This window comes from Odocoileus virginianus, chromosome 16, assembly GCF_023699985.2.
Source record: "Odocoileus virginianus isolate 20LAN1187 ecotype Illinois chromosome 16, Ovbor_1.2, whole genome shotgun sequence".
In the NCBI taxonomy this organism is placed as follows: domain Eukaryota; kingdom Metazoa; phylum Chordata; class Mammalia; order Artiodactyla; family Cervidae; genus Odocoileus; species Odocoileus virginianus.
Genome location: NC_069689.1, coordinates 8,133,789 through 8,269,359, shown reverse-complemented (window position 1 = coordinate 8,269,359; position 135,571 = coordinate 8,133,789). Strand labels below are relative to the sequence as shown.

Genomic DNA, 135,571 nt, shown 5'->3' with positions numbered 1-135,571 from the left:
AGCTCCGGCCCCTGGTCCCCACCGGCCAGCCTCTCCCCCGGCCCCCTGCCTTGGTTCCAGTGAGGTCTCACCCAGCCTGGGGGCCCCCATCCTGTACAGAGTGGGGTGCACAGACCCCACGGGCCCCCCCCGTCTCGGCCCCTCCCCTCTGGAGTTGAGTGTCCCCGAGGGGATGGATCCTGCTGACTTTTCAGCAGTGACAGGGCTGGGGGTGTGCCCTGCGGTGACGGGACCCAGGCAGGAAGGGCTTGGCTCCGGAGGGACTCCTGGGGTGACCCAGCCCAGGGCTGCACCCCAGATGGGTCTCGACGGCCCCTCGATTGACAGCTGGGGAGGCAGGTGGAGGGGCAGTGACAGGTCGCACGGGACCAGGTGATCCAACCTAAGCTGCTTGGCTGGACATGGCGGGGGGCCCTTGACCAGCTCCCCGAGAGGCAAGTATGTGGGAACCAGCGCGAGAGGCCTGGGGCCAGGTCTGAAGGCTGCTGGCGGTGCGTCAGCGTGATTCACCTTAGAGATGACCCCGTGCCCCGTGGGGGCTGCTGCTGCGGACTCCTGACTCAGAGGAAGTCCCGGGGGTCGGCCCTGCCCCCCCCCCCCCCCCCCCCCGCAGCCAGCCAGCACCGCTGGCGTGGACCCCGCCCCAGGGCTCCTGGTCCCAGGCTGGGGGACAGCCTCTGAAGGCAGGGGGAAGGGTGCGGGCCGCCCCTCAGTGCCCCCGCCTCTCCAGGGCAGGCAGGCCCAGACCCACTCCTGGCCAGCCCGCTGGTCCAGAGCCCCCAACCCCGGGCCCCCGTGTGACCCTCTTTGCACCACTGGGCTGCCTCTGACTTTCCTCCCGCCCCCGGGGGCCCCGCCCGGGAAGAGCTATATTGTGAAATATGAAACTGGCAGGCGGCGCTCAGCTGCTGGGGTGTTTGTGCACGTGCACGCGTGTGTGAGAACACCCTTGTGTGTGTGTGTGTGTGTGTGTGTGTGTGTGCGCGCGCGCGTGTGTACCCTTGACCTGAGTCACAGCCACCGCCATGGGTGACACACCAGAGTCCAGGCTGCTGGCCGGCCCTGGGGACCCTGCTCGCTGCTGGGTCAGCTGTTGGGGGCTGGCTTTGCGAGAGAGCCCGTGGGCAGATGGCCAGGCGCCCAGGAGTCCCTGACGGCACCCCCTTCTCCCCTCCCCCTTCCAGGCTGGCGTCCAGGGCGGACTGCGAGGGCCTGCGGGCATGGGGGCAGGCGGGGGCCGACCTGAGGCAGCCCGGGTACGACGGGCGCAGCGCGCTGCACATCGTGAGTGCCCTGGCGCCCTCCCCGGGACCACCTCCTCCAGGAAGCCCTCCCTGACTGCGCCACCAGTTCCCCCCTTCCCAAAGGCCCAACTCCTGCCCTCCTTGCAGAGGCACTCTTGTGTGCGGGAACCGTGGTTGGGGAGGGGGCTGTCCCTTCCCCTGTCCCAGATCCCCCCCAGGGCCCAGAGCTGTGGGGACAAGGGGATGGAGGAGACATGGGGTCCTCGATGCATGGGTGGGAGCGCATCCTGGTGGGGGTGGGTGGGGTCCAGGGCCAGGCTGCTGGTCCCAGGGCCTGAGGCAGCCCCCCCAACACTCCCTACAGGCAGAGGCAGCTGGGAACCTGGAAGTGGTGGCCCTCCTGCAGAACCTTCGGGGTGGGGCTGGTGACCAGGCCCTGGGCGCAGTAAGACCCCTACCCGCTGTGGTCTGGCGCTGGTGGGGATGGTGTCCTGGGGGCAGGGCAGTTCAAAGCCTCTCCGGCAGGCAGGGCTCACCCTGTGAGGGCAGCTGCAGTGTCTGGACGGAGGGCTTCCCAGAGGGATGGCTGAGGTCAGACCCACGCTCTGTCCGGGCCAGGCCACCCCAAAGAGCAGCCCCGGAGGCCTGGCCACGGCCAGGAAGCTCCCGAGCCTGGAGGGGCCCTGCTGGGCCCGCCCTGCCCAACCCGCACCCGTCCGGACCCCAGCACCCACTGGGCCGGGTGGACTGGGCTCCCAGCTGGCTCCCCGCCCCCAGCGCGTCAGCTGGCCTTCTGGAAGCTTCTCCCTCTGGTTGGCTTTGCTCGGGTCCTCGGGTGCCTCCCTCGTGGAAGGCTGGGCCCCACTGACAGGTGCCTGGGCTTGTCTGTCCGCCCCGCCCCCCTGCAGTACCGGGGCCTCCACTCCTTCTCCAGAGGCCTCCCTTTTCCAGGAAGTGCTGCCTGGGGTCTAACCTGAAGCTCTCCTGCTGCGGCGTGAGCTGTTCCTTCCTGTTGAGACCTGCTGGAGGGACGGTGCCGCCCGGCCCCCCGGACCCTGACCGTGCTGTGCACCCCCGCCCCCCTGCCCCCCACCCTGCTGCCGGAGCCGCTTCCCATTCTGTGTCCAGGACGCAGCCTGAAGGACGCTGCTGGGGAGAGTGGCCATAAAGTCCCTCTGAGGACCGTTCCCCCCCGGCCTGGCTCCAGTGGGTCTGTCTGGTCCCGGGACCGTGGGGATGTGTGTGGGGTGTCAGGCCTCAGGCTCTGTGTCAAAGGGCAGTGTTTTCGGCACTCTGGGGGTGGGGGAGGCACTTCCCGTCCTGCCTGAGGAGGTGGCAGGGTGAGGGAGTATGGACCCCGCCAGGGGTGGGCAGGCTGGGCCCTCTGCCCCAGGCCCTCCCCTCCCAGTCCTCGTCAGGAAGCTTGGGGTCACCCCTGCAGGCACACCCCACCCACATCCACTCCGCTGAGCGCTCCATGCAGACCATCTCCCGGGCCCTCCTGTCCGGCTTTCATGGGGCCTTCTGCTGCCCATGGGCCCCTTGGCCACGCTCACTCCAGGCCCACCCTGGGGAGGCAGAGAGGGCGGCCTGGGCCGGTCTTCGCCGTGACAGCCTGGGTGGGAGGCAGCGCCCAGCCTGTGGGCCAGGCGGGGCGGGCCACGGTGGGGTGCGGCTCTCTGAGGCCCGACCGGGGCTGAAGTCAGGTGACTGGACCTCAGGCCTCCCCTCTGGCCCTCTGTCTGGGGGGCCAAGGACGCACCCTCAATCCTGGAAGCGAGGCCTCGCTTCCCCACTCCAGCCCCCGAGCCCCTCCTGCTGAGCCTGAGGAACCGTGGAGGCCACCCTGGCCTGCTCTAACTGCCCACATGGTCCGTGCGGGCCCTGGGCTGGGGGCTGGAAGCCGCTGGGCCCAGCCCGTGGGCACGTGCTCTGTAGATCTGGAGCAAAAGTGTGACCCCAAAGAGCTCTCCCTTGGCACCCACCAGGCAGCCTTCTCCCGGTGGGGCCGGGGGCGGCTCCACCCGCACCCCCAGGCCTCTCAGCCTGGTTCCCAGGCTCAGGCTGGCACTGCGGCTGGCACCATTCCAGATCTCGCCCAGACAGGGGTGTGCCCGAGCCTTGCTCAATTAGGTAACACCACACGAGGAGCGTGGTGGGGCCCGGGGAGCCTCTGCCCCACACCCTAATACAGGCCTAAGGGGTGGGGCTTGGGGCGCCCTACGGGACCCTCGGAAGGCTGGGGGGCGGGCAGCAGGACCACTGCACAGGAGCTTGGGCCGCTGGAGGCCCCCTCCCATGTCCCAGGGCTGGTGGTGCCCAGCACTCAGCTGCTCATTTGAAGCAGCCACCACTTTGACTGCTTCCGAGGGGCCAGGAACGGCTCAGAGCCTTTGCTTCTCCCAGGCCCGGTGGAGCTGGGCTGTGAGAGCTGTGGTTGGACCCGCGTGGTGCCTCCGTCCCCGAGCAGGGGCCGCCCTGCCCCCTAGAAATGCCCAGGGAGACCAGGGCCCCAGGGGGGGGCCGCTGCGCGGGCTTCTCGCCAGGTGGGTCACTGAGGGCCGGGGTGAGGCTTCCGCCTGCGTGGAGGCTGCCCGCTGCCTTCTGCACTCCCGGTCCTGTGGAATGAGGGGGTCGCCCTGAGGGTCACCCACCTGGGGGCACCAGCCCACCTTCCCGATTTACAGCGAGAAACCAAGGCCCAGGCCTGTGCTCAGGGTCCCAGGCTGGCACGTGGCAGAGCTGGGCTACGAGCTCTCCTGGCACCTCTTGCGGGTGGTGGGAGGCGCGGGAGGGCGGGGTACCCATGGGAGGCGCCCAGAGCCCCTCGGGGTCTCGGAACTGCCTGGCTCCTGTCGGTGATTTCACTGGGTGGGGCTCCGGCTCCTGACAGCGCTTCCCCAGTCACCGCGATCTCTGCGTTATCGCTGGCCAACATTCACTGTCATTTAGGCCATTATCCACATTTACCCGGCGTCTCCCATCCCCAAACCAGGCTTGGCAGGCAGGGAAGCCCCCCCTCCCCAGCGCGGCTCACACCTCAACACCTCCTGCTGCCGCGGGGCCGTCAGGCTGCTGCTTGTCACCGGCCCCCTCTGGTGCTGCAGCAGGCGGATGGAGGGGTCCGCCGTGGGCCGGCTGGTCCCAAGCTCCTTGTCTGGGTCACACGCACGTCTGTGCCCCCTTGCCCCCACTTTCCGCTCAACCCCCACCCCCCACCCCACTGACACTCAGGCCTGTGGACTCAACAGAGACGCCAGATGTGGAGTCCCAGCTCCATTGTTTGACCTCTGAGAAGTCACGGCCTCTCTCTGAGCCTCAGTTTCCCCAACTGCAAGTGGAAACAGAGACCTCTGCCACTGCCTCCGCAGGGCAGGGCGGCAGGAAAACACACGCACGGCCTGCATGAGAAGGCCCAGAGGGCCGGGCCAGCTTGGTGTCTGTGTCCTGGCCTGGGACCAGCCTGGGCTCCCGGGACAGAGGACAGTGTCCAGCTGGTGGCGTGGCCCTGGGGGCTGCCCTGGGCTCAGCCCAACGAGGATGACCACCGCCTGCTGCCCACCCACCCTGAGGACTTCAGGGGTCGCTTCCTGATTTTCTGTTTCCTAAAGCTTGAGCTCCCCCACTAGCCCCCAATGGACAGCTCTGCTGTAAGGGAGTCTCTGGAGGCTGGCTGGTGGGCCCCCCACCCTCCCCAGGTGACTCAGGTGGTCAGGCCGGAGGGCAGGGGGGATGGGGGCGATGGGGGGAGGGGGCGGTGCTGGGGGTGGGGTGGGGGCCAGAGCGGTGTGTGCCAGGAGGGCCCGGGCTCTTGTGGGGTGTGGGGCAGAGCAGAGCGAGCACTTTGCCGCCCCCCACCCGCCCCGCACGGGGTGTGGTGTGTGGCGTCAGGATGAGGGCCCCCCGACGTGAGCTCGGAGGAGGGTGGGCGTCCAGGCTGCCCGCCTTACGCTCTGGGAGGAGACCCACGGGGTCTGAGAACCAGAAACCTGCTTGCGCGTCCTCGCCCGCCCTCTAGTTTCACTTTCCTTTTGTTCCCTCCTCCCCCTCTCACGATGCTCCCTTTGAAGTGAGACGGACACTGATGGGCGTGTCCAGCCCGGCCCTCCCACCACCCATGAGCCCGAACCGGGCCGGACTTCTGGCGGCTCCGGTCCTCACCTGGGCGCCAACTCGGCCCAGGGTCTCCCCGCCGTGAGCCGGGCGCCCCGGGTCCCTGGCAGGACGGTGCCGCTGTGGCCCACCCCCGCCCCCCGGCCCGGAGCTCCGACCCCAGGAACGCCGGGAGCGCCGGGCCGGGCGCTGGAGGCGGGGGCGCCGGGCGGGGCCGGGAGGCCGCTGAGTCAGGGCCACCCCCGCGTGGGCGCGCCGAGCAGGTACCCTCGCCGCGGACGACCAGCAGCGCGACCTGCGGGCCCAGGAGCCGCCCTGCCCGGAAAAACCGGTCGGGCCGGCGCGGCGTGAACGCATTCCGGCGGCGGGGGAGGGCGGCTGCCCCGGTTAAAAGGCGCCGCAGCGCTGGCCGCCGCCACTCGGACGCACCGCCCGGCTTCGTGGAGGGGACACGCCGCCGGGACGGCTGGGCTCGCGGGGCTCGGCGGCCGCGGGCGGGCGAGGGGCTGGGTCCGGCGGCCGCGCTCCCCAGGCCCGTCGGGGCTCCTCTCTACGGAGCGCGGCAGACGACGATCGCGCGCTGGGTCCAGTGGTTCTTAACAGTTCAACAGTTCTGTAGCGCAATTGTGAAATGTTTAGGACCACTAGACCCGGCGGGCCTGGCGCCGGCGACCACGACGGGGCGCCCCACGCGCGGCCCGGGAGCGCGGACAGGGGCAGGGCCGCGCCGGGACGGCCGAGGAGGAGCCCGCGGACCCGGCGCCGCGCACCTCGTGCTGGCCGTTCCCTGCGCGCCGCGCCCCGCAGACCCCGAGGCCAGTCCCGGGGCCGAAATCCGCAGGAGGCGGCCGGGCGCGGCGGCGCCGAGCGCAGGGGACGGCCGGGATGGGCTCGGGTGCGGGGCGCGCCAGGCCCACGCTCTTGGCGTGTTGCCAGCGCGGAGACGCCACCACCGCCCGCCTGTGCCCGGGGGGCTCCCACCCTCTCGAAACTCCGCCGGCTTCCCAGCGCGCTCCTCGCCTCCGGCCTCCCCGGAGCTGGTGATGCGGCGGCCGCACCCTCGGGTTGGGGGCAGAGGGTCGTGGGCTCGCAAGGGGAGAGCTGGAGACTGCTTCGCGGGGGACCGTGGTGGGGGCGAGCGCGGGGGCCAAGGAGAGCGTGGGGAATGAATGAAGGACCCTGCCGAGGAACTCGGACGCGCTGGGGGGGAAGCTGGGAGCCCGCGCTCCAGATAGATAGGGGTCAGGCTCGCAGGCTCGGTGGGCCGGCCTGCCCGGGCCAGAGCGTCACCCCGGCGGCCTCAGGCTCAGCTCTGCAGCGGGGCGCGGGAGCGCCGCGGGTGATCCCCGGGGGCGAGGGCGCTGGGAGGGGCTCAGGGAAGTGCCGTCCATTCCCACCTCGCGCCAAGGGCGACGCTGCCCCTCCCCAGGATGACTGACCTGCTCCGCAGCCTGACTGGCCCGGGTCTGGCCACACCCTCCGGGGAGGAAAGGCCCCTGCCGCCTGGCCTCCTTGGAGGGGAGACGCCGCAGGGCGGCCTGGCTGCTGGGTCCCGCAGGCCTGGGTTTGAGGCCAGTGGCGCACCGAGCTGCCAGGTAGCTTGCAGGCCAGTCACGGCTCATGAGTCTGGTGGTGGCTGAGGGGCAGGGGACTGGGGAGGCGGTGCGGAGGGAGAGAGTGGGCTGCGAAGGATGCAGCCCCAGCCTGGGCGGTGGACCCCTCAGCGGCCTGGGCAAGGCGGCCGTGTTCCCTGGAGGCGTGTCCACCCGCCAGACGGCACCTTCCCCTTTTTGCCCAGCAGACCTCCGTTGCAGCCGCCACAGGGCCGGGCCGGGTGTCCCAGGCTCCGAGGGGCCCAGAGGGTTTGAGCCGCGGTCCTGCCGCAGCTCTTGGGCTGCCGGCGCCGCTCTGCGGTGGTTTCCTGCCAGCGTGTGCCTGGGCCGTCCACGCTGCCCCCCAGCAGCCCAGGGACAGGGCCCCCCCTGCTGGGGCTCAGGTGAAGGGTCCCGGGGCTTCTCCAGTCTGTGACTTGGAATTACTTTGTACAAGGTGAACATGTATGTATCGCAGGTTGATGACAATAAACTTTTGTCCTAAAGCGTCCCTGTGTCCTGCTGCCGGCCGTCCTCTCTCCCCCCGGGCTCACTCATGTTGACCTCCCCGTCTTCCTGCTGACCCCAGAGGAGTAGGAAGGGGGGCAGTACCCCTGGGCCTGGCTGCCAGCCTCCACTTGGTTCAGGCACTGCAGTCTGCCATCCAGCCCCTCTCTTGGGGGATGGAGAGAAGGGACACATCCTGAAACCTTTGCCCGCTCCCCTGACCCACCTTCTGCTGCCTCAGGGAGCAGGCTGGGGAGAGGACTTGGTCTTGGGGCCCCAGTTTTGGGTGGCTCCATCTTCTTCCAGCTCACCCCATCCTGGCCCCCTGGCCGGCGGCTGCCATGCCCAGCCTGGCCGGGCTCTGGTTCCGGGGAGGGGCAAGCTTGGGGGGCTTAGGGGCTGAAGTGATGGAGGCCCCTCTTCTGCTATCCCCTGCATCCCGGCGCAGGCTGAGAGTCGGCCGTGGGTGTACCAGCCTGTACCTGGACAGCAAGTCTCAGCCCTGCCGCCCATGAGCAAGGGACCCTGGCATGCCCTCCTCCCCTCAGGGAGCCCATTTCTTCCTCTTGCAGAGGAGGGGGGTCCTAGTGCCCACCTTGCAGGGGCTCGCTGGAGCGGCCGCGCCCCGAGCGCTGATGCGGGCCAGTTAGACCTCATCCCAGGACCGGTAATACCTGGTTGGGGGGGGGGGGCGCTGGGAGAGGATGCAGGTGGCAGTGGGGTGGGTCTCATTACATATCCCCTCAGCCCTGGGCTTCCTTGAGGACAGGCAGCTCCTCCTCCGTGACAAGCCTGTCCTTCCTGACAGACTCTTCCCCACCCCACACCCGGGCCAGGCCTCTCCTCTGACTGCTGCCTCTGGTGGGCGGTGCTCAGGGTCCCCAGGACCCATTCTCTTTAGCAGTGGACACCCCTGGCTGCACATGTGGCCCCCAAGCTGCTGGTGGGGGGCTCTGGCCTGCCCCTACTTTTCCCACTTCAGGTGGGACCAGCCCTCCATGGTGCTGAGCCCACCCTGGCCTTGCAGGCAGGACCACCCTGGGCCAGAGCAGAGCATCCTGGACAAGGCTGACAACCTGTCAGGGTTTGCCAGGGACTGTCCAGTTCTAACGCTGGGAATCTTGTGTTCTGGGAACCCTCTTTGTCCTGGGCAAACTGGGACCTGATCACGCTACCCTGGACCGGCTAGGGGACCTGCCGCCCTAGGTCCTTGGACCACATTTCAGCTTGTCTTTTCCACAAGAGAAATTAACCTTCTGTCTTTTTAAAGCTGCAGTTCTTCTGGTCTCTATTAAAGTAGTTAAACAGGTCTTCTCAGTGAGAGGTTCTCCAGGTTGTTATGTGGCTGTCACCAGGAGGGCTGGCAAAGATCACCAGACCAGGCTCAGAGGGGCGGGGTGGGCACCCCCAAGCCCCTAGCCGATCCTGATTCCGGCCCGAGGCTGAGGATCACTGGCTCAAGTGGCAGATCTCAGCAAAAGAAAAGAAGTGAGCGGAGACAGACTCCCTAACCTGTGGCTTTGGGCGATGTCCGGAGCCTCTAATCCCCAGGGCAGCAAGAAGCCAGAACCGACACAGCCCATCAGCCCCTCTGTCCCCAGCGTCCCTACTGCACCAGCAACCTCCTGAATGAGCTTAACTCCAAGTGCGTCTGAGGTTGAGAACCGTCGCAGAGGGGGAGGGGCAGACTCTTCACACCCTTGGTGACTTGGTGAATGCCAACCTGGGAGGACTCGGGGGCCGCTGTGACGGGCTGTCAGAGCACCTGCTGGGGTCCGTAGAGGCTGCGGGGGGCACGGATGGGGCACATGTCCAAGTGAGCTTTCCTCGAGCCCTCCAGTTGGGGATCACCCTCTCCTTTACTTTTCCAGTTTTTAGAGCTATACTTAAGGTATAGTAAAACGTACAACAGGTGTTTAAATTGCACAATCTGATGACTTCTGCCATATGCCTACATCCTGTAAACTCTCACCCTTATCAAGATAAGGAGCAGACCCACCACCCAATGGGGTTAGCCTGGCCCTTGGCGATTCTTTCCTCCCTTCCCCAACATCTCTCAGCCTCCTCCCTCACCCCTGCCCTGCTCTGAAGTTTCTCTCTTGGAAGGTTTTCAAATGCAAATGCAGCATCTTTAATGGACATAAGACTATTCAGTTATCTGTTTCTTCTGGAGTGAGTTTTATCAGTTTGTATCTTTCAAGAAATCTGCTTATTTAATCTAAGTGGTCAGATTTTTTGATGTAAAGTTAGGTGTGACGTTCCATTATTATTCTTTTGGCATCTGTAGAATCTGTAGCAAAGTTCCATCTTCCCTTTGTTTCAATTTTTTTTTTAAATTTATTTTTTGGCTGTGCCTCGTGGCATGTGAGATCTTGTTCCCTGACCAGGGATTGAACCCAAGTCCTCTGTAGGGGAAGTTCAGAGTCTTAACCACTGGAACACCAGGGAAACACCCTCCTCACTTCTTAATATTGATGATTTGCGTTCTCTCAGTCTGTTAGAGGTTTGTTGTTTTTATTGATCATCTCAAAGAAGCCATTTTGTCCTGTCTTCTATTTGCTTTAGGTTTTGTTTGTTCTGCTTTTCTAGCTTCTTAAGGTGGGATCTATTAGACCGTTTTCAGGATGACCCAAAGCTGTCTGAAGCTCTGTTCACTGTTCAGTCTTATTTTCTCTGTTTCATTTTGGATGGTTTCTATTTCTAGCTGAATAATTGTTTCTTCCGCAGCGCCCAATTGCTTTTAACTCCACCAGTGTAATTGTCATCCTAGTTAGTTCTGTTGCTCAGTCGTGTCTGACTATTTGCGACCCCATCAACTGCAGCACACCACGTTTCCCTGTCCATCACCAGCTCCTAGAGCTTACTCAAACTCATGTCCATTGAATCAGTGTTACCATCCAACCAGCTCATCCTCTGTTGTCCCCTTCTCCTCCTGCCCTAAATCTTTCCCAGCATCAGGGTCTTTTCCAGGGAATCAGTTCTTCGCATCAGGTGGCCAAAGTGTCGGAGTTTCAGCTTCAGCATGAGTCCTTCCAATAAATATTCAGGACTGATCTCCTTTAGGATGGACTGGTTGGATCTCCTTGCAGTCCAAGGGACTCTCAAGAGTCTCCTCCAACACCACAGTTCAAAAGCATCAATTCTTCAGCGCTCAGGTTTCTTTAGAGCCCAACTCTCACATCCATACATGACTATTGGAAAAACCACAGCTTTGATAAGATGGACCTTTGTTGGCAAAGTAATGTCTCTGCTTTTTAATGTTTGTTATACTGGACGTTACATTTTCCATCTGTGAAGTTTGATGGGGTCTGTTTAATAGTGTGCATATTGCTGCTTGATGCATTCAAGCATTCCTAGACCTTCTTGAACATATTGAAATGGAGTTACAAAAATAGTTTTAATGTTCTTATCAACTGATTTTATCATCTACGTCATTTCTGGGTCTGTTTCTTTGTGTGTGTGTGAGATATTTATTGGGCTTCCCTGGTGACTCAGATGGGAAAGAATCTGCCTGCAATGCTGGAGATGTATTTATTGAAGTAAGTTGGTTTACAATATTGTGTTAGTTTCAGTTGCACAGCAAAGGGTTTCAGTTTATATATATATATATATTCTTTTTCAGATTCATTTGCATTATGTGTAGGTTATTACAAGAGATATTAAATATAGTCACCTGCATCATACAGTGAATCCTGGTGGCTTTTCTATTCTATATAGAATGTGTCTGTTAATCCCAAACTTCTAATTTATCCCCACTTTCTCTTTTGCTGACCATAAATTAGTTTTCCATGTCTGTGGGTCTGTTTCTGCTTTTTCTAAATAAGTTAATTTGTATTTTTTTAGGATTTAAAATTTTAGACGCCACATTTAAGTGATATCATGCAACGTTTATCTTTCTCTGACTGACTCCACCGAGTGTGACAATCTCTAGGCCCATCTATGTTGCTGCGAACGCCGGTCGTTCATTCTTCTTTATGGCTGAGCAGTATGCCTTTTGCCCAGGAGGGGCATATGTGATCATATGATATTGGGTTGGCCAAAAAGTTTCAAGTTTGTTTGTAAGATGTTACAGAAAAACCCAAACTTTTTGGCCAACCCGATAGCTTTTTTAGTTTTTTAAAGGAACTGCATAGCAGCTGCATCGGTTTCCGTTCCCACCGATGATGTAGGAGGGTTCTCTGGGCCTGTTTCTACTGACTGATTTTTCTCCTCATTTTGTAATTTTCTATTTCTTTCTATGCCTGGTCATTTTTGATTGGCTGCCAAACATTGCGGCCTTAATGGTTGGGTGCTGGATAGATTTGTAACTTACAAACATTGTGAGCCTTGCTCTGGGATGGAGCTGAGCTACTAGCAGAGAGTTTGATTCTTTGAGTGTTGCTTTTAGTTCTGTTAGGCTGGATCTGTTAAACGCTGATCCTCTCTCCCCAGCAGCTCCTGTGAGTCCTCTATTGCGTGTCTTGCGAATCACTGAGGCTGTTCCTTCCGCTTGGTGGGAACACACACCATTCCCAGCATATTTAAAAGAATTTTTTTTTTTATTATGGGAAAATATACAATACATAAAATTTGTTCTTTTCAGCATTTTAAAAGATACAGCTCTGTGGCATCAAGTACACGCACGTGCCTGTGGAGCCATCACTGTCATCCGTCTCCAGAACTTTCTCACCCTGTGAAGCTGAGACTCTGTCTCCATCAGACAGCAGTGTGCCGTCTCCCCTCCTCCCAGCCCTCAGCACGGCCACTCCTCCTGTCTGTAAGAACTAAGAGCGGCGCTCTTCGTGCCCCAAATGAGCGGAGCTGTGCCGTGTTTCTGTCTTCTGTGGCTGGCTTCTTTCACTGAGCAAAAGTCCTCAAGTTTCATCCATACTGTCGCGGGTGCCAGAATGTCCTTCATCTTTAAGACTGAACAATGTTCCACTGGGGCTTCCCATGTGGCGAAATGGTAAAGCATCCACCTGCCAATGCCGGACGCACAAGAGAACGTGGGTTCAATCCCCGGGTCGGGAAGATCTTCTGGAGGAAGAAATGGCAGCCCACTCCAGTATTCTTGCCTGGAAAATTCCACGGACAGAGGAGCCTGGCAGGCTACAGTCCATGGGTTGCGAAGAGTCAGACATGACTCTTCACGCACACACACACACAGACACACACACACAGACACACACACACAGGCTCCCGCTGTGTGTCTGGACCTCAGCCCGCTGACCCGTCCCCCTGCCCACTGTGACTGGTGCTGCCATGGACACAGCGTGCGCACGCCTGTTTCAGCCCCTTCTACGGTTAGGAGCGGGGGTGCCTTCCTCCCCTCCCTTCTGGCGGCTCCGCCCCCCCTACGGTTAGGAGCGGGGGTGCCTTCCTCCCGCCCCCCCCCGCTTCTGGCGGCTCCGTCCCGGGTTGGGGTGTCTTCTCCTTCCCACAGTGATGGGCTCTTGGCTAGAGGCTCAGGGTCTCCGATGCCCGGGAGCTCCTCCCACGCCTTCTTCCGATGCCGAGGCCAGTCAGGCCTCGCTGGGCAGTGGGTGGGGCCAGTGCAGGTCCAGGGATCCCTGTCCTGGCCGGCCTGAGACCACATGGCCCGTGAACTGGTGTTTCATCTGTTTTCTCCTTTTTAGGATGTTTCTTGTGTAGGTGTGAATCTGGTCCCTGCTGCTTCATCTTGGCTCAAAATGACCCCTTCCTCTGGTTACCCCAAGCACACCGGCTCAAATCCTCACCTGTAACTGCTGACACTCTGCCACGGTCCTTTCCCGGAAATGCTTCTGAGGGCCCGGCCTCAGCAGAAGTGTGTGAGACGGCCACCCCAGGAGTAGCTTCTTGGGGTGGGGTGTCTAAGTGGCAGAGCTGGCTCAGTCCTGGGAGCGGGGACTCTCCAGGCCCTTGGCCTTCGTCCTTCCAGGACTCAGCCTTTCTTTAGCTCCGGGCTAACTCTCCCCCATGCCTGAGCGGTGCCTTGGGAGGACGCCCTAGCATACAGGCCTGGGCGACTTGCCATGGGTAAGGTGACACTTGGCCATTTCATCAGAGCTTTTATTTATTTACTTGGCTGCGCAGTGCAGCACGCAGAGCCTAAGTTACTGACCAGGGACCAGACCCGTGCCGGCTGCATTGAGAACATGCGCCTTAACCGCTGGGCCACCAGGGAAGCACCTTCCCTGCTTTGGAACACATTCAGATAAGGATTTAAGTTTCTTTGATGTGCCTTTGGCCTCAGCTCATGGGTGGTGACAGAAAGCCCTCACTGCTTTCGGTGTAGTTTCCATCAGAGTTTTCCTCTAGAGTTGTTCAGAAGTGTGTTTTCACCTTCATTTACATTTCTAAATTAAAAGTGAACCTTAAGCATTTATATAATTAAAAAAGTCAAATAATGATTATCAATATAAAGCTTGTTAGGAAAAAACAAGAGCCTGCTGCCCTATATATTCTCTCCCCAAGCTAGCATGTTGTTGCTCCGTCACTCATTCGTGTCTGACTCGCTGTGGCCCCATGGCATATACTGTGCCAGGCCCCTCTGTGGGCTTTCCCAGGCAAGGATACCGGAGAGGGTTGCCATTTCCTTCTCCAGGAGATCGTCCCGACCCGGGGATCGAACCCTTGTCTTCTACTTGGCAGGTGGGTTCTTTACCACTGTACCACCTGGGAAGTCCCCAAGTTAGCATACTATGTCACAGTTCCTTTCTGCTACAGCTTTTTAATTAAAAAAATAATTGCCTCATTTTATTATTATTATTTCCTCATTTAACAAATTTGCATAGTTTTCTATGCAATTGTGACTGACTCCATCCTCTGTGATGAAAGTTTAGATCTTTCCTAAATGTGTCCAAATGCATTACATAATTTATTTCCCTCCCTTCCTCCCATTTCTTTAAGGACTTCTTGTAGATTGCTCTGAATGCCTGCTCCAATCTGGATCCTCATGACTCAACTGACACCTGTAAACCTCTGTTCACCATCCTGGAAATGCCTTTTATCTCTTTCCTGGGTTGGAGTCCCACTTCCCTGATCCCATGTCCCCTTTATCCTTAGATTAGTTCCTTATTTGTAGGGGCGTCCATCTGCTGGGAATTTGGAGAAAGGGGAAAATCAAGTTTTGTTTTTATGCCACTGATTTTTGGGTCTTTATTCTACCTTTCTGCTCAGTTGATAGTTTGGCTGGGTGTAGAAGTCTGTACAGGGTATTATTTTCCCCCGGAGATTGGAGGCCTTGCTCTGCGCTCTCCGAGTTCCCGCTGCTGCTGTTGAGAAGCTGGAGGCCAATCCCCAGCTTGTTTGCCATGTGGGTTCCTCCCACAAGCTTTTCATATCTTGTGATTTTTCCTGGCGTTGTTTTGAAATTTCACAAAGATGTTGATCTTTCTTTCTTTCTATTGTGGAAGTCATCAAATCCTCAGTCTTTAGTTCTGTTTTTCGTTTTTCATTATTTCCTTACCCATACTTTTTCTGTTCATTTTTTCCTGCAATTACTATTATTCAGACATCAAACGTCTCGCCTCAGCCCTGAAATATTTTTCTTTCCCCCCACTCTTATTTTTATATTTCTTTTCCCTCTAGTTTCTGGGCTATTTCCTTGACTTTATCTTTCAGTCTTTCTTTTGAATTTCATTTCCGTCTCATATTTTTATTTTCCAAGTGCTTCATTTTCTGCTGTTTGAATTTCATCTGTACTTTAATTCATGGAACTCAGCATCTCCTCTGCTTTCTCTGCGGAGCCCCCATGCCACACCCAGGTGGGCTGTGGGGATGGGGTTCCTGCGGCATGCACTTGACATGGTCAGTGGTGCTGCCTGGACCCCAGGGTCTGGGGGTGTGGCTACTTCAGCGTCCCTGTCATTCATCCAGCACACCAGCTTGTGATGTTTTCATTCTCAATATATGTGATACATCACACTGTACACACACACACACACACAGCCTGTACTCACAGGGCCACCACCTTTGTGTCCAGCCCCTGTTGCTTCAGATCCAGTGCCGAGCTGGACTCTGCCCAGGCGCTGTCCCAGGGCTGTTTGTGTGGGACCGTCACCCAGACGGGTTCCCCAGGAAGCAGCAAGGCCTTCTCGGGCACGCTGGCACAGCGGCGATGCACCTGCCACAGGGGCTTTGCAGAGCTTTCCAGCTTTCACCCCTGGTGCCCTGGGCCCTTGGTCGTTGCCTGTCCTCGAGCTAGAGGCTGAGCCCGGGTCTCTGAGGGTTAGGGGGAGAGGGAGCAAGAACTTGGGGAGGGCGGGGAGAGAGTGGGGTGGGCAGGCGACACCAGAAGCACACGGAGGGGAGGCTGGGGAGGTCTCAGGACTGGCGCCTCTCACTCTCTGGGATGCCGCTGCCCCTCTTGGAGCCTCGGTTTTCCCGTCTGCAAAAGAGGGAAACCAGTTTCTTAAATACAAGTCTTTTTCATCAGAGACTGTGGCCAAGGGGCGCCCTCTGCTGGCCCTAAGTGGCAGTGTCTCTGTTGCATCCGTGGCTGTGTGTTAACAGGGGATTGGTTTCCCAGAGTCCTGATTCCTCCTGTCTGACCCCATCAACCCAGGGAGTCGGGGAACCGGGGCTCTGCTCCTGCTACCTGGTGACTTTTCAGGCTGATTTCCCGTCTCCCGTAAACATTCACTGACGCCCGGGAGTCAGTGACGCCTGTGCCAGGGGCAGCAGCAGTACCAGGACCGGTTCTGCCCAGGCTGGAAGGCTTCCTGGAAGAGGTGGCACCTGATTGTGACCTGAAGCTGGAGTTGGCCAGCTGTAGAGGGGGAATCTGGGCAAAGAGGACAAAACAAGCAAAGGAGCTGAGCCCCAAAGAGGAGGAGGAGGTCCTGGCTGGGCACCTTGCGGGCTGACTGCTGAGGGGCTGCCTCTTTAAGGGGGGCACCATGGCAGGGCTCAGGATTTCTTCCAGGGCTGGGAGCCCTGGCCGGCTGGGACGGTGGGCCAGAGTGAACCTGTCACAGGGAGGCCGCTGGTTACAGGGTTTAGGGACTATTCAGTGTCACGTACACCCCCTCTCAGGAACTGGGGAGATGCAGACAGATCAGAAAGGCTTCCATCTGGGCCAAGAAGCATCCTCAGGCTGGTCAACTCAGGGCTTGCCTGGGTGCGTCTGGTCAAACCATTCCAGGGTCAGCATCTGGCCCTGTGGCCTTTTTCCGGATGGGGTGGGAGGGAGGAGCCAGTGAGGGGCCAGTGAGGAGGCCAGAGCAGGCATGCAGGTAGGGGGCTGGCAGGGGCTGCAGCTAGGTGGGGGTGGAGGGCGGGGACCCCCTGCAATAGGATATCACAAGGGACCTGGCAACAAAAAGCATGCCTGGGAATCATTCAGGCCTTTAACAACTGTCAGTGGGCATCCACTCTGGGTCAGCTATGGAGGAACAGCTGATATTCTAATGAGGATGGTTGTTCAGTTGCTCAGTTGTGTCCGACTCTTTGTGACCCCATGGACTGCAGCACGCCAGGCCTCCCTGTCCATCACCATTTCCTGGAGCTTGCTCACACTTATGTCCATCAAGTTGGTGATGCCCTCCAACCATCTCATCCTCTGTCACCCCCTTCTCCTCCTGCCCTCAATCTTTCTCAGCATCAGGGTCTTTTCCAATGATTCGGCTCTTCTCATCAGGTGGCCCAAGTATTGGAGCTTCAGTGTCAGTCTTTCCAATGAATCTAATAGGGATCATAGACCATAAACAAGACAAATAAGAAGCATTCACAGTAAGCATGGTAGGTGCTGAGCAGGAAAACTAGAGCGCTGGAGTGCTGGGGAATGTTGGGAGGGGTTGGGGTTTTAGGTAAAGTGGGTAAGGAGGGCTTTGCTGGGAAGATGACCTTCCAGAAAAGAGAGAGAATAGAGTGGATGTCTGGGGACCAGCGTCCCCTGTGGCGGAAACAGCAGAGTGAGCTCCAGAGGGAGTGTGCCCAGTGACAGCGGGCAGTCTGTGGGATGCTGGGGTCTCCAGGGCAGGGGAAGGGAGCAAATGTTCTGAGCCTGTCACTCACCTGCTTAAAGCCCTCCCTGGCTGCTGAGCTGAGACCAGACCCAAGGGGACAGCAGTGGTCACAGCGCCTCCAGAGAGAGGCCTCTGCAATAAACACGAGAGCGGCTGAGATGGGGCCTGGGCGGCGCAGGCTGGGAAAAGCAGTCCGACTCTGGACATTCTGTCAAGGGAGCAGGAAGAGGAAATGCTGATGGATGGGGCCCAAGGGTGCTGAGAGCCAGCAGGAGTCAAGGACGGCTCCAGGGTGATTGAACTGAGCGGATGAATGAGCAGGTGGTGACGGAAGCCCAACACTCAGGACCACCCCCCCGCCCCTTGTCCACTGCCCTTCCCTAAGCCCCCGATACCTGCCTTGAAGAGAGGGCGGAGGGGCGGCTCTGGCCCAGCGGGAGCCACGCTGCCGGCGCTGGCCGAGGTGCTGAAACCACCGTGCTGAAGGGGGTCCCTTCTCTCTGGGTCCGGGGCTCCTCCTGGCCTGGGGTGCTGGGCGGGGGTGCGGGGCAGAGGGTGGGCAGAGGGCAGGGGGGCGGTGCTGGCCCCCGTGAGGGTCCTTGTTCAGGGAGCCAGCCCCGCCCTGCTGTTCTTGCTCTCCTACTACCTGACTACCTACCTGATCCTGCAGTCCACGGCGGCGGGGTGGGGCGGGGGAGGTGACCGCAGGAGGGAGCCCCCAGGCTAGGGTCCTGTCCTGGCCCGCACAGCGGCACTACGGAGGCCAGGCCCCGGGAGGGAAGGGGTTCCCTGCACACATTCTCAATCCAAGCTAACTGGGATGCGTTCTGGCAACTTCACACTCTGCCTGTGGTAGGGATCGAAGCAGCCCCCGCTCCTAGGGTTGCTCTGAAAATAAGATGAGAGCCTCCCCCTCCCCGAGCCCCATCACACACTCAGCCGACCCTGGAGGAGAAGCGGCAAAAATGCTGACCTGCTCCCAACCCGAAGCCGGCCCCACCCCACCCCGGGGGCTGAGGAGGAGGAGGAGGGGCGAAGCCTGGTCAGGGGTCCCTGCCCTGAGCAGAGGCGCGCTTCTCTCATGGACACAGTGGGGCTGTCATCACGGGCTGCCCTCCGGAGGCAAACTTCCCCACGGCAGACACGAGCCCAGCCTTCTGGAGGGGCGCTGACGGGGACCCTGGGGAGCTGACCAGACACGGGGAAGCTGGGAGGGTTGCAAGCCCCCTTTTTCTCCCCCACCCTGTCTGTGGAAGGGGGGAGGGGCTGATTCATGCTGAGTGTGGTCCTAGGTCTCGGACCTCAGAGCAGTTTATGCCTGGCAGCGTAGGCACTCCAACCCCTGCTGACCTCTTGATTAAATACTGAAACTCATGGCTAAAAACCGGATGAGAGTTAAGACCACATGGCCTCTCCCTGGCCCACCCTCTCTTCTGCACTGAAGCAGCAACTCCTACCTGTCTGCAGCATCTCCCCCAGGAAAGGCCCGGGCCTTTATGGGCATAAACGCCCTCCAGAAGCACACACCTCACCGTGCAGTGCACACTGTCTGGGCATCTTTCCAGGAGCCCCGGTCTTCAACCTCTGTCTGCTCTCACCAAGGATCAACTGTTAGGGTTTGCTGCCCACTTGCCCACTGGTCCAGTTTCCCACCATCACGGAGCAACAGCTGCCAGGTGTTTATCTTCCGAAGTGCAGCGTGGATGCCTGGGAGGGTGCCTGCCTGGCTCTCAGATTGCTGGCTGGAAGGGCTTGGCCCCTCTTTGAAAGGCTGGCTGGGGGTGTGCTGGAAACCCCTGGCGGAACTTGGGTGGCATGTGGAGTTGTGGGGGGGCAGTTTCCAGTGTCCCCAGCAGATCATGGTGGCAGTGGTATGGTGAGCTTGGGTTCCCCATATCCAGTTCAGGAATCTGACCACTGCAGCCTGGTGTCCTCCCGCCTTCTTGAAATATTGCCACGTGGGGTCTGATTGGAAGCCGAGTCCTGCAATTAATCCTGTCAGAGCTCTGCTCAATTGCTGGGGTTTTTCTCTTTTGCTCCCTTGGCCTAGATTTCCCTGGGGACAGCTCTGACTGGCCGCGGCGTGCTTGGTAAATTAAATGTTAAAAAAAATCCCCATGATGGCTTTAATCAATCCACCTAGGTGGTGGGGGCCGGCTCCCAGAAAAGCAGGGCTCACTGGAGGAAGCCCCCCCAGGCGCAGGGTGTTGGAGGACAGGGGAGGCGGGACAGTCCTCAGCAGAGCCTGAGGGAGCAGGCTGGGAGGTCCCCGGGGTGGCCTTCTGGAGCAGAGAGGAGGGGGCTGGGCGGAGAGAGTGGGGCACTCTGGCCCCCTTTACGGCTTGTCCCGATCTCTGCCCCAGGCCAGGGTTGACCACGAGGACAGGGAGGTGGGCAGCTCCCCTTGGGGTGTCTTGACCAACCGAGGCCCCAGTGGGCAGAGCAGTGGTCATGCAGTCCTGTGCCCAGCAGATAAGGCGTTTATGGCGAGCCCATTGGTGTAGTCAGGTGGAGATAAAGTCTTCCGTCTGCCACTAGGAATGTCAGGGGTGGAACTCCGGGAAGCATGAGGGTCTCCCAGCAGACGAAGAGTGGGGGGGCGAGAGATTCATGGTCCTTCCCAGGGTGCAGAGGGGCTGCAGAGGCTGGCCCAGGGTCCTGTCAGGCTGACAGCGCGCCTGCGTCTCTGGAAGGTCCCGGTGCCGAGACCTCCAGGCTCTTGGTGCTTCGGTCTTCTCTCTGCGCCTGCTTACCTTCCAGGTCCTGTTCAGGTTCATCTGCCCCTGGCAGGGTCCCTAATACACTGCCCCCCCGCCCCCTGGCCCAGGCGCCTTAAATCCCAAAGACCTCCCTGTGGCCCTCAGTTATTTAGTCTATCCTGGGGCACCATCCTCCCCAGGCAGGCGTCCCACTGCCCGGCCTGCGCCCCAGGGGCTGCTCCGTCAGCCTGCGAGGCTGGGGGCTGCGCACAGTAGGAGCGCGGGATTCAGGCCCGAGTTGTATCACAGTAGAATCCACCCCCTGCTCCCCGAGCATCCTGCCACAGACTCCGACCCTTGGTCGCGCCCGGTGAAGAGCAGGGATCCTCCAGCCAGCGGGGAGTCCCAGGATCGGCCGGAGGAGCCCAGGTCAAGGGCAGAGAAGGATGTAGGTGGGTGCGGAATCGGGGTCCCTGGAGTGGAGGCACTCTGGGGTCCTGGTGGGGCGGGCCTTAGGAGTCGGTAGGCCCAGGTTGGGGTGTGGGGTGGAGGGCTTCCGAGGAGGGACCCCGGACAGAGTAGCTGTGGGTAGACGGGGGATCGCAAGGTCACTGGACTCCCTCTACGTGGCCAGGGACGGGGGGCCCCAAGATGCGGGGTCCCCTGGGCAGACTGGAGGTTGGTTTGGGGGAATCCCTTGGCGCTGCCTCCAGGTCGTTCTGCTTCGCCGTCAGAGCAGCGCGTAGGAGGTGCGCGAAGCAGAGGGGTGCAGACCCAGGCCAGCTCCTGGCCCCCATCCTCCAACCCATGGCCTGCAGGGCTTTCGCCCCCCGCCCGGCTTCTCGAGTCTGTGTGTCCGGGAGTCTGGCTCGCCGCGCGGGCGAAGGGGGCGCTGTCGGCGCGGGCGGGAGGGGCCGGAGCGCGGGGGCGCGCGGCACGGAGCGAGCGCAGGGGCGACGGGCGCGGGCCGCCGAGGACTGAGGACCCGGCGGGCGGTCCCGTGCGGTGCGCGGCGGCGGCGGCGGGAGCGCGGCCAGTGAGCGCGCGGGCGGGGAGGAGGAGGCGGCTGCGGCGGCGGGAGGAGCTCGGGGCCGCTCCCCGCGCTGCGCTCCCCGCGCTCCGCTCCTCCATGGCGCTGCCCGGGCCGCCCGAGCCGCCCCGCGGCGCGCCCCGCAAGGTGCCCAGCCTGCTGGAGATGGGGGCGCTCTGCCTGGACTCGGAGATCATCCTGGGGTTCACCAGCCACCTCCTGCGGCGCCGAACCAAGGTGAGGGCCAGGCGGCGGACCCCGGCTGGCGGCAGCGGCGCCGTCCCGCGACTTTGCGGCGCGGCTCCCGCGGCTCGCTGTGCGGGAAAGAGGCGGCAGGTCCCGAGCAGCGTCCAGCAGGCCGGGCCGCACTTTCCCCCGTCGGTGCTGCCCTGCCTCCGCTCACCGGGACCGTCGGCGTCCCACCGCGCGCCTTGCTGGGGAGGGCGAGGCAGAGGGCCGGGGTCTCGGGGCAGATTCCGAGTCCCGAGGTGGTCCAGGTTCTGCGGGGCTGAGTCTGACCACTCCTGGGAACCCGCGTGCAGGGTGCGAGCGTGTGCTTCTGGAAGCGTCGCAACCGTGCGGACAAAGTTGCGGGCGTGGCCGGTCCCGGACGCAGGGCCGGGGCTCCTGGGCAGAGGTGTTTCTGGAGGTGCAGGTGGGGAGTGTGCGCGTGGGAGTGCTACAGACAGCCGCGCTTCCCGGGCCTGCGTGTGTGCGTGTGTGTCCGTGTCCCGGAGCAGTTGCGGGGCGGGGGATGCTGACGGGGAGCTAACGCCCCTTGTCCTTTAGGAGGCTTAGAGGAGCTGGGAAAGACGGGATCTTCGGCCGCCGGGCCGGGTGGAAACGGGCTGGACGGCGTGGGGCCGTGGAGTGAGAGTGAGGAGCCTTTGCCCACTTTGTGCGGCCCCCGCCGCGATGCAGGCCATTAAAGACTCGGAGAGGCGGGAGGGGGATGATCACCGCTCTCCTCTCTATTTTGGGGAGTGAGGCCCGTTCAAGCGACAGGGAGGGTGGGGGCAAAACATAAAGGAGTCGTCGCTTTAAGAGGCTCAGGAGAGGCGGGGAGCGGGTGGAATCTGTGCTGAGGGTCTCCCTGCGTGCCGGGGAGAGCGCAGCGGCTGGGGTCTCCACCCGGACCACGGTTTTCCTGGGCGCGCCTCTCCGCTTGGGACGCGTGGTGCGCCGTCTCCCCGGAGCCTGGCGGCGGCGGGGGCGCGGCAACCAGCAGGGGGCGCCCGCGTCACGAGCAGCCGGGCGGCCGCGCCCGCCGACCCGGACCGGGGCTTCGGGCGGATCCAGAGCCCGGACGCCGCGCCGCCCGCGGTCTCGGGGAGCGGCGACCCCGAGGCCCGAGCCGGAGCGGGAGCAACTGGTCGCCGGAGCAGGAGGGGGGGCGACCTCCCAGCCGGAGACAAACAGGCAATTAATTCCGCAGCTAAGTTCCCATCTGCCAGGCCGGCTGACAACAGGTCCCGCGCGCACCCCCGGGGCCACCTCCTCCCGCTTCCCCGGCGCACGGCGCGCACACTCGCCTTCTTGCACGCGCGCGGCTGCGAAGCCTCGCGTGCTGTCTGCCGACACGCCTAGACACAGCAGATGCACCGGCGTGAGCGGCGCACGTTCCGGGGCGCAGACCGCGGCGACCCTCACCCACGCGCGACAGACCCGGACGGTGGTCTTGGCGACACGCGGAGTGCTTTGGATTTTCAGGGGAAAGCGATCGGGAGTCCGGGGGCCGGGGCTCATCCCCTTCCACTTCGATGTGTGACCTTGGGCAAGACCTTCCCCACGGCGGTCTCAGTTTCCCCGCCTGTAAAGTGGCGAGTGGGTTGGTGCGTCCCAGGAGACCCCAGTGACCCGGGAGCGGAGAGGCCAGGCGCGCGTGCGCGCGTGTACGGAGTACCTCACTGAGGGCCCCCAGCGCCCCTCCCTGGGACTGAGACTCGCCTAACAGGTTGGGGGGCCTCGGAGCGGGTGGGGCCGCGCTGCGATGCGGGACCCCTTCCCCCACGCGCTGCGGAGCGAAGGCCTGGGCGGCGGGGACAGAGTGGGGGGGAACGCGCTCCCGGAGCCCCGCCCCGCCCCGCCCCGGAGTCCCCGGCCCCGCCCCGGCCCCGCCCTCGCCTCCGTGCGCGCCTGCCGCCGCCGCCGCCGCCGCCGAGCTGTGTTCTCCACTCGCCCGCGCCGCGAACTTCGGAGCGACCGGACGGGCTATGGGGGCGTCCCTGGGCCGGATCACGTAGCCGCGGCGCCCCTGGAGAGCCCGGGTGGCCCCGAAGCGCCCGCCCAACCCTTCCTGCGTCAGGGCCATGGGCAGTCGCGACGGCCCCCTCTGCGCGGCGCAACCCGCGGTACGCGCTGAGGGCCCGAGAGGGAGGCGCGTGACTGCGGGCCGCGGGCGGTGACTGATCCAGGGACCCCGAGGATGCTGGCTGGCGGGCGGGCGGGGGGCGCACGGCGTCCCCTGGGGGCGGAGCCTGGATCACCGCGCGGGTGGCGCCGGGCCTCCTGCTGGGGTAGGGGGAGCCGGGTCAGGACCTTCTGGGATGGAAGAACGCGGTGGGCTGCAGGTCGGCGCCCAGCGCTCCTAACTTCTGTCGAGCGCGTCACCCTGGGGCTGGGGCGCTCCGAGGTCTGGAGTCGCCGGTCCTGGGTCCTGGGGTGGCCCAGCAGCTCAGGCTCACTGTCCCCTTTTCCCCTCCCGCAGGTGGCCGAGGGCGGCCCGGTCCGCGAGCCGCTGCAGCTGCTGGAAGTGTCCCCCCGCAAGAGGCTGACCGCCGGGCCCGAGCACGACCCATGCGGCAGCCGCCCTGCACCCGAGGGCGCCGGGCCGGGCGCAGAGCAAGGCCACTCGGCCGGTGGGGGCGGATGGTGCCGTCACTGCCACACGAAGCTCGCCGAGCTCAAGCGACAGGCCTGGAAGCTGGTCAGCGGGCCTGGGACACCCCTCCGGGTAAGTGACTCTTCCTCCGCCGGTCCCCAGGGCAGGGCCCATGCTGGAACTTGGGAGACTAGGGTGCTGGAGGCAGGTGCAAGTCTCCACCATGGATTTTTGGCCAATCCCCTGCTTCCTGGGTTTCTGTCTGTAACACCCCTGGGGGGCTTCATTCTCAGAGGGGGCCTGGGTGGGGCGGCAGCTGGAACCCAGTCTGTGTGTGGAAGGGGGAGGGGAGAGAGGGAGGTGGCAGGGCCTCCACCCTGGGTGGGACGGCTCCTGCCCTGCCTGCAGAAGAGGTCACCCGGCGCGTTGTGGCCCTGGGGCACCTGGGCCCCCAGCCAAGTGTCTGGAAACTGCACACCTGGGGCGGGAGGGCTGGGAGGGCCAGCACTGAGGGGACCCCGTGCTGCTCCCTTCCCGCCTCCTGGGCGAGAGTCGCGTGAGGGACGCATTCTGGGGCGCTGCCACTGGAGGCCGTGGTCATCCGGGTGCTCTCCCAGGCTCCCGTCCAGCTGCCAAGGTGTTTGCCAGGGGCCGGGGCCCTGCTGAGATCTGCAGCCAATGGGCTCGCCCTGGTCTTGGAAGGAGTGGGGACCATTGTTCCAGAAACAATGCACCCTGGAAGTCTGCACAGCCTGGGAAGATGGGGGGGCGGGGGTCTCCAGAGGAAGCCCTTCCCGCCTGACCTGCAGCCTTTCTGAAAGCTGTCCTGGGAAGTAAGGCCGAATAATCCCCATTGAATCTAAATATAGTTCTCCAAGGAGGCCCCGCGGTCTTGGGCGAGACCCTGGCCTCCTGGAGTCCAGCTGTGTTCCCTGTAGTGTGGGCGTGGGCAGGGGGCAGGAGGGGACCGTGAGTCTGGTGTGTGTCCCGGGCACCCTCTCTTGGCGGTCGGGGGAGGGGCCTGTGGCCTGGCCTGGGTTGGGGCTGGAACCTCCTACATCTGCTGCTCTGAGGGGGGGGGGGGGGGGGGGGGGGGGGGGTGGGGGGGGGTGGGGGTGGGGGGGGGGGGGGTGGGGGGGTGGTGTTGGAGTGTGCAGTTTTGCCAAGCTCTGTGCCCCGGATGGCCTGAGTTTGCTTAAAAACACACCACCAGCCCTTCAGGCCCTGGGAGAGCATGTCTGCGGATATACGCTGGGGGCGTCAGAGGCACAGGGCCATCGTGCTCCCCCATTGGGGGCAGATGAGGTCAGAGAGAGGAGGGGCTTTAGTGACGGAGTCGGGCTTTGCCTGGTGGTGCTGGACGTGCGGCTGGCGGGTCGCAGGTGGGCAGGTGATCCTGGTGGCGAGAGCTCCAGGTCACACCAGTCACTGGTGGACTCAGGGTCCCTCACCTGGGAGATCTCAGTGGTCTTTTTCTGCAGACAGCTCACCAGGAAAGGCCCTGGACACCCAGAGTGCTCACTTCCACCTCCCCTGGGCTCCCCAAGTTTGAGTTCGGCGACGGGTACCCCTCAGTGCCAGCTGGGGGCTCACCCACTTCCCCAACTGTCCCTGGCACCCAGCAGACCAAGGTCCTAAGCTTGGTTCCTCTCTGTGGTCCCCTCCCGTGCCGTTTCCTCCTTTGTCAGCTGGGGGTAGCCTCCAGGGGCCTTTCTGGGGGTGCTGTTCAATCTGGGGGTTGCTGTGCCCGAGGGAGGGAAGGCCCTGTCGTTTACTGTTTCTCCGGAGGGGGTGCAGGCAGGCCCAAGGGGACTGCGGGCTCTCGGGCCGGGCCTCCCGGGCCCCGGGACGGGTGGTTGGGTCTCGGCGGGTGCCCTTGTCCTGGGTGGGCAGGCCAGGAGAGGCCTGCCCAGATCTTCCCTCGGGGCAGCGGGGAAGGTGGTGCCCGGATGGCTGCTTCTGCTTTCAGCGTGGGAGGGATGGTAGGGCATCCCTGTGTGACGGCCGGGATGCTGGGCGCTGGGTGACCGGCTCTGGTTGAGGTCTTGTAGGTCCTCCCAGGAGTCTGGCCCCACGGTCCAGGGGCGCTGGGCTCTGCTCAAGAAGCAGAGGCTCTGGAATGCAGAGGTGGTTCCTAGAATTTTCCTGGGGGGCCCTTTCTTGCTTCTGGTCCCGAGGAGGTGAGCTCAGCAGTTCACAGAGAGCTTTGTTGGCTGTCATCTCACCCAGGCTCACGCTCGGGGCATCTGGGGAGGCCCAGGGCAGGAAGTGGCTTGCTGGGCTCCTGGGGCTGGGGGTGAGTGAGGGTGCAGCTGGGCCCCCGGCCTGGCCCGGAGGCCCTCGCCTCAGGGGTCCCTGCTGGGTCTCAGGTGTGGATGGAGGCTGATCGTTCCGCCAGCCCGCAGCCACCCCGTCCTCTGCCCTCGGAATCCCGGTCAGGGCTTGACCCCTCGCTTGCTCTTCGTACCCGCTTCTGCCAGTAGACGGACGGCTCCCTGCTGTGGGGCCCCGGGCAGGTTCGCTGAGAGCTCGTGGCCTCGATTTCCCTGTCTGTACCCGGGGCCAACACTTTGGCCACCCGTTGCGAAGACCTGACTCACTGGGAAAGACCCGGTGCTGGGGAAGGCTGAAGGCGGGAGGAGAAGGGGCCGGCAGAGAATGAGATGGCTGGATGGCATCACTGACTCAATGGACCTGAGTTTGAGCACGCTCCGGGAGATGGCGATGGACAGGGAGGCCTGGCGTGCTGCAGTCCATGGGGTCGCAGAGTCGGACACGACAGAGCGCTGAACGGCAGCACCCAGGACCCCTTTGCACCCCTTTGCCAGGTGTGTGGGGCCGTGTCTGGCCCTGGGTGCTCTTCCTGGGATGTGGGCTCGGGGTCACGCTGTGTCCGGGTCTTTGGTGCCCACGGGGGGGTGGGTGGCAGTTGAGACCTACCCAGCCATTGGGCGACCTGGGTGGAGAGCCTGCGTCTCCCTGGCTGCCTCGGTTTCTCCATCTGGGCGGTGAGGGTAACTGCGGTTCCCGTCCAGGGACCTCCTCCCCAGAGCGGATAGGATGTGCCCCCCCCCCCCCTCTGAGCCCCGGTGCCCCTGAGGACACAGGGGAGGGAACACGCTCTGCCCGCCCAGGCTCCAGCCCACCTGGAGGCTGTCCCGCCTGAACCCAGACGGGAGGCTGGCCTGGCAGGGAGGGGCCGGGCTGGGGCCCCTCTGCCCTCACAGGATCCCGCGCCTGGTTTCTGAGTGGCCCCTGGGCGTCCTGCGGGGCCCGGAGCCGCGTGGTTTGGACGGTCCCGTGGTCTCCCCGGGCCGCGCCTCCCCAGCGCCCCCACGTCCCTGGGCAGTGATCTCTTCTCCCTGCCCCTGCCTCTGAGCGGCCTCTGCTGGGGGCTCCCGGCGCCCCCCGCCCTGCAACCAGGGCCCGAAGCTGGGCCTTCCTCCTCGGCCACAGCCGAGTGCCTCCCAGCTTAGCACTGGCCACTCCGTGTCCGGGGTCAGAACCGAGGCCCCGTTCTCGCTGGCGGATTGGTCACCGGGTTCCCGCAGACCCCTTTCATCGTCCCCGCTTCCCACCCGCCCCTTTCCTCCCCGCGGCCGCTGCGTGGTCTCTGCGGCTGGTGTCCCTCTCCCAGGCCAGGCACTGTGTCAGGGCAGGCGCGGGACTGGGTCCCCCAGAGAAGTTTGCTGAATGACGGAGGGCCCGGACTATCCCTCCCACGGCGGCCGGGTTCGCGGGGAGGGCTGCTGAGCTGGACCCTGGGCCCAGCCCCGCCCCGACGAGCGCCCTGTGGAGGACAGCCGGCCCCGGCTGCCGGGGGTGCAGGGCTCCTGCTTGGGGGTCTGCTCCAACTGCCACCCAGATGCGCCACGCCGAGGGGGCAGCTCGGAACTGCGACTTCCACGTGTCATTACGGTTGCTGAATGGATTATTGCCCCGATGGGGGAAAGGGATCAATCCTCCTTTCACGCTCGTGAATCTCTCGCTCACCCGGGCAGGGGGGTTCTTGTCCTCCCCGGCCCTGCGGATTCCAGAACCACCGCCCAGTCCTGCGGTCCCAGCACTGTTTTGCGTTTTCCCCGAGCTGGACGTCGAGTCTGAAGGCCGCCAAGGAGGCTGTGGGCTCATCCCGTGCACGGCCCGGGGTGATGGGGCCAGGCTCCTAAGGTGGGAGGCCGGGAGACCCTTCCACCTCTGTCCAGGAAGACCCATCCACCCCAGACACCGTTCCACGCTGGCTCCGGGGTGGCGAGCCTCTGTGTGTCCTGCCCCCAGGGCCCCCAGCTGTGACCACGCTGGCGCGCAGTGGTGGGCTCCGGGCTGGGCCAGGGCTCGGCCGAGCTGGTGCTGAGTGTTTGCTGCCTGGGGTCAGATCCCTGGATCCGGCCCCCCGTGCTGTCTGGAGCCTGGACAGAGCCCCACCAGCTTCCGGGGGCTCCCTGGGGCGGGGCGCCTGGCATCAGCAGCGTTGTCCAGCTGAGCCGGGCGTTTGCATGCCCCAGGGCAGCGGGGCGGTGTGGGGGGGCGGTGCTCCCTGGAGCTGGCTGCTGGGCACCCTCCCAGCTGGCAGGGGCCTAGTGACTCAGCTGGGGAGGGTGCAGGCCGTGGGACCTGGAGGCTCCCAGCCACTCTGGGGCCCGCGCCTGGGCGGCCCCTTCTCCCTGGATGAATGGCGGTCTAGCTGGTGTCTCCTGCTCTCTCTAGGGGCTTCCTCGGGCCCCGTGATGGAATGACGGGCTCCGTGTGTCTGTCCTATGTCCTTGCTGGTCTGGGGTTTGGTGAGGCCAGGCTGTGGGGCGCAGGACTGAGCTTTGGATCTTGAGCACCTGCCCTCTGAAGCGGGGATGGGGCTTGCTTCGGGGGCCAGAGTCTGCTGAGGGGGCTTTGTGTCTTGCAGCAGGGAGCTTCCCGAGGGGAGTCCAGCTGCGGTCCGCGGTGGGGCCCAGCAGGGGAGCGTGTGGTGGTGCCGGCTCTCACTGCCCCTCTGCTGAGCCAGGGAGCCAGGGCTCAGCCCCCCTCTCAGCTGCTCAGAGCCTTGCTGGGGGCTTGTCTTGGTCTGAAATGAGGGTCGGGGGTGAGTGTATTCTTGCCTGCAGAATTCCAGGGACAGAGGAGCCAGGCGGGCTACAGTCCATGGGGTCACAGAGGGTGGGACATGGCTGAGGGACTGACACGTCCACTGGGGCCTCTTCAAGGCCCCGTCACGGGTCCTGAAGGAATCTTGAATCTGGAAGTCGTTAGAGCTGGTTCTTGTCTTAAATGGCGAGTAGAATCTGTTTTTTTCCCTTTGCCTGCCAGGAAGCTCACAGCAAATGCGCTCTTCAGCTCCCGCCCGTCACACAGGCCCTTTCTTACCTGTCTGTCAGAACTGGTCGCTCCTGCTTGTTCTAACATGAATGGTCGTTAGCCACGTGGTTTTGCTTCCAATTCATGCCGACTAGTTCCTGGAAGCCACCGCAGTTTGTGTGGAAGGAGAGGCAGGGTGTGAGTAAATAAACAGGATAGAAGTGGGCCCGGCGTCCCTCGGGCAGAAGTGGCTCCATCGGGCGCCCAGCAGGCACGCATGCGTCTGCCCCCTGGGGCCGGGGAGCCTGGGCTGGGCGCTGGTGGTCAGGGCCAGGTGGGCTCCTCTCAGGGTTCTGGAAGCAGCCAGGCTGGGAGGCCTGGCCTCTGGGAGCTGCCCGCCGGCGTCCACCCCTGAGCCCTGACCTCCGTGGTTCCCCTTCCCGCTGGGTGGACGCGTGGCTGATGGGACACTCTCCCGATCTGTGGTGTGGCCGCTCCCGGGCAGGCCTCCCCCAGTCTGGGGACAGCGTCCTCGGCCGAGGGGCCCTCTGGCCCCTCCGGGTGCCATGTCTTGTGGCCGAGGGAGCCGCGTGGAATGCGGTGTTCCTGGCCCTCTGGGGGGCTCGCTGGCTTTGTCTGGTCTGGTTCCCACCCCGGGCAGCTTCCCTGGCTTCAGCTGTGGGGGCTCGACTGGCCCGGGGCCGGTGGACTTAGAGCTCTCCATGGCCCAGTGCCCGCTGCCCGACCCCGCTGCGCCCGCCTCGGGGGGACGCCCCGGCCCCGCTGTGCCCGCTCCCCTCTGACCCCACGGGATGGTGCGGGCCGGCGCTCTGTTTCTGGGTGGAGCCTGCCAGGCTCTGGGCCTGCCCCAAGCCTGCTCCTTCCTAAGGGTCCCGTCCTAGGTGTCCCGGCCCCATTCGCCCCCTCCACGGCCTTGGTGCAAGGCCGCCCCCAACTTCGCCTCCTGGAACACTCCCACCAGCCCCACATGCCTGGCCTTTTCAAAACCCAAGGGGTTGTCCGGAAGCCCTCTCAGCTTGACCCGCTTGGTGGGTCTGTCTCTGTGTCTCTGAGCCTCTGTCTGTAAAGCAGCCGCAAGTGAGCTGGTTCCCAGGAGGTGGTGCCTGGGAGGCTGGTCACCCTGGAGCCCTGAGGTCTCTCTCCAGCTGGGGTGGCCAGCCCGTGGGAGGCCTGGGCTGCCAGGCGTTGAGGTGATGCCAGTCGTCCTGCCGGGTGCCTGTCCTCCCCGTGGGGTGGCTGATGGGGAGGATCGGGTGGCTGCCGTGGCCCGCCGTGGCCCTCAGACCCCCCCTCCCCGAGTGGTGTTGGGAGGCTCCGGCCGTGGCTGGGCTTGTGGGGGGAGGCACACCCCGCCCTGGGTGGGTCCAGGCGGCCTGTGGAGGCGCTCTATCGCCCAGTGGTCCAGATGAGACTGACATCCACCGCGGTGTCCAAGCCGGGGTGGACGGTTGGACTGAAGGCTGCGTCCAGCTGGGCTCCAGGCACCCTGCCCACCGGACCGTCCTGCCTGTCTGGCCTCTTGCCTGCCGGGCGCCCGCCGGGTGGAGGACAGGGAGGCTATTGAGGGGAGGCGGTCTCAATGAGCCAGTGTGTGCCCCGAGCTGCCCAGCTGGCCGGCGCCTGGCACAGGGCCTTGGGGACGGGTGCCGGGCAGCGCTGGGGGGGCCAGGCTGTGCCCCCCCCGCCCCCCGCCCCCCAGCGCCAACTCGGGGCCTTGGAACTGCAGGCCTGCAGGTCGGGATGGCAGAGGGAGGCTCAGGTCTCCCCCTGGACGCAGCGGGCGGCAGGGCCCGGGGTTGGGGCGGGCCCCTGGTGAGGCGCCCCGCGGTGGGAGGACCTGGGATGGCTGAGGCGGGTGGCTGGAAAGCTGAGCCCCCGACCCGCAGCCCCGGCCCGCCCCGCTGCACGGGACCTGGGCACGTCCTCGACTGCAGCGCCGGCAGCCCGGGGTCCCTTCCTGGACCTGTTGTCAACTCCGGAAACGCGAGCTGCACGGGTCACGGCCCGGCTGCTTTGTTTGTGGAGGGAAGGGGAGTGGGCAGGAGGGGGCTGTGGCCGGCGGGCCGTGCTGGGCCCCCATCTGAAAATCCAGCGTGATGGGGGCTCGACAGGGTGGTCTCACAGCCCTGAGCCCGGGGGCTTTTCTGACCTGACCCCCCGCTCCTCCCGTGGGGCGCTCCTGGGGGCGGGGTGCAGTTGCCGGTCCCTCCCGTCCACCTTCTGGGTGGGCCTGGCCGGCCTGGGCGGGGGCAGCCTGTCCTGGCGGTTGTGGTGGGGCAGTGGGACCCCCCTCCCCGGGGCTTGCTCACAGGAGAAAATGGAAGGATTACTTAAAGCAGCTTGGAGACCCCAGAAACAAGATGAAGAATGGAGAGGCATCATTTGCAAGTGGGGGGAACTCCCTGAAAGCCGGGCAGTGTGCAGTGGTGGGTGGTACTCTATGCTAAATTGAATCAAATGAAGAAAAACATTTTCCACATGCAAGTAAAATATCTGTTTAATTAGACCACAAGGAGGAAATTAACAGTAATATTTTGTAGCGGGGTAGTTGCTGTCTTTCTGAAGGGACGGGGCTCCCGAGGGGAGGGGTGGGTGCCTTGGCTGGGCCTTTCGGGGGGGGGGGGGCGGTTAAAATTCTGCAGCTTGGGGCTGTGACACCTCAGGGCCTGGGCCCGGGGTGCTGCCCGCAGCTGCCCCAGGGCTGGGGGAGGAGAGCAGGCCCCGGGGAGGGTGGGCCGCCCCTCCCGCCTGCCCCAGCTCCCTGCTGGGCTGGGCTCTGCTAGGACAGGGGGTGGCTGAGGACAGGGGAGGGCTTTTGTCTCCCTGGGGGCCGCCCAGGGTCAGCACCTCACCTTCCTGTGTCCAGGAGGCCCATCTTGGGAGTGGCCAGTGCCTGCCTCCAGGAGAAGCCCCCTCGCGGAGTCCCCGAGCCCCAGGCCAGGGTGCTGGGGGCGGGGGGCCTGCTCTGGGCCGGTCCTGCCCGAGGCTTGCTGGTCCCCAGGCGTGGTCTCCAGGGGTGGGCTGTGGTTCCGAGTGAGCGGAGGGCAGTGACTGTCCCGGGATGCTCGGCGGCCCAGCTTCCTCCTGAGCCGCCCTCTGGCCCCTGTGCTGGCCCAGCCCACGCTGCCCGGCCTCGGTGAAGGGCTCAGGGCTCCCTGCTTCCTGTGTGGTGACCCCAGATGGGCCTCTCCTCCTTGCTGGGGTCGCGCGTGTTACAGGGCTTGGAGAGGTGGGCCTGCCCCACGCTGGGAGCCCCCCTGAGTCCTGGGGCTTCAGTGGGCCCTCTCCAGTGAGGGTGGTGAGGGTCTCCTGGGGGGTGGGTTTGGCTGCTGGTGCTGGAGGAGGGGCTTGGCCCCTCACGGGGGCTTTGGGCACTGAATGGGGTCTGGATAAGTTGGGGCTGGCCCTCCTGGGAACTCTGGGGAGACCATCCGTGATCTGGGGGGTTCCACAAGCGTGGAAGCCCCTGCATTTGTCTTGCTGAGCCAGCCCAACATGGAGGGGGGCGCCAGGGTGGGCTCCCTGGGGGCCTGGGTTCCCCACGGCAGTCAGAGGCCCTAGAACAATGGACTGCCGGGCCTGGGGCAGGCGGGGCGGGGCTGCCTTTCAAGTCGGGTTAATGGCTGTAGCAGGCGGCCCTCCCTTCCACTCGCCAGCCCACCATTAGCCGCCTCCCGCTGAGTGGAAAAACCGGAGTCATCAGAGTCGGGTCTGGAAAAAAACCGGCAGGGGGGTGGTGGGGGGGACGGTGACAGCCGGGGCCTGTCTGAGCCCCGGGTGGCTTGGGGATGGGGCGTCTGGCTTCCATCTGCGGCCCGTGGGCATCCTGAGTGGGGTCCCCGAAGCGTTTCCGGGCCTCCCTGGGGCCCCATGGGGGAGCCGGGGGGGTGGGGGTGTCTGCTAATTGGGACCAGGCCCGCCAGGCACTTCAGAGGCTCTGGGGCCTGCCAGCCCTGGCCGGAGCAAAGCCAGGCCTTCCGGAGCAGCCCGTGGATCAGGCAGCTGGCGAGGCCGGCCTGGCCGGGTCAGCCCTCCTGCGACCTGGTCCCCGGGGGGCGTGTGAGGGGACAGCTCTGGCCCGGCCTGCAGGGAGCGTGGGTGGCACGGGCTGACCTTGTTTCATGGAGCTTTGCTTGATCATGCTTCGTGGATCCGGCGTTTTTTTACCGACTGAGGGCTTGTGGCCCCCCTGCGCTGAGGAAGTCTATCAGCGCAGTTTTCCTGACAATGTTGTTTTTCAGCTCACACTGGCTTTCAGTGTTGGATTGTTTTCTTAGACCCGACGCTGTTGTGCACCGAAGAACCTGCAGTAGAGTGTGAGCATGAAGCTTTTGAAATTGGGAAACAAAAACGTCACCCGACTCGATTTATTTCAGTCCTCACTCCATCACAGTGATGTGGACCGAGCCGGAAATATTTCCGAGTCTGCCTGTCCTGGGGACACAGAGGAGGGCGATCGCCAGCTAATGCTGGCGAGAATGTTCCCATGTGGCGAGGCCACCCGACCTCAGCCGTCACCCCTGGGAAGCCCTCCCAGGGGTCTGTGGACACTGGTCTGGCCGGCCGCAGGTCAGGCTCAGGGGGTCCCGGCTGGGGTGCCTGAGGCACCCCCGTTTGCATGCTGCCGTCGGCCTTTGCATCTGAGGGTTTGAGGAGGTCACAGTCCCTTTTGTGGCCAACCGGGCAGCTCGGACTGGAGCCAGAACCTTTGGGGGGAGCTGAGATCAGGGAGGGGGAGGCCCCCGTTCTGCAGGCTGGGGGTGACAGGGAGGGCTGGGCCCGCCAGCTGCCAGGGTGGAGACCCTGGCCTTCTCAGCTGGTGGTGGGAACGTCCTGGGTGGTCATGGAGGGAGTGTCCCGACCCCGCACGTGTCGGGGCTCGTCCCTGGGGAAGGGCACGAATGCTGAGGGGCTGGCCCTGGTGCAGGCCCTGAGCCCCGGGGGACTGCCCCCGGGGAGGCGCTGAGGCAGAGCCTGGTGGGCTCTTGGGGTGCCGGGCCTGGGCCCTGGGAGTGGGACTCTTAACAGCTTCCCTCCAGTGAGGCTCCTTCTGAGAAACGGCTCTGTCCTCTTCATCTTCTTTCTTCCAGAGATGTCACCTCCTCCAGGAAGCCCCCCTCCCTGACCCTCCAGGCTAGGTGAGGGCCTCTGCTGGGCTCCCCTGGCTCCTGTTGTTAGGCTCCTGATACCAGGCTTGCAGTTACGGGGAGACCCAGGTGTCCGCTTCAGCCCAGGGCAGGGGGCAGGCTGCAGGGGCCGAGTCCACACCTGTGATGAAGCGTAGTGGCCGTCTCGTTGGCCTCCTGCCAGCCATGCCCAGCCTCCGTCCTCCTGGGGACCTGGAATTGCCCACTTGGTCCTGCAGACCAGGGCTAGAGAAGGCGCAAAGTCAGGGAGAGGCCTCCAACCCCCAAGTCCCACGTCCACGGGCTTTGGAATAGATTTGCTTCCAGCTGGGGCCCTGGCACCGGCTCCCCCCAGCCCGCTGTGGCCGCCCTGCTTCTGCAGGCCTCCTGGCTGCTGCCTAGGCATGCAGCCTTGGCTGTTGGAGGCTGCATCGTCCGGGATCCGGTGGATGCCTCATTATCTGAGAGTGGGATGGTCATGACCAGGGAGGAGGTGGGCCGCTATCACGGGCACCGAGGGCCTCTCAAGCCCCGATGATTACTTTCTGGTGGGTTTGTACGGACAGCACTATTCGAGGCTTATCAGTTGGTTGTGGATGGTGTGGCGGCTGCTGTGGACTTGAGAACTGGGCGGTGGGTCCTGGCACCCGGACCCTGACCGCCTCCGTCTCTTGTTCCCCCAGGACCCCTGCCTCTCGGCTCTGCTTCTGGACAAGCTGCCTGCGTGTCGCCCGGAGGCCGAACGCCGCTGCGATGTCTGCGCCACCCACCTGACCCAGCTCACGCGGGAGGCCCTGCAGCTGCTGCAGGCGCCCACCAGCCGCGAGGACACCGACGCCCCCCACGGAGGCCCCAGCCTCGCGCCCCCCGGCCCCAGCACCGCCCCCAGCCTGAGGGATGGACCGGCGCTGGCGGGCCCCGCGGGGAGGCAGTCGGGCCGCGCGGGGCCCGACAGAAGGAGGGGGCCGGCCTGGCCGTCGGGGCCCAGCGTCCAGCTGTCCGTGGCGCCTGCCGGCCTGGGTGGGGCCCTAAGCACGGTCACCATCCAGGCCCAGCAGTGCCTGGAGGGCATGTGGAGTGTCTCCAGGGTCAACAGCTTCCTGCCGCCGACATGCCTGGTGAGCACCCTGCGTGCGGTGGGCTGGGGGCCCCCGGGACACCGGGCAGGATTGGACTTCACCGGGCTGAGTGCCCAGGTGCGGGTGGCGGCCCCCCGGTGCGGTTTCCGCGAGAGCAGGGGGGCTGTGCGTGTTGGGGGAGGCCTCAGACCTTCCCACGGCCCATGTCAGGTGCGTCGGGGGGCAGGGCCCTCTCCCGTCCCCTGGAGCCTCGCTCCTGTCCTGCGCAGCGCATGGTTGGGGTGGTCTGGCCACTCTGAGACCCCCTGTGGCCCCGGGGGTTGGCGGATAGGCCCGCGGGCTGCTGGGAGGAGGTCAGGCCGCTGTCCAGCGCCTCCTCTGGCCCCGCCCCGTCCAGGCCTCTGCTGCTTGGAGCGCAGGCGGCCCTGGGGACACAGCTGCCCCGTGGCCAGGGGCCAGAACCAGGAGTGTCACGGGGGCCGACCCCGGGCTGGACCCCTCTTTTTCCCCGGTGTCCTCTGACTCTGGGACGCTCCCCTGCCCCCCGCCCCCCAGGGCTCCCCTCCTGGGGCCGTCCGATTGTTACTCGCAGCCGTGGAATGGCCTCGTGGAGCCAGCTCTGGGGACCGGGAGGACCGCATGTGCTCGGCAGGGGGGTGCGGCCCACAAGGTCTGAGGAGACCCCAGCTCTGGAGGGTGGCGCTGGGTCCTCATCCCCGTGGGTCACAGGGCTGTGCTGCTGGGCGTTTCTCCAGTGTCCTGCGTGAGCCCCAGTTTCCCATCTAGGAGGAGGGGTACCAGGACGGGGGTGCAGGAGAGGATGGGTTGTAGAACTGGAGTTTCCTGGGATACTAGGGGGTTGGTTTGGGTTTGGTGGTACACGGGGCCAGCTGAGGGCGGGAGGGTCTTTCCCCAGAGGCCCCCGCTGCATGATGGGGGTGGGGAGCCTCAGCTGTACCAGCTGCTCGGCTGGGGGCTGAGACCCAGGGCCCAGCCGACCCTCGTAAAGCAGACGAGGTAAGCGGAGCCCCCCCAGTGGAGGGCAGGGTCTGTGTGGAGGCCTGGAGGCCTCGTCAGCAGACAGGGCTGAGGGGGGTCTGGCCAGGGCCCACACGGGTGTTTGTGGCTGTGTCTCTGCGCACCCCCCAACCACCGTGGAGTCCCGGGGACAGGAGATAAGATCGGAAGTGGCCGTGGAAACCTCCCAGTCACCCCAGAGCAGGCTGCACCGTCTCGCCAGTGGGTGTCTCTGAAACAGCATCAGGCAGACACCTCCTGGGGTCCCTGTGTCCCCCCGAGGGGCTGTGGGGGGTTGAGGCCCTGGAAAGGGCCCCCAGCTCTTGGGACCAAGTCCCACACAGCCCCCGCTGCAGGGCAGACCCTGGCCGGCCCCCACTCTGGGCTTGCTGACCCCTCTGAAGGTGCTGAGCTGTGCTGGCTGTATGATGCCGCCTTCACTGTGGCCTTTGACGAGATCCTTCCTGAGCTGGGAGCAGACCCCTGGGCACTCACTGCTGGGGCCAGTCTGTCTGAGGCTGCCCTGGCCTGGGGCCCTCCCTGGCCCTTGGTAGCTGGGGGGCTTCCAGGAAGAGCTTCTGTCTTCTGAACTTTCTGAAGTAGCCTTCGGCTGGTGTGACGGTGCACCCTGGGTGTGGCCTCACCATGTCTGACTCCTCCGTTGGCTGAGTCCCGGGGCGAGGCCAGGGAGAGGGAGGCAGCCTCTGCCGTGCAGTCCCGTGCTGCCTCCTGGCCGAGAGCTGGGCTGCCCAGGAGGAATGTGCCGCGAGAGCTCCAGAGAGCTGGGTGGCTTCCTGGGGGAGGTGGTATTGGGCTGTGTGGGTGTGGGGGTAAGTGTCAGAGATGGTGGGCCCAGCCAGAGGTGTGTGAGAACTACCAGGGGGCTCCTTACCTGGGGAGGGAGCTGAGTGCAGCTTTGCAGGTAGAGAGAGACCCCCAGGAGGCAGAGGTGGGGGTAAGCTGGCGGTGGGAGGGGGCGGGTTGGCACAGCCCCGTTGGTGGGCTGTCTGCCTCCCTGTTCCTTGGGGGTGGTGGGTCACTGAGCTCTTGCTGGGCAGCCCTCCCAGCAGCCTGCACATCATAAAACGTGAGCGTTTAAGGCTTGCTCTTGGTTTTATATGTGCATTGATTGCGTTCAGGGTGGGTGGGAATGGATTTATAATTAGACAACAGTCCTGGCGATCAATAGAGAGATTATTAGAACCATAAATAGAACTTTAGGACTGAGATGAGGTAATTTCCCCTGAACCCGGGCATTGATCATTAGAGATGGCCCTGGAGTGTTAAAACACCGCGTGTTAGGCTGTAGAATTAAATACTTCTGGAGGGATGTGCTGTGAATCCTGGCCATGGCCCATCAGCTGCAACCCCCCACTCCCCACCCCGGGCGTGACTGTCTCCAGGCGGATGTGGGTCTGGGCTGGCCAGGTGGGCAGTGAGGGTCTGGCGTGTTCTGGGTGCCTGCCCCGTGGACTGCCGGGGGTCCGTCTGTGCACGTGGCCATCTAGAGGGCCCCGTGTCAGCCAGCCACGCTGTGATCGAGACTGCAGCCCACGCCCCCGTCTGCAGCGCAGAGCTCAGCCCTGTCCGGGTCATCCACCTCCTGGAAAGTGTCCTTGATGATTCCCGGCAGCGGGGGCCGCCCAGGGGGACAGTCGGGCAGTCGTTTTCCAGCAGCTTTGCCACCCTGGGGGTTGGAGGTGCCCATGGGTGCCCCCCAAGCGCTCTGCCCTGGCCGGCTGCACGGGGACGCAGCTGTGAACCGGGGGGTCTCCCTGAGGAGCGCAGGGTCCCATCAGGTGTTTCACAGGACACCTGCCATCCGTTTGCAGCCAGATGCCTGGAGATTGTGGCTTTGGCCTCCTGACCCCACAAGTCGGCTAGAGGTAGCATAGCCTGGGGCCGCTGAGGTTGGGGCAGAGTAACAGGGTGAAAGGTGCAGCCACCTTGGGCCCCTGCCCGGGAGTCTTCGCGAACCCTCCGTAGTCTTGTTGACAAGGGCCAGGCCCCACCCAGGGTCCCGGGGAAGAGGACTTGGAGCAGAAGCTTCGTAGTCAGCCGTGGGGGCTGAGGCAGTGCACGCACTGCAGGGAGGATGGAGGGCTTCCTGGAGGAGGCGCGGCTCTGAGTGGGAGGCGAGCTTGTTTCGGTGGGCGAGGATTTCCTTCTGTCCGTGGAGGTAGGCTGGCACTGGCTTGGGGACCTCGCTCCTGCTGCCCCTGTGCCAGCCGGCTTGCCGCCCCCACTTCCCTGGCTGGGTCCCTGGTGGGTGCCCACCTGTCCTTGGGGATGTGGTGGGAACGGTGTGGGGTGGGGGGAGCTTTGTCCCTCTGGCCTGGCCGACTGTCACGGGGGCCCCTCTGAGCCCCAGTTTACCTACCCGAGGAGCAGAGCTTGGAGCAGCTGCCCCCGCACTTCCCCGTGAGCCTGCTCCTGTGACCTGGGGGAGGGACCGTCCGAGCCTGGGGCCCCGGGGTGACCAGGCAGGGCTCTGAGGGGGGCCCCGGTGCTCAGCGCAGGCCCCGTGCCCTGCAGGGCCAGGCGTGGCTCTGTGCCCCGTGGCCACCCCTTCCTCTGCCCTCCCCACCTCTTGGCATGAAATAGCCCCCGAGGGAGTTGGGGAGCGCTGCCTTTCCTGGGCCACAATCTTGCCGATGTGGAGTCCAGCCCCGGAGGGCTCCTGAGGAGTGGGTGTTTCCCAAGTGGTGTTCCGTGGAACCCTGCGCCCGGTGGCGGGCACCCCGCAGAGACGGGGGGCTTCCCGAGACGGCGGGCCCCCCTCACGCTCTCCTCTCTTCACGCTTTCCTTTCGTTGCTGCCCTGGCGCATCCATCACGCTTTCTGTTCGGCCGCCTGCCCGCCCACCCCGGCCCCCTGTCTCCTGTCCCCGTGTGTGTGTGGTCTTCCCCTCCGCCCTCCCTGCCGCCACCCCCCCGCCTCGGCTTCTTTTGGCGCGTCCGGGCTCTGCTTCCGGCAGGAACTGGCAGCGGCCTCCCGGTGGCCGGAGCCGGGTGTCGGCAGCTCACCGGCCGGCGGAGCCGCGGCGCGTGTGGGACCCCCAACAGGTCAGTGTGGGGCCCAGCCGGCCGCAGGCACACCGCGTGGCCTGAACCGTTGCCCGTGGGGCCGGCCGTTCGGCTGGAGGCACAGATGCAGGCGTGGGAGGTGGGCTGGCTTGGGCCCCACGGGGCTGAGTGGAGGGACCCTTGGGGGTCATGGCTGCCGTCCAGGTGGTCGTGCGGGGCAGCGTGGCTGGGCGGGCCTGGGCTGCTGGATGGGGTGCACACCTTGGGCTGCTTGGAGCCGCGGGTAGCAGGGTGCTGCGGGGAGTGAGCTTTGGGAGCCCCACTCTGTGCTGCTCGCAGGGGGCCCCCAACCAGACTCGGCCCAGGCCCTGGGGATGCCGCAGCTTTTAGCATTAGTCCGCTTCTCCACCACTCTGCTCGATCGAGTTTAGACCCGTCACGCGGAGCACGTCTGTTAGGTGACAGAAGGGGCTGACATTTGAGGCCAGGACGCGCTGCATGGAGCCCTGGGAGGCTGCAGGGGATCCAGGCTGTGCCCAGGCTGCTGGCGCCTTGGTTGCCCTGCGTCACTCATTTGCCCTGAGCCCCCAGCACCGCCTGGAGGAGGAGAAACAGTACCCAGTGGCCCAAGTCTGGGCCTGGCTGACCCCGCCTCGGGAACGTTCCCCAGGAGCGGGTACCCCTCTGTGCCTGCAGCCTCCTCCCCCTGGAGTGCGGGGCTCATCTCCTGGCTGTGGGCCCTGGGTGTCTCGTGCTAGGCTGTGCGCTCCTGGAGGGCAGGTGTATCGATCAGCTGCTGTGTGCCGGGCAGGGTCCCAGGGATGTGGAGGGGCCAGGCATGCGCAGGCTCCCTCTGGGCCTCCGGATTCCTGGCATGCCCTGGGTGCGGGCACAAGCTGGGGGTGCTGGGGAGTGCGGTGCTGAGTAGCTGAGCGTGGCCCGGTTTCTCTGTGAGTGGGCAGCCCTGGCTAGACCGGGAGAAGTGGGGGGAGGTCTGAGGGCTGCGGGAGGCCAGGGCAGGCCCAGGGAGTGGCCTCGAGGAGAGGGCTGGCTGTGTTGGGTTCTGAGGGATGTGTAGGAGCTCCTGCCCTATAGGCGGACACAGGCAGGGGGCAGGGCGTGGTTCGCCAGCACAGGGCCTGGTGGGGGCCTGGGCCATTCCGGTTGGGACTTGTCCTCGCAGCCTTGGGGGGCTGCTGGTGCTGCGGGGGTGAGTGGGGGTGCTGGGCTTCCTTCCAGCCCAAACTCTGGGGCTCACTGTGAACTTCCTCTGCAGACGTGGTTTCGCTGTGTCCCAGGGGAGGTGTGGGGAGCTGGTGCTGACCGTGGGCTGGGGGTGGTGCTGAGACCCTCCACCATGCTGAGGGGTGTCCAGCGGGGAGGCGGCTGGAGATCCTGCTCGGACGTTCCTCCCGAGGCCCGCGGGGGCTTATTCTGCTGAAGTCTCACCTTGGCCTGTGGCCGTGTCCCTTGGGAGACCCCGAGGGTGCGGGGCCCTCTAGAATGTGGCTGCTACCTGGGCTCCTCACCCGCAGGGTCAGCAGACAGACCCCTGTCCTCCGCCAGGTTGAGCAGAGAGGGCGGCTCGGACGACGGCTGCCACCGCGCTCTGGGCCAAGTGTAGCCAGGAGCCCCAGGGACCAGGCCGTGGCGCCCTGGGAGCCCTAGAGGCTGGGGCCCTTGGGGAGGGGCTGGGGCTGGAGTGGCCGGGCTGAGGCAGGCCGCTTCCCTCCACTGCCGGAGGGCCATGTCCACCCACTCTCCGAGGCCAGGTCCCGCAGGGGGGTCCAGTGCCCGACACGTGTGTATAAATGTAATATATGGTGGCTGGGTCTCCACTTGGCCAGTGCCTTCCTGGGGAGCGGTTAATTACATTTGTGCTATGTTACGAGGCTGTCTCCCTTTCTGGAATTTATTTTAGCTAATTAGTTGGAAATGCCAGAGTAGTATTTCAGATGATGAGAAGATCATACATTATCATACACAGGGCAATTAGTGCTCCTGACAAATATTTATTGTGGTTTCTTCTCTAAGCGTGCCTCTGGGTGCCCCCAGCCGGCCGACCCCGGGGTGACGGAGGGTCCCTGTCCATCTGCCTAACCATGTTGGTCCCTGCGATTCTGGAGCTTGAAGTGGGGGAAAGTCAGGCCTCTGGGCGGGGGGCATCTGTGCCCACCTCTCCTCCACGGGGCCCCAAGTTGGTGGTCCCGTGTGCGTGGAGTCCAGGGAGCATGATGGTCTCTGGGGGGCGGGGGTCTGCCCCCCTGGCTCCCCGGCGAGGGGCGGGGTGCCCGAGCCTCATGCCGGCTTCTCCTTCCCTCCAGGCTGAAGCAGCGGTGGCCGCCGTGGCGGTGGCGGACACGGTCCGGGACGGGCCCCCTTCCGTGGGCTCTGATGGTGCGTCGAAGACGTGGGGCCTGGTCAGCCCTGCCCCGGGCGCTTCCCCGGGGGGCTCCCCGGGCCCGTCAGCTGCAGCCTCCTTTTTCCTCAGGTACGTCCTCCTGGGGGCCTGGCCCGGGGGTGGCCTGACGGGGCCTCGGGCTCGGGGCCTGGCGGCCTGCGGGCCTCTCCGGGGAGGGCTGTGGCCTGCCTGCTGTCCAGCCGAGCAGAGGGGGGTTTCTGGGGCCTCCTGGGTCACCGTGGCGACCGTATGTCTGGAGGCCTCTCCCAGCTGGGCGTTCTTGGGCGGGTCATGTCTGGTCTCTGGGCCCTCTGTGCCTCGGTTTCCTCGTTTATCCAGTGGCGCTTCCTGGGAGGCGTCGCGCGCTGACGGCGGGAGGACCTCAGCCGCAGCTGGTGGACATCCCCAGGCGGTCCTGGGCCGGTTCCAGCGGGAGGGGGCGGGTGGCGTGGACGGGAGGCAGGGGCAGGCAGGCCTCAGGGCAGCTGGCCCTGCAGCTAGGGGCACAGGGCGGAATGGGCCCGAGGGAGCGTCCCTGGGCCACCGGGGAGGTTGGCGTGAGCTGCGGCGGGTGTCCTGGGGGCTCCTGTTGCCCGGGGGCCCCCGGCACATCATCTCACTGGTGGTGCCCTCGTGTGCCCAGCTCCCCTTGCCGGGGGTGGGGGGTCCCGGGTATGATGGTGGCGATGAGTCGTGTTGGCCGGCCCCCCAGGTCACTGTCCCATCAGCCCCTGCGGGCGTGATAAGCTCATCGTTGTGTCTCAGGAGCCTGCGTCTTATCAGTGTGGCCCGGGGCTGTGGGAAGTGGTGGGGGGAGGCAGGTGGCCGGGGCATGACAGGGGTGCTGGGCAGGTGGGCACACGTGCCGGCCCACAGCCCCAGGTGGGTACCAGGCGCTGGGCTGGTCCTCCTGCCGTGGGGTGGGTGGGGCCTGCCTAGCCGGCCCAGGAGCCCCGTGGAGGTGACAGAGGGCCGATCTGGATTCCTGGAGGGTGGTCCCAGGCCCGGCAGTCTCTGCCCCGGCCTTTGGGGCAGCGGCCACGTCTCGCCAGGCCACGCTTGCTGGAGGATTGCCAGGCTGAGGGCCCCTGGGGAGGAAGACCCACCCTGGGGGTCTGGGGCTGCCCTGGCTCCTTAGCGACCCAGGGCCCGTGGGACGGGGAGCTCCTTTTGTCTCCAGGGAGTGAGGCTGCCTCTGCTGACCTTGGGAAGTTACCATAGAAACAAGCGTGGGGGCTGGGGCTGGGGGCATTGCCGGCTGTCCTTACTGCCAGCCTGTTGGACACCCCTGCTCTCAGCAGCTTCCTTAGGGTCGTGGGCCCAGTCCGGGGGTGGGTGTTGAAGCTGGGAACACTGCCCGGGGCTTGCGCCTGATTTGGGTCCAAGACCCTCTGCTCCTTGGGGCTGCGGATGCTTCACGGTCCTGAGGGGGTGGTCTCAGCTTCATGCCCTTCTTTGTTCTGTGTTGGGGAGGCGCTTGTCTGGATTCCCCCGGAGGTGAGGAGCTCCTGGACCCCTGGGGGGAGGTCTCAGGAACAAGCTGAGGGCACGCTCTCTGCCCAGTCGTGGGCCCCCAGGGGGCAAAGTCGACCCCCAGCCTGTACCCTGCCCCCTGGTTTCCGGTTGATTGGGGGCAAGGTGGCAGCGTGCAGTCTTTGAAGGGGCCAAGCAGTGTCGCCCACGCGCTGAGGGCACAGAGGCAGGTTTTGAGGGTTGTGTAGGAGGCTGTTGTCTGCCCAGTGGAGGCAGAATAGGGTGGGCTCAGGGGTCAGGGGTCCCTGAGTATCCCCTGGGGGCCGGCACACTAGCCTCGGGCTTTTCTGGGTCTTCCCGACCACCTTTGAGCCCCTTACCTGCCATGGCTGAGCCATGGTGGAGGGTGACTTTGGGGCCGACTTGCTGCGAGTCCCCTCGGCAGGGGCGGCGGTGGGCTCCCTCCGGGCGGCGCTCCCAGGCACCCCCGACCCACTGTACTGTAGCCTCGGGCGCCTCCTCCCCTGTGTCTGCCCGGACGGCCAGGCCGCGGGACATCAGGGTACCCGGCAGGGGCCTAGGGTGGGATGGGTGCTGCCCAGAGGCCCCTGCCAGCGGGGCTCCGTGGCGAGGAGTCTGGGGGCCTCGGGGTGAAGGGCCCAGGTGACATGAGACTGCAGGCAGGCACGACAAGGGTCAGGGCTGCTGGGACCCTGGGCCTTGGCCTCAGGGGTCCGGCCCCTCTTAGCCGCCCTGCACTGTTGGACCCTGATGGGCCCCTCCCGGGGGTGGAAGCAGGCCAGGCGTGCAGGGCGTGGCCCAGTCCTCCAGCCTCCTGGCGGCCCAGGTCAGAAGCTGGTAACTGACCCCGCTCACATCCAAACGGGCCCCGTGCCTCCTTGGGGTGAGTAAAGGCCTCACCGTCAAGGCCAACTGCCTGTGAAATTACCTTCTTGTTTGGAAGAGGCAATTTTTCTTTGTAAAAAGGCAAATATTTTCCTTTCTGTTTATGTGAATCAGCGAGCAGGGCCTGTGAGCCTCGGAAAAAGGGCTCTGGGATTCGGTGAGAGGGCTGGGGGCTCAGGGCGATGCTTAGAGGGGCTGGGTCCCTCCCTCCCTTACTCGCTCCCGCACCCGTTCTCTCACTCCCGCCCTCACGGCCCCATCCTCCGCATCCCCTGGGTCCTTGGTCTGAGCCAACACCTGCCCTGCAGAGTTCCCTCGGGGTGGGGCTCAGCCATGTACGCTCAGGGCAGAGAGGGGTTCCCTTGGTAGCGGGAGGAAGCCGAGAGTGGGGGCATCAGGGTGGGCTTCCTGGGGGAGGTGTCCTCTGAGGACGAGGAGAACTGTGTGTGCAGGAAGTCGTCCCTTCAGAACCGGACCACGGGGAGGTACCCACACGGCCCCCGTGGGTCCCACCTTGAGCTCCCCCTGCCCACTGCTCCCCAGCAGCGCAGTGGGTGTTCAGAGTCCTGAGTGTGGGGTCTCCTCGCCCATCCCCACTGCCCAGAAACCAGGTCTGTGCCCCTAGCAAGCTGGGCCCTGCAGAGATGCGCCCCCCACCCACCCCAGGCCACGTGAGTTGAGACGCAGTACCCAGTGGCTGACGGGCTTGTCCCGGGTGTGAAGGGGCCTGGATTTCATCAAAGGGGAGCATGCTGTCCCGGGGCGCTCTGAGTCACCCCTGCTGAGCCGAGCCTGTAGGAGCAGAGACCTGGGGTGCCGGCAGGCTGGGGCGCAGCCTCCTGGCTCCCCGCCCCAGGGGGCTGACCCCGCGCAGGCAGGGAGGAGGGGGCACCCGAGTTCGGTTGGATCACGGGGCAGAGACGCTGGCCAGGGACGTCCCAGCCCCCCGGGCCTGGCGGGGCCGCAGATGGCCGAGGGCCTAGTGTCTGTCCATTGGCGAGACCTGGGCATGTCCGGTGGGGAAGGGCACCTCCCGGGGCGCTGTCGGACCCTGGAGCTGTCGGGGCGGGGCTGAGTGAGGCCCATGCCAGAACCTGGGCTCCCGAGGGGGTCATGGAGGGCAGGTGCCCCGGCAGGCCGAGCCCTGCCCTCTGCTTGTGGACTCCACAGCCGGATGGCATCCGGCCTCTCCCGGCGCCTCCCCGTCCTCCTGGTCTCCCCGAGCCCTCGAGCCTCGGGGTGCGGGTTCTGGATATCCCCCTGGCCTTGAGGGGGGCCTGGGGGTTCCGGGAGGAGCAGGGTGGGGGAGTTGCCTTGGCCGTGGCGGTCTGCCGATCTATCTGGTCACCCTGAGGGTCCAGCCGGAGCCCCCCGGGCAGGCTGGTTCTGGGCAGTCCTTGTGATGCCCTTCCCTGACGTCCAGGCTGCAGGGCCCCAGTGCCCACTGGAGGTGAGCCGACCCCATGGGTGCACTTCTGTGTCCCGCTCTCCTGCCCAGGCAGACTCGGGGCCACCCCACCTGCCCTGGTTGTCCCCGGGCAGGGCCTGGGGCAGGGCTGCCCGCTACACTGCAGGCGTCTGAGTCCGGCGGTCGTGTCTTCCCGTGGGGGTGGTGGGTGGGGAGCTGTGGCCTCACCCGGGGTGGCCGGAGTCCAGGGCAGCAGGCTTGGCTGGGGAGTGGGTGGGGCGGGAGGAGCCCCGAGAGCTGAGCTGGAGGGGCCCCTGCTCCTACCCTGCCCAGTCCAGCTGCCTTCCCGGACGGTCGTGCTGCGGCTCCATGCGGCCGCGTCCTGCCTTCTGAGTCCCGTCCCGGCTTCTCGCCCTGCACCTGCGGACACTCTCAGCCTCCCCCCTGCCCCGGGTGTGATGCGTGTGTGGGGTGGGGGCGGCGGGAGGGGGACGCGGGACTCCTCTGTCCAGGAGGCTTCAGGGCCCGGGTGGAAACGGGCTATGTCTGCTCGTGACTGGAGAAGCCGCGGCCCTCCCTGGCTGAGGGTGCCGGCCCGCTCACACGCCCCGGGCCCTCCCCGCCCCGCGTGCACCGGCCGCCCCACCGCGCTATTAAGGAGCCACCACGCAGCGTAGATTACTTTTATTTTCCTGGATGACACCGCGCTAGGAGGAAAGCCGTCCCTGGGGTCTCTTAAAAGACAACTCCTATTAAAGATGAGAGGAGTTAAGCAAAACGCCGGCAGCTCTGCCGAGTGGGAGGCAGGCTGAGGGGCCGCGCTGCCCGCGGTGCGGGGCCGCCTGTCGGGAGCTTTGGAGACGGATGGGGGGGACCAGAGCTGGGGCTGTGGGATGGACAGTGGGCGCTGAGGGCCAGGCTGTGGGATGGACAGTGCGGACCAGGGCCAGGGCTTTGGGACGAGAAGGATGTGTGCAGCAGGAGCAGGCCGGGGAGCCGGGCTGGGTGGGTTCTTTGAGCCCTGGCCTCCCATCCCTTTCACTGGGAGGTGGGGGCGGGGAGGCAGGGGTGGCTGATGGCGGCCGGGGCCCTCTGGACCCAGGCCCAGCATCTGCTTCCTCTGTCACCTGGTGTCGCCTTGAATGCATTAGTGCACCAGGGCTGCTCACAAGGGCCCCTGGGGGGGTGGGGTCACGTCTCCCACGTTAGAGGTGGGGAAATTGAGGCATGGAGCCTCTCAGTCACCACATGTGGGTCACATGGCCTGGGAGTGATGGAGCCTGGTGGCTGAGCTGGGGGAGGACAGTGGAAAAAAAAGGATGTGCTCGGTGCAGGGTGCGGGGAGGGGCCAGGGTCCCGCCTCTGCCTGGGCCCTCTCGCCTGGTCTGAACTGGCCAAGCCGCCACGGGCTGGACGTGGCAGCCTGCAGCCCCGGGGGCCTCTGCGTGGCTGGCGGGAAATAAACTGTGGGCTGAGAGCTGCTTGCAGGGAGGGGCAGGCGTCAGGACAGCGCTGAGTGCCCTGCCCCCCGTCCCCCCATCCCTCTGTCCCCCACCAGGGCCGCCCAGAAGCTCAGCCTGGCCTCCAAGCGCAAGAAACCCCCCCCGCCACCGCCCCCCGCCCCACGCCGGGCCTCCACCTACCCCACGGACTTCAGCGGGGTCCTGCAGCTGTGGCCGCCCCCTGCACCCCCTTGCCTGCTCAGGGCCACCTCCAAGGCCAAGGACAACCCCAGCAGTGTTGGAAAGGTAGGCCCCACCCCGAGTTGGGGGTGTCCCTGGGGTGGGACGAGGCTGGGGTGTCTGGGCACGTGTGGGGTGGGAGAGCGGGCAGTGAGAGACCCTGCTGCCTTCTCCGGGGCTGGAGCAGGGGGGTCCGTGTCCAGATGGGCTGACTGAGGCCCGGGCCACCTGGATGCTCCAGACGGCGGTGGGAAGCCTGGGGGACTGGGGGTGGGGGGCGATATGGGAAATGGGTGGGGGGGGGCGGTCCCAGGAACACTGGCCACTCCCAGAGCAGGGTGGGGCGACCAGGGCTTCCTGGGACTCAGGGCTGGGGTCTGACTCCAGGAACCCCCTCCACACCTCGTCTCTTAGGCAGGGCGGGGGCATGGCTGGGGCCCCTCAGCTCTCCAGAGTCCGGACAAAGCCCTGCTGCATCCTGACATGGTAAAAGGGGACGGGGTGCTCAGCCGAGTGGAAATGCTCCCGGGTTCGGGGGGCCAGGCCCGCAGTGTGAAGGGCCCTGCCTGTCACAGCCGGCTGGCTCTAAACTCCTGTCCCTTCTGCTGAGACAGTTTCCATCTGGACCCTGCCTGGGCTGCTCGTGACTGCCCCCAGGCCCGGGCCAGGCTGCATGAGCACCTTAGTGCAGGCGGGGAGCCTGAGCCGTAGAAGGTCGTGGGGGGAGGGCAGGGCCCCGGCCCTGAGGATGGGCCCCTTCGGCCCCCTCTGAGCCTCCCACCCGGGCGGCCTCTGCGGTGCCCAGAGGCCCACGCCGCCTGGATGCATACCCCTGGGTTCAGTCCATCCTGCTGCCTAGGTCGCGCCCCCCGGGGCTTCTGCTCTGGGTCTGGAGAGGGACCTGGCCGTGGGGGAGGGGCTCTAAACACTCTGGGCCTGGCTCTGCCCTGGGCCTGTCGCTGGACCCTGGGCCTGGGCCCACTCAGTGGGGCTGGGCGGCCAGAGGGGCTGGAGGAACCTCGAGGCACAGACCTGCCTTTCTTGCTGCTGCCCTGGTGCTTGGAATCCACAGGCCTCCCCCTCCTCCGGCGGGGGCCAGGTCCCCCAGTCAAGTCTACCGGGGCAGGGCCCCCCTGCTCTCTGGCAGAACCCCACTCCCGGAGGCAGGAAGCCCGTGGCCACTGTTCTAGCCCTCTCCCCTTGCCCCTCCCCCGCAGGGCCCCTCTCCCTGACTCCCTGGATGATGTTATTTGCACGAATATCACATAGTCAGAAATGCCTCCTGAAAGGCATTTAATATTGTCAGAGAAAAGAAGTTAGATTACGCTCGATTCTTGACATTAATGTGCCACTTAAGATAATTCATCATCGTGCGGAATTACAGAAGACGGCCCTTCCCCCCACGCCTGCCCGGGCCCCCTCTTAGGAGTGGAAGACCCTTTTTATGCAGAATGTATTTGTTCCCTACCTGGCAGCTACTCAGCGGGCGCTTTGCAATAGCTGAACATTTAGGAGGAGATGTGCTTGTCTGGCGGGGAGACCCTGTCGTTTCCCCTGGTAATGAAAGGCCCTCATAGACGTGGAGCTGGCATGGGGGTGGGGACCCCAGCGGGGCAGCCCAAGCGGGCTTTTCCCCGCCGGGAACACACTCCAATCTGCAGAACTCATTTGGCTCCTGAAGTGGCCTGGAGTTCACACTGAAAAAAAAATTGCCAAAAATTACTGGGAAGTGCACATTTTCGTCTGCTTGGCAGCAGCGTTTGGAAATGAAATAGTTTTGTTCATGTCATTGGGGAATAAAAGAATCGATTCTCGTCTAATGGGGCCCGGGTTGGAGGAGCTCAGTAGAGGAGTATTTCTCCCCGAGTCTCCCCCAGGACCGCCCCTCCTTAGCGGAACGGGCTTGCATGTCAATTTGCCACATGCCGAAGGGGCATCGGTGGCGCCTTGCGCGAACTACCCACGGTAAACCAATTTTGCCAACGTTATGTATCTGTCACTTACAATTAAATCCGTGAAAAATACTGGCTCTGAGATGAGCCTGGTAATTTGATTTACACTGTGGTGGAGAAATCGGACGTTTCAGTGGAGGGCGGTGTCCTCCTGCAGAAGCCGGGGTCTAGTGCCTTCTCCTGGGGGGTGGGGGGCTCACCTGGGGTGGCTTGCCCAGCAGCTCTGGGCCCCTGTCGGCCCGGGGTCTGCGTTCTCTGTGCAGGTTTTGGGGTGTATGCAGTGCAGCTTGCTCTGGGCTCTTGTATCTTAAGTTTCTGGCCTCCACCCCCACCCCCTGCCCCCAGGCTTCTGTTCGCTTGGGGGCCTTGGGGCTCGGGGTCCAGCCCCGGAAGCTGGGCATAAAGGCCAATGGGCGGCACGGGAGGCTTTGCATCTGTTTTTGGGTTTGGGGGACACACAGTGGCAGAGGCTGCCGGGAGGCCTGCCGGCCCCTGAGCTCACAGAGCCTGTCCCGCCCTGTCACCCCGGCCTTGGTCTCCCCACCATCTCCCCTGACCCCCGACCTCAGAATCCCCGTCTCCTCCTGGATCAACCTGCCCTCTTCCTCCGGTCCTCATGCTGATGGGCTTGCCTCTGGTCTTGCCTGGTCCTGGGTGTGAGTCTGGCCTCTGGCAGCTCTGGGGTCAGAAGCCCCGGAGCCTGTTTCTCCCAAGGGTGGCGCGGGCCTTGGCCTGTCCCGCTTCAGAGTTTGTCCCTCCTTCATTCCCCACGCTCTCGCTGCCCACCCTGGGCCGCAGGCTGGGGAGGATGTACTCGGGGCCGTGAGGGCCTCTGTCCTGGGGCTGGGAGCTGGCCGGAAGGGCTCCCTGGAGGAGCTGAGGCTGGACGAGACTGGGGGTGGGGGCGGGCCCCTCGCCCTCCCTCTGTGTCCTGTCCGCCCGGCCTCAGCGTGCCACCGTCTCTCCTTGGGCCGCACCTTGCTGTGTGCAGAGCCCGCCCGAGGTTGGGAGTCAGGAGTTGGGGAGGGCCTTGCTCAGGGGCAGCCCCTGTCCACCATGGCGCGGGGGCAGGGGGTCGGGGGAGGACACGCCCCTGGGAGCACTCCTGAGGCTCTGATGGGGCCCCTGCAGGAGGGCCCGGGTCTTGCTCCCCCTTACTGCTTGTCCCCCGCTCTCCCCTTCTTGCTCCACCCTCAGATTTGGGGTTTGGGATTTCAGGGGACCCGCTCGCAGGCTGTGTGATGCAGGTGGGACAGTTGCCGTCTCTGAGTGCATTCCTCCCTTCTCAAGCCTGCGCGGGCCTGGGGGTTGGGGGGAGGTCACTGTAATGGCTGGCGAGGTTGGGGAGCCGGCAGAACTGGGGGGGCCCGTGCAGGTGACTCTGCTCTCAAAGGCCCGGGTCTTTGGGCTTACTCCCCCAGTCCTGGCTTGGGGCCAGCGAGAGGGTGTAAGGACCCTCGTGTTGTGGGGGTGCCCTCTGAGTCCCGTCCTCGTCTTCTCTCTCTGCCCGCTGGGGCAGCTGTGGTCTGTTTCCTCTGGCCACCCTGTGCCCCCCTCTGCGGGCTCCCCAATCCGTGCTGGCGTGCTCCTCCCACCAGACCTCCCTGCCTCCCTGCCTTGTTGACCTCATGTGGGATGTGCTCCCGCCTGGGGCTGGGGCGCGGATGCCGCATTCCTGTGGCAGGGACCCCATGCCGGTAGGGCCCGCTGTCCCGACTCGCGCGAGGCTGCCCCTGCCCTGTAATTAGCACTGCTCAGAGGCCCGCTCCGCCCGCCTCCCCAGGTGAAGGTCATGCTGCGGATCTGGCCTGCGCAGGGGGCCCAGCGCTCGGCCGAGTCCACGTCCTTCCTCAAGGTTGACCCTCGAAAGAAGCAGGTGACCCTCTACGACCCGGCCGCCGGGCCCCCAGGCAGCACAGGCCCCCGACGCACCCCCACGGCTGCGGTCCCCAAGATGTTCGCCTTCGACGCAGTCTTCCCCCAGGACTCGGAGCAGGTGAGGTGGCGGGGCGGCCTCGGGCGGGGTGGGTTGGCAGCTCAGGACGACGCGAGATGGTCAGATCCGCACCGCTTCTTGTGCAGGGCAGGCAGGAGACAATGAGAGGAGGCCCGGGTGCCGGGGGTTGGGTGCGGCTGGGCAGACTGGCTGTGTTTGCCCTTCGCTGCTGGCCTCCCCATCCTTGTGTGTGTCCACCAACTCCTGGGCTGCTTCTCAGGCCCAGTTTCCAGAGCCTGCCCTCCGAAGCTTTCCAGCAGAACTTGTTTTCCCCGGGATGCTCCTCTGTGTGTCCTGTGTGTGGTGATCACGCGTGTGGTGTGGTGTGTGCCTGCCATGATCACGCATGCGGTATGCTGTGAGCCCATTGTGATCACACATGTGGTGTGGTGTGTGCCCTCTGTGAACTTGTGTGGTGTGGTGTGTGCCCCCATGATCACACATGTGCTGTGGTATGTGCCTGCCATGGTCATGTGTGCAGTGTGGTATGTGCCCACCATGAACACGTGCAGTGTAGTGTGTTCCTGCTGTGATCACATGTGTGGTGTGGTGAGTGTCCATCGTGATCACACATGTGGTGTGGTGTGTGCCCTCTGTGAACACGTGTGTGGTGTGGTGTGTGCCCACTGTGATCACACGTGTGGTGTGTGTGTGCCCTCTGTGATCACACGTGGTGTGGTGTGTGTCATCTGAAACCGTGTGTGGTGTGGTGTGTGTCATATGTGAACACGTGTGTGGTGTGTGTGCCCTCTGTGATCACACATGTGGTGTGTGTGTGCTCTCTGTGAGCGCGTGTGTGGTGTGTGTGCCCTCTGTGAACGCATGTGGTGTCTGTGTGTGCCCACTGTGATCACACGTGTGGTGTGGTGTATGCCCTCTGTGAGCACGTGTGTGTGTGTGTGCCCTCTGTGATCACACGTGGTGTGGTGTGTGTCATCTGTGAAACCGTGTGTGGTGTGGTGTGTGTCATATGTGAACACGTGTGTGGTGTGGTGTGCCCACTGTGATCACACATGTGGTGTGTGTGTGCCCTCTGTGAGCGCGTGTGTGGTGTGTGCCCTCTGTGAACGCATGTGGTGTGGTGTGTGCCCTCTGTGATCACACGTGGTGTGGTGTGTGTCATCTGAAACCGTGTGTGGTGTGGTGTGTGTCATATGTGAACACGTGTGTGGTGTGTGTGCCCTCTGTGATCACACGTGTGGTGTGTGTGTGCTCTCTGTGAGCGCGTGTGTGGTGTGTGTGCCCTCTGTGAGCGCGTGTGTGGTGTGTGGTGTGTGCCCACTGTGATCACACGTGTGGTGTGTGTGTGCCCTCTGTGAGCGTGTGTGGTGTGGTGTGTGCCCACTGTGATCACACGTGTGGTGTGTGTGTGCCCACTGTGAGCACACGTGTGGTGTGGTGTGCCCTCTGTGAGCGCGCGTGTGGTGTGGTGTGCCCTCTGTGAGCGCGTGTGTGGTGTGGTGTGCCCTCTGTGAATGTGTGTGTGGTGTGGTGTGCCCTCTGTGAGCGCGTGTGTGGTGTGGTGTGCCCTCTGTGAATGTGTGTGTGGTGTGGTGTGCCCTCTGTGAGCGCGTGTGTGGTGTGTGTGTGCCCACTGTGATCACACGTGTGGTGTGGTGTGCCCTCTGTGAGCGCACGTGTGGTGTGTGTGTGCCCACTGTGAGCACACGTGTGGTGTGGTGTGCCCTCTGTGAGCGCGTGTGTGGTGTCGTGTGCCCTCTGTGAGCACGTGTGTGGTGTGGTGTGCCCTCTGTGAGCGCGTGTGTGGTGTGTGTGCCCTCTGTGAACGCATGTGGTGTGTGTGTGTGCCCACTGTGATCACACGTGTGGTGTGTGTGTGCCTACTGTGATCACACGTGTGGTGTGTGTGTGCCCTCTGTGAGCGCGTGTGTGGTGTGGTGTGCCCTCTATGAGCGCGTGTGTGGTGTGGTGTGCCCTCTGTGAGCACACGTGTGGTGTGATGTGCCCTCTGTGAGCGCGTGTGTGGTGTGGTGTGCCCTCTGTGAGCGCGTGTGTGGTGTGGTGTGAGCCCGCTCTGGCCAGAACGGCAGTGTGCTGTGTGCGTGCGTGTGTGCCTTCAGCTGTGTCTGTCGGCTCACGTTGCGAGTGTGTGTGTCTGTGCCCCGTCGGTGTGTGCTGTGTGTCCACGTGCAGACCTCTGTGTCCTTAGCCCTGGTGTCCTCCCAGCCACCTCGTGGACTCACTGTCCACGTACGATGAGACGGAAGAGGCGGGAGGCGGGGTGGCGGCCTGACTCTGTGCCCCTCCCGCAGGCCGAGGTCTGCTCGGGGACTGTGGCCGACGTGCTCCAGTCGGTGGTCAGCGGGGCTGATGGCTGCATTTTCTCCTTCGGCCACTCAAGCCTCGGTGAGTGCCCCGTACCGCCCACTCTGCAGTCTCTGGAGGCCATTTCCTGGGGGGCCGGTGCTGGGCCTGTCCCGTAAGGGCAGGGAGAGGGAAGCCGAGAGGACAGGCCTGGACGTCAGGCGGCCGGGGAGCGGGTGAGATGGGGCTGCCGGGCTGGGCCGGGGCCCGCCTGGCTCTGAGGGCCCGTTCCCTGGCTCTGAGGGCCCGTTCCGCTGGCTCTGAGGGCCCGTTCCGCTGGCTCTGAGGGCCCGTTCCGCTGGCTCTGAGGGCCCGTTCCCTGGCTCTGAGGGCCCGTTCCGCTGGCTCTGAGGGCCCGTTCCCTGGCTCTGAGGGCCCGTTCCGCTGGCTCTGAGGGCCCGTTCCGCTGGCTCTGAGGGCCCGTTCCCTGGCTCTGAGGGCCCGTTCCCTGGCCTCCAGGCAAGTCCTACACCATGATCGGGAGGGACAGCTCGCCGCAGAGCCTGGGCGTCGTGCCCTGCGCCATCTCTTGGCTCTTCAGGCTCATGGACGAGCGCAGGGAGAGGACGGGCGCCCGCTTCTCCGTCCGCGTCTCGGCCGTGGAGGTGTGTGGCCGGGGCCAGAGCCTGCGGGACCTGCTGGCCGAGGTGGCCTCCGGCAGCCTGCAGGACGCCCAGTCCCCGGGCGTGTACCTGCGGGAGGACCCGGCGTGCGGTGCGCAGGTACGCCGACCGCGCCGGGGGGCGGGGCTGCGGGCTGGGCGGAGGCGGGGCCTCGGGCTGGGGGGTGGGACCGCGGCCTGGGGGCGGGGCTGCGGGCTGGGGCGGAGGCGGGGCCTTGGGCTGGGGGGTGGGACCGCGGCCTGGGGGCGGGGTTGCGGGCTGGGGCGGAGGCGGGACCTTGGGCTGGAGGGGTGGGACTGCGGCCTGGGGGCGGGGCTGCGGGCTGGGGCGGAGGCGGGACCTTGGGCTGGGGGGTGGGACCGCGGCCTGGGGGCGGGGCTGCGGGCTGGGGCGGAGGCGGGGCCTTGGGCTGGGGGGTGGGACCGCGGCCTGGGGGCGGGGCTGCGGGCTGGGGCGGAGGCGGGACCTTGGGCTGGGGGGTGGGACCGCGGCCTGGGGGCGGGGCTGCGGGCTGGGGCAGAGGCGGGGCCTTGGGCTGGGGGGTGGGACCGCGGCCTGGGGGCGGGGCTGCGGGCTGGGGCGGAGGCGGGGCCGCGGGCTGAGTGGGGCGGGGCCGCGGGCTGGTTGTTGGGGTGCCGTGGGGACGACTCGGGTGCCGACCCCCCTGTCCGTCCGTTCATCGGTCCTCAGCTCCAGAACCAGAGTGAGCTGCGGGCACCCACGGCTGAGAAGGCGGCCTTCTACCTGGACGCGGCACTGGCCGCCCGTGAGGACGCCCGGGGAGGCTCCCACGTGCTCTTCACGCTGCACGTGTACCAGTACCGCGTGGAGAAGTGCGGTAGAGGCGGAAGTAGGTGGCCGCGCGCCTGCGTCGTGGGATCAGGCCCCTCCGCCCGGGACAGTCCTGGGCGTCCTGGGCCTGGGGGTCCTGGGGCTGAGCCTTCTCCTCCCGCCCTGTGGTTTCAGTGTCTGGAGGCCGCAGCCGCCTGCACCTCATTGACCTGGGCAGCTGCGAAGAGGGCCCTGGGGGCCCCCCATCCCTGTCCTTGTCGGCCTTGGGCAGTGTCATCTTGGCGCTGGTCAGCGGAGCCAAGCATGTGCCCTACAGGTGAGTGGGGGCTCCTGGGTGGGCCTGGGGATCCGTCCCAGCCCACCTCAGCCGTGTCCACTGTGTCCATGGTCCTTGATCCCTCTGTCCTTTCTTCCTCACTGTGTGACCGGCTTTGCTACCCGAGGGCTGGCAGGGGGTCCTGCTGCCCGGGGCCCGGGGGCACAGAGGTGGGTGTCAGCCCGACCCGGGGGCCCCCAGGCACGGCCCTGGTCCAGCTAGAGGCCCTCCTCCCTCCCTCCAGCCCTGTAGCAGCCGCCACACGCAGTGGTCCCCCAGCACCCCTCCCAGGCCCTCAGCCTCTGAGCCTCGCCCCCCGACCCCCAGGGAGCACAGGCTCACCGCACTGCTGCGGGAGACCCTGGCCACTGCCAGCTGCCGCACCACCATGATCGCCCACGTGTCTGACGCGCCGGCCCGCCATGCCGAGACGCTCAGCACCGTGCAGCTGGCTGCCCGTGTCCACCGCCTGCGCAGGAAGAAGGTCAAGGTAGGTTCCACCTCCCGGGCCCCTGCCTGCACGGTGGTGGTGCTGGTGCCACTCCTGCCCCGGAGGAGGCACCCCCAGGAGACCAGAGCAGCTCACACTGGGGGCTGTGGTGGCCTGGTCTCTGTTCACCCAGCCCCGGGGAGGCATGTGGCCAGAGCTGTGGCCTCCCAGGCCTAGTCCTGCAGGGCACACCCTGGGGCCCTCACTGGGTCTGGAGGATGCAGTCAGAGCGCCCTGGGGCCCGGACCCTGGGTCTGAACCCTGGGTTTGCACTTAACGCTCTGTGTGCTGAGGGCGTATCCTCGCCTCCCTGCGACTCGGATTGCCGCTTTCTGGGATGTTGCTGAGAAGGTCTGTTTGTGTTGGGGACCTGAGACCTTGCTGGTGGCCGCGCCGCCACTTCCGTCCCTCGAGTGTGGCGTGTGGCTGGGGGTTCTGGGGGAGACAGGCAGGTGGGACGCCGCTCAGGGTGTCCCTGCTCTGTCCCCAGTACACGTCCAGCTCCTCTGGCGGGGACAGCTCATGCGAGGAAGGCCATGCCCGCCGTCCCCCGCACCTGCGCCCCTTCCACCCACACGCCATGGCCCCGGACCCCGACCGCCTGGCCGCCAGCTCGCCCGGCGACCCCGACTACTCCTCCAGCAGTGAGCAGTCCTGTGACACGGTCATCTATGTGGGGCCTGGCGGGACGGCACTGTCGGACCGCGAGCTCACGGACAGTGAGGGCCCGCCTGACTTTGTGCCCATCATCCCCGCCCTGAGCCGCCCCGGTCCCGCCCTGAGCCGCCCTGGTCCCGCCCCGGGCCCGCGGGAGGCCGACCACTTCCGCTGCAGCACCTTCGCGGAGCTTCAGGAGCGGCTGGGCTGCATTCCTGGCACTGAGGGCCCCCTTGGGGCCCAGGCTGGCCCGGCTCGCGCGGGCAGGAAACCCTTGCTGCCCGAGACCGCAGCCCCCAGGACACCTGTGGGCGCTCCGCTGGCTGCCAGCACGCCTCGTGGCAGCCCCAGCCCAGATGCCCAGCGGGGTGCCCTGGAGCCCCCCAAGGCTGGCGCTGACCAGAGAGAGGAGGGCAGCACCAGGCCTGAACTGCCCACGCCAGATAAGGCCAAGGCGGGCGGAGGCGGGAGGCCACTGCCCAGCCCGGCCCCGCCCCCGCCTTGGCGGCCAGAGGCTGGCGGGGCCTCCGTGGAGCCTGGTGGGAGCGATGGTGCGGGTGCAGTACGGACGCCCCCCGTGGGCAGGAGTGGGCAGGCCGAGCACCCCTGCCCGCCTGCACGTGGCCACCGGCTGGAGCGGGGCCTGCTGACCACCACGGTCACCCTGCAGCAGCCCGTGGAGCTGAATGGGGAGGATGAGCTGGTGTTCACGCTGGTGGAGGAGCTGTCTCTGGGGGGGCTGTCCGGCCCCGGGCGCCCCTCCAGCCTGGCCAGCTTCGGCAGCGACTGCTCCCTGCAGGCCCTGGCCTCGGGTTCGAGGCCAGTGAGCATCATCAGCAGCATCAACGACGAGTTCGACGCGTACACGTCACCGCCCCCCAGCGGGGCCCTGGACGAGGGGGCCTGGGCGGGCGGCAGCCAGAGCTCGTCCGGCAGCTCCTGGCTCAGCGAGGTCAGCGTGTGCACCGCTGACAGCCTTGGCCCCACGCCAGCGGGCCCCCCAGACTCTGTCGGCTCCGAGGTGCTGGCAGGGCCCCCCTCACTGGGCTCCTCCGTCCCGGACGGTGGCTCCCCGGAGGACAGCGGCCTTCAGTGCACAGAGCGCCGCAGACTGGACAGTCCCGGGCCCGCCCGCGGTCCTTGTCCCGCAGAGGAGGCCATGGCGGCCCCCTGTCGACCTTGCCGGGAGCCGTCTGCCGTGTCTCCCCGGGGGCCAGCCCCCGCACAGACCCTCCACTCCAGCCTGCCCCGCACACCGAGGACTACCTCTGTGGCCAGTCGCGTGGGCTGCCCCCGCCTGGCCGCGGGCCTGCCTGGCCCCGGAGGCCTCTTTGAGGATCCTTGGCTGCTCCGGGCCGATGACTGTGGCCCGCCGCCCCTGGCTTCAGCCAGCAGGGCCCCCTGCCCAGCTCCAATGCTGGCTTCTGCCCGCAGGGTCGTGGACGGCTGTGAGGTGGGCCAGGCGGCCCACAGGCCGGAAGTCGTGGCTCCGATCCCACCCCTGCGGAGGGGGGCCACCACGCTGGGGGTGAGCACCCCCTCCGCCTCCTTTGGGGACGCCCCGGTGGAGGCAGCGGCCTGCCTGGGCGGCCCCAAGGCCACCCCCGCCAGCAAGAAGAGTGCGGCTCCCAAGGGGGGCTTCTGTGCAAGGCCTGGAGGTGTGGCCCCTCCAGCACCCCCTGTGCGCAAGTCCAGCCTGGAGCACAAGACTGGCCCGGGGCCGTCCTCTCCGCAGGCTGGGAGCCCAGCTTGGCCCGGGGCTGCTGCCTTCCTCCGAGGGGACGGGGAGGCCAGGCCTGGCGGCCGGGCTGACCACTCCATCCCCAGGGCCACGTCCAGCCTGAAGGCACGGACCGGCAAGGCAGAGGCAGCATGCCGACTCGCCACTCACGGGTCTCTGGAGCGCTGCGAGAGCCTGGCGCATGGCAGCAGCAAGGCCAGGGAAGCCCCCAGCCGGCCGGCCCGCGCTGTGCCCCGGCTGGGAGTGCCGCCCACCAGCCCCACGCCCGGGCCCGCGCCGGCCTGTAGGAGCAGCCCCGCCAAGGGCGTGGGGGCCCCCAAGCCCCCCAGCAGCGGGAGCAAGGGCCGCAGTGCAGTGGCCGGCGGGCCCCGGGCCCTGGGCTCTTCGGCGAAGCCGTTGGCCCCCATGGCGGGTAGGGCCCCTTGCGGCCCCGTGACGGGCCCCAGGGCAGCCCCACGGGCGGCGCCAGGCGTCGGGGCCAAGGCCAGCCGGGGCACCATCATGGGCACCAAACAGGCGCTGCGGGCCACCCACAGCCGCGTCCACGAGCTGGCTGCCGGGGGCGCCCGCAGCCGGGGTGGCGCCTCTTGGGGCTCGGCCGACTCGGACAGCGGCAACGACAGTGGCGTGAACGTGTCAGAGGAGCGGCCAGCGCTGCCCTCCCCGTACAGCAAGGTGACGGCGCCCCGGCGGCCGCAGCGCTGCAGCAGCGGCCACGGCAGCGACAACAGCAGCGTGCTGAGCGGGGAGCTGCCGCCCGCCATGGGCCGCACGGCGCTCTTCTACCACAGCGGGGGCAGCAGCGGCTACGAGAGCGTGCTGCGGGACAGCGAGGCCACGGGCAGCACCTCCTCGGCCCCCGACTCCATGAGCGACAGCGGTGCCGCCTCCCCGGGCGCCCGTTCCCGCAGCCTCAAGTCCCCCAAGAAGCGGGCCACAGGTGGGTGTGCGTCATGGCTGCGGGCCACCCTGGACCGCCGGCCACCCCCTCGGTGGATCCCAGGTGCAGGCAGCCGCTTGTCGTGGGCCGGGCACGGGTTGGGCAAGAATTTCCAGACATGAGACAAAACGAAAGAAGAATAAAGTTTATTAGAGCGGGAGATACTGTTAAAACAGCATCAAGGGAGAACCGACGTCGAACGGGGTCCTTAGTCCGCTTTTACACGCAGGCTGCAGGGAGCGGGATGAGGGTCCTGCGGGCCGTTTGCTGATTGGATGAGGCGGGTGTACTGGGTGGGGAAGGGTATGGCAAATACCTTCTTCCTACGGTGCAGGAGAGGAGACAGACTGTAGTGCTCCATTAACAGTGACGCCGTGGGGGAGGGAAGGGCGATGAGGGTCTGGGAGTCCCCTCCCTGCGTTCCCAGACCCTCCTGGGTTTTATCTGCCCTTTCGGCCTGGGGTCACTGCATCCTTGATGGGTCCAGATGCAGGTCGAGGGGATAGGCGTGCCCTGCTCTCTGCAGTTTGTAAATGCACCCCACATGTGCCCTTCTCTGCCCCCCTGTGCTGCCCCTAGGCTGGTCCTCATCCTGTTGGCATGGGATGGCGAGGGTGGGCCCCCCCCCCCCAGGTCACCCTGCCGAGGCGTGAGGGGCTGGGAGAGGATGGGGGTCTACCAAGCCCACTGCTCCCATGGCTGGCATCCAGCTGTCTGTCTGGAAGCCCCCGTGTCCGTCCCCTGGACCCCTGTCTCTGTGGACACGGCTTGGATGGGCTGTTTCGCAGGCTGAGTGTGGCTGGGGGATTTGGGCACCGGTGGATGCTTTCGAGGGCCTTGGGAGGGAGGCATGCACGCTCTGATGAATGGGCATGGGAAAGCCGGAGGCTGGCAGGGGTGGTAGAGAGGGGCGTCTCGGGAGACGTGGGGGTGCCAGTGTGGGCCTGGCTTTGGGGTCTGTCCGGGGGCAGTGGGAGTAGAGAGACCTGTGAGTTAGGAGGCCGAGCAGCCCATTAGGGTGTTCAAGGGTGACTGCCAGAGGTCAAGGGTCGTGGCCTTGAGGCTCTGCCGTGCGGGGAGGCTGCTGTGGCTATCCAGGCGGGAGGTGCTGGGCGGGGGTGCAGCTGGAGTGCGTCTGTTCCATGGGGTAGGGCTGGTCAGGGTTTCTGGCCAGCGCTAGGCTGAGCATTTCGGGATTGGGCCCCTGTGGGCTCTGCCCATCAGAGCCGCAGCCAGGCTGGGGGCTGGGGGCTGGCCTCTGCGCGTCCAGCGCCCGGCTGTCTGTTCCAGGTCTGCAGCGGCGACGGCTGATCCCGGCCCCCCTGCCCGATGCCGCTGCCCTGGGCCGCAAGCCCAGCCTCCCTGGGCAGTGGGTGGACCTGCCCCCACCCCTGGCTGGCGCGCTGAAGGAGCCCTTCGAGATCAAGGTGTATGAGATTGATGATGTGGAGCGCCTGCAGCGTCGCCGTCTGCCCCCCAGGGAGGGCCCGGCGGAGGTGGGGGCAGTGGCGGGGCGCTGGGAGGGCGGGAGGGCTTCTCGGTGCGACTGGCAGCCCGCTGACTTCACCTTCCCCTCTCATCCACAGCCCTCCCAGAGCTCAGAGAAGGTAGGAGCAGCCCCGCTGGGCCTGAGCCCCTGCCAGGGGAAGGGTCCCGTGGCCACCTCTCTTGTGCCCTGGAGTTGGGCCGGTTGGGGGGCATTCCCATGGCAATGGCGCTCATCCTGGGCCTGAGTCCCAGGCCGGCACAGGCGGCCTCGGGGGCCCGTGGTCTGAGCCCCACACGGGTGGGGAGGGGGGCGGTGAGGGAGGGGCAGGGCCTGACCCCTGCCTGCCTTGGAGGCTCCACCGTGCGCCTGTCCAGGCCTGGAGGGTGGAGCGGGGCTCGGGTCAAGGCTGGGGTGCCAGAGCTCCGGGGAGCAGGCTGTCGTCCGAGCCTAAGCACCGCTCCCCCCCACGCGCCCCTCCCTCACCTGTGCCCAGGGCCTGGTGTGCGTCGGTGCCAGGCTGCGGCTGGCCGAGCGCAGGCTGCAGCGGCTGCAGGAGGTGCAGGCGAAGCGGGAGCTGCTACGCGGGGAGCTGGCCGAGACCCAGGGCCGGCTGATGCTGGAGCCGGGCCGCTGGCTGGAGCAGTGTGAGTCTCCCCAGCCCCGCCCGGCACCCCAGTCTGGCCACTTGACCCTGGGCCCAGGGGTGGTGGGGGGACCTGGAGGCTGGAAGGGGGAGAGGCGTCTCCTCGGCCCTGCGGGGACCCCGGGCCTGACCGGCTCTCCGCTGCTCCCCCCACTGCAGTCGAGGTGGACCCGGGGCTGGAGCCTGAGTCGGCCGAGTACCTTGTGGCCTTGGAGCGTGCCACGGCCGCCCTGGAGCAATGCGTGAACCTGTGCAAGGCCCACGTCATGATGGTCACCTGCTTCGACATCAGTGCCGCCACCCCTGCCGCCGCCCCGGGGCCCCAGGAGGTGGACGTCTGAGGCTGGGCCACGGGCCCCCAGGGGGAGGGGACAGGGCGTCAGAGGCTCGAGGATGGGACATGGGATGGAGCGAGGATGTGCTGGGGGTTGGAGGGACGAGGATGTGCAGGGTCCCTTGTGGGACGGCGGGGGCGGGGGTGGGGGGGTCTTGGAGGCGATGGAGCGTGAGGGACGGGAGGGGCCGGCCGAGCCCGCGGGCGGAGGAGCGAGTGTGCAGGACACGGAGGACTGTGACGCAAGTGCCTTTACCCTGGGACTGGGTTTCTCTCCTTTCTGCGTTTGGTGCTAAGGACTCAGACACCAGCACACTGGGTGGTGCCTGTGGCCGTCTGGGGGCCGCTGGGCCGGCTGTCGGATCGGATTGCACCTGGGATACGGCTGGCCGGTTCCGTGCGGCAGAGCGGCCCTGGGTTCGCCAGGCTCCGCTTTAGCTTCAGGTTACTTGTCCTTCAGAGCCGTTTTCCTCTCAACAGATCCGGCCTTAGGGGTCTGCAGACCCCCCATGTGTTCTCTCTGCTGATCTCAGATGGAGCCTGGGGTGGGGTGGGTCTTCTGGGTGAGGGGGGGCGGTGCTGACTCTCCCTCCCCGGGCGGGACCTGCTCTGTCCTGAGTTTGCCAGGAGGGCAGCGCCCAAGGGCTGAATGGAAGGCACCTGTCGCCTTCTTCCACGGCAGGAATTCTTACCAAAACCACAAGCAAAAAAACAAAACAGACCGACACACACACACATTGGGGGATGAGGGTTTTGTAACGGTGCTGTTAGGTTCGTATTTTTGTATCATTTTGCCTACAGATGCGGTATTTGCAGTGGGAACTTGAAGACAAATGATCTCTATGTTTTTATGGTTTTTATGGAAGGTGTCACTGCGGCTGGGCTCTTTCCGGGGTGGAGGTCCCTGGGAGGCCAAATGCAGACCCGGATGAGCCTGCTAACAGGAGCAGGACGTTCCCGTCACGACGGGTTCTTTTTTTCCGACCGTTGTGGATTTTCTAGGGTCGTCCGAACCTTTGTACAAACGTGTAGATAACAGCTTGCTGCAGCTTTTATTTGTGAATAAAAGATGGGTCCCTTGTTCACGAGGCTCCTGAGTCCACCTGGCATGCTGTCCTCTGAGGGTCCTGGGGCGAGGAGGCTGCGGGGGGCCCCCACCCACAAACCCCACAGCGGGGGCCAGCCGTCGGCGAGAGGGCGCTGCCGGGGAGGAGGTCCTGCTGCAAGCCCGGGGCTCCAGCCCCCACCTGTGTTCTGTCCCTCCTCCCACCCCTTTCTCTGGGGGCTGGGCCTGGGCAGGGGCGGGGCCTGGGCCGACAGGAAGCAGCAGCTTCTGGGGGGTCCCTGGCCCTGTTGCCAGAGGCTGTGTTAGCTGGGAACCCTGGCAGTGGTGAGGAGGAGCCCCTCGGGGAACCCAAGCTCCTTCCTTTGCCCCCCGTCTCCGTACCCCGCCTGCCTTTCCAGAACACAGATGCCCGGACCCTCTGCGGGGTCCGGGTCCAGGACCGCCTGAGCCGGCAGGGGCCCCTGATCCAGCACCGTCACCGTCCCCTCCGTGCCTCTCTGCTGTGCTCAGGCCGCCCCGCCCCACAGCCCTGGGGCCCCCACCCCACGCACCCACGCGGGCACCTGGCAGCCCCGCCCAGCCCGCCGGTGCCTGGGACTCCCCACCCCCAGCCGGTGAGTGTGGGGCCCACTGCCTGGTGGTCTCACTGTCCTGGGGTGCAACCCCCGCCCGGGGCATCCTCTGCGCTCTCCGCCTGTCTCCCGGGGTCGTGGGGGCCCCCCGGGGGCGTGGTGGGGTGACTCACTGCTGCTCCCCTGTCGGGCGCAGGGCTGGGCCCCAGTGGGCCTCGGGGCACAAGCTGAACAGACGCGTGAGCCCCGTGATCGCGGCCTCTCCCCGAGGAGGGTCGAGCAGGGCCGGAGCTCTCCAGTCTGCAGGCCCCTCCCTGTCCCTAAGCGGGCCTGGTCCTTCCTGTGGCCCCCGGTCCACCGCAGGGGCGCCCAGGCTGCCTCTCTGCTGTCGATGGCCCTGCGACCCCTGGGATCGGGGTCACGTGTCAGCCGCGAGGTTGCGGGACTCTGGACGCCCACCCCCCTCCACGCCCCACAGGTGTCTGTTCTGGGGTCAGGTCTGGTTCCCAGCAGAGACCCAGGCAGGCGCCTCCCAAGCTGCTTCTCCATCACTGAATTTGGAGGTCGTGGGGGGTCAAGACAGGTGTGGTGGGACTCAGGGTGAGGTGGGGGCCTTGCTGGGTAGGCCCCTTCCTTCTGCACAAACCCCTCCTACCCCCTCCCCGCCCTCAGTCACTGAGGGGCCCAGAGCCTGCTTCCCACCAAGACCCACTCCGGCCGCCCACCCCAGCACCTGTCCTGGGCAGGGTCCTCTGGTGGAGCCGGCCGAGGCTGGCGCCGGTGACCTTCGGCGCCAGGGGAGCCCACTTCCCACAGTCTGGGGGAGGCTCGGGAGTTGGTGCCTGCCTTTCCCATGGTGGGGGAGCCCCCCATCCTGGGGCCAGCCCGGGGGCCTGGGCGGCCTTTCATCTGGCCATCAAAGCTGTCAGCCCTGTCATTACAGCAGGGAGCAGCTGAGGACAAGACGCCCATTTTATGGATGGGAAGGCGGAGCCGTCTGGGACCCAGCTGCCGCTGTGAGGCTGTGGGCACCCCGTTCATTCAACACCCGGGGAAGCCGAGACCCAGGGCGGGCGGGGTTGCCCAGGTGTCCCCTCTCCCGGGAGGGGAGGCAGGCCTGGGAAGAGGGCCGTTCCCAGTGGAGGCGGGGATCAGCCAGGCCTGGGAGCCGGCCCCCCAGGGAGGGGGCAGGGGGCCTGCCTGGGCTTCTCGGGGCCAGGGGCGTGAGCCCGCCCAGGCGGCGTCTCTCACGGCCTCTGAGGCCGGTCTGGCACCCCGCCAGTTGGCTACCCCGGGCGAGGTGCCCGCCTGACTCACCCTGCGAGTCCAGGCCTGTTCCACCCGCCCTGCCTGCGAGGGGAGGAGGAGCTGGGCGGGGGTCGCGCCGGGCCACACGGAGGGGGTGCTTACTGGGCCCAGTGCGTGGCTGGGAACAGGCCGGACCCAGGGAGGGGGTGGGGCGGGGGGCAGGAACTGAGCAGCTGGCCTGGGCCCCCAGGAGCATCCTGCCTCCTTCCTGGGCCTCATCTGCACCAGGGGGCCCGGTGACGCCGCCCAGAGTCCGGGGCTGGGAGAAGAGTCCAGAGCTTTGAGAGTGAGCCTCTGAGCACCCCGTGCTCACCCGCAGGGCCCTGGGGCAGGGGCAGTGGCCGGGATGGTGGTGGGGCAGGGTCAGAGAGGGGGTGCCTGCAGATCGCAGGGGCCTCCTCTGCTTGTGGGGCCGTCTGTCTCCTGGGCTCAGGCCCCAGGGAGGCCAGCTGTGAGGCCTTGTCCCTCCTGGCCCCTGTCCCCCAGAGAAATGGGGGTGAAGTCACAGCAGCAGCCTCCGTGTGGCTCCCACTGGGCCTGAGGGTGGTGGCCTGGGGTACCTGGGGCCCTAGATGCACAGCAGGAGGTCTCTGCCCAGTGCCCACCGGCCTGCCCACCGGCCTGCCCCTGCCTCGTGCTCTCCTGAGGTCTGGGGCAGGAGGGCGGGCGCCTCTGTTGGCGCAGTTTGTGCATCGTGACCGAGTGTCACTGCCCCCCTGGTCCCGCCCCAGCGCCAGCTCCTGGCCGGCCTCCTGCTTTGCAGGCCACCCAGGGCGCATGCCACTCACGTGGGTCCCTGGCCGTGTGGTCCCAGGGGGTCCTGCAGCCCGGGGTGGGGGAGCGTTTGTCTGGGGGTGGGGGGTGCCTGGAAGCCCCCAGGGTCTGGAGTCTGCTCCCAGCAAACAGGAAGCTCAAAGGGTGATCTCTCCCTCCTGACATTGTGTTTACCAAGGCAGGATCCAGACCCGTTTCCACACAGGAAACCTGGGAGGCTGGGAGGGGGCCGGGAAGGAATTCCCTGGGCTGGCCAAGAAGCCGGGCTTCCTGTGGGTCTGCAGAGGGTAGGCTGGGGGAGGGTCAGCCACGAGCTGAGAGAGGCCCCTCCCCGGGGCGGTGGAGGGAGGGGCCTAGGAGGCCTTGTGTCCCAGCCCACCTTGTGTTTTAGGACGCTGAGGCCCAGGGACTATTAACATTTCCCCATCAGATGGGGAAAGGGCCCAGGGGCATTGTGTCTCCCCATCCCCAGAATCCAGCGCCCTGGCCCAGGGGCAGGTCAGGGACTTTGGGAGGTCTCAGGGGAGGGCCTTCCGGGTAAGGTGGGGCCCAGGGTGGGGCCTCCGCAGGGGCTGTACTTGGAGTCTCTGGGGGGCATCCCTCCAGGGCCACTGCGCTGCCTGAGGGCCACCCCCTCCACACTCCTCTCCACCCGGGGCGGCCAGGAGTGTGCGTGCTCAGTCCCTCAGACGTGTCTGACTCTTTGTGACCCCGTGGACCGCAGCCCGCTAGGCTCGCGGGATGCTCCAGGCAAGAAAGCTGGAGTGGGTTGCCATGGCCTCCTCCAGGGGATTGTCCTGACCCGGGGATTGAACACCTTCAGTGCTCTGCTCAGCCTTCCAAACAAAAAAGGGGGCCTGGTAGCTGGCCCTGGACACCTCCCTGCCCCCACCTCTGTTCCACCAGAAACACTGCCGCAGAGGCAAGCGCAGAACTTTATTATGCACCAACCACACAGCTGCCCCCGACCTCAGCCTCCCACAGTCCTGTATTTGTTTCAGAATCATCTTTCAAAAACAAATATTTTCTTTGGTTTATAGCAAAGTTTGAAAGCCAGAGCAGAGACTTCCCATACACCTGACGCTTTTCCTCTCACACCCACATCTTACGCTAGATGCTTGGTTATAATCGCTACTGACTGGAGTCCATACTTGGTTCTGATTTCCCCTCGCGTCCTTTTTCTGGTCCAGGGTCCCGCCCAGGACACAGGGTGGAAGGACGAGTGCCTCCATAAGTTACTGTCCTGCACAAGCGGGCGGGCTCTTCTCCTCCGTTGGTTTACACCATCACTCCCGTCTACAGGAATGGACTTGAGGATATTTGTTTTATACGCTGGGCTGCACCCCAATACTGCTGAATTTTGCTACTAAAATCCTCCATCTTCGGCCCCTGGGAGCCCTTGCGTTTGGCCAGAGTCACATTTAAGGTCCTTGATGGTCGCCTGGAGACCCCTGTACCCTCTGGGTGATCCAGACTGGACCGGGGGGCCCACCAGCCATCTAGGGGCAAATCTGGGCCCTCCTCCACCCAGGCTGGGCTTCTGCTGACTCTGTTGGTGGCCACGCTGTCCTTGCCAGCCTCCCATCTGTGGGCGCGGTCCGGGGCACTGGGGAAGGGGGTCTGCGGTCTCTGAGTGTCCAGCTGGGGGGAGCAGTTGACGTAGGCCCTCTCCTGGGGCTCCCCAGTTGGGGGGAGCTTCCAGGGTCAGAGGCTGTGCTGGGGAGGCAGCCACCCCCCACCCCAACCCCCTATGCAGCCACGGAGACCTGGGAGTGGTGATGGGGTCCCTGGGGCCTGTCTGAGGCTGGGTCCGTCCCCTATGCGGCTGTAGCCCGTGCCAGGCTCTGGGTCTCCCAGGGAACTCAGTGGCTGCCCCTCAGGGAGGGGCGCCCAGGAGGCCGTCTGCCAGCTGGAGGGCTTGGGGCTGCATCCTCAGCGCCTGTGAGGATGCCTGTCTAACTGCTGTGTGCCCTGGCTGCCTGGCCCGGCCCTGAGGCTGGCGAAGGGGCAGTGACGTCCCTGAGAACTCACAGGGCGGCTCCGGGGTGAGGTCACCCTATGCCTGCCTGCATGCTGTCATCACTTGGGGAATGTGAGGTCAGCTGCCCACCCCCGGGCAGCCATCAGCCAGCTGGTCTGCACGTCCCCCGCTGCTGTTCCTGCCCAGTCACCCCCAGGGGTAGCCGTTTGCCCCCACCCCCAGCCCAGAGGAGGGCGGCCGCCACGGGCCCCGCCTTTCCCACATGTACTGACTCCCGCTTTTCTCAGTCATTTGGGAAAGCATGGTCCAAGTGACTGACTGGCTTCAGCTGTCCTCAGAAGATGGCTCAGGTGCTCCACTGAGAAAACTCCTGATGTGGGGGCTGCCAGTCACCCGCGCCCCGCAGGCCTGGACCCCCACGGCACATGGGTCCCGGCAGCTCCCCCTCCTCTGCCTTGATTTCCCCTCCCGTGGAAGGAGGGCTGTGTCTGAGCCGCCCCGACAGCGTACTCAGCCTCCTCGGTTTGGAATAAATCTCTCCCGTTTCTCCAGCAGCCGAGACGTGCTGCCGTATTTCTTGCGGCCTCGGTGGCCGTCCGCCGAGGCTGATCTGCCTGGCAGAGGGGTGATGCTCTAAATCCAATGCCTGGTGCTGATTTGTGGGCCTGCCTGTGCTGGCCCGGGGCTTGCTGGCATCTTTACGAGGTGGGATGAGCCTCAGCTGAGAACTCGGGACAGGACGGGGGTGATCTACAGCCCGAGCCGGCCCTGCCCATCCGCTCACCGTCCCCACTGTGTCCTCTGAGCCCGACCCAGATCAGCCGCTGTCTGAGCCCCAGACTGAGGGCCAGAAGAGGCTGGTGCTTGCTCCAGGGACCTTGAAATTTGGCTTCAGGAAGGAATTCTCACGGGACACAGTCTTTGGTGGGGACTTTCCAAGCCCTGTGTGTCCAGCCGTGTGTCTAGGGCTAAACCCAGGGGAGCAGATTTTGAAGACCCAGATCCAGCAGCAGGGAGCCAGGCTTCCTGCGTGCAGGGGCAGGAGAGGTCTGTGTGGGGGTGGCTGGGAGCCTGGGGGCCTGAGGAGGGCGTCTTGAGGGTGCTTCCCAGGGATGCCGATGCCACAGGTGGGCTCTGGCACGGTGCCTGGGTGTGAATCCCAGCTCTGCACCTGGGGTCTCACCATCTCAAAACAGCGTGATGTGGCCATGGGGAGGGTCACGGGGTCTCCACGTGCACAATTCTTCACGTGTGTCAGCAAGCACCAGCACTCGGGAGGGTCCTGGACTCACGGTCCCGCCCCCCACCCTCCCACCCTGGGAGTGCAGCCTCCTGGAAAGCTGGACATCTCCCCCGCCCCCCAGGGGTAGGGCTGGGGTGTCGCTCCCGCCCCCAAGAACCTTCTGTCTCCTTCCCAGAGCAAAGGGCCCGCTGTAGTCTCTGGAGGCTCATCTTCGGGTGATTTGATTTGCCCAGAAGTGGACAGAGTTCTAACGAGGCGCTGAGCTCCGGGAGCCAGACCTACAAGGATGCGCAGAGGCGGGGCACTCGTGGGGGAGAGGCGGGGGGCGGGCACCCGTGGGCGTGGCCAAGTGCCTATGGGCGGGGCCAACTGCATGTGGGCAGGGCCAGGCTATTGTGGGCGGGGCTAGAGGCAGGGAGCTGGGTCTCGCGTGTCCGCGTCTGACGCGGTCGGGCGAGGAGTGGCAGGCCTGGGATGGGGAACTGCTCGGGGGACTGTCCCCAGGACACCCTAGTTCCCAGCTGTGACGTCACCTACTGGTCCCTGGGGTCACCGCCCATCACTGACATTCCAGCAGGACACTCGGCCCCGCGGGGTCTGACCTTCCCGGCTGACACCTCTGGGCCCTGCCAAGGCTTTGGGGCGGAGCTCAGGCAACCATGACCCCCCCCCCCCCCCCCACACACACACACACCTGCTTCTAGGTTGGAGTTTCTGGGGCCTTCTGGGGGTTTCCGGGCTTTCTGGAAGCCAGGCAGGACTGTGCCTTTCAGGAACGTATGCCTAGATGTTCATGTATCTTGCAAATGTCTGAACCCTGAATAGGACCCCTCAGAGTGGGGCATTGGGCGGCAGGAGGCCTGGGGTCTGGACTGTCCTGGGCTGTGTCGTGGGCTAGGCGGGGGGTGCTGAGGTACCCTCCGGGCCTGGTGAGCATCAGCCTGGCACTCCTGTCTTCAGGCCCTTGGCCCTGGAGACCCTGGCCTGAGGGAGACCCTGGAATCATGCCTGCTGGTCCCTAGATCCCGGGGCCTCGGAGCAGCAGAGCAGACAGCTGTGAACTGCCCGCCCGGCAGTTAGCCCTCCTCCGAGTCCCAGGTCCTTGGAAGCACTACAAGTTCCCATTGCCTTGGGGCTCCTCCCACCCCCTCCTCCTCCACCATCCGGAAGGGAATCGGGGCTCCAGGAGGCAGTGGCCGTGGCGTGGGTGGGCTGGTGCCCCCGCCTGGCCTGGAAGGGCAAGGCTGGCCTCATGCTCCAGCCTGAGGACCCTTGTGAGAGCCCAGGCTGGGTGCTTCCACACACACTTCACTGCCTCGCTGCAGATGCCACGGTGACTCCAAGGGCCTGCCCTGAAGACCCTCAGTTAGCTTCATTCAGGAGGATGGGCGGGGGCAGGTTCCCGGGGCTGGTGCATTTGTGAGGGGAACTAGGGTATCTGAGGGACAGTTCCAGGGGTCCCAGGCTCCCCCCATGGGCCTCAAAAGGCAGTGTGGGCTGGGAATCAGGAAGGCTCTGAGCGCTGGGGGGAGGGTCCAGACTCAGCCAGTCCTGCAGCAGGGCCCCGGGGTGGGGGTGGGGGTGGGGAGGTGGCCGGGTGGGGAGGTGGCCGCCGGCCGAGCGTGGCCTGAGCATCCCAGTGTTTACTTAGTTCACATTATGCTGATCTGATGGGGAGATTTAGTCCCGGGGGAAACGCGTGTCAGGCCATGCGATTTGTTAATAAGCCGGAAAGGGACTAGCTGGTGGGAAGCACACCTCCCCCAGAAGGACAGATGCATTACTTGGAACGCATGGGCACACACGCACGCACACACGTGTGGAGTTTCCAGCCCTGAGCTCCGTGCTCAGGGCTCTTGGAATCCCCACCAGGAGCCCCGGCCTCTCCCCTCCTGCCCTGGTCCTGCGGGGACAGCTGGCCGGCGGCTCGGGGGCTCTGCAGTGACCTCCGATCCGTGAGCGTGCGACCCTGGGGCAGAGCGTGGGTGGGCTGAGGGTCCCAAAGTTGGCATGGCTGGATACCTGGGGCTGCTGGGATGAAGGGTCCATCCAGGCTCTGGGGCAGCCGGGTGGCAGGAGGGCCCCTGAGCTGCTGGGGAAGAAGGGGCTGGGGTGGGGCTCCACGCGGCAGGGGGGACGGGCGGGGGAGCAGGGCCTGGTGGGCACCTTGGGTTGCCCCCTCACCAGCCTCCCCACTGCGTCTCACAGGGGACTTTAAGTGTAGATGGCACTAGTGGTAAAGAACCCGCCTGCCAATTCAGGAGACGTGAGACGCAAGTTCGATCCCTGGGTTGGGAAGATCCCCTGGAGGAGGACACAGCAACCCATTCCATATTCTTGCCTGGAGCATCCCAGGGACAGAGGAGCCGGCGGGCTACAGTCCATGCGGCCACAAAGAGCCAGACACGGCTGAGCAACTTAGCACACAGTGAGTCTCCCCAGTGAGCCTTGCCGGCTGACTGCAGCCGGGCCATCCTGGGCGGGCTTGGATGAGAAGCCCTGCTTCCCTCTCCCAGGGGCGGGGGTGGGGAGGAGGCCAGGGGTCCAGGCTTCTGGCAGCCAAAGCCGAGCTGAGGAAGCTCTGCAGGGGAACCTCCTTCCCCCCCAGTCCCCATCCCCGCCTCTCCCAGGGAACCACTGGATTGCCAGGCAAGTCCTGGAGCCCTTTCTCTCTGGAGCCCCGGGGGCTGGGGGCCCACGGCCAGGAGGAGCAGGGGTCAGGGAGGTGGCAGGAGACGGCGCTCTGGCCTCCGTCTGGCCGGCTGAGTCGGTGCTGTTTGGGAGGCATGCACCTTTTAAAACATGAGTGTTCTTCCATCCTCCATCCAGGCTTGTTTCTCCAGAAGCATTTTTCTCCCAAATGCCTGTGGCTCCATGGGCAGATAGGGGCCCGCCTCCAGGGAGGACTCCCCCCACCCACACTCCCCAGGTTTCTGTAGTTCCTGCTCCTTTCCTGGGGTCTGGTGGGGGCTGGGGGCCAGCCATCAGCTCAGAACAGCAGAGTCTGGACACCTCCTTCAGCAAGGGGAGGGCAACTGGGGCCAGGGGGTGGGGGTGCGGGGGCCGGGGCTGCCCAAGCAGAGGGGTCAGGACTGGCCCCCAGGTCCCCAGGCCTCTGTCCCCTCCCTTATCCATCCTGCCGGGCCCCCAGTCCCCGCCTCTCTGGCCCTGACTGAGGGTGGTCACCTGCCAGCCCCTGGCCGGCTCTCTGCGGGTGCTGGGAGTGAGGACAGGTCCTGGCACTTAGAGCACAGGGTGGCTGCTCCCCGGGAGGCCCCCTTGTCTGTCCCTGGGCCCCGGGAATGGGGCCGGGAGGAGGGGCCGTGGGAGGGGGTGGGGGACGACTCTGGCTCAGGCCGCTTCCCTGCCGGCCTCCCTCGGAGCCAGACTCCTCCTGCCCTGCTCTCTGGCCTCCCTGCCTTCCTCTCAACCCCCAGCAGAACCCCTCCTGGAACAGGGCCTCAGGCAGCAGGGGAGGGTCTCGCACCCCTGACTGGCAGGCCCCCGTGTCCCCCGACCCAGTGCTGGGGTCAGGACAGGCTGCCTCGCATGGAGGGAGGTGTAGGTGAGGGGGTCATTCCTTTAGGTGGGTGACGGAAGCTTCTAGAAGCTTTTCATCTACTCCAGGCCTTCACCCTGAGCTCTGCTCAAACCACCGACTCTATCCCAGCTGTTCCTCGGTGGGGCCTGAGCTCTGACCTGTAGGAATGAGAACCTCTGCCTCTGGGCGTGGGGGCCTGTGCCTTTGATGGTCTGGGGGCCTGGGGCTCAGGGTCTGGAGCCTGGGGGACGGGGGGTCTGGGGTTATAGGGGCCTGGGGGTCAGGGCAATGAGGTTCTAGGTGTCTCAGGGTCTGTGAACTGAGCGGGCAGATTTAGGGGAGGCTGGGGTCTGAGGGTGTAGCCCAGGGCCTCGGGCTCTTTGGTCTCCCTTGTCCCTTGAGTTTCGTACAAGGATTTTCTCTTAGAAGCTTCTGTTGACCACCACTGACCGTGGGCTGGTGCCACGTGCAGGGGCCGTGGCCTCCAGGGCTCCTGGCCTCCCAGAGTCCTGGGCAGCCTGGCCCACAGCCCCCGAAGGGTGGTGACAGTGGGCCTGTGTGAAGGCGGCAGGTGTGGGGCCCAGGGGAGGGGCAGGGAAGCTTCTGGGCTGGAGCAGGGGAAGCTGGCGGGAGGGGCGGGGGCAGGACTGGGGCAGCTCCGGCTGCCGTGCTAATGCTCAGCTGCGGCCACCTTGGAATTCTCCACTCCTGGTCCTGGGGGAGGGAGGCCCCAGCTGCTCCCTGCCTGAACCCCGTCCCTCCTCTCCTCCCCCGGCCCCTGCCCCTCAGGCCCAGAGGCTGACCCAGCAGATGCTGGGGCGCCTAGAGGGTGGGCTCCAGTCCCAGATGCGTCATGAAACACAGCTGTGTGACCTAGGAAAGCGCCCTGACCTCTCTGTTCGTCACCGTCCTCTCTGGTGAAATGAGGACACTGACCCTTCGGTCTCAGCGCTGGCCCTAATCTGTGACCTCAGCCCTCGAGGCCTCGGTTTCCCCATCAAGGGCCCTGGGGACCCCGAGACAGTGGGGTGGGGAGGCCCCTGGACTGGGGCCTGCACGCCGGGTGGTATCTGCCCCTGGAGTGTGTCAGGGGAGCCGCACGCCACTGGGGGGGAGCAGAGGGTCCCCTCCACTTGTCCAGGGCTCTGCCTCTGCTCCTTGAGAACTGGCAGTCCCGGGGGGCTGGCCCAGGGGCTGGGTTCCCACTGGTGCCATGATTCCTGGGACAGCTCGGCCTCTGGAGCTGAGCTCACCGGGGGACTTGAACCCCAGCCAATGCTGCAGGAGGCCTGGGATGGGGGCTGTGACGGGGGTGGGGGTGGTCCCGCTGTGAGCAGTGGGAGATGGGGAAGCAGGGTGGGGAGTGAACCCTACCCTGGCTTCTTCCAGGCCCCCTCCTCCGGGAAGCCCCCAGGCCCCAGCCTGGCCTGGGTCCTCTCCCCACACCTTCCTTCCTGCCCCTGGGGGCTGGCTCCTGTGTGTAACTTAAGTGAAGAGGGGGCCCCTTAATTCTGGGCTCACCCAGGCGGCATCTCTGCTGTGGGTGCCAATGTATGGGGTGTGCATGCGGGAGCAAGGCAGTTAGACTTGCAAGTGGACCCACAGCCTAGGAGCAGGGCCCAGGGTGAGACCTGGTCCTGCTAGCGGAGGCGGCACCCCAGTGCAAGGCAGGCAGGCAGTGGGGTGGTCAGGGGAGAGGTGGGAGGGCAGCTGGAGAGGGGCTCGTGGAGGCGTGAGACTGAGGTGGGGGGCCCTCCTTCAGGGCTGCCCCCAGCCCCGTGGTCACAGGCTGCAGATGGAGGCGCCACCCAGGGCCGCCGCCCCTGACGTCTGGGCCCCTCCTACTGGATGCTCCTGACTCCCGGTCCTTGCGGTGACCCTCCTGCCTCTCCCCCTCCCCCTGGACCACCGTGTCCCGCCTGGTGACTTCACGTTCCCCAGATCTGTGCCTCTGACACCCCCCACCCCCGCCCCCTGCCCCTCAGACTCCCCACACCTGTGGGATCAAACCCAGGGCTTCCTCTTCCCTCACCCTGCCCCCTCACTGTCTCAACTCCATCCTCCCCCCAGAATCTGGGGTGACCTGGGCTCCCTCTGCCCTTGAGGCCCCTGCCCCACCCGCGGCCACACTCGCCCTGCCCCTCGCCCCCAGACACTCGGTGGGTGGGGTGGGAGAGACCCTGGTGTCCCTGGACTCCCAGCTCAGCGTCTCACTTACGGAGAATGTGTCTTGCCCGAGAAGTCCGTCTGGCTCTTTCTGGCCTCCTCTCGGCCATCGCTGTGCTTGCTGACTTGCTCTTCCATGTGGACGAGCCGGGCAGGCCTGGAGGCGTTTCGTGGTCCATCTGACGACTTCCTCAGGGTCGCCCTTGAGGGTCTCCTTTTCTGTCAACAAAACACACATTTGCTCTGTTTTCCACTCAGCCCGCCCAGGGGGCCTCTGGCCAAGGGGGACGCCATGCCCTGTGCAGGGTGTGGTCAGGTCCGGCTAAGGCTGGGGCAGCTTGGGGGAGAACCGTCCACAGAGACCCCAGCTCCGCCCCACACACCGTCACAGCGGGAGTGAGGCCGTGTTGCAGGGACAGGTACCTGCCGCCCGTCTCACCGCTGCCCAGGCTGAGCGCTCGTGGGTCCAGAAGCAGGAGGTACGGGCCAGCAGGTGACCTGCCGTCTGCCAGGTGACCTAGGCTAGGAGAGGACCAGAGAACGTAGGTAGGGCGCTCAGGAGAAGGGGAGTCCTTCCGCCCGAGGCAGAAGTCGCTAGGGAAGGCTTCCTGGTAGAGGAGGCACTTAATGGGATCCTGGAAGGCAGAGGACTAGACCGGCAGGGGTGAGCGTCCTCCTGACGGCAGGGATGTCCCTGGTGAGGCGGGCAGCTCTGTCCCACTCCTGCCTTGGCTGCAGGAGGAGGGGGGCCCATCGGGGGTGGCCAGGCTGAGGAGGGACCTTGGGAGGACAGCAGTGTGCCGTCCGCTGAGCCCCCGAGACTGCGTTCAGCCGTCGCAGCACCCCTGCCCATGGCTCCAGGTCTCTCCTAGACCCTCCACCGGAGGACAGGGACGGGACCCAGCACAGAGCCGGGGTCCTGCCCGCAGGGCCTCTGGGTATGGCCTTGCCCTCAGCCATTCTCAGTGGGCCGCCCCGGAGTACGGGATGGTCAGTGCTGATTTGGGAACCTGTTTAGTCTGAATGAGGCTTCCTTGGTGGCTCAGTTGGTAGAGAATCTGCCTGCGATGCAGGAGACCCTGGTTCGATTCCTGGGTCAGGAAGTTCCCCTGGAGAAGGGATCAGCTCCCCACTCCAGTATTTTTGGGTTTCCCTGGTGGCTCAGATGGTTAAAAAAATCCACCTGCAATAGGGGAGACCTGGGTTCGATCCCTGGGTCGGGAAGATCCCCTGGAGGAGGGCATGGCAACCCACTCCAGTATTCTTGCCTGGAGACTCCCATGGACAGAGGAGCTGGCGGGCTACAGTCCATGGGTCACAAAGGGTCGGACATGAATGAGTGACTTTCACTTAGTCTGGAATGTTTTGGACATTCCAGGGGCCCCACAGGAGGCTCCAGAAGGAAGCTTTGGGCCGAGACCAAAATTCGTCCATCCATTCATTCACTCATTCCTTTGTTCGCTCACAGGCGGGTGTGGAGGTGGAGGTTGGGCTGGGAGCTGGGTCCTCTTGGCCAGTGAGAGCGGCGACATTTTCAGGGCTTTTGTGAGCCATCTGTGAAGCATCTTTGTCATCGAATGTTGTCAAATGGAATCACGTCCCAATCCCTGCCATGGTGTGGGAAGCTGATAACTGCAGGCCTTAGTGGTGCTGTGGATAGAGGCTTGGGCAGAGCGGAGGGCGAGAGGTCGTGGGACCGTGGCTCACACGGCGGACCTCACGACCACGAGTCTAGTGGGGAGAGCTGGGTGTGGGATGTGGCCTCGTCGGTGGATCTGTGGCCACGGGATCGGCCCTGGAAACTCGAGGAGCGGGGAGTCGTCAGGCCAGGTGGGACTCGGAGGGTGGAGTGGGGTGTCCTTTCCCGTTGACTTTAACTTGCACGGACACGTCCTCACGGCGGTGAGACTGCTGGTAAGTCGTGTGCCTGTGCTGGGCGAGCCAGCACTTCGCCGTTTGTCAGCACGGACGGGCGGGGGCGGCGGTGGGGGGAGCTGCTTCCCAGGGCGCTTGTGTCGTGCTCAGCCCGCCAGTGGTGTCTGACGCCACTGCCCTCTGGGCCCGCCGGGGCCCTCTGTCCGTGGGAGTCTCCAGGCGAGAAATGGAGTGGGTTGCCATTCGCTTCTCCAGGGGATCTTCCCGAGCCCGGGATGGAACCTGCGTCTCCTATGCCTCCTGCGCTGTAGGCGGGTTCTCTACCAAGTCTCTGGAAGGTCTTCGGAGGCACCCAGCGCTGCTCGTGGGGAAGGTGGTGGGGATAAATCAGACAGGACTTGCTGGGTGGGGGGGGGGCGCAGACACAGTTGGGGACTGACTTTGGTGGGGTTGGGTGGGGAGGGGCGGGTGGGTGGCAGGGGCCCCTGAGACTCATGGCGCTGGGGTTCTGGTCTACTGCCTTGCATTCCCTTTTTGAAACCGAGGTGGCTCATGCCCAAAGCGCCATCCAGTTTCCCTCCAGGCCATTTCCGGCCGTCTCAATCTCCCATCCTTTGTGGTGACAGACAGCAGCCCAGCCCCCAGACTGGCAGTCTAACCTGCCCGCCCTCGGCCGCCTTGGCCTGCCCCCGCACTGACAGGCATCCCGCCGGGCTCGCTGTTAGGAGCAGGACGTCTGGGCTGAGCCTCGCGGCTGTGATGAGACATCAGGGTGCCCGTCAGTTGCGGGGGAGGTGTGGCGGCGCCCTCCAAGGGGCAGCCGTGGATGGCCCCGGGGGTCTGCCCGGCCCTCTTGCCTGCAGCGGGGGCCCCAGAGGGTGAGCAGACGGTGCGGTCTTTGCCTCCAGCAGACCCCAGGAGCTCACGGCACCAGCTGAGACCTGAGCCGCAGGAGGGGTGGCAAGTAGACCGGGAGGCAGGGCTGGGCCAGGGGCCACGCCGTCCACTGATGTGGCGGGGCCTGGGGAGCTGGCTCTGAGCTCTGCCCCAGCTTCGCCCTCCACCACTGGGGGGAAATCGAAGGCTCAGAGCCTTCGATGGGGCGCTTCTGTCGTCCCCATGTGGTGAGGTGGGTGGAGTTCCTGCTCCAGTGGCCCACTTCCACCTGGCCACTCATCCGCTCATTTGATACACATCTGCTGAGCACCAGGACTCTGCGGACCGCGCTCCCCATACACCCACCTGCCCAGTCACCCAGGCATCCTCTCTTCCCCTCATTCTGTCCACCACTCACGGACACTCTCACCTCTCTGTTCCTTGTCCTCCAGCTCCTTGGCACTCAGCAGTGTGTCCAGCTCCCTACTCTTTTCCATATCCTCGCCTATCTACTCAGCCACCCACATATCCACCCATCACCCCTCCATCCATCCACAGTCCACTGATCTGTCTATCATGCATATACCCATCTATCCACCCACCCATCCATCATCCATCCATCCACCCATTATCCATCCATCCATGCACTCATTATCCATCTATCATCCATCCATCATCCATCCATCTATCCATCCATCATCCACCCACCCATCCATCATCCATCCATCCATCTCTCATCCATCCATTCATTCCTTCTTCCGTCCACCTGTCCACTCATCCACCCTCCCAAGCACCCACCCATTCACTTATCCAACAGAATCAGGGCTCCTTGGTGCTGGCCTCAGCACTGGGAGGCGGGCACAGGTAGGAGCTAGACACCACCCCTGTCCTTGGAGACCCCTCGGCCTGCAGGAGAAGCCCCTGCGGGAGGTGTGTCTGCGGGGTCTGTGCAGTTCTGTCGGTGTTCAGGTGACGTGGGTCCTGAGGGTGCTGGGGCTGAGCTCTGGCCAACCTGCCTGCAGGGGAGGGTCCCCTGAGGGGAGGTGGGTGGGCAAGGGTCCCCTAGGCACTGAATCTGTGGGTCATGGCCCGCTTCCCACCTCCCTGCCACCCAGCCCAGGATCAGAGGGTCAGAGAGGGTCCTTAAAAAGTGGAAGTCGGGTCAGAGAGTGTCCTTAAAAAGTGGAAGTCAGGCCAGAGAGGGGAGGGCCATGATTAAGGTCACACAGTGAGCCCAGGCCTTGGTACCACCCTCTGCCCATAAAGGCAAATAGCTGGATGCCACTTTCCATTCAGAGCAGATGTCCCTGGTCCCCACAGGGGCCCAAGGCGGTGACTGTGCCCTGGGCTCCCTGCCTGGCCTCCAGGACCTGCTGCGGGGTCTTTCTCACCCTGACCCTGCTGTCCAGACCTGCCTCTAGAAGTGTCCGGACGGCCTGCAGAGGTGGCGCTGTGCCACCTGGGCGTGGCCTCAGGCAAGTCCCGTGAGCTCACGAGGTTCTGTTTTCTCATCTATAAACTGGGGACAGAGATCCAGGAACTCAGGGCACCGGGTCCTTCTTGGGACTGACTGCATGGGTGTTTATGGGGGTGGGGGGCCCAGAAGGGCCCCTGGGGCTTCAGGGGGCTCGAGAGCCAGGATGCAGGAAGTGTGGGGGCTGTGTGGCGCAGGGAGCCCCTCCTGGGGGCGCGGAACCCTCTGCTGCCCCCGACCCTGCGGGACTGGAGCCTGAAGTTCCCTGCGGGGGCTGTGGGCAGCGGGTGTGCGCACACAGGCGCCTGTGGACATGGACGGGGCAGGTCATCTGGACTGAAGACGTCTGATCAGGAGCCTCCTTCCGGTCGGGGAGGAGCAGTGTCAGGAGCGGTCATTTGTGCCGACCCAAGGACCCCCGTTTCCGCTCTCCCGGCGAGGGCGCCGAGGTTCCCGGCGGGAGACGGGCCCAGGGTCCCACAGCTGGCAGCTGGCCATGGCCATTCTGAACACCGGGGCTGGAGGGCGTTGTGATGACCGAGGCGGGGCCCCAGCCGCTGGCGTTGTGATGACCGAGGTGGGGCGCTGGGGAAAAGGAGGCGAGACTTCGTGCCATCTGTCTGTTCCGGTGATTTGCTGTGAAGCCGGCGAGGAGCTGCGTCCTGAATCATGTCGGGGGTGTTACACTCGTGTCGCGGACAGACTTGTTCCTAAATTATCTTTTATGATCACCCGCGCGTCCGCGGGCGGCAGGTGTCGGCGCCCGCACCCCACCGTTATTTGTGGCGGCGGACCAGGCGTTAATTATTGACGCGCCTGCCCACCTCCTCGCCACCTCCAGTTAAAATTCATGGTCCGGCCACTCGGCAAATATTGATTCTGACCCAAGTTGATGTTTTCCCCTTAACATTATTATAATGAGGGATAAAAATCAAATTGCCTTCCCTGAAACTCAATCATTTTTCTCTACCGTGCCTCATCGATCTTCCTTTCCCCGGGTTTTACCATAAATTATTCTATTCAATTAAGTAAACTCACACATAATGGCATTTTGCAAACTGAATAATTTATTGACTGTGTTTGGCAAAAGGCTGCTTTGGGGTGGGTCAGGGAAGGGAGGGTGTTAGGTCTCCCAGCTCGCGGGGCCCGTCTGAGCGGGGTTGGGGTGGGGGGCGTCCGGGGGGGGGCTCCCTGCTCCCCGAGGGGTCTGCGGCTGTGGGGTGGACGGGACCCAGAGTGGCGAGAGTGAGGTCCCTGGGAGGCTCCAAGGAGGAGGGCTGGACCTGGGTGGGTTTCAGGAGGTGAGGGAAGGGAGGGGCTGTTCAGGGGTTGGGGCTGGGGTCCCGGAGGAGGCCGCAGACAGGGGCTGAGCGCCGTCACCTGGCTGTCTTCCGCCGGGACTTGGCCTCAGTCTTGTTCCTCGGTGTGAGACATCTGTGTCCACCTTCCTTGTGTCCCCCCCACCACAGCCAAGCACCCAGCCTGGGCGGCTCAGACGTCAGATGGTTATTCTCTTGCAGTCCTGGAGGCCGGAAGTCTGGAGTCAGGGTGCCAGCAGGCCTGGCTTTTGCAGGCCTCTCTCGCGGCCTGCAGACGGCCATCACCCACCCCCCGTGTCCTCACAAGGCCTCTCCTCTGTGCCCGAAGCCCCTGGTGTCCCCCTGTGTGTCCACTTCTCCCCTTATAACCAGTCACGTTGGCTTGGGGCCCAGGGGCACAGGGCCTCAGTTTCTCCAAATCACCCCTTTCCAAGGCCCGCCTCCTTCTGCAGTCTCGTTCTGAGGGGCAGGGGCTCAGCTAGGACATGTGAGCTCGGGGGGACACCGCTCAGCTCTTGCCATCCTCCTTGTGACCGGCCTTGGTGTCTGGGTCCACCTGGCTTCTTCCAGCCTCCTCAACCGCAGAAGCAGAGGAGATGGAGGGGAGGGTCCCAGCTTGTCCCCAGGGGCCTGGCCACCCCGAGGGCCCCCCTGTCCACTCAGCTGTGTTCCACCCCAGCAGGCCTGTGTCCTGGCCCTCTGCCCAGCCATCTGGAGGGAAGCAGGACGCGTGGTGGGGTCTGCCCACAGCCACGTATGCTCTGCCGGGCAGAGGACACGCAGACAAGCCCCGGGCTTCCTGAGAAGCAGCGTCCATGGCCCCTAACACCCAGCCCCGGACTGTCCCTTCCCCTCCCTCAGCCCCGGACTGTCCCCTCCCCACAGCTCAGCCCCGGACAGCAAGACTGTCCCTGCCCCAGCCCCGAACTGTCCCCTCCCTCAGCCCCAGACTGCCCCCTCGCTGTCCCTGCTGCCTGCCCACCCCCCCCCCCCACCCCGCACAGACCCCCATACCCTGCGCCCAGGCCCTCGGGGCGCGGCAGCCTCACCCAGGCCGTGCCGTCCACACCCCCACCGCTGGTGGCCCTGCTGATTTAGCTCCAGACCGGGTATCCAGCTGCCCCTTGCACCTGTCCCCTGGATGGCCCTCCGTTGCAGCATGTCCTGTCGCGGCCCTCAGCCCGCCCTGCCCCTTGCCTGGGCCTGGGGCCAGTGGAGGGTCTCTGTTTACCCCTGGTCCAGGGTGGGAAGCTGGGTTCACCAGGTGCCTCCCTTCGTGATGCCCTCCACCCCATGGCCGGGGCCGTGCCAGCGTGGCGGGAGGCAGAGACCCACCTCTCGGTCAGTCCCGGAGACCACTTGCCCAGGGCCCGGCTCCACTCCGCCCCGGAGTGGTCCCCCAGCCTCGGATTCCTGTCCCCCGGGTGGGGCCAGGCCTCCGCCTCCTTCCCGTCATCCGAGGCCTGCGATGGCCTGGAAGAGCGCTGAGACGCAGAAAGTGCTGGTGGGTGAGGAGCGGGGACGGCCTTCGGGGGCTGGTACCCCTGGGTGGGCGGCGGGTGGGGCTGGCCAGGGGGAGCCAGCCCGGCCTTTCTGGAACCCTCTTCCCTCACCCCTTTCCCACCCATGGCTGGGCGCGGTCTGAGGGCCCCTGCAGGACGGGCGCTGCCACCTGGGGGCCTCACGCACCCCTGACGTGTCTCCTCTGAGGGCTGGGGAGAGGCTGGGGGAGGGGAGTTAGGAGGATTGAGGATAATTACAGTTAATTGCTCCTGGAACCGGCCCTGCAGAGGCTGCCCAGGAAAGCTGTTAGCACTAATCACAGGGATAATGAGCCGCGGTTGGCAGGGCTCTTTCGCTGCCGTCTTTCCTGGGGGGCTCCCCTCTGCACCTCCACACACAGGCGGGCCCCCCTCACCTGCTGGCACCGGTGCAGACGGCCTGATGAGCAGGCCCTGGGGGGTGGGGGGCGAGGGGAGGCTGGGGCTCACCCCACCCCCCAGAGCCCTCGAAAGGAGGCGCACCCTTGGGGGGCCTTGTCGCTGCTGTGGGCTGAGGGAATGATCGAGTGATGGGGTGAGTGAAGCTGGCTTGGACGGGGAGGGTCCCTGGAGTCGTGGGGCATGGCTGGGCCCAGGTTTTCCAGTCTCTGCATTTTGCCTGGGGCTGACCTCGAGCGCCCACGAGAACCTTGGACTCTGAATTCATGGTGGGGCTCAGGGCCTGGGACATTCCGGCCTTGGAAGCTGCTGTGGGGGGGAGCACCCCCCTGCAGGGCGGGCTGGGGTGGGGGCCTCAGGCTGCCAAGGGGCTGGGGAGCGGGCGGGCTTCCCGGGGTACGGTGGGCGGCACGTGGCACGCCATAAGCCGCTCGGGCTGAGAAATGTGTGTGAAACGCTAATTACATAAACACCCGGCCTCGGGAGCCACACTTCTCCAGATCAGCGGGGCGGGGGCTGGAGTGGAGCCCAGGGGTGGGGTGGGGGGCGGGCTGGGGGCTCCTGGCTGTCTGCACCCCTGACAGATGCCAGTGGCTCAGCCCGCCTTCATTCCTCGACGGAGTCCTCTCTGAGCGGGGACACGCTGGCCACCAGCGACGCTGACCCGAGGGGAGGTGTGCAGGGGGCTTTGGGGGTGTGCGGGGCATGGGTGTGGCCTGGCCTAGCGGCCTGGCATGTGGGGAGCATGGAGGTATCCCCTGCTGCCGTCTTGCGGGTCTCCAGCCTCAGTGCCACGTGGGCAGTCTCTGACCTCTGGCTTCAGTGTGCGGACCCAGGGCAGGGGGTACGGCCTGCCGTGGCCTCACCTTTGCTGGTGCCCATGGAGTTACCTGGGACAGACCGGGGTCACCCATGGAGTTATTACCTGGGACAGACCGGGGTCACCCATGGAGTTATACCTGGGACAGACTGGGGTCACCCGTGGAGTTACACCGGGACGGGCCAGGGTCACCCGTGGAGTTACACCTGGGACAGGCTGGGACGGGCCGGGGTCACCCGTGGAGTTACACCGGGACGGGCCGGGGTCACCCGTGGAGTTACACCGGGACGGGCCGGGGTCACCCGTGGAGTTACCCCCGGGACGGGCCGGGGTCACCCGTGGAGTCACACCTGGGACAGGCCGGGACAGACTGGGGTCACCCGTGGAGTCACACCGGGACGGGCCGGGGTCACCCGTGGAGTCACACCCGGGACGGGCCGGGGTCACCGTGGAGTCACACCTGGGACAGGCCGGGACAGAGTGGGGTCACCCGTGGAGTTACACCGGGACGGGCCGGGGTCACCCGTGGAGTCACACCGGGACGGGCCGGGGTCACCCGTGGAGTCACACCGGGACGGGCCGGGGTCACCCGTGGAGTTACACCTGGGAAGGGCCGGGGTCACCCGTGGAGTTACCCGGGACAGCCGGGGTCACCCGTGGAGTCACACCGGGACGGGCCGGGGTCACCCGTGGAGTTACCCGGGACAGACCCAGGCCCGCCCTCTGCCTGGACGGCAGCTGTAGGGAACTGTTGTCCTGTCTCTGTTCTGGATTTTTGAAATCTGATTTGTGTGTTGATTTCTGGCTGTGCTGAGCCGTTGCCGTGGGGGCTTTCCTCTGGTCGGGGCCAGGGTGGTTCTCATCGTGGTGGATTCCCCTGCGGGCTCTTCAGTAGTTGCAGCTCACGGGCTCTGGCTCTTGCACGTGGGATCTTCCTAGACCAGGGATCCAACCCGTGTCTCCCACGTTGGCAGGCAGATTCTTTACCACGGAGCCGCCAGGGAAGCCCCGCGTCCTGTCTTTGTTAAAGGTGCCTCTGGCAAGTACAGTCTCGGAGCTGTTCACTGCAGAACAGTGATGGAAGGGGGCAGGAGCACGATGCCAGGAGAGGGACTCTGCCCCAAACTCTGCTCCCCAGGGGCGCAAAGACCACGGGGAAGGGGGGATGCTGGGCAAGCATCCTGGGATGCAAGGTTTCTCCTGGGACCGCATGGCTGTCTCTTCTGTGTGCTTGGATTTCCTACCATGACCTTGAGCTGTTTTTTTAAAAATAACGTCTTTATTTTTGGCTGCATCAGGTCTGGGCCGCAGCCTGTGGCATCTTAGGCGTCACTTGTGGGTTCTGGAGTGGTGGTGAAGGCTGACTTGCGCCGCAGCACGTGGGATCTTGTTAATACTTCCCCGACCAGGGATGGAACCTGCTTCCCCGCACTGAAAGGTGGGTTCTCAACCACTGCACCACCAGGGCCGTCCCCAGCTTGAGCTGTTTTGAAACAGATGAAACAAATGAAAGGAAATTTAAGGGATTATACCTGAACAGTTGATTTTTAAAAGATTTCTTTTCTCACGCCTAGTAACACCTCACTTCTCCCGGGCAGGCCTGGGCAGAGGCAGCCTGACCAACTCAGCTCCCAGGCCAGTCCTCAGACCCACAGTTTCACCCAAGGGGTGATGGGCTTGGTGACATGCTGGGGACAGCTGGCGGGAGCTTGCAGTTGCTCATCAGCGGAGTGGGGGTGGGGGGAGGCAGACTGGGCCCCCAGTCCCTGGGTATCTGAGCTCCTAGAACATTCAAGGTCGCTGCAAGGACAGGACACAAAGAGTGGCTGAGTTTAAGCTGAGCGGTGGGCACAGTCACGAAGAGTCCTCATTTCCAACCAAGAGACTTGGAGTCCTGCAGTGAGGCCCCAGAACCCAATGGAAATTCGCCCTTGGGGAGCGTCTGGGCAAGGTTGCCAGAGGGAGCGGGGTTGGGGGGGGGCGGTGGGGGGGCGTGCTCTGCCTCCCGGCTCCTTCCTCCTTAACTCACTCATTCGGGGAACCACAGCACTCCGGGTTGGGGTTCAGCAGGGCCTGCCTCGTCCTGTGGGTGAAAACGTCCTGTCTCCCTGAGAAGGAAGGTGGCCTGGGGTGGGGGGCATGCTCCAGCCTGCCCACCCCCTGCCTCCCTCTGAGTATCTGCTGAGGGGAGACGAGGACTTTGAGGAAGGCTTTATTTTAGCTATAAAAATATCGCTTGGGCTTGGAAGCTTCCTGACCCCCCCAGGCAGCCCAGAGGGGGGCTCACCCGGTCCTGCCCCTCTGGCTGTGGGCAGGGGGAGGGCGTTCTGTGGAGTGGCCACTTGCTCCCAGGCGATGGCCTTGGGCCACATATCTGAGCAGATCCAGATGCCCACGGGCTGTGGGTGTGTCGGGGGCAGACAGATAGACGGCCATCTGTCTGGTCTGCACTGTCAGGATGAGCTCCCCAAAGCACCGCTCTGATTGTGGCCCTGCCCCGCTCACACACCATCCATGGCTCCCTAGTGCCTTGGCCGCCTGGCCCGGTTTCCCATTATTCCTCCTCCTCCTTTCCCGGCCTGGAGTTTGCTTGGCTGCTGTGTAGAACAGAGGACCACGGCCTGGGTGGTCCTGAAACAGCAGACATGGCTCCTGAAGAGCAGCCTGAGCTCTTCTGGGCTGTGAGCGTTAGAACTTGAGCACGCAGATCTGGGCACACGTTCCAGCCCAGGATGCTTGGTCTGGCCAGATCGGGGCAAGTAGACCCTGAGGCACGTGATGCATCCGCCCCTTCTTGTGCTCTAGCCTGCATGCCCCCTGGAGGCAGACGGCCCTGGGCAGCAGGCCTGTGGGGCGGGGTCTGGGGTTGGGCCGAGGGTGGGCAGGGGCCGTGGCTTCCTATGCAGCCACACGGAGACTCCGGAATTCCCTCTCTCTTTGGGGAGGAGGGGGGTAAGGGACGAGCGGGCTGGGCAGCGTCTGTCAAATGTGATCGGCGTGGGCTGCCATGGCGACGGGCAGAGGGCTGGGCAGGCCGGCGGCCCCCACGTCAGAAGGCCCTGTGGATGTGTGGCTGGCCTGCAGGTCCGCGTGCCCAGCTGCGTCGTTCCTGGGCCTGGGGCTTGGAGGATGGTCCCCAGAGGAGCCCAGGGTGGACTTCCAGGGCGAGGATTAAGTTGTTCACGGTAATCAAGCCCCAGCGAAGCCGTTAAGTGAATTTTGCTGGCGGATCCGTCCTCTGATGGCCTTCCTCTCTCTGTGCCCCCTTTGTTCTCCTGGCGGGGGGCAGGTGTCCTGGGGGTGCAGCCTGGCAGGTGATTTAGGGGAGCCTCCTGGCCAGAAAGACCATTAAGGAAAAATGGGTCTTGGACCATCTTTTGGTTTTTCCATTAAATCCTGTTCGTTTCCATTTCACAGAATGGTTTTCTAATCCTATTTGTGACACGCCTGTCAGCCACAGATAAAAACGGGACATTTGCATTGGGGAGTGGGGGACGGGGGGTGGCCCGCTCCCCTAAAGATAATATTAGGTTCCTTAACGCGCTCGCACTCCTGGGGTTTATGGTTTTTATGTGGAGGTTTAAATATTCAAAACCAGGTAGGGCTTTTCCCCTTCTGCTAACTATTAGAGACAGATTACACTGAAAAGAGATTTAATTTGTCAGGTTGTCGCAAGCACTAATGGAGGATGAATTACGCGTGTGGAGGGGAGAGTGCGGCCTCTGTCTGGCCGCGCGGGGGGCTGTCTGGGGTTGGCGGTGGGCATGATGACTGGGGAACAGAGGCAGGGGTCTCACGCTCTGCCCGCCCCCCTCCCCTCCGTCTGCACTAGGCCATCAAGGACCTCTGGGGTAAGTCCCTTATTCAAAGCAGTGCCAGCGACGCGACCCATGAGCTGCTGGCCGAGGCGGTGGGCACCCCCGGGTGTCCGGCCGTCAGCCCCCGCCCCGTGTGGAGACACTCGAGGGAGGGGACTCATGCAGGTCACACTGAGGGTTGGGGTCAGGGCTGGCCCTGGGCACCCACGCGGCCTCTGTCCCTGGGGCACGCTGCTGGGCAGGGCACTTGATGCGGGTGTGTGTGTGCGTGCGTGCACGTGCCTGTGTGCCCGTGAAAGCTTCGGCTCTCTGCTGACCTGGGAGGGTGGCCCTAGTGGGGCCTGCGGCGTGGCGCTGGTGGGGAGGGGGTGGGCTGTGTGTCCCCGGGACTGTGGCGGTGGCCGCACCCTCAGCGGGACAGCGGGGAATCCAGTCAGAGGACTCGGCAGAGCCACGGTGGGGACAGAGATGTGGGGGTGGCTCAGATTACCTTTGAGAATGGGAACTTCAGCCTCCAGGAGGAAGGGCTTGGGAGTCACAGTGTGGGGTAGAGGCAGCAAGGAGGCATGGTGGGGTCCCTGGACAGAGGATGAGGTGAGGGACAGACTGGGGATGCTTACTGAGATGGCCGGGCCCCATGGGAAGAGGGGATCTGCCTGGAAACTGGGGGCTGGGTACCCCTTGGGGAGCCTGGGGGTGGAGCAGGGGCCGGGGTGCTCTTCTGGTGCCCCTCCTCTCCTGGCTTCCCAGATGGAGTTTGGCACCAGGACTCTAGTGGGGTCTTGTGCAGAACCCGCATGCCGGCGTCGGGGCCAGACACGCTGCAGCTCAGGAAGGGGCCTCGGTCTCCCCATGGATGGGGCGGAGGTGGACGCCTGGTGCCCAGGGGCCTCCGTCTCCCCACGGAGGGGTGGACGCCCAGTGCCCACGACACCTGCTGAGCCGCCAGGGGCCCCATCTGCCCTGGGGAACCAGGCAAAGCATGAATCCATCCCCATCCCCATTTGTCAAGAGGGCCCATGGGGTGCTAACTGCTCTCCACTTTCGGGACGTGGATGAGGCTGCCAGGATCTGGATGCACAACCCTCACCCCCAGCCCCGGGCCCACGACAGACGCTCCAGCTTCACAGCGGAGGACTGGAGGCCCTGGCGCTCAGCCTCCGCCTGCACTGTCTGAGCTTCCCCAGGGGCTGGCCCGTGCTGGGACTCCAATTAGAGCCCCTTAGTGGGGGCCTGGCCGGGCCCGGGCACCTGGGCACCCTCCAGGGACAGGACGAGGATTAGGGGCCCAGCCCAGCCTGGTCTCTGCTGGGGGATCAGCCGGTGGGCCCTTTGTCCTGGCAGTGGGGCCCGTCTGCTCCTGAGACCAATTACAGCGGTGGCGGGTGCAGGGGAGTCCTGGGCCTCTGCCCCTCAAGTAGCCCCCAAACTCCTTGTCTGCAACCCTGGCTGCAGTCAGCCTGAGCCCTGTCCTGGAGCCACCAGAGCGCAGAGGCGTCCTGGCCAGGCCGGGGCCTGAGCTGGTGGTCTGTCTGGTGGCGGGGGTCCAGGGCCGGGGCCTGAGCTGGTGGTCTGTCTGGTGGCGGGGGTCCAGGGCCCGGGGCCTGAGCTGGTGGTCTGTCTGGTGGCGGGGGTCCAGGGCCTGGGGCCTGAGCTGGTGGTCTGTCTGGTGGCGGGGGTCCAGGGCTGGGGCCTGAGCTGGTGGTCTGTCTGGTGGCGGGGGTCCAGGGCCCGGGGCCTGAGCTGCTGGTCTGTCTGGTGGCGGGGGTCCAGGGCCCGGGGCCTGAGCTGGTGGTCTGTCCTGGGAGTGGGGGTCCAGGCCCGGGGCCTGTCCTGGTGGCGGGGGTCCAGGGCCGGGGCCTGAGCTGGTGGTCTGTCTGGTGGCGGGGGTCCAGGGCCGGGGCCTGAGCTGGTGGTCTGTCTGGTGGCGGGGATCCAGGGCCCAGGGCCTGAGCTGCTGGTCTGTCTGGTGGCGGGGGTCCAGGGCCCGGGGCCTGAGCTGGTGGTCTGTCTGGTGGCGGGGATCCAGGGCCCAGGGCCTGAGCTGCTGGTCTGTCTGGTGGCGGGGGTCCAGGGCCCGGGGCCTGAGCTGGTGGTCTGTCTGGTGGCGGGGGTCCAGGGCCGGGGCCTGAGCTGGTGGTCTGTCCCGGGAGTGGGGGTCCAGGGCTGGGGCCTGAGCTGCTGGTCTGTCTGGTGGCAGGGGTCCAGGGCCGGGGCCTGAGCTGGTGGTCTGTCTGGTGGCGGGGGTCCTGGGCCCGGGCCTGAGCTGCTGGTCTGTCTGGTGGCGGGGGTCCAGGGCCCGGGGCCTGAGCTGGTGGTCTGTCTGGTGGCGGGGGTCCAGGGCCGGGGCCTGAGCTGGTGGTCTGTCCCGGGAGTGGGGGTCCAGGGCTGGGGCCTGAGCTGCTGGTCTGTCTGGTGGCAGGGGTCCAGGGCCGGGGCCTGAGCTGGTGGTCTGTCTGGTGGCGGGGGTCCTGGGCCCGGGCCTGAGCTGCTGGTCTGTCTGGTGGCGGGGGTCCAGGGCCGGGGCCTGAGCTGGTGGTCTGTCTGGTGGCGGGGGTCCCGGGCCCGGGCCTGAGCTGCTGGTCTGTCCTGGGAGTGGGGGTCCAGGGCCGGGGCCTGAGCTGGTGGTCTGTCCCGGGAGTGGGGGTCCAGGCCCGGGGCCTGTCCTGGTGGCGGGGGTCCAGGGCCGGGGCCTGAGCTGCTGGTCTGTCCTGGGAGTGGGGGTCCAGGGCCGGGGCCTGAGCTGGTGGTCTGTCCCGGGAGTGGGGGTCCAGGCCCGGGGCCTGTCCTGGTGGCGGGGGTCCCCAGCAGCCAGGAAGCCTGGGCTGAAGACGCCCTTCCCTGGGTTGGCGCTTCTGCTGAGCTGGGAGCTCAGCACAATCTGATGTGCCGGGCCTGGGGTTTCTCCGACGGGTCTGGGGATACAAGTGGCCCAGTGGGGGCTGCTGAGGCTGTGACCACAGGTGCTAAAGGCAGGAGGGGCTGTCTGAGCCCTGCCAGGCCCCCTCCCTGGCAGGCCCCAGGGGCGGGTCTGGGCTCGCCACCCCCCACCCTGGCGCTGTGTAGATGAGCACCGAGGGTGGGAAGCCGGGGACCAGGGGAGCTAGATAGGCGTGGACGAGCCCCCGCTCCGGCCATCGGGTCCTGCACCTCAGCCCTTGCACCCCAAACACATGGTGTTTCTGGGGTGGGGTGCCCTCGGGAAAGCAGGAGGCCTGAGCCCCTTTGCCTGGGCGGCTGGGCGCCGTGAGCGCCCTTGACATGGGTGTTGAGAAAGCCCAGGGCTGCGGTGCTGTGAGGGAAGGAGGGCTGGGGTGTGGGCCTGAGGCTGCTCACTGGGCAGGTGGTGGCCTCGCTGGACAGAGGCCCCCGCGGCCCGGCTGCAACGTGCTCGGCCTCTCCCTGGCCCCCGCCGCCCCAGCCTCCTTCAGCCCCGGGGGTGCCGCTCCCTGTCTCCCCAGGAGGAGCCCCAACCAGTCGGGGCTGACTCTCCCCTCTAACCCGCCCCCTGCGGCAGCGTCCCCCTCAGCCCTGCTCTCCGGCCATCGCAGTGGGATCTAGGTTGCTCTCTGTGAGCTCTGGGCAGAAGGGCTGGGAGGATGTGGCCTTCCCAGGACCCCCGAGGAGAGACGCCTGCCTGCCCCGCACGCCCGTCCCGCACGCCCACCCTGCATGCCCACATGCCCGCCCGCACGTATGACCGCCCCACACGCACGCCTGCCCCGCATGCCCGTCCCGCATGCCCAGCCCCCGTACAGGCTGCGGGCATAGCTGGCCAGGGCAGGTGGGGAGCGGGTGTGGTGGCTGCATCAGCCGGGCAGGTGTGGGGTTTACGGGGAGCCCCCCGCTGCCTCTGGCCCCCGGTGCTGACCGTCAGGGGCCTCGTTTGCCTCCTCCAGGGCCCGGCGCCGGCCTGGGGGTGCTGGGTGTGCCCCCCCCAACGGCGGCAGATTGCTCGGAGCTCTGCTGCTATCATCTCGGTCCAACAAGCCTAGGGGCTTTTAGGGGGCATCGGGTCTGGCTAATCCCTTAATGGGGATGTGTATGTGTGTGGGTGTGTGTGTGGGTGTGTGCCGAGTGAACACACGGACAGGCAGACGACGGTCAAACGGTGCCCAGGGTCACCTCCCCCCAGCACTCTCCGGCACTGTCCCCCTGCTGACAGGCACCCAGCAGTGCGTCTCACGGCTGGACCCTGGGGTGCTGTGAGGCCAGGGAGGCTCTGGGGCGCAGGACGCAGGCCCGGGAGATGCTGGCGGGAGGAGAGAGTGAGGCAGCAGGGAAGGTCAGGGGAAGCTCTGGAGAGGCCGCCCTGAGCTGGGAGAGCCTGCGGCGGCCGCGGACCTGATCCCCCACCCTGGGGACCCCAGGCCCAAAGACTCGTCACGGCCCCAGCGTTCTCTCGGGGGTCGGGGGGTGAGCACGCCTGACCTGTGTGTGTGGAGCTCCGTGCCCGCCGGTGAATCCTCTTGGTGGTCCTCAGCCCAGTTTACGGTGTGATTCTGTGCATTTTGTGGGTGGGGAACTTAGACCTGGGCACAGGCCCTTTGCAGCCTCCCGCTGATGGCTGTGGCTCTGAAATCCGCCCAGAGGCCCAGCAGGGTGATGGCTGGTGTCCTGAGCTGGGTGTTGCTGGGAAAGGGGCTCTGACCTCTGTGGGCGTCAGCAAGCCTTCCTCCGCAGCCCCCGGGCCTGGGGACCACCCCTCCTGGGGGGGGGGTGTTTCTGGGGAGGGCCTGACAGGCTGTGTGGGTCCCACAGAACCCAGTGCCTGCCTGCCAATCCTCTCTGTCTTGTCCTGTCATGTTCCCATCCTCAGGACAGCGGGTGGACCCCCTGGCAGCTGTCCAGGAGGGCTGGGGCCTGACGCAGGTGGAGCCGGCTCCCTGCAGGTGCTTAAGGGATGCCCCATCCACACCAAGAGGAGGAGGGAGGGGCAGACGAGGGTTTAGGGCCGGCCGACAGGGTGCTGCTGTTAGACCAGGGGCCAGGGCAGGAGAGACAGCCCCCCGCCCCGGCCCCTGCACCCTGCGCTCTGTGAACATCAGGGATCTGGGGGTGGGACTGCAGGAATGGGGGGTGGTGGGTCAGCTTGTGGGCAGGCTTGGCTGTCCAGGCCGCAGCCATGCCATTTCTCTGCTCCGGGCCCGCAGAGCTGGGTCCTGGGGTCCCGCCTGGTGTGGATGATGGCCCTGCCCATCTTGGAGTGTGGGCCTGCGGGGAGCTGGAGGCAGGCATGGGACGGCCTGAGCTCTGGGCCCTGGATCAAAATGACAGCAAAGCCCCCATTGCTGTGGCCGCCAGGTCACTTCTCGGGCGGCAGAGCTTGGCGTGGGCGGTGTTGTCGGGTCAGACACCCGGCTGGGCTGGAACAGTCTTGGGGTGACCGGACGGGGTGACTGCAGGCAGGGCCGTGTCGGCCGCCAAGGGCTAACTCATCACTGCGTGGTCCCCGTGGCCTCCGTCCAGCTTGCTGACCCTCTGCCCGTGGCCTCTGAGCCTGGCTCCTCTCTCCTGGCCTCAGTTTCCCCTTCTATGCAAGTGTGAGCCTTCAGTGGGCCAGTGCAGACACGCTTCTGGGCACTGGTGAAACAGCCCTGACCGGGCAGACCCATCCTGACCCCGTGGAGGGGATGGTCTGGCGGGCAAGGGCTGTCAGTGATGAGGGCCACGGACAGCGTCTGCCCAGCCGGCCGAGCCCCCCCAGACCAGCAGGTGTGGGAGGTGTGGAGAAGGGGGGCTTTGTTGGGGGGAGCTGGGGGGTGCTGAGAGCATGCACCTCTCTGCCCCCAGGGGGAGGCAGCCAGGCAGACCCCGGGGCAGGGCGGGGGGTGCTTCCTCCCCCCATGGGGGTCTCCCTAGGGGGGCCCTTGGACGCGGGGTCAGCCTGGAGGGGAGAGGCGGGGCCCGGGGGAGCTCTGTCACAGGCACGCTCTGGGGGCTCCTGGGCGGTACCCACTCTTGCCCCCAGGCCGGCGGGTCAGAGGGGCTCTGCCTTCCCTCCTGCCTCCCCCCGACCATCAGACCCCCGGCCCCGGGTACACGGGGGCTCAGGGACTCACCAGCCGGGACCCCACGTGGGCCCTCCCTCTTCTGGGTTCTGTCAGCGGCAAAACCAGTGACCGCCGGCGGCCTCTCGGCTCGTCTCCCCGCCTCCCCATGTGGCCTCCCAGCCCCTTGTAAAGCGTGTGTTTGGGTCACACGGCCGCGTGGCAGGGGCTGCTCTCGTGGGGTCCCTGACAGGGCACTGCAGGGGTGCTGAAGCCCCAGGATGCTGACGCCGAAGGCCCGCCTTCGCTCCCTCTGGAGAGTCCCGCCTCTGCACTTTCCATCAGCCTGTCCGCCTGAGTGCAGCAGCTGGCCAGCGCGCGGTGACCCCGCCGCTCTGCGGGGAGCAGGGTGGGAGGCTGTAGATGGCAGAATTATTCTGGGAGAGCCCAGGGCATCCTGCCAGCCTGGGGCAGGGGGCTCTGAGGTCCCGCCCCTTCCCAGCCTGGTGCCATCCCCTCTGGGGGGAAGGGAGGCCCTGATGCCCTCGAGGCGGGTTCGACAGCCCCAGGAGCTGTGTTGGGCAGTGTGCCCAGCTGGGTGGAGAGTCTGTTAGCTGGCCTGTCAGTGGCTGGAACGGAGCGGCTAGTGGCGGCCGGCTCTGTCTGCAAGCCTCCTGTCCGTCCACGGCCACCAGGGAGGACAGGGACCCTGATCCTCCTGTTACAGCTGACGGGTCTCTATGGAAACCCAGCAAGGCCTAACTGACACAAGTAAGCGCTTCCCAAATGCATGTTAATTACAGCGCTGCCGAAATAAATGTCAAACTGAGGAATCAGTTGTCATGTGCGTGATCCAAGTCAGGGCCTCTCGGCTCCGACCGTCACTTCGCCCTGGGATCCAGCAGGACCTCAGGACGCTCAGGGTGGGCCCAGTCTGGCCTGGGGGTGGGGCAGCGGCATCTGGAGCTCGGGGAGCAGTGAAGGGGCCCTGGGCTCGAAGGGTGAGGAGTCCGGGATACTGGGACTGGAGGGATGGGCAGGCAGGTGGGGGGGATGGGGGGCAGGCTGAGGAGGGGTCAAGAGGGCCAGCCAGTCGGGGCAGGAGGGGGGAGCCGAGCAGGGTGCACTGGGGCATGCCAGCGCCAAGGGGCTGGGGAGTCCCTGCAGGGGTGGGTCTGGGTGACCTGTCAGAGCCGGGCGTCCAAGAAGGCGGCGGACCCCACACTGGCAGGCGCAGGTCCGGGGAGCCGGGTGAGGCCTGGAGGGGTTAGGGCTCTATGGACTCAGATGGTTTCACTTCCTCCCTGGAGAGAGGCCTGGGGCCTCTTGGACGTCACCCGAGGAGCTGCCTCCAGCCCCCTGGTCCCTTCTGAGCAGGGAGTGTGTAAGTCACCCCCCGACCCATGTGTCACCTCCATCCCCCCACCAAGCCTACCACCCCCGGCAGGAGCCTGCCTCCCACTCACGCGGTGGGCTTCTGATTCCCGGGGGGACGCTCAGGACGTGAGAGCTCAGCAGAAAGGAGGGCCCGGCGCTGAAGGCAGAATTTATTGGGGCGAGATTGCGCCTCAACAGCCGTCAGCTTCGGAAGCAGACTCTCCAGTACATAAATCCCGCGCGCCCGCCTCGCCGATCAGCCTGGCCCATCTGTCTGAAGGGCGCACGGGCGTCAGGTTGAGTGGCATTGGGGGTGCACGGACCTGCCGATGCTGCCTGGGGTGCTCGGGGAGGCCCTGAGCCCCCGCCCCATGCCCAGGTGTGCTGGGGCCTCGCGCCCACTGGCCAGCAGGGCCCGAGCCTTCCACAGGCTGCTTCTGAGGGGGACGCACGCATGAGTCAGCTCCCGACGCTCCGGGCCGGGCCAGGGCCCAGGGAGGAGGCGCCTCGGCAAGAACTCAGAACGGTGGATGAGAGGCTGCCCCCCAGGTGGGATCAGTCCCCGCTCCTGCAAACAACCAGCTTGGCTGCCCCCATGGTGGGATTTCGGGTCTGTGCCATCAGCAAAAGTGGCCGTGTCCTCCAGACCTGAGCGCTCAGTGTTGGGTTGAAACTTCCCCAGAAGCCTGTCTGGCCACTCAGGGCAGACGGTGCATTTGAAGGGTTCTGGGGTCACCAGCAGGTGAGGGGGGCAAAATATGGGGGCAGCAAATCAACACAGAGGGGCGGGGCTGCAGAAGCCCTCAGGTGGAGGGTCTCAGGAGCTCTGAGGGCCGAGGGCTCGTGGCCAGGGCGCCCCCAGTGTCTACACCCAGGGGCTGACGAGAGCGTGCGGGGTCCCCACTCACACCCCGTAGGGTGCTGAGCACACTGCCCCTGACGGGGTGGATGCCCCACTAGCCCGCACGGGCCCTGAGGCCCGCGGCCTGCAGAGCAAGCCTGGGCCACAGCCAGGCCCTCGGGACTTCAGCCCCTCCAAGGACCAGACGGCCAGCTTGGGCCCGGGGTGGACCCAAGTGCGGCTGGCTGGGGGACAGTGGGAGGCAGGGTGGAGGCCAGAGGTGAGGCTCCGGGGGAGGGCGGCCTGCCTGTGGCGACGCAGGCTGGGCCCGGATCCCCAGGTCCCATGGTTCTAGCCTGAGGACATCTGACCCTGAGTTATTCGGCCTTATTTCTACGAATATTTTCAACAGCACAAAGTTTCCAGGATGGCCCCATGGCCCCACCCTCTGTGACGTGACCCTGGGGACTTGTGAATCCGCTGGCCTCAACACAGGGACAGTCTCTGTGGTGGGGGGCAGGGGAGGACATCTACCGAGTCACGTGGACTTTACATGCAGAGGGTTCTCCCTGGCAGGTGGCAAAGAGAGGTCAGGGGCTGGAAGCAGAAGTCCACACATCACTGCTGCTCAAGGTGGGCAGGACCACGGGATGAGTGACCTCTGCTTGCTGAGTGCCCCTCCCCGCCTCTGGCCAGTGCAGGAGCAGGGCCTCCTGCGTCCTAGGCCTCCGGGAACTGAATTCTGCCCAGACCAGAAGAAGGGGCGTGGCTGGGAGCCATCCGGGGGCTTTCAGATGAGAAGTCAGCCCAGCCTGAGCACAGAGCCAGGCCAGGCTGAGACTAAGGTGTTGGCGGGACCGAGCCCCTTCCAGTCTCTGCTGCCACTTTCACGGGGCCTCCTCTGGGTGTGAGCAAATCTCCCGCCTCGTCCCTCAGACAGAACACACATGCTGCATTTAGGGATCCCCCTATCCCCGCCACCAGAAAATCCAGGGCCGCCTCCCCATCTCAAGATCCTTGACATAACCACATTTGCAAAGACTCTTATCAAATTAGGTCACATCTCAGTTCGGGGGTTGGGATCTCCCGTCTCTGGGGCTACATTCAGCCTCAAAGACAATCGAATTCCCTGATTGATTTTCCCTACAGGAGGGTTGATTCAGGGTTCTGGTTTTCCTTGTAAACATCTCCATCCCCCGAAGCTTCTCTCCTTAGTGGTTTTCTGGGCACGTCCTGCATCGTGCCTCAGATCTGAGGTCACGCCTTCCCAGCCCGGCTGCTCCAACCTGGAGTCTCAAGGGGTCGACAGCACTTCTGCCAAGCTTTATCCAAGCATAGCATTTTCCAGGAGAGTTTTGGCTGCTGTCAGTTTTATTTTGTGTTAATTTTTCCTAACAGTAAGCTTTGTTGTGAACGGGACAAAGGCTGTGAGGGAGGGTTGGTGAGGGAGGGGTGGAGAGGGTTAACGTCCTTGCTTTTCAGCCCTTCACCCAGTCCTGCAGGCGCTGCCTCTTAACACCTTGGAATGAGCTGGAAGGAGTGGCTGGCGAGTCCAGTGGGCAACTGACCCCTCCTGCAGGGTGGATTGGGGTGAGGGGAGGGGCGGGGCTCCTTTCCTGAAAGCCCCCCTCCCTCGCCCAGCAACAAAGCCTGCTGGATTAGGCAGCAGGGCCTGAAGGGCCTGAGACTGGGTTTTAGGACCTGCTGGGTCAGTAATGACTCAGGAGAGGCCTGACGTCAGCTGGGGGCACATGTGTCTGCAGCAGGCTGGGAGGGTGGAGGAGAGGAGTGTTGGCCCCCCTCCAGGGCACTTGGCACATCTGACCACTGGGGCAAAGGGCTGTCTGCAGAGTGACCCCTTCCTTTCTGCCGGTATGGAGGCCCCGAGCCCCCGCTGTGAGCGGCAGGACCGACAATTGGATTTTGATTTTCAATTGTGTGAAGCATCAGGCTGGGGGGGCGGGGGGCGGATCACCGAGAGCTCCAGCTGCCCCTTCTGTCTGGAATGGAGGGGCCAGGGAGACCCCAGCAATACAGTCCTCCCGGCAACTAAACCCCCTCCCTCGTCAGGTTTGGCAGGGCAGGAAAACCTTTCCTCTCTTGCTTCCAGGTGGGAGAAAGTCCTGGAGGTGGGGATGGGGAAGATGCCATGGCAGGCAGAGGTGACCCTCGGGAGCGGTCACGCGCACACGGCGGGGTTGGGGGGGAACTGAGGCTGCAGCTGGTGACTGTGACCCTGAGTGGTGGGGGGAGCAGGGAGAAGGAGGGAGCAGAGGCCAGGCCAGATGTGAAGCAGGTGGGGGGCCCGGCGAGTGGACCCTCACGCCTGTAAGAGCAGGATGAGGCAGGCTTTGTTTAAGGGGCCAGTGGGGTTTGCAGCCAAGGAGCAGGTGGGTCAGTGGACGGAAAGTTACTAAGAGGCAACGTTGGGGGCTGGGAGCGGGTCTGGCTGAAGCAGGGGACGTGCTGGGAAGAGTTGGCTGAAGATGCGACGGCAGCCTGCCCTGGCTCACCTCCCAGGCCCAGCACGACCACCACAGCCCTGGGAGGGGATGCTGAGGGGATGGTGCTAGGCCAGGAGACTCCCGCCAGGAGCCCTGTTTCTGGGAAACAGAGGGTTCCGGCTAGCCGAGCAGCCGCTTCTTAAAGAGACCACTTTGGAAAGAACTGTTTTGTGTCAGAATCTCTCTGGAATGAGGGATGGATCCTGGAAGGCAAGTGCCTGGTTGAGGGTCCCTGTGGGATGGGGGCGTTGGGGAGGGGCTGGGGTCCAGCAGACGTGGGTTTGCAGACTGGCCCTGTCTTAGCCAATTGAGGAACTGGGGAGGGGCCGCCTGGCCCAGGTGTGGGGCTACCTGGGAATTAAAGGGGACCAGGGTGCCAAATGGAGCTCCAGGAGAACCTCCTCACCCCAGAAGGCAGGGGAGGGGCAGCGCTCAGCTGCCTCCCACCTCGGATGCCAGCCCCACCTGTCCCAGCGACTGGTGAGGAGGTTCTAGCCTCTGCTTGGGAAGGAGAGGGGAATGCTGCTGGGGCCATCTCTTCAATCAGAAGGAAGACACTTTTATCCTTCTTGAAAACGTAAGCGTCACTGGTTTTAAAGTAGATATGTAATTCAGTTCTTTGAGGTGTTTTGCAAAGGAGATTTGCAAGAATATACATGTCATCACTTAATTTTAGACATTTACTATGTAGATTGCCTTAAAGTCAAATGCTCCTATTTAAAAAAAAAAAAAATCACAAAAACCGTTAGGCAGCAAAGCTGGAATGCAGATCCAGGGATGGGAGATGCTCTCTCACCCGTGGGGCTGAGGCCTCTCCTGGGGGGCTGGCTTGGGGAAGCAGTGGCTTCTCTGAGCCCGGGAACAGAGGCTGGACTGAGGGGCCACTGGACGATCTGTCCGGGTCCCTCCCCACCCCATCCCTTCCTTTGGTGCTGGGACCCCTGGGCCTGCTGGGCCCAAGGCCTCGTCCATGGCAGGCTGGCACCGGGGTCTCCTCCCAGTGCCCTGGCCTGCCTCGGTCCCCTCATTATCTCAGCCCTGCCTGGGAAGATCAATGCCTGATTTGCATAGCTGTCCCCGCTCGCCTTTCATCAATATTTAATGACAGGCCGCGGGACGCTGTCGGTGGCAGAGCCTCCTGCGGCCCCTTCTAACGTGACAGCCAGAGGTCTTGGCAGGTGTCCGAGCTCACAGGTCATCTCCTCGCCGTGGTGGCTGGGGGAAGGGGGCGGGTGGTGGGGGGCCTGGGACATGGTGATGAATTTTAACAAAGTGCCTGGTGGCCTCGCGGTTAGGGGCCTGCTGATATCTGGGTGGGCTCCAGATGGGAGGCGGGGCGGGGCCTCTCGGTGTGGGGCTCTGTGGGGGGGGCGGGCCAGGCATGGGGCTTGGAGAGACTCAGCGGGAAGGACCATTTCACGTGGTTCAGCAGCTGCCCAGCAGTCCCCGCTCACCTGCCCCCCAGCAGGTGCCACCCCCTGGGTAACCGCCTCCACCACCCTCGGCAACGGCATCACGGAGCTGCCCCTCCGTCCCCCCAGAACTGCAGCCTCTGTGAGAGAAGCCGGCCCAGCCCGCATCCCTGAGTCGGAGGCGGGGTCTGGAGACCCTGGGCTGTCAGTAAAGAAGGCAGCCCCGGGTCAGGCTGAGAGCCGAAGATGGGCCTGCAGACCTGGATAAATGGGGGTGACGAGGCGACTGGCCAGGGCGGGCAGTCTGTGGCTGCCGCCGGTCTCTGGGCCTGGTTTCCATGGCTGTAAATAACTCCGCCCCCGGGCAGGTGGGAACGCGGGGCCCTGTGTGCGTGGACGGTGGCCGCTCCTCTGGTCCACGGAGGCCCCAGCTCAGGGAGGGTCCTAGCCATGGGTTTACGGGCCCCGGGGAGGCAGCAGGCGGGGGTGGTGGCCGCAGCCCCGCGTGGTGTTGGCTTTGGGGCCGGGTGGACTGGACAGGCCCGGCTCGCTCCTCGGGAGGGAGAGTCCCCTTGCAGGTGCTGGCTCCGAGCCTCCAGGCCTTCTCGGGCACTGCCTTCATGGGAGGGGCTGCCCCCGGCTGGGACACAAAGTCCGTTTCGCACTCATCGGTTCAGGCCAGTGGGAGCCTCTGCCACCCTCTGTGGCAGGGGCCTGGGCCACACGGTGGGGGGGCCCTCCGGGGCTCCCCATCCCTTCTCTGGGCCACAGACTCCTCCCCAGGGAGGACAGGGTGAGGGCCTCTCTGTGGGCGGTCCTCCAGAGGGACTGGCAAGGACAGGGTGTTGGCCCGGGAGTTTGCCGCCCTTTGAAGCTGGTTCCAGTCCGAGAGCTGATGCAGCAGGGTCATGGGCTCCCCTTGGGGCCCATGTGGCACAGGCCAGGCTGCACCATGATCTGCGCCTCAGTGGCCCCACCTGCAGATGGGGCCAAGGCGTCCTGGGGGCCGCTCGGCCGGGCCAGCCGGGGGCTCGGGGCCTAGGTCCGATTACTGTGCATGGAGCCGCCTCTGGGCCCACGGAGAAGCCCCGGCCCTGAGTCCTGACAGAGGAGATAAAAATGATGAAATGTGTGTTCTCTGACATGGAAACTAGACTCCCGTGTTTGAAGTAATTGGAAAAAGCCCTTCCCGCTGTCCTCTGTGAGCGGGTTACAGACCTGCCCCCAGCCTCTGGCCCAGCCCACCCCACCTTGGGCAGCTGCTGGGCCAAGCTGGGGTGCAGTGCCCCGGGAAAGTTAGGGAGCTTGGGGGACCGGGGTGGGGGGGTGCCAGCTTCCAGGAGCCCCCCTGCTGGCCGCAGATGTGCCTGGGTAAGCTGGGAGCTGCGGGCATCCTCCGGCCACGGGGACAGGCTCCCTGTCCTCAGACCTCGGCGGTGCAGGGGGGATGTTGGGTGAAATAGAGGTTAGCATTTTCATTAAACTGGCTGGATTTCTGCTGACTGGAGGGGGCTGCTGTGCTCCGGGCCACAGAGCAGGGGGCCACGGCCCCGCCCCCGCACCACACTGCACCTCACCTCCCGGGAGGCCGCTGCCCCCACCCCGCGGGCTCTTCCTCCTCCGATGAGTGAAGGACGCTCCCGACCATCACTTTACAGCCGCACTGTAGTCAGAGCAAAACACCAACCCCCAGCTCCCTGCGGTGACAACTTTGCATGTGTATCTGTGTGCACATGTGTGTATGTGCATGTGTTTATCTGTGTCTATGCATGTGTGTTTGTATGTATGCACATGCATGTTTGTATGTGCGTATTTATGTGTGTTTGTATGCGTGCATGTGCCTGCATGTGTTTTGTATGTTGCATGCATGTGTTTGCATGTATGTATATGCATGGTTTTTGTGTGTGCATGCATGCGCATGCATGTGTGTGTTATGTGTATATGCGTGTGTGTATGTGTGTATACATGTATGCATGTTTGTGTGTGCATTTGTATGTGTGTATGTGTTGTGTTTTTGTATGTGTGCATGTGTGTGTCTATTTGTATATGTATATATGTATGCACGTGTTTGTATGTGTGTGTCTATGTGTGTGTACACGTGTGTATGGCTGTACCTGTGTGTACATGCATGTATATGTGTTTGCGTGTTGTGTTTTTGTATGTGTGTATATACATGCGTTTGTGTGTGTGTGTGTGTATGTGCGTATATGTGTGTGTACGTGTGTATGTTGTCTGGTGGATGAGGCCCCTGTCTTTGGTTCTCAGCCTGTTTCTGTGAACTCTCATCTCCCAGGAGACTCTGGGGTCTGGTATCTGGGGAATCTCTCTAAAAAGATTTATGGATTGTCTCCTTCCCTGGTTGTTCCCTCACCCTAGCAGGCAGCTTGGTGGGGGTTAGATCAGATTTGGTCCAGGAGCTTGGCGAAGGGAGATCTGGGCCGGGGGCTGTGGTCCAGAGGCTGGATGTCACTCTGGATGGTGCGACCTTGCTGGTTACCAGAGCATGTGGCCCGAGGTGCGACTCATCGGTGCGTGACCTTGGGAGAGGCTCCCAACCTTCCTGGACCAAGTAGGACTAAAGGTGGGTGTCTGGCTGCCTCGTTCATGTTTCCTCCTGGGCCCTGGTCTCCATGGGCGATGTGGCTGGCAGGCAGGCTTGCTTCAGATCCTACCTCTGACCTGCATCCTGGGGAGTGACTTATGCTCTCTGGAGCCTCAGTTTTCTCATCTGCATATTGGGTTAATAAGGCCCATGACACCAGGCATTGGTGGTGAGTGGACATGATCACAGCGAAGCTCTGCACACCTCATAGCTGCTCTTATGGGTGACGCAGGGCATTCGTCTGCCTCTGCCTCTAGGATCCGGAGCTATTAGCTGAAATAACAAGGTGGGCGCCCATAACGATGGGCTGTGCGCCCATAATAATTAGCTGGGTGCCCACGAGGTTTTTTCCCGACCCACGTTTGGTCTCAGCCCTGCTGCTGAGGTTTCATCCGCCTGCTGAGCCTCTGCGTGAATGTGTCTCTCCAGCTGCAGGGGACTCCCCGGTGCCCAGATCCCATCACCCGCCAGGAGCCCGCTTTTCCAGGGAGAGGCTGCTGTGCCTTTAAGAGGAAGCCCGTTAAGTTAAAGATACAACTTGTCCCTGGTGTGTGCGCCTGGCCTGCCTCGGCAAACACGCGATAAATTACCATTTCCCCCTGCCGCCTGCCCCTCGGCTTCCAGACAGCCATGTCTTATTAACATTTACGTTGCATTTTGTGTGGCTAATATTGTCTTAGAGAAATTAGGGGGAGCGTATTAGTGTTTGATTTAGTGGCAGGAACCCTGGTGAGCATGATGTTTTTGTTCAGAGATGCGGGGGACAGGGGTTGGGGGTCCCTGGCTCCTTCAGGGACCAGGGAAAGGGCTGTTGGCTTGGGCTCCTCAGGCCAGACCCAGGCAGGTCTTCCTGGCTGCTGGAGTCAGTGGTCTGATGAGACAGCCCCCTGGAAGGCCTGGGGTGGGCACGACCCTGCCATGAGGAACGGGCTGGAGTGTGAGCAGGTCCCTGGCTCCTTGCTAAGGACCCGCTTCTGACGTGACATAGCTGTAGAGCGGACTTGCAGATGCCGCCAGCTCTGCGTCTCCGCTTGCTCACTTGCTCACAGGGCCAGGCCAGGGAGCATGAAATCCGTTATGGTCCTGTGGGGATGTGTCCACACTGCCTGTGTGTCTTCTGTGTGCTGGGCACCAGGCCAAGAGAGGTGCACGAGACACAGTCCCGAGTCCCGGGGAACTCACAGACTTCCGGGGCTGGGGGTGTACCTGGTGGGGCCTGACGCTTATGTGATTTGGTGGCGGGGGCGGAGTGTTTAAGGAATAAAAACGAAAATAAAGCCATCACATGAGTTCCAGGGCCTTGCAAGAGCCTGTGTGAGTGAAGGGTCTGCACTGAGCCTTCTTGAGGGACCGTCAGCAGGAGAGGGGCCCCCTATGTCCCAGGGATGAGACCTCTGGTTGGCAGGTACAGAAGCACTCACAATGGGTGTGGCTGAGGTCCCTGGACCAGACCTGGGTTGTGAAATCCAAGGACGGCTGGAGCCCCTGGAATGGGAAGGGCAGGAGGGGCTTCAGGGGCCACTGGGACCCGAGCCCAAAGTCTGCAGGAATCACCTGGCCCCTTACCTCCCAGGCTGGGCTTTGGGTCTCTTCCTGATTTGTTCCAGGTTGTGGCAAGCTTGTGGCTGGAGGATCCTGAACGTTACATCTTACACCTTTGGTGTAAGAGAGACGGACTTTTCTCTCCCAGCTCCAACAAGCCCAGTGAAGTGCTTCGCTTGTCCCGACTTGAATCAGGTGACTCTCTCAGGATTAATCAGCTGGGGCTGGGCTGGTAGGGCCACACTGTACTGACACAGCGGCTCTCGTAACAGCTGTGGGCGTGGAGAGCTGGGAGTGGTTCCTAGGAAGGAGTATTGGGCTAAGAGTAGCACCGGTCTCCTCTCTCACCAAGCTCAAGGGAGGGTTTACCTATAGGAATCACGGACAGCTTCACAGAGGAGGGGACATCTGGATGGAATTGTGCTGTATCAACAGGAGTTCACTAGACAAGCTGGAAACAGGAAACCTGAGGGAGTGGCACGGAGATTTGGAACTGATTGGGAAGAACAAATTGTTCAAGACTGGAGCGTGGATCCTGAGCCACAATGATGGGGTGCAGGATGCAGAGCCTGGGAAAGAAGCTGGGTGCTGGGCTGAGTGGCCTGGGACGTCAGTCGAAAGATGATGGAGTTACAGAAGGACTTTCACGGGGTGACAAGACTAGATCCTTCTCGTGGCCCCGAGGGGGTGGATGGAGGGGGACAGGAGACCGAGAGAGGCAGAGGGTCATGCCCCAGGTGCACTCTAGCTGGAGGGGACACCAGCATGCCTGGCCTCTGGTCCAGCCATCGTGCCCCTGAGTCGTGATCTCCGAGTCCCTTCCCCGCCCAGGCCAGCGGCCACAAGAGTCTCCCAGTGCCCCCAGAGCCTGACGCTGCCTTCCCAGGCTGCCAGTGGTGCCAAGGTTGAAGCCTAGCTGGCCGACGGTGACCACAGTTGGCGCTTCTGTGAGCGGGTGTGGTGCTGGGCGCTGCAGCTCACTTGAACCCCACCCTCTGGGCAGTTGCTGCTGTTGGTTCCTTTGCAGATGAGTAGATGAACTCAGTTGAACCATGTCTGGCCCCTGAGTCTGAGCTCTGACCACGGGTTGGCCCCAGATGTCCCTAGCAGGGACCCCCTGATCCTGGCTGCTGGCTTGCGGGCCGGGTTCTTGTCCCAGGAGTTTGACTGTGAGCCGAGACCCATGGAGAGGGGCAGGAGGCGGGGTGGGGCCCGCAGTGAGGCTGAGAGAGGCGGGGAGCCGCAGCCATGGAGGGACTGCCAGGGGCCCCTTCCACGACATGCAGCCCACGTGGAGAGGCTGTGAGGGGCGCTGGGGGGCCTCGGGCAGGCGGGGGCACTCGGGCCAGGGGCTGGATGCCCCTCCCAGGTGCCCACCCACGGCCGCCCTGCGCCCACAGTCCCCACTGACTGTGGCTGGCGCGAGGAGGGGCCGGGGCTGCCCAGCCCGGGTGCCCACACTCCCTGCTCCCTGCCCGCCCTCCCGCCCAGCGGGCGTGGACAGCAGCTCCTGCCCGCCTGCTGGACGGCATCTCCATTTAGGCTGAAACGTGCTGAGCGGTGCTTCCCCAGTCAGCCCACGCACGGGACTGTCGGGGACCCCGGGGGGATGCGGGGGGCTGTCTGCAGGGCGTCAATGAGGCCTCCCTGCCACCTGCTGCACGGGGATGTCCGTCCTGTCCCTTCTATGAGTGGGGCCCTGTCCCCAGGCCCCCCCGACTCCAGCGTGCTGCGGCTCCCCCGCGCGCTCGCCCGTCTTTCCTGACAAAGCGGCCTGCTAATCCCGAGCATTACCTAGTGGGGAGCTAACCGAGTTCTGCGGGGCGGGCGGCATAAATTACCGGGCTGCTGCGGTTCCGGCAGGGGGCTGGGATTTATTTGCTTTGCGGCGATGTAGTCGTGGCCTTGGCTGTGTGCTATTTATGGTGTTTGATTGGCTTCCAGCTCGCCTGTCTGGGAGCATTTGTTGAGATGTTCTATTGAGCCCTCGGTGATGCCTGACACAGGTGGGCATCGATTGGCCTGGAGTCCCGCAGCTCTGTCTCCTCCCTGCCCCCCGCTCGGGACCCCTGCCCCGGGCTTGCAGGGGGCATCTCCGGGTGTGGTGGCCTCGGACGGGCAAATGGAGCTGCAAACTGACCCTGCCGTGGGGCACACGCCGGCTGGCGGGCTGCGCGGGCCCCGTGCGAAGGCAGGGTGTGCGAAGGCGGTGTGTGTGAATGGGGTGTGTATGAATGCCGTGTGTGTGAATGTGGGGTGTGCGAATGTGGTGTGTGCGAATGCGGTGTGTGTGAAGGCAGTGTGTGTGAATGTATGTGAATGCAATGTGTGTGAATGTGGTGTGTGTGAATGTATGTGAATGCAATGTGTGTGAATGCGGTGTGTGTGAATGCAATGTGTGTGAATGTGATGTGTGTGAATGTCATGTGTGTGAATGTCGTGTGTGTGTGATTGTGGTGTGCGTGGAATGTGGTGTGTGTGAATGTCTTGTGTGTGAATGTCTTGTGTGTGAATGCGATGTGTATGAATGTGTGGATGCGATGTGTGTGAATGCGGTGTGTGTGAATGTGATGTGTGTGAATGCAGTGTGTGTGAATGTGATGTGTGTGAATGTGGTGTGTGTGAATGTGGTGTGTGTGTGAGTGTGCTGTGTGCACTATGCTGGGATCTGGGACGGCCTCGTGGGGACCGCTGCAGTGTCAGAGGCAGGTGCGCTGGCCACCACTTACGGAGCGGTTACCAGGTGCCAGGCTTGGGTTCAGACCCTTCGCTCAGCTCTCTCCCTGAGGGTGCCCAGCCACCTGAGGTTGGCACCCCCGCTGGGAAGCCGAGGCTCGGGTGGCCGAGGACTTGCCCGAGGGAGCCTGGGACTCTGGCGGCACCGTCTCTGTCTCTTGTGGTGAGAGGACCGCGGTCTGATCTCGGGGACCCGCCCTCCGTTTCCTGCCCCTGTGTGTCTGTGCTGATGGAGATGCTTGTTCTGAGGAGCCTAATGTGGTTTTTGTTCCCGGCCCAGAGAGATCTGATCACGGTAATTCCGTATTCACTTGCCTCTGTTTATCCCCCAAGCCCGGCCAGCACTGGGAAGCAGATTATCAGCGCCGGGCTTGATAAATTGGACTCAGGGCTGGAATGGAAGAGAAATCCTGTTTTATTATTGCAGACAAAGCTGGCGGGCGGGCAGCATATGTTGTGTTGGCAGCCCCTCAGTGCTCAGAGCCTCAGAGCAATCAGGGCCTTTCAAGAGGCCCCCCACCTGCACGGGAGGCAGGGACCCCATTAGCCTGGCTGCGGTGGGGGAGGGGTGACAGAGTGTCAGTGGGACGGAGGGGGAAGAGCTGATCAATGATGGGCAATCGATTCGCATCTTTCCCCTCGATTTGGCGCGGAACAGGGTGGAGATGAGGCCTGCGGCGGGGGTGTTGGCCTGAATGGGGCCCGCAGAAGCTCAGAGGGTCTTTCATGTGGCAGAGGGTGGGATGAAGGCTGAGCACTGCTTTGTCAGATGCCTGGTGAGTATCGATCATATTAGAAATGATAATGAGCCAATTCTTCGGGGCTGGGAGGTCTTAACCGTTTCGTGGCTTGCTGGGCTGACCCAGGTGGATGCTGGAACCCTTCCTGGGTCTGCAGTTGATGCGCTGCATGTCCTGGGCCGTGGCCTGAGCCCACCCACAGTCCTGAAGATCTGGCCAGAAGGGCCGGGGCCCTGGGCTAGGAGCCTGGTGCCGATGGGCCAGGGTCAGACCCCGCGGGGTTTAGTGAGCACCCAGCGGCTCCCTGGCCCTGGTGCGTCTCCCCAGCCCCTGCGAGGTGGGCAAGGGTGACTCTGACTGTTGTTCCGAGGCCCTCAGCTGTTGAGTGGCTGGGCCTCTGCCTGCCTTTCTTCCCCAGCACGACACTGCCTCTCCCACCTGCCACTCACTCCCTGATGAAGCACTGACTTTTGTCGGTCACTTAATCCCTCTGAGGCCCGCTCTGCTCATCTGTAAAGGGGGGGCCGTGACAGACTGGCCGGGAGAATTCAGAGGACAGGGACGAGTGCTTTGTACACCCTAGTCTCTACCATAAGGCCCTGCCTGAGCCCCAAGGGGGCTCCAGTTATGTGTCTGCCCACGTAGGTGAACATTTCATGTCGAGAAGCCTGTTCCTCCAAGGAGGGAAGGACTGCCGTGCCCCCTTCCAGATGGTCGTGAGAACCAAATGAGTCGGTGCTTGGGAAGTACCTAGCGTGCTGTGTGCTCAGTCATTAAGCTGTGTCCAACTCTTTGCAACCCCGTGGACTGTAGCCCACCAGGCTTCTCTGTCCATGCCATTTTTCAGGTAAGAATACTGGAGTGGGTTGCCATTTCCTTCTCCAGGGGATCTTCCCGACCCAGGGATCAAACCTGAATCTCCTGCATTGACAGGCAAATTCTTTATCACTGAACTACCTGGGAAGCCCACCTAGCATGCAGTCGGTGCTTAATAAAAGATGACTGTCATCCTTGTCATCATCAGCGTTGTCACTGTCAACATCATCATCACTATCACTGCCATCATCAGCAGCACCGCCACCATCATCATTATTAACACCACTACCATCACCACCACCACCACCATCACCATCATTACCACCACCTTCACCATCATTGCTACCAGCATCATCAACCCCCCATCATCAGTACTATCACCATCATCATCCTTATAAACACGACTATCATCACCAGCATCCAGACCACCACCATTGTCACCACCATCATTATCAACACCACCACCATCATCACCATCACTATCATCATCACCAGCATCAACACCGCCATTGTTACCATGATCACCATCTCCATCACCACCGTCACCGAGATCATCACCATCATCATCATTATTATAAACACTACTATCACCACCCCCATCACCACCACCGTCGCCACCACCATCACCATCATTACTACCATCATCATCAACCCCCCATCATTAGTACTATCACCATCATCATCATTATAAACACTACTATCATCACCAGTATCCAGATCACCACCATTGTCACCACCATCATTATCAACACCACCACCATCATCACCATCACTATCATCATCACCAGCATCAACACCACCACTGTTACCATGATCACCATCTCCATCACCACCATCACCGAGATCATAACCATCACCATCATCATTATAAACACTACTATCATCACCAGCATCAACACCACCACCATCACCACCATCATCATCAACCCCCCCACCATCATCACCATCACTACCATCATCACCAGCATCAACACCACCACCATCATCACCATCACCATCATCATTACTACCATCATCATCAACCCCCCCACCATCATCAATACCATCACCATCATCATCATTATAAACACTACTATCATCACCATCACCACCACCATCACCACCATCATCACCATCACTGAGATCATCACCATCACTGTCATCATCACTGTCATTGCTATGGTCACTGTCCTCACTATCGTTGTTGTCATCTTGGAGATAATGCATTCCAGACAAAGAGGGTGCAGAAATGAGGCATCCCTGGAGAGCAGAGGCAGAAGAAGGATGATATTAAAAAATGATTTTATGTCGGAGTGAACAGGGGGAGAGGGAGAAGCTGATAGTGCAGAAGAGACACTGCTGGTTCTTGGAGCAAGACACTTGCTTTTCTCCTCTCTGTTTTCTTCTCAAGATTTTCTCTTTATCACTGGTGTTCAGTGGTTTGACTACGACATGCTTAGTGTGTCTCTCTGTGTGTGTTCACACCGTTGGGAGTTCGCTGAAATTCTTGAATCTGTAATTGACATTTTCTTCAATAGTATTGAAAAGTATTTTATATTTTCATAATACTTTTCAGGATATTTGACCATCCTATCTTCAAATGTCTTTCCCGCCCTTTTCCCTTCTCCTTTCTTTTTAAACATTCCAGTTGTACTTACCTCCCAGGCCACCTCAGCCCCCTGAAGCCCTGTTAGAAAACATGGGTTTTATTTTTTGTCAGGTGTGGTGAAGCCACCAGATTGTGCAGCACCAGTGAAGAGAGTTTTCTCTTCACAGATCCCGGGAGAAGGGGGTCACGCTGCTCTGTGTAGGGCCAGACGGGGACACGCCAGGGTCGGTCAGGAGAGAGAGGGCGAGGGGAGAACTGTGAGCCAACAGCCTGTGTGTTTACACCGTCAGGGCAGGGTCCAGGGAGCAGGCTTAGGAGCTATGCCATCCTGGGCATAGGGGTGTCCCTAGTTGTTTGGTACCTGGCCTCAAGTAGGGATGGTCAGGGAGAATGGGTGAGTGTGATGTGAGCACCCAGTGAAGAAGGTGCTTGGCGAGTGGGCTTGGACTGGCTTGTTTGTCTATGAAAGATGCGCTGGAGCCATGCGGCATCTCTAGGAATTGGCTGCCCTGGGCGGTGGAGAGTTGGGTCTCTCCAGGGTCAGCAAAGCCCCACATGTCAAAGCATCGGACTAGAAAGAGGTGCTTAATGCAGATACTCTTCATGTTCTAAAATTCTTCCATCTCTTTGTTCTTCAGATTGAATACTTTCTATTGATCTGCCTTTAATCTTCCTGACTCTTTTACAATCTCCAGTCTGTTGTTAAACTTACCCAGTGAATTTTTAAAAAATTCAGTGTTATATTTTTTGGCCCTTCAATGACTGTTCTTGTTTATAATTTCTGTTTTTCTACCGAGGTTCCACAAAGAATTACATAAGACTTTTAATTTAAACCCTGGACGTAGTTATCATATCTGTTTTAAATGGCATTTATCTGTTTTTTTGCATAATCAATTTTTTTTTTATTACACACTGGACGTTGTAAGAACTCCTCGAAGAGCCTTAGGCTTGGCGGCCAGGCGGTCACAGGAGGCCTGTCTGGAGATGGGGCGGCATCACCACACTCCTGGGGAGAGATGGCAAGCTGGAGGCCAGACAGGAGCCAGGCTGGGGGGGCGGCGGGGCAGTGCAGTGGGCATACAGAGAATCAAGCCACCCACAGAGTCCCTGAGAGGACCACCTGCAGGCGGCCCGAGCTGGGCCTGAAGGCTGCAGGGTGGAGGGGGCCGTGGGCGGGGCAGCTTCCCCAGGCTCGGGCCTTCCATTGCCAAGCTCTCAGCACGAGCTCCCCCGGCCCCCACCCCGAGCTGGCAGCCAGGCCTGCCCTCCCCCAGGAGGAGGATGAAGGACTCTGGGCTCCGGGGCAACCGCAGCGATCAGCTCCTTGTCAGACAAAGAAAGCGCTTCTTAATGTTCCGATTAATTATTGACCAGCGCCGCGCGTGCCTGACTGCTGCTTCCTGTCAGCCGACTCCGGTCCCGCTGCTGCGGGCGCTGGCGGAGTGGCGGGATCTCCGGGGTGAGGGTGACGCCTCATCACTCACCTTCTTGTGGGAGGGGAGCCTGGACAGACAGCGAGGGCTCCTGCCGTGGGGGCTGATGCTGCCCTGGTTCCGCAGGTCCGCACCGCAGCCGCCCCCGGACGGCGCCCCCAACGCCCCGAGGTGCCCCGGGCTGGGACCCGGAGCCACGCCTGCGGCGGGTGATTTGCACTTTGAGTGAAGCAGAATAAGCAAATCACAGGGCAAAGTACATTCTTCTTGGCTTTTTGTTCTTATTTTATTGTAAAATACAGCACTCGTGCCGAAAGGTGCGTAAATCAGAAACGTAGGAAGCGGTGAGGAACTGTGAGCATCCCTGCGACCCGAACCGCTGCCTCCCCGCCCGGCGCCCCGCCCCGTCCGCGCTTCCCCCCGCCCCGCCAGCAGACCCCTCGCGGACCGCGTGGCCATCCCTGCGCGTTCTTCCTCCTGGGCCCCCCCCCAAAGTCAGCAGCCCTCCGCAGGCTGGTGAAGCTGTCCCTGGTGGCGAATTTCATATAAATAGACTGAAATGATTTCCCCTTTGTTTCTTGTTCCTTTCCCCTGCCGTTCTGTTGTGACATCCAGCCGTTTTTACAATATTGCTTCCCCCAGGACGGCCCCTGTGGTCTCTGACTCTCTGGGTGGAGGCCCCCCGGGAGCCTGGATCTCTGCTGACACCTAGCTCAGATACATCCCAGTCTCCTCACTCATCCCACTGCTGAGGGAAAACTGCTGCTCCCGCGTGGCTGGCCCAACCAGTACCAGTAAGGACATTCTTGCCCGTGTCCACTGGGGCGTGTTTTCTGCAGAGAACTGCTGGGTCATAGGGCGAGCCGGTCTTCAACCTTTCTAGAGAATTCCAATCTGGGTTTTTTTTCTTTTGCGTTATAGACTTTATTTTTGAGTAGTTTGAGGTTGTTGGGGAAATCGAATGGAAAGCACAGAGCATCCTCATCGACATCCAGCACCTTGCTCTGGCCTGCGCACTTGTCACACTTGTTGAACCAGTGCTGGCAGATGGTTACTAGCAGAGCCCGTGGCTCACATTACGATTCACCCTGTGTTGCCCTTCCTGTGGTTTGGGTGGATGTGTGATGTAGTAAGTCTATCACTGCAGCATCACCCAGCCTTGTTTCTTTGCCCTAAAGTGCCCGCGCCCCACCCAGTCCACTTCCCACAGGGACTGCCCCCTGGACACTGAGGCCAGCGCCGATGGGTCTCCTGACGTGAGGTGCTTGGTATCATCAGAACTCACAGTTTCTGCCCATCCGCTGGGACCCAGTGGAATCTGAGTCCTGTGATTCTGTTCCGGGTTTCCTTGACTGCTGATGGGCCACTGTTCACATGTTTACCTCTGTGTGGGTTTCCCTTTTGCGAAACGCCTGTTGGACTCTCTCCTCTGTTTCTCTCCTCTGCAGAGACCTGCAGCGTCTCTCTTTTTCTTGCTGACGCCCTCCACACATCCTCTGCATGAGGCTTCACGGGCTTATCTTTCCTCTTTCATGGGGGTCTTCTCTCTCATTCCAGGGGCCTCCTCCACCCAAACTTTCTAAGGTTATTTAATGTGGTGGAATCTATTAATCTTTCTTGTTGGTTAAAGCTCTTAGCATCTTATTTAAAAATTCTTTCCCTGTTCAGAGTCGTGATGCCGTGACCCCATATCATCCTCCCCAAGTTTGGTGTTTTGTCTTTTCCACTTGGGCTATCCTGGTGGCTCAGACGGTAAAGAATCTGCCTGCAATGCAGGAGACCTGGGTTCGATCCCTGTGTCGGGAAGATCCCCTGGAGGAAGGGAATGGCGACCCACTCCAGCCTTCTTGCCTGGAGAGTTCCATGGACAGAGGAGCCTGGTGGACTACAGTCCATGGGGCTGCAAAGAGCTGGGCACAACGGAGCGACTAACACACATTTGGGTCTGTATATTTTTTTAATGGATGAATTGTATTTATTTTTAATGTTATTTATTATTTATTCTTTGGCTGTGCCACAGCATGTGGGATGTTAGTTCCTTGGCCGGGAATCAAACCCATGCCCGCTGCGTGGAAGTGTGTAGTCCCAACCACTGGGCCTCTAGGGAAGTCCCCTGGGTCTGTGCATTTACTTAGGGTTGATTTTGTGCATAGTGTGTGGAGAGCTCCAAATTAATTTTCCCTCTGTTATTGCAAAGGCTGTCTGTCCATCCACGCTCTGGGGTCCAGCCTCCATACTAATCAAGTGTTCATCAACTCCCAGGTCTGTATCTGGGATCTCTGCACTGCGCTGTCTGCTCCCCTTTCCTGGCATCACGTTGATTAGAGCAGGCTTCCCACTCCTCCTCCTCCAGGGCCTCTGGGCTGGTCCAGGTGCTTTGTAATCCCATGGGCCTTTTAGGGTCAGCTTGGCAACCTCCCCAGAGCCACAGCGACAAGCCCTGTTGGAGTTTTGTTTGGAATCTCATGGAACCAAAACGATTTGGGGAGAAGCGGCATCATTGCTGTGTTGTCTCCCAGCACGTGGACATGGCTGTCCGTCTGGTGTTCTTAGCTTCCTGTCGTATGACGTTTAGCCTTCTTTCCCGAAGCCTTGTGTAACCTTGTTAGGAGTACCGCTAGACGGCCAGCCTCATCTGACGCTTTCACGCCACATTTCTACTCTGTCCATGGCGCCGTGCTGCGTTCTGAGCAGATTCTGCAGGTGCAGGGTCTCGCCTCCGCCGTGTTCAATCTGCCTTCGAACCCGTCCACCTGGCTCGCGTCTGCGGGGATTTTTCAGGTGTACACATTTTTCTTCCGTTCTTTTCTCAATCTGCTCCGATGTGTGCGGTCTTTTTCAGTCTCTGCAGGGTTTGGTTTTTATCCTTCAGAGGATCATTCTCACATATTTCATGCTCGTAACTTCAGAACCCAGACTCTCTATGCATGCGTTTCTGTTGTCTGTGTCTTTGCAGGCTGCAGACCATGGAGTTTTATTTACGGTGTTGGGGGGGCTGCCCTTGTGTGCTAGAGACTGCTTTTGGAAAAGTCCCGGTGGGAGTCATCTGCACACTAGGAGGGAAGACTCTGCCTTTAGAGATGGTTTTGGCTTGCCTTTCCCAGGTGCCGGCAGGGCAGTCCACCTGTAACTATTCCAGGCAAAATCAAACCTTGATGTTTCCTGGGTGGGGACCTTATCACCAAGTGTGAGCCCAGGCAGGGCTGCCGTGCCTCGGGGCCCCTCGCCCGGAGCCAGGCCTTCGAGCTGAGAGGGCGGGAGTGTTGTCAGAGGCTGCCTCCTAGCAGCTCTGGGGTCCTCTGCGCTGGTGCCTCTTTACCAGCTGTTTCTCCAGAGACGCACGTGCGGCATCTGCTGAGCCCCGGGGTGTGAACACTCCCTCTGCGGCCGATTTCAAGCCGCCTGCAGGCATCACACCGAATGCCGGTGCCCACAGTCAGCTCCACCGAATGCCGGTGCCCAAAGTCAGCTCCCGGCAGCCAGAGGGCCTGCTCTGGCCACCTCCAGGGGTCCGCCAGAGGGCCTGCTCCGGCCACCTCCAGGGGTCTGCCAGAGGGCCTGCTCCGGCCACCTCCAGGGGTCCATCAGAGGGCCTGCTCCGGCCACCTCCAGGGGTCCATCAGAGGGCCTGCGCCGGTCACCTCCAGGGGTCCATCAGAGGGCCTGCTCCGGCCACCTCCACGGGTCCATCAGAGGGCCTGCTCTGGCCACCTCCAGGGGTCTGCCAGAGGGCTTGCTCCGGTCACCTCCATGGGTCCATCAGAGGGCCTGCTCTGGCCACGTCCACGGGTCCGTCAGCAGCCTTTTAAGCAAAAGCAGGTCTGACGTCCTTCCGGGCTTACCTTGCTGGCCTCCTGCCTGCCCTGAGTCTGGGGCTAGGGATGCATTCCTCGTGGTCTGATATGTTCTTTTCTGCTTTAAACTAGAACCACTCGCATCCAGCTGTTCTGGTTGTCAGGGCTGGCCCCGCTCACCTAGCCTGTTCTTACTGGAAGCAGACCCCCTTTCTTTTCTGTTTTCAGGATCGTATCTGGTCATGGTGGGAGAAAGTGGAAACTGCAGAAGGACGATGAAGAGCACCCCGCGGGAGGCCTCTCTGGACCCTGCGGGGACTTTTCCTTCTGGCCCAGGGCCTGTGCTGTGGGCGGAGAGGGGCGCCTTTGCACAGGGCAGGACAAGGCCAGGACACAGAGGGTGGTGACCGCAGGGCCTGGCCTTGGCAGCGCCTGCAGCCTTTCTGAGCCTCTGTCCCCTCCGCCAGCAAGGGACCGTCCCCTGCTTTCCTCAGCCTGCAGAGATAAGCCAAGCCCCCCTTGGTCTGGCCACTTGCTGCTCAGGGGACATCAGGGGACCAAAGGCTCCCTGCGGGCAAAGCAGATGCGAGCGAGGGGTTGTCAGCGGCCGTGGGGACCAGCCCTTCCACCCGGCTGGCAGGGATCAGGCCAGCTGTCGTGCTCTGTGGAATCCTGGGTTTATGGGGAGCCCGAGCCCCAGAAATGCCCAGGAATGCGTTCTTGGCAGCCCAGGAATCGGAAAATGTGTCTCCGGGACAGCATTCCTTCCCTGGAGCACAGCTGCCCGGCTCATGCTTTCACCCTTGAGCCATGAATAGTCCTTGTCCCCGACCCCAAATTCCTGGCTGGCCCCAAAATACGCCGAGGCTGCTCCTCATGGCACCTGTCCCTCCCGCCCTCCCGTGGGCCCGGCAGGTGGCAGAGGGGCCCGGCACGCACTAGCGAGGGCTGGGGAGGGGTCCCGCAGGCGCTGCGGGGGCTGGAGGTCTGCTGACCGAGGCGGTGGGGCAGGTGCTCGGGGCTGGGATGGAGCCGGTGACCGCGGCCCTCACCCCGCGTGGGAGGTGGGCACAATGCCGGGGGGAGGCTGGGGTCCAGAGCTCCAGTCCTCACACCCAGGATGGCTGCCAGGGCCTGGGGCAGCGGAGGCCCCGGAAACGTCATCCCCACCCTACACCTGGGCCGGTCAGCTGTCTTCCTCCTGACCTGAGGGGCGGGAGGGGGCAGGAGACGGAGGTGGGGGGACACACAGGGGTCCCTGGCACACCTAGGCTTGCCCGCCGCTGGCAGGGAGGGCTCTGACCAGCACCAGGCTCTGCCATTTCCCTGCTGTCCGCACTCGCTCTCCCCTTGGTGGGCAGAGGCCAGAAAGATGGGGGATGTGCCCCCCGAGCCTCTGCCCTTCCTGGCCTGGCCGGGCTCTGTCCCTAGCAGCTGCCCCAGCAGTGTCCCTGTCCCCTCCGCTCCTGGAGGCGATGACCTGGCCTGCAGGGTTAAGCCCCTTGGCCCAGACATGGGTCTTCACAGAGGCTGGGATGGGAGTCAGGCCAGGAATCACCCCCATACCTCCCGAGTCTGAGCCGATGGGAACATGATGAATGGCTGGAACCTGGCCCGAGCTCTTGCCCCAGGTCCAGCCTGGGCGTGTTACCCTGCCCAGCAGTGTGAGCGCCCCAGGCTCTTGGCATCTGACCAGCCACATGGTGGGTGGTGACCCTGGATAGAGACATGAAAGGAAAAGCCTACTTTTGGGGGAGACTGAGGCTCTGGGGGTCAGTGAGTGGGGCTCAGGCTTCTGGCTGGGCCCCCAGCCCAGTGCCCCCGAGGTCACAGGTTGTGGGAGCAGCAGGACGCGCAGGGCACCGGGCCCCCTTCTCTCCATGTTGGCTTCGCTGTCGAGGGTGAGGGGCCAGGAGGGGTGGGCTATGAGCAGATCCCCAGGCCGCGGAGGCCTCCGCAGGGAGCCCGTGCGGGACTGACCTGAGGCTCATGCCCCGGGGCCTTTGCAGGCCTGCAGATCCCTCCGGTACGACAGAGGTTGTTGAATGTGTCGGCATGCAGTGTCAACACACCAGCAGGATGGCTCAGCCGGTCCCCGGGGCCCCGGGGACGGGAACACAGAGAGGGCGCGTCCCTGCCTACACGCCTGCTGGCCTGGGCTGCTGCTGGGGCCTTGACCGGGGCCGGGACTGTGTCCTAAGGCAGAGACAGAGCCCTGAGCTGGCTCCAAGCCCGCTGGGGCCGGCACGGGACGCAGACGGGATGGCGCATGTGGGAGAATGCCGAGTACTGTCCCCTTGGTCCAGGGGACACGCCTTCTGCCTTCCTGCGCCTGCGCCTGACCGGGGGCTCCCGGGACAGGGGGAACAGCCCAGGGGGAGCCCGCCTGGCTCTCTGCAGTGTGCGGCGTGTCCCCAGGGCCTGGAGGCCTCAGAGGGCCAGCCGGCCCAGCCAGAATCAGGAGGCTGGCTCTCTGCAGTGCCCCAGCTGTGCGTGAGTGTGTGTGTGTGACCCAGGAGGGGCCAGGCCTTTGAGGGTCCATTCCTCTCTGGGACCCTGCTGAGTAGGAATTTGGATGAGCTGTGGCCCCACCAGGGAACAGTGTGGGGGGGGGCTCGGGGAGCCCAGAGGACCTGGGAGGGGGCTGCTGTGGCCCCTGCAGTCACCCTGAGGAAAGCTGGGGGCTCCGGGATGCAGAGCTGAGGGCGGAGAGCGGGAGGCCCTCGAGGAGCTGACGGGCAGCATCGTGCTGGGATGGCCGGGGAGAGGGGACAGCGGCCCCGCTCTGGCCGGGACTGGACGCGTGGATGGTCCCCCTAGGGGTGCTGCTGGGCGGGGCGGCAGGGTTCCTGAGAGCTTCTGTGGCCATCTCTGGGCACCTCGTGGGGTCCGTCTCCCCAGGGCCCCTCCTGGCTGGGCAGCTGGGTGGGGCGGCGGGCCAGGCTGGACCCCACAGGGCACGGCTCCTTCCGAAGCTCCAGCCTCAGCCCCAGGACTCCTCTGAGCAGCCACCTGCCTTCCGGACCAGGGTCTGCAGGGAGAGCGAATCACTGCAGTCTGGTCTGCGGGTAATCTGCTCCTTTGTGGAAGTGCTGCGGCTCTTAAAAGCCCGGGTGAATGCCTTTAGGAGAGCAGGACAGTGCTGATGGGGAAAATCAATAGCCCTGCTCTCCCCCCAGGTCGCGTTTGCCCAAGCGCTGTGCTGCGCTGGGCAGTGTGGGTGTCACCGATGTCTTCCGCTCAGTCCGCCGCTGGACGCAGCTCAGCCTGCGGGCTGGAGGGTTGGTCCCATGGAGCGTGCCGAGGCCCAGGGGAGAGCGGGCCCGGGAGGCCCTTCCCTGCGGCCCCTGGAGGGGCAGACCCGGGGGTGCCCGTCCCCCTGCCCACTTAGGTCCTTTCTGCTCTGTGATAACGCCGTCCCCCGATGGATGAGAAAACCAGCTCCCTTGGACGGAATTCTGCCCGGGACGAGCAGCGAGAGGGCCGCTCGGAGCCGCAGACTTGCCCCGGTCCTTCCGTGGGGACACCAGCTGTCCTTTCGAAGCGCAGGTGAGGCTGGGTCCTCCCAGCCAGCATGGGGTGGGCGTGGGGGAGCTGGGGGCTGATCTGGCCACCCTGCGGGGACCCTTGCCTTCCGGGGGGATATGTGCCCAGCTCATCCACCCCAACCTCACCACCCCTAACCTTGCCAGTGGAGGGACCCCGAGGAGAAGCAGTTAAGATCTCAAACTTCTCCCAAGTGATAATCAGACTAAATGGTGATCTGAGTTCTGTAAGAGCAAATTAAATATACATAAAAGCAGACTTAGATGGTTTATAAAGTTTCTGAAGCAGAAGTGGGCCAGGTGGAAGGATTTGGGGGGGCAGCGCCTCCTCCTCCCTTGAGCTCGGGGGTCCGGTGCCTGGGGGTGGGCTCCTTGGGGGCCGCTTTGCCTGCCCTCTGGACAGCTGCGCCCGGTGACGGTGGAGAAGGTCCTGGCCTCGGGGCTCCTGCCCTGCCCCCGGGGTGCTCCGGGAGTGGCGGACAGCTGAGGGGGGCCGGGGAGGCTGCGTGCTTCTTCCTGCGGGGCTGATGCTGTAGCTGCCAGGCGATGGCCCCGGGCCCGGGACATCTCGTGGGACGCTGGTGCCAACCCCGGGGGACTCTGCTGGTGGTCACGTTTCAGTGGGGGGCCCGAGGCTTGGCGGTGGGAAGGGACCTGCTCCCATGGGAGATGGTAGGACAGGGGCTGGGCCAGCACCGGGGCCCACCTCCTCTCCCCAGGCCTCCGGGGCTTAGGGAGCCGCTTGCCAGGGGCCGGGGAGCGGGGCGTGGGGGCAGCAGGGACTGAGGTGTCTGAAGCCTGCGGGGGCGTGGCTGGGGGGCAAGGCCCGGAGGGGGTCACTGGGTAGGGGCAGTGAGAGTGGGGGTATGAGGCGGTGGGCCTGGGGGTGGCATGGGTTCCCTGCGTGCACAGTGGGTCCCGTGTGACGCTATCTGTAGTGGCCTCGCGGGCCAGGAAGGCTGGGCTGACCCGAGGGCTTTTCTGCAGGGGGACTGAGGATACCCGCGGCCACGGAACGTCTGAGAAGGGCCAGAGGGGAGCGCCGTGGGGCAGGTGAGGGGGTGAGGGCACTGGGAAAGGTGGGGGGCGGAACGGTGGAGGGGGCAAGGGGGCCAGGATGGGGGAGGGGCTGGGGAAGGGGGCGTCCCCGTCGGTGGGCAGAGGGGACCCCGCTCTGCGTGAAGGTTAGACTGGGTGTCCTGACGGCGGTGGGCAGAGGGGACCCTGCTCTGCGTGAAGGTTAGACTGGGTGTCCTGACACTGGTGGGCAGAGGGGACCCGGCTCTGGGTGAAGGTTAGACTGGGTGTCCTGACACTGGTGGGCAGAGGGGACCCCGCTCTGGGTGAAGGTTAGACCGGGTGTCCTGACACTGGTGGGCAGAGGGGACCCCGCTCTGCGTGAAGGTTAGACTGGGTGTCCTGACACTGGTGGGCAGAGGGGACCCCGCTTTGGGTGAAGGTTAGACCAGGTGTCCTGACACTGGTGGGCAGAGGGGACCCCGCTCTGCGTGAAGGTTAGACTGGGTGTCCTGACACTGGTGGGCAGAGGGGACCCTGCTTTGGGTGAAGGTTAGACCGGGTGTCCTGACACTGGTGGGCAGAGGGGACCCCGCTCTGCGTGAAGGTTAGACTGGGTGTCCTGACACCGGTGGGCAGACGGGACCCCGCTCTGGGTGAAGGTTAGACCGGGTGTCCTGACACTGGTGGGCAGAGGGGACCCCGTTCTGGGTGAAGGTTAGACCGGGTGTCCTGACGTTGGTGGGCAGAGGGGACCCCGCTCTGCGTGAAGGTTAGACCGGGTGTCCTGACACTGGTGGGAAGAGGGGACCCCGCTCTGCGTGAAGGTTAGACTGGGTGTCCTGACACTGGTGGGCAGAGGGGACCCTGCTCTGGGTGAAGGTTAGACCGGGTGTCCTGACACTGGTGGGCAGAGGGGACCCCGCTCTGGGTGAAGGTTAGACCGGGTGTCCTGAGGGGCCTGCCGGCCTTCACTGGAACCTGGCAGGCAGCTCATCCATCCACGAGTCATTACTCATAGTCCATCCACCATCCATCCGTCCGTCCATTCACCCACCCACCTCTCCCTTCTCTCCTTCAGTCCTTCTCCCCCTTTCCTGCCTTTCCTGAGTTCACTACAGCCTCTGTGAACATGCTCCCTGTCTCTGATGTGGGAGGGGGTCTGTAGCTGCGAAGCCCCCTCCTCACGCCTCATCTCAGCGCCCAGAACAGCTGCCCTCCGGCTTTGCAGGCTCAGGCCTGACTCCCGGCCCGAGAGCTGGGTGGCGGGCAGAGGCTCTCCCCCGTCCCCTTGAGTCCTCACCGAGGCAGAGGCCCCTTGTCCAACCCTGATTGGCCCCTTAGCTGCTGGGGTTGGCCTGGTGGCTCACGTCGCGGAGTCGAGATGCTGCCGGGGCTGTGATGAAACCCTGCTGACAAGCGTGGCCCTGCTCGCAGCTCCGCAGGTGGCCAGCAGGTGGGTGGGCTGCAGGAGGAGCCTCCCTGGTGTCCCCCTGGAGCCCTGGTCTCTGAGGTCGAGGGTGGAGTGGGCACGAGTGCCCGGAGGCCTTGGGGTCAGTTCTCAGGACCCGCCTAGGACCAGAAGTGCCTTTTAGAGCCAGTCCCAGGCGCGAGTGGTCCCCGAGGCTCGGTCAGACCTCAGGGCCCGTGGGCAGCACAGACCCCTGGCCCCGACAAGAGCTTCTGCTCCCGCCCTGGGCTGAGCCCAGAGCCCCGAGCAGGGGCCTCCAGAGACCACCGATCCCTCCCACAGTGTCGCAGCAGGGCAGGGAGGTGGCAGAATGAACACCTCTGGGTGAGCCTGGTGGGGGGACAGGCTCACAGCATGCAAGCCCTGGGCCCCCCATCACTTCTCCCTGACCCCTGCAGACCTGCTCAGAGGGGCTGCTGTGTGCTCAGTCGGCTGTCCTGTCTGGCTCTTTGCGACCCCCTGCACTGTAGTACACCAGGATCCTCTGTCTATAGGATTCTCCAGGCAAGAATACTGGAGTGGGTTGCCATTTCCTCCTCCAGGGGATCTTCCCGACTCAGGGATCGAACCCAGGTCTCCTGCATTGGCAGGCTGATTCTGTACCACTGAGCCCCCCTCCAGGGGGGCCGGGGGGAGTGTCAAACATCAGCTGTCAAAGGGAAGTGTTCGGGGGTCCCTCTACCACCTGCTAACTGGGAGAACTTGGCAAAATGGGGCACTTCCCTGAGCCTCGGTTTTTCCACTCATACACTGGGCACAGTTGGGTTTCTGGGAGGAGGAAGCCCGACTGTCTGGAGTAGGTCTGGCGTAGCGCTTCTGTGGGCGGCGTCCTCTCCTCCCCCACAGCTGAGCCCCTGAAGCCCACTGCTTCTGTGCATCCGGCCTCCCCACAGCCTCAGCTGGCCCATCCCCCACTCAGGCCAGGCCCTCTGGGGCGGGCAAATCTGGGGGGCACCCCCATCTCTCCCCGGGCCCAGCTGCAGCGGATGCCCTGGGGTCCAGCCTCACTCTGATTGAGGGTGGCAGAGCAGGCTGCCCCATCAGCTTCCACTGGGGCCTCACCCTGGGGCTGCAGACTCAGAGCCTGCAGGGCCCTGGGGCTGGACAGTGTGGGCGGGCCTGGGACCTCTCAGAGGGCGAGCCAGCCATCGCTGGGCACCGGCTGACACCTCCAGGATGGCCACTGCAGCTGGAACTTCCAGTATTTCCAGAAAGCCAGAAATCTGGGCCTTGATCTGAAATCTGTTTATAAATGTCAACCATGAGTGAATGTGTGTAAACACAGTGCAATGGAGGTGGATGCGGAAGGAAACACAGGAGGGGTTAAGGTTGGGGTCCAGAATGGGGGGAAGGAGGGGGCGGTGGGCAAGCTGACAGGACTGCCTGGAGACGGAAGGGCGTCCCGCACCTTGGCTCCCAGCCGAGCTGTGAGTGTGTGAGCCTGAGCAACGACGTGTCTAAGTCCTCATTAACACCCTGACCTGCCCGTCTGACTCCGCGTGCTTCAGGGGCCCTGCAGGAAGCAGCCGTGGCCTGTCTGTGGAGTGACCAGCGTGCAGGAGCGCGGTCAGGCCCCCTCAAGTTCACCCGGCATGCTGTGGGGGCGGGGGCTCCCAGGGGGAGGTCCGCAGGGCCGTTAGGTTCTCTGAGCCTGGGCTGGGGCTCCAGATGCCAGCGCCACGCATCCAATTTCAGACTTAATCCAGGCAGTCTCCCGGGACCCAGGGAACCGTGCTCATCAGCTTTGGGGAGTGGGCGGCAGCCCCCTGGTGTGTGTCTGCTCATCGCACTGCCGGCTTATAAGGCTGGGGCCTCGCGGGACTCTGAGCAGCCCCCAAAGAGGCGGCGGAGAGGGGGGGCAATGCACGCTGTCTCTTTCTGCAGGATGCACTTGGATGCCTGGGTGTGCTGGTGGGTGTGTGTGCCTGTGTGTGTTTCTGAAGGCGTGTCTCTGCCCGTTTCTGTGTGTGTGTCACGAGAGTTGATGCCTTTGCAGAGTGGTTGGCAGCGGGCAGGGTGCCTGGAGGCCAGCCCCAGGTCTCGGCAACTTCAGCCTGACACGGGCAAGAGTGGAGATTGGCCTGGGGGGAGTGGGAGGGGGCCCAGAGAGTCGGAGCTGGGGGACCCCGGGCACGAAAGCCCCCCGTGTTGGTGTAGGTGGGAAACTGAGGCAGAGTCAGAGGCTGGGAGACAGGAGGAGGAGGGGCGTGCTGAGAGCCAGGCTGAGCGGAGGGGACGACGGGCCTGGCCTACCTTCCTGTAAAAGCCATGAGACCCGCCCGACCCGGCGTGGAGGAGAGGGCAGCGGGCTGGGCCGCTCCTGGCCCCCACCCGCACCGCCTCCGCGCCTGCCCCGCCTCTGAGCTATGGGTGCTCAGCGCGCTATCAGCCCCAGGCAGCTGCCATTCCCCACTCAATCTGCTAAATTTATGCTTCTGGGAAGACGCACACCCTCAACCAGAGCTGAGTGGGATTCATACGAAGGGGGGAGAAACCCTGCTTCCCTCAAGTCAGCGTGTCGGAGCCTGAGAGCATTAGCTTCGCCCTCTCTGACAGCTCGGTCCCCAGACGCCCAGCCTGGCTGTGCCCGAAACTCCGTACGGCCGGAGATGGCCTGGGCTGTAGGCAGCCGCCGCCTTTAAAACAGCATGGTGAAATATGCACATCACAGCTCTCATCTCAAGCGCACGGCTGCTCAGTGGCCGTCTGAGGGCATTCACAACACTTTGTACCTGTCACCACCTTCTGCACCGAAGCTCCTCGTCATCTCCAGCAACTCCGCCCCCTTAAGCACTAACCCCTCATCCCCTCCCCCAGCCACCCACACCCTTCTGCTTTCTGTCTCCATGAAACTGACTACTCCAGGCACTTCGTTTGCGTGTAATTGTGTAACTGTATGGCAGCCTCCCTTCTGTGACAGGCGTGTTTGACTTGGCATGACGCCATCCAGGTTTCTCCAGGTTGGAGCAGGTGTCAGAACTTCATTCCTTATTATGGCCCGATCCTGTTCCATGGTATGGATGGGCCACAGTTTGTTTATCGATTTACCCGGCCATGGACGCTTGGGTTGCTTCCACTTTTGGCTATTGTGAGTAACGCTGCTGTGAGCGTGGGTGTGTAAACTCTGGTGCAAGCCTGTGCTCTCTTAGGAGTAGTCACGCAGGCGTGGAGATGCTGACAATTCTGTGCTTACCCTGCTGAGGACGTGCCAAGCCGGCTCACAGCCCCACCCGCAGTGCACAAGCTTCCGTTTCTCCACAGCCTTGCCAACCCTTGCTGCTCTCTCTGTCTCTGATCCTGGCCGTCCAAGTGGGTGTGGGGTGACGTCTCATTGTGGTCTAGACGCACGTTTCCCTGGTGGCTGATGATGCCGAGCGTCTTCTGTGCTCATCGGCCATTTGTAGACCACCACTGGGGAAATATCTATTCAAACCCTTTGCCCATTTTGCATTGGGACCTGCAATCTTTTTGAAGCCTGTCTCCGTAAGTCACAGAGGTCAACAGTGCTGCCGGACTGGGTCTTGGTGGTCTGAATTTGAACTGCAGGAGGCTGGGATCCCATCATGCTGAGGGATGCTGCAGGACTCTGGGGTGGGGCCTCTGGGAGGCCGGGACGATGAGGACAGGAGTCCTCTCGGGGGGACAGTGCCAGGAGATGGGGTGCAGAGCCCCCCTGATTGCAGGTGCTGGGAGCACAGCATGGGTGGGCATTCCCCTGATGGAAGAGAGTGAGGACCCCAGGGCGTACGTGCTGAGGGGGCGCCTTTGGGGACAGTCTTCCTCGTGCTCTCATGTCCTCCTGCCAGGCCGGGGGCTTATGTCACGTTTGTCCTGCCAGCTGCTCACTCAGCAAACACTCCTGAGCACCGTGTGCCAGGGCCTGTGATGCCCGCAGGGACCCAGGCAACTGGGTTCCTCTCCTGACGCAGCCCACAGTTCTTTCTTTTAAAGCTTCTTATTTTATTTTTAAAAATCTTTTGGCCATGCCACACAGCATGTGGGATCTAGTTCCTTGACCAGAGACTGCGCCCATGCCTCCTGCATTAGGGGCAGGGGTCTTAACCACTGGACCACCAGGGGCGTCCCAGTGTGCAGTCTTCAGCTGTGCCACCCAATTTTGTGGGTACTCGTCACTCCTAACTAATGCAATTCAAGGCAATAATATAAAGTGGGGCTTCTTCTAGCCAAGATGGAGTGCCATGGGCCAGATTCACCTTCCCAGCTGACATAAGCAAGAAGTAGACAGAAATATATTAAAAAGTTCTTTCTCAGGATGAGGGACATCAGACAGAGGAGTAGGGATAGAGGCTGGAAACGTTGTGACCACCCCAGTACCTCCTACTGCCTTGGAGCCAGAAGGAGGGGTGCAGGGGGCTCCCTGAGTCAGGAGGGGAGCTGAAGAGGGGGACCAGGGAGGTGAGAATGTGGGACTGGCAAGCTGGGGAGGAGAGAGCGGCACACGAGAGCCCTGGGCTGGCAGAGGGTCCCTCTCAGGGCTCAGCTGATTCTGTTGGGGAATTATCAGCACATGTAAGTCAGGGAAATACTCGAGGTGGGAGAGGATTAGGGGTCACAGACCTGCTATTCAGGGGTGGTGTCTGTTCCACAGTCGTCTAGAAAAGTTCGAGACTCCTGGGCCTGAGGCAGAGGCCTCTCAAGGGCTTTGTGTCCGTGGTGGGTGACCCAGACTTAGAGCTCTGCTCCACTTCTGCCTAGAAAGCCTTTAAAGCAACGCTCCAAGGGATCAAACTCTTTCCACATCTCAGAAAGAGAACCCAGCGTCCGACAAGGTAAAATTCACAATGTCTGGAATCCCATAAAAAACACAAACATGCACAGAAGTTGGAAAATGCAATGCATAATGAGGAGATAAATCATCAAAACTAAACCAGGACTGACACAGATGTTAGGACGAGCAGACAGAAGCATTAAAACAGTTATTACAACTGGATTCCATATGTTCAGAGTTAAGCAGAGACATGGAAGATGTAAAAACACAACCCAGGTTAAACTTCTAGAGATAAAAACTCCAGTGCTGGAAATGAAAAACTCAGTGTTTATAATTGATGATGGATTAGACATTGCAGGAGAAATGATTGGCAAACTTGAAGATATAGTCATAGAAATGATCTGAATTGAAACATAGAGAAAAATTAATTTAAAAATAAACAGACTGTCAGTGAGTATTAAGAAATCTTCAAGTTGCTAAATATGCTTAATAGGAGTATCTGAAGGAGGGAGAGAGGTGGGACAGAAGAATGCTGGAAGAAATAATAGCCAAATGTTTATCGTGGATGATGAAAACTTACATATCCAAGAAGCTCAAGGAAGTCCCAGCGTGAAAATTATAGAAAAAACACCGAAGGGCATCTTCATCAAATTGCTCAAAGCCAGTGATAAAGACAAAATCTAAAAGCAGCTAGAAAGTAAGAGAGAATTCACACTGTGGAAGCAAAGTGAGGATGACAGCAGACTTCCTGTGGAAAATGCAGAACAGACGGTGGAGCAACATCATCGAGGTCCTCAAAAGGAAAGAATCGATCAATGTAGAATTCTACACCCAGTGAAGTGTCTTTCCAAGACAAAGCAAAAAAAGACATCTACAAACATACAACAGCTGGAAGAACTCACCAGAAGACCTGCAGTACAAGAAATGTTAAAGGGGGTCCTTCATGGAGAAAGATGGTGATACTGGGTGGGCATTTGGAGCCACATACAGTAGTGGGAAGTACTGAACTGAGCACTCTTATACGTAAATACGTGAGATGCATTATTAGTATCCAAATACATTTAACAGGTGATTATTTAAACAAAGATGGCAATAGTACAACATGGAGTTTATGACACGTGCTAAGTCACTTCAGTCATGTCTGACTCTCTGCGACCTCATGGACCGTCAGGCTCCTCTGTCCGTGGGATTCTCCAGGCAAGAACACTGGAGTGGGCTGCCATGCCCTCCTCCAGGGGGTCTTCCCAACCCAGGGGTCAAACCTGCATCTCTTGCATTGGCAGGTAGGTTCTTTACCACCGCGCCACCGGGGAAGCCCATTTATGAAACAGCAACAAAGTTTTGAAGGGAATAAATGAAAATATTCTAACGTTATTATATTGAACATGAAGTGCTATAACATTGCTTGAAGTGGACTGTGATAAGCTAAATATGCTTCCTATAAACATTAAAACAAGCAATAAACTACACATCAAGGCACCATAGCTAATAAGCCAACAAAAAGATAAAATAAAATCATAAAAGCATATTGAATTAATCCCCATGAAGGCAGAAAAAAATGAAAAGGAGAAAAACAGATGGAACAAATAGAAAATAAATAACAAGATAATGGACTTCAACCTACCAATAGCACATTAAATGTAAATAGTCTAAATAGCCAAAATGAGGGACAGATGGACAGATTGGGTAGAAAAATCAGATCCAACTATATACTTTGTCTATAAGAAACACACTTTAAACATAAACATACAAATAAGTTAAAAGTAAAAGAATTGGAGTGGACGACCCTGGTGGTGCAGAGGACAAGAATCTCTTCTCCAAAGCAGGGGCCGTGATCTTGATCCCTACTCTGGAAGATTCCACATGCCTTGGAGCAACAAAGCCCATGTGCCATAACCACCAAGCCTGCACTCTAGGACCCATGAGAGCTGCAGGCACTGAGCCACGTGCTGCAGTGAAAAGTAGCCCCCACTTTCCATAGCCAGAGAAAGCCTGCACAAAGCAATGAAGACCCAGCGCAGCCAAAAGTTAAACCAAATAAAGAAAGAAAAGAATTGGAAAAAAACATCCTACGCTAATACGAATCAAAAGACCTCTGTAGCGGCTGTATTAATACCAGACAAAACAGCTTTCGGAGCACAGAATATTGCCGGGGATAAAGAAAAGTATTTCGTAATGACGAAGGGATCAATTCATGGAGAGGACAAAATAATCCTAGATGTTTATGCAACAAATAGCAGAGCTTCAAGATACACAGAGCAGAAACTAATAGAACCAAGAGGAGAATTAGAAAAAGTTCACAATTAAAGCCAGAATTGTAATATCTCTTTTTAAATAATTGTCATAACAAGTCAGCAATCAGTAAGGCTATCAAAGACTTAGAAGTCAGACTCAACTGACTTTCATGAAACTCTCACCCTCGCCAAGAGAATGGCCATTCATTTCACGCACATATGGAGCATTTACTAAGATGGATTGTATTCCAGGCCACAACACAAACCCCCAGAATATGAAAGGATCCAAGTCATAAAAATTATGTTATCTGACTACAGTGGAATTAAATGAGAAATGGAAGATTTCTGGAAAATCCCCCAGATTTGGAAACTAACACATTTCTTAATAACCTATGGGTCAAAGAAGAAACCAGGAGGGAAGCTGAAAAGTATTTTGAACTGAATCAAAATGAAAACTGCAAATCCCACAGAAAATATGTGGATTTGGCTAAGTCACTCCTGAGGGGGACATCATTTATAGTATTGAATGCCTATATTAGAAAGGAAAAAAGATTTGAAATCAATGACTTCAGTGTCCACCTTCGGAACCTAGAAAAAGGGGGAACAAATGAATCCCAGAGTAAGAAGAAGAAAAACCGTAATAAAGATCAGAGCGAAAAATCAATGAAACAGTAAACAGAAAAACAATAAGAGAGAATCAATGAAACCAAAGCTGGTTCTTTGAGATGATCAATAACAGCAATAAACCTTTAGCTTGCTGGATCAACAGAAAAAGGGGAAAACAAATTACCAATATCAGGAATGAAAGAGATGACATCAGAACCGATTCCACTGATATAAAAAGGACAAGAAATGTTAGGAACAACTTTATATCAATAAATTCAACTACTTGGGGATTTCCTTGGTGGTCCAGTGGTTAAGATTTCACCTTCCAGTGTAGAGGGTGTGAGTTTGATCCCTGGTCCATAGCGAAGATTCCACTTGCCTCACAACCGAAAAACCAAAACATAAAATAGAAGCAGTGTTTCATGTAACTAATAAAACCAAAATAAAACCAATAAAACAAAAAAAAATTATTGAACGTAACCAATTCAATAAAGACTTTGAAAAATGGTCCACATTAAAAAAACTTAAAAAAAAACAATGACTTAAAGGAAATGTATAAAATGTATAAAATTGTACATGAAATGCTATAACATCGCTTGAAGTGGACAATGATAAATTAAATATGCTTCCTATAAACCTTAAAACAATCAATAAACCACACATCAAGGAATCATAGCTAATAAGCCATCAAAAAGATAAAGGAAATGGACAAATTGCTTGAAAGACAAAAATTACCAAAGCAGGATGAAACAGCCAGATAGCCTTATATCTATTAAAGTAATACAATTTGTACTTAGAAGCCTTCCTACCTGAAAGACCCAGGTGGCTTCACTGATGCATTTTACTACCCTTAAGGATAAGACACCGCCAACAGCCAATAATGATAGACGGCACACAGCTCAACCTTGTCAGCTGTCACAGAAATGAAGTTAAAACCACAGTGATAGGCGCCCTCCACACCTATCAGAGCAGTAACTCTAAAAAGACTGGCAAAACAAACAAACAAATAGAAAGACTGGCCACGCCCCGTGTCTGGGAGGCGGTGGAGGGGCTGGGACGCTCAGACCTGCTGCGGGCAATATAAAGGGGCGAAACCACCTTGGGGAGCAAGCTGACAGCTTTTTTTTTAAAGATTAATTAATTTATTTTCATTGGAGGCTAGTCCTGGTGGCTCAGACAGTTAAGTGTCTGCCTACAATGCGGGAGACCCGGGTTCGATCCCTGGGTCGGGAAGATCCTCTGAAGAAGGAAATGGCACCCCACTCCAGTACTGTTGCGTGGAAAATCCCATGGACGGAGGAGCCCAGTTGGCTGCAGTCCACGGGGTCACAAAGAGTTGGACACGACTGAGCGACTTGACTTCACTTCGCTTCACCACTTTACAATATAGTGGTGGTTTTTGCCATAGGGCGACATGAATCAGCCACGGGTGCCCACGTGTCCCCCATCCTGGACCCCCTCCCACCTCCCTCCACACCCATCCCTCTGGGTGGTCCCCAGAGCAATGGCTCTGAGTGCCCTGATTCATGCATCGAACCTGGGCTGGTCATCTGTTTCACACATGGTCATACGCATGTGTCAATGCCATTCTCTCAAATCATCCCGCCCTCGCCTTCTCCAAGTCCAAAAGTCTGTTCTTTACATCTGTGTCTCTTTTGCTGTCGTCATCATGACATCATGATGACATAGGGTGTCATCACCATCTTTCTAAATTGCGTATATATGTGTTAGCATACTGTACTGGTGTTTTTCTTTCTGACTTACTTCACTCTGTGTAATAGGCTCCAAGCTGACAGCTTTTTAAAGCATTGTACGGACGCCTGCCATGTGACCCAGACGTTCCCCTGCGACAGAAAGGGCACACTGGAGCTGTGACTGGACGTGCACAGAGACCTTAACGCCTGAGACCGACATGGCCCCGAAGTCCAGACAGCTGAGCGGACTGATGCGCCTGGCGCATCCAAACGGGGACACTTCTTACTGGAAAAGAGCACACTGCGCGTGAGTGTCCGAACGCCGAATGAAAGAAGCAGATAGAACATAAGTGATGAATCTGCAAAGAATGTGTAGAACCTTCTAGAAAATGCAAACTTGAGAGTCCCTTGGACAGCAAGGAGATCAAACCAGTCCATCCTCAAGGAAACCAACCTTGAATATTCATTGGAAGGATTGATGCTGAAGCTGAAACTCCATTACTTTGGCCACTGGTAACAAAAAGCTGACTCATTGGAAAAGACCCTGATGCTGGGAAAGATTGAAGGCGGGAGAAGGGGATGACAGAGGATGAGATGGTTGGATGGCATCACCGACTCAATGGACATGAGTTTGAGCAAAGTTTGGGAGCTGGTGAAGGACAGGGAGGCCTGGCGTGCTGTAGTCCACAGGGCCACAAGGATTCAGACATGACTTAGCAACTGACCAGCAGCAACAGCTATCCTTAATGACAAAATACGGATCAGAGCTGCCTGGCGGCTGAGGCCAGGCGCAGAGGGCGAGTGGGCTGGTGACAGCGTGGCACCACGTTGTCACGCGCTGGGCCCGGATGGTTTTGCTGTGCATCCTCAGGTCGGTGCCTCTCAGGCTGTTGATCATAAACGCACACAGTTTACAATGTGTCAGTCACACAGCAATAAAACGATTAAATCAAGTACAACCTTAAAAATCCAACCCTGCCGTTGGAAAAGCCTTGTGTCCAGGGCTCAGTGGCCACGTCGGCCAGCGGCCCCACGCTGGACGGGGCGAGTGAACAGTGTCCTTGAGGAGATGTGTGGGAGACAGTCCCCTAGAGGGATCCAGGCACGCTGACCGGGCTGTGGCCGGTGGCTCCATTCCCACTGTGGACGTGAATCACCTGGGGGACAGCTGCGGGGTGACCAGGTCCTGGGGAGGCCCCTGGTGGGGGCGGGCCCTTTCTCACCCAGCCAGGGCAGAGGTGCGGTGGCCGCCAGGCAGGGTGGTCCTGATGCCAAGCTCCCATGGTGGGTTGGGGGGGGGGCACTCGGGGCGTGGGGGGGGACAGGGATGCTGTCCAGGTTGGGGGTGGGGGGGCCCTGTGTTGAGTGAGCAACACCCTCAGTCCCACGGGCTATTGCTTGTCCCTTGCTGCTCCTCTTTGGGGAGTAGGGGTGGAGTGGCCCCACCCCTGCAGGTGGGGTTACAGGCAGTGGGGGCAGGTCTCCGTGCCTCCCTGATCCTGGCCCTGCGGAGCTGTGTGCAGCAGACAGCAGGCCCACGTGGGTTCAAGTTCTGGGGAGAGCCCCCCCGCTCTGAGCTCCTACCCTCTCCCTCCAGGCTGGGGCCCCTGCCACTGATGGGGGGACCCCCGGCTGGGGCTCTGGAGCCTGACTTCCTGCCTCCCACCGCTGTCTCCCTGAGGGGAGGGGCCCGTTCAGGGTCAGCTGCCAGCTCAGGGTGGCACTGTTTAGTCTCACGGCCCCCACGTGGGGACAGTGAGGCTGGGAGCCAACCTGAAGGTTGGGGGCACTCCCAGCCCTGGGGGTGATGCTCTCCCCCAGGCCAGGGGGCGGGTGCCGGAGGCAGGGCCGGGGGTGGGTGGGTGGTGGAGGCTCGTGCGTGGCTGGGCTGGGCAGGGGGAGGGCAGCGTCCACTCCGGGGCGGGCAGCGTCCACTCCGGGGCTGGCGCCTGGCCTTCTCTTGTCCTGCTCTTGGTAGACTGGTGGCCTTTTCTTGTTCCGCCCCATCTGTCCCTCGGGTGAAATTGAGCAAACCCATAAAAGCCAAATGGACCTGATTGCAGAGGACAGTCCACAGCCCAGGTACATGTCGGGACTTGGGAGGCCGAGTTGATAAAAATGTAATAAGTTCCAATGGAAGATATATTTCATGACAGGTACGGTGTGGCCGTGTGTAACTGTGCTTGCAATTAATTAACCTTCAACGCCGTTCATTAAGCTCCAGCATTTATGAGCTCGGCATCACATGATCGGGCAAAGTCACGGGGCGGGGCGCGGTGTGGGGGGGCAGACCCGATGAGGACCGATCGGACTGTCGGCCGAGGGGTCCCTGAGGCTGGCCCCCCCGCAGTGGCATCTGTCGGGGGCTTGCCCACCCCGGGCCCGAGTGGCCGCCGTGGAGCAGCTACCGCCCCTCCCGGCTCATCCTTGTGTGGTTGGAAATAATTGTACTTGTGGTTTGCACACAAACCCTGCCCCGCATTGATTTTTCAATTACGGCGGGAAGAAAACGAGAGTGAGACGGAAGGAGAGGGCTGGCCGCGGCGTTACAGCCAGTGACCCCTCAGCGGGCAGCCTGGTGGGCCGGGGCCTCCAGCTGGTCAGCACCTCGGGGCCTCCGAGCTACAGGTCTGTCCGCCCGAGGAAACGGATCCTGGGTGGGGGAGGGCCTCACCCGCGGGCGGAGGCCAGGTGGACCGGGCACCTCAGCCCTGGAGCTCTCGGCAGAGGGGGTCCGGTGCCCGGGGAAGCAGCCCAGTGCTGCCCAGGACCCTCGGGCCCAGGGAGGGGTCAGTGCTCTGCCGAGGTACGGGCGTGTGAGGGCAGGACAAGCTGGAACCTTCTGGCAGGGAAGCGGGGGTCCATGGAGCCCTGTGGGGAGTGTGCAGCTAGCTAAGGACGCTGGGATTGGCACCCTCCACAAACCGTCCCCAGTATCCCTGCCCCCGCGTGAGCACCTGCCCTTGGGTGACCATCCCCGTGGGTCTCTCTGCGCTACGCCCCTTTAGAGTCTCAGTCTTGGCCAGAGAGCCATCCTCTGCTCCTCCCAGGGCCCCCCACCTTATCCTGTCTACACCCCCATTTGGCTCCTTGTCTCCAATCTGGCCAGCGTCACCGGGCTGTCGGGGGTGGGTGCAGTGTGGGGTGCAGGGCCAGCTCTCTCTGCCTCCTTGGCCCCGGGGCGGCGAGCCCATGGTGGGGAGCAGGAGAGCTTCAAAGTGGGTTCATGATTAGGGCCCCCGGAAGCCCTGGCCAAGGGGCACAGGGGAGGGGGCTCTGGGCAGGTGGGTCTTGGGGGTCCTAGGGCCCCGCAGGGGGTGCTGAAGCTGGAGTTGGGTGTCACAGCCAGAGGGGTGCCTGCAGGTGTCTGTCACCTCATTGCTCTGCCTCCTTGTCCCGTCCCGGAGCCTGGGACCCTGGGCTAGGGTGGGGATGACAGTGCTGTGACGAGTGAACCTGGGTGCTGGCGGCAGATCGAGGCCCCAGGGCCCCTGGCTGGTAGGGAGGTGGGGCCAACCAGGGCTCTGAGCCACAGGAGCTGAGCTGAGTGCAGAGCAGCCCAGGGGGGCTCCCTGGAGGTGGAGGCACCACAGCTAGACTCAGAGACAGGGTGGGGCTAGCTCTCTCTTCGCCTCCACTGCAGCCTGGAGCTGAAGGAGGAAATTACTGCCCGCGGGGCTGGAGTGGGAGTGGGTGTGGTGATGGGGCTGACCAGCTGTTTGCAAGCAGACACCCATCTGGAGGCTCAGACCCAGCCTAGACTGGGCTTCAATTGAAAAATCAAACTTGTGCTTTCTCCAAAAAGCCCCACTCATTTCTAAGCCTCCATGAAGCTTTACAGACAATTGTGTTTCCCTGTGTTTTTCTTTTTGAAAGAAGCAGAAACCACACAAAACAGAACACAGAGTACCTGTTGGTGGCAGCCTCTGTCACAAGGAATCTCTTGGCATCCCCTGAGGTGGAGGTGACAGGTCCGGGGGCCCAGCACTCTCCTGGATCCGGCAGGTGCCAGCCCTGCGGAGGTGAGGACTCGGTAGAAGGGACAGGAGGCGGGACTTCCGGGAGCCCGTGGGCCCACCCAGGTGTCGGACGCCTGGCTTTCTGGCGGCACGGGGGAGGGAGGGGCCAGGGCCTCCGTGGGCCTCGTCCCGGGACCCGCACACCGCCTCCTACTCCGGGGTCCACGTCTCCTCACCTCCTCCGGAGCGGGAGATGGATACAGGGTCCAGGCCCGGCCTGGCACGTACGTGTGAACACCAGTGTGAGTGAGTGTGCACAGTGGGCGCGTGTGTCCACAGGGCCAGCTGGGGTGATCGTCAGGGTGGGCGCCATTTCTCGATGACCACCAGGAGTTGATGGTGGTCGCTGTCTGGGGACAGGAGGTTGGGGTCTCGCCGTTTCTCCAGCTCCTTCTCCGGCCGCGGGAAGACTGGATGGTGGTTCCTTCCTGTATCCAGGGGGCCCCACGTGGGTGGGGTGCGGGGTGTGGGGGCTGCACGCCCCAGATGGGTGTCTGCCGGATCCCCACTGTTCAGCTCCTGCGTACCGACTGCGGGGGCTCCTGACCTGGGTGTGGGCACCGAGATCCTCCTACAGCCCAGGACCTGGGGGTCCCTGAGAGGAGGCTGCCGGGTCCCGTGGCCTCAGGGAATTCCCCGGGGGCTCTGCGTGCTGAGTGTGTCTCCGTGCAGGTCTGTGAGCCCGGCGGGGTTGGGGAGGCGTCTGGGAGGCAGAGCTGGATGGGACCCTGTCGGAGGCGGGGGGACCCCTTGTTCGGGCTGCGAGCATGGGGCAGCGGGAGCCGAGGGGTTTCTCTGGCCGTGGGGAGAGCCTGTGGCTTGGCTCCCGTTTCCTGGCAGGACCACCACTTCTGAGATCCCTGTGTCTCGTTTCTGTTTGGGGTTCAGTCTCAGAGAGGCCTGGAGGAGTGAGTGTCGAGTGTCTGGACTCGGTTGTGGGGGGGTGGGCAGAGGGGTCCTGGCTCGTTCTCCCCAGAGGGGACGGGAAGCGAAGGGGCCAGAGGGACGGGGCCCCCATGTGGGAGGGCAGGGGGGCCCGGTGAGACCCCCAACTCCAGGAGGGGCCCTCCTGTGTGGGCCTGAGCCCTGACCCCGGGGGGCTGCGACCCCCCACCTGTCCTGACCGGGTGAGAGAAAGGGTCGGGGTGCCCTGGGGGCCGTGGGGGCCGCCCGCCAGCTCTGAGCCTGCCCTGGCTGAGCGGATGGCCTGCAGACGGCCACAGACCCCTGCCCGCCCAGGAGTGGCTCTGTCTCAGAGCGGGGCTGGGGGATGAGGCCCGCTGCCGGCCCTGCCTGTCAAGGAGGCTGCCTGGGCCCTCCCTGTTTAGAGTGATTTCCCCGGCAGGCCAAGGGCTCCGTCTCGCAAGCCCCCTCCCTTCCGCTGGGACCCCTGACGGAGGGCCACTCACGGGGCTGCAACCACGCAGCTCAAATGTCTTCTTGTGGATGTGGCCCAGGACTCTCAAACGCACCGGTCCTTCCTGTCGACCTCCTGTCTCCCTGGGGGCTTCCCGGCCGAGGCCTGAAGGGTTCTGACCAGCTGTGTCTCAGGAGAGGCTGGTCAGCCGCCTGGACTCCCGCCGCTACAGAGGCCAGTGGGAGCGAGGCGGGGTCCCTCGTAAGGGAGGCCGCGGCACTGATCCATCAGGGTGTAGGGGTCCAGCCCTGCCCAGCAGTGGGCTGCCCCGGGCACAGGGGCCACGGCCGGCCAGGTGGGGGTGGGGCTGGCAGGGGGGCGGCGCGGGGTGGGCGGGGAGCCCCGTCTGGACTAGCGCCTTCTCTGGGGCCCGTCTGTCCACTCCCTTCTTTGGTACAGGCCCAGAGAGGGCAGGGGTGCAAGCGGGGTCACACAGCAGGGGTCAGAGCCCTGAGGTACCCCCACGGCCGGCGGGGGCGGGAGGGCAGGGTCTGAGGGCAGAGGTCAGGGTCCTGGGGGGGCGGCGCGTGCCCGCCCAGCTTGTAAATCACCACGCAGGTAAAGGGTTTCATTTCCTCTCGTTGGCTCGTTCCACGTTCTTGCTGCCTCGTAAATCTGCTGGTTATAACTCTCTCTTCAGCGCTTCTGCGATGGCCGATAATGGCTGAGGAAGGGGCAGGGTGGATGGATCCCCAAGCAGATTTTAGACAAACACCCCCATCGGAGCCGTAAATAACTCTAAGCAGAGGCGGGAGTGGACACCACCTCACAGCTACTTGGGGCGGGGGTACCACTGCCTGTGGGCAGGGCCTGGCCTCCTGGGGCTCGGGGCTCCCAACCCCGAGGGGATCAGGGCCCAGGGTGGGGAGGGGGCTCGTTTCTAAGTCTCTCAGTCATGAGGAGCAGAGACCCACCAGGGCACACGTGCAGTGTGTGTGCACACGTGTGCTGTGTGTCTCCAAACATGCAGTGTGTGCGCATGCGTGTGCTGTGTCTCCAAACATGCAGTGTGTGCACGCGTGTGCCATGT

General features: G+C 63.1%; 4 protein-coding genes and 1 non-coding gene across 7 annotated transcripts in view; 3 read left to right on the top strand and 2 right to left on the bottom strand.

The window, feature by feature from the left end:
- The window catches only part of ASPG (asparaginase), a 22,593-nt gene extending 20,155 nt beyond the window's left edge, over positions 1–2,438 (top strand). The window contains exons 14-16 of one of the 3 annotated variants that reach the window (XM_070477513.1): positions 1,185–1,284; positions 1,609–1,689; positions 2,196–2,315. In XM_070477513.1, coding sequence (XP_070333614.1) covers positions 1,185–1,284; positions 1,609–1,689; positions 2,196–2,216 — 202 coding nt within the window. In that variant the 3' untranslated portion in view covers positions 2,217–2,315. Of the gene's footprint in view, positions 1–1,184; positions 1,285–1,608; positions 1,690–2,152 lie in introns of all 3 variants that reach the window. The other 2 variants (XM_070477512.1, XM_070477514.1) reach the window with 2 other exon arrangements.
- Positions 2,439–15,374: 12,936 nt separating this feature from the next.
- On the bottom strand, positions 15,375–23,425 carry LOC139038777 (collagen alpha-1(I) chain-like). Its single transcript, XM_070478375.1, has 10 exons — positions 23,018–23,425; positions 22,010–22,791; positions 20,758–21,741; positions 19,565–19,667; positions 18,044–18,139; positions 17,781–17,916; positions 17,435–17,517; positions 16,273–16,386; positions 16,017–16,202; positions 15,375–15,542 (listed from the first exon to the last, which is right to left on the bottom strand). Exons 1-10 carry the CDS (start codon positions 23,423–23,425, stop codon positions 15,375–15,377), a joined length of 3,060 nt encoding a protein of 1,019 aa, XP_070334476.1.
- KIF26A (kinesin family member 26A) lies at positions 23,324–62,749 on the top strand. The gene is made up of 16 exons (XM_070477725.1): positions 23,324–23,465; positions 23,822–24,067; positions 35,055–35,489; positions 41,818–41,984; positions 47,240–47,429; positions 51,099–51,311; positions 53,585–53,678; positions 54,096–54,358; positions 54,950–55,109; positions 55,226–55,367; positions 55,695–55,857; positions 56,348–59,195; positions 60,486–60,691; positions 60,782–60,802; positions 61,178–61,328; positions 61,487–62,749. Exons 1-16 carry the CDS (start codon positions 23,424–23,426, stop codon positions 61,666–61,668), a joined length of 5,523 nt encoding a protein of 1,840 aa, XP_070333826.1. The 5' UTR covers positions 23,324–23,423; the 3' UTR covers positions 61,669–62,749.
- Positions 62,750–63,468: 719 nt separating this feature from the next.
- Positions 63,469–77,560, bottom strand: LOC139038776 (collagen alpha-1(I) chain-like). The gene is made up of 14 exons (XM_070478374.1): positions 77,494–77,560; positions 77,119–77,253; positions 76,887–77,044; positions 74,736–74,947; positions 74,365–74,469; positions 72,597–72,700; positions 71,792–71,894; positions 70,628–70,697; positions 70,419–70,574; positions 66,839–67,022; positions 64,921–65,427; positions 64,617–64,826; positions 64,002–64,252; positions 63,469–63,705 (listed from the first exon to the last, which is right to left on the bottom strand). Exons 1-14 carry the CDS (start codon positions 77,558–77,560, stop codon positions 63,469–63,471), a joined length of 2,499 nt encoding a protein of 832 aa, XP_070334475.1.
- On the top strand, positions 75,344–75,416 carry TRNAR-GCG (transfer RNA arginine (anticodon GCG)). The gene has a single exon. It is a non-coding gene; the product is annotated as a tRNA-Arg (tRNA).
- Positions 77,561–135,571: the final 58,011 nt, after the last annotated feature.

Coding starts and splice junctions, on each gene's coding strand:
- LOC139038776 (XM_070478374.1), bottom strand. CDS start 77,560: ATGGAAAAGAGTAGGGAGCTGGACACACTGCTGAGTGCCAAGGAGCTG. Junction 65,428..66,838: donor CAGTCTGGATCACCCAGAGG/GTACAGGGGTCT, acceptor CCCGGGCTGCAG/GACCCCCTGGGACCACACGG. Junction 64,827..64,920: donor CCTGCCCCAGGGCCCTGCGG/GTGAGCACGGGG, acceptor CCCCTGGTGCAG/ATGAGGCCCAGGAAGGAGGC.
- LOC139038777 (XM_070478375.1), bottom strand. CDS start 23,425: ATGGCCCTGACGCAGGAAGGGTTGGGCGGGCGCTTCGGGGCCACCCGG. Junction 16,387..17,434: donor CCAGGGAGGGCTTTAAGCAG/GTGAGTGACAGG, acceptor TCCCTGTGACAG/GTTCACTCTGGCCCACCGTC. Junction 16,203..16,272: donor CTCAGCAGTCAGCCCGCAAG/GTGCCCAGCCAG, acceptor CTCTTTGCCCAG/ATTCCCCCTCTACAGCTGGC.
- KIF26A (XM_070477725.1), top strand. CDS start 23,424: ATGGGCAGTCGCGACGGCCCCCTCTGCGCGGCGCAACCCGCG. Junction 54,359..54,949: donor ACCCGGCGTGCGGTGCGCAG/GTACGCCGACCG, acceptor ATCGGTCCTCAG/CTCCAGAACCAGAGTGAGCT. Junction 55,368..55,694: donor GCCAAGCATGTGCCCTACAG/GTGAGTGGGGGC, acceptor CCCGACCCCCAG/GGAGCACAGGCTCACCGCAC.